At 41.5% G+C, this 144,179-nt stretch overlaps 3 protein-coding genes across 8 annotated transcripts; 1 reads left to right on the top strand and 2 right to left on the bottom strand.

Annotated features, from left to right (window-relative positions):
- Positions 1-15,644: 15,644 nt before the first annotated feature.
- Positions 15,645-42,009, bottom strand: Fas (Fas cell surface death receptor). 3 transcript variants are annotated; one of them, XM_076919197.1, is made up of 10 exons: positions 41,882-41,972; positions 31,346-31,402; positions 27,064-27,217; positions 22,674-22,811; positions 21,486-21,594; positions 19,321-19,382; positions 19,116-19,172; positions 18,312-18,376; positions 17,105-17,129; positions 15,645-16,433 (listed from the first exon to the last, which is right to left on the bottom strand). In XM_076919197.1, the coding sequence occupies exons 1-10, from the start codon at positions 41,909-41,911 to the stop codon at positions 16,102-16,104; spliced, it is 1,029 nt and encodes a 342-aa protein (XP_076775312.1). In that variant the 5' UTR covers positions 41,912-41,972; the 3' UTR covers positions 15,645-16,101. The 3 variants fall into 3 exon arrangements, with proteins under 3 accessions (XP_076775312.1, XP_076775306.1, XP_034348806.1); XM_076919191.1 differs by lacking the exon at positions 41,882-41,972 and adding an exon at positions 33,848-33,895; XM_034492915.2 differs by lacking the exon at positions 31,346-31,402 and having other exon boundaries at positions 41,882-42,009.
- Positions 42,010-77,908: 35,899 nt separating this feature from the next.
- Acta2 (actin alpha 2, smooth muscle) lies at positions 77,909-90,705 on the top strand. The gene is made up of 9 exons (XM_034487894.2): positions 77,909-77,950; positions 80,770-80,921; positions 81,449-81,577; positions 83,655-83,765; positions 85,397-85,481; positions 85,892-86,053; positions 86,965-87,156; positions 88,696-88,877; positions 90,414-90,705. The coding sequence occupies exons 2-9, from the start codon at positions 80,793-80,795 to the stop codon at positions 90,555-90,557; spliced, it is 1,134 nt and encodes a 377-aa protein (XP_034343785.1). The 5' UTR covers positions 77,909-77,950; positions 80,770-80,792; the 3' UTR covers positions 90,558-90,705.
- Positions 90,706-91,861: 1,156 nt separating this feature from the next.
- Stambpl1 (STAM binding protein like 1) lies at positions 91,862-142,963 on the bottom strand. Of its 4 annotated transcripts, none has more exons than XM_034487891.2 (11): positions 142,576-142,963; positions 115,364-115,446; positions 107,169-107,386; positions 102,746-102,821; positions 101,522-101,617; positions 98,827-99,184; positions 97,814-97,938; positions 96,759-96,896; positions 93,313-93,425; positions 92,572-92,671; positions 91,862-92,185 (listed from the first exon to the last, which is right to left on the bottom strand). In XM_034487891.2, the coding sequence occupies exons 2-11, from the start codon at positions 115,391-115,393 to the stop codon at positions 92,129-92,131; spliced, it is 1,311 nt and encodes a 436-aa protein (XP_034343782.1). In that variant the 5' UTR covers positions 115,394-115,446; positions 142,576-142,963; the 3' UTR covers positions 91,862-92,128. The 4 variants fall into 4 exon arrangements, with proteins under 4 accessions (XP_034343782.1, XP_076775298.1, XP_076775300.1 ...); XM_076919183.1 differs by lacking the exon at positions 142,576-142,963 and adding an exon at positions 142,250-142,378; XM_076919185.1 differs by lacking the exon at positions 142,576-142,963 and adding an exon at positions 118,205-118,223.
- Between the last annotated feature and the right edge of the window lie 1,216 nt (positions 142,964-144,179).

The raw sequence follows: 144,179 nt of genomic DNA, 5'->3' as shown, positions 1-144,179 counted from the left end.
TGGAACATGGGATTCAGTTTCAGATCCTGGCCTCGTGTCTTTCTGAATTTCTTTCACATGCGCTGCATGATGTGATTAAGAGACACTTTTTTGATAATCTCTGCTTTGTTTCATTAACTAACTGGTTTAAACACATCCATTTAGTTCTGATAATATGGATAATGTGTATTATCCATATTATGTATTATCTATAATTTTGGTATATATTATCCATATTTCTAAGGGCATTTTAAAAGTATTAAACATTTTTTTCTGTTTAGCTCTACTAACTCATTTTTCTTTATTTTTACATTGTAGGAATATTAAATTTTCTTTCTCACAATGTTGGTTTGTTGGTTTGTATTCTTCATTATGACCAAAGTATTTTTAAGTTGAGTGTGTATTAAAACTTCCCGGTTCCATCTTTCCCATTCCTACTCTAAGTATTGTTTTATAAAGCAGTCATTGCTCATAATGTCCATTGTGAAATTTTGAAGCTGAAGTTGACACATGGGCAAACACACACACACACACACAGAGAGAGAGAGAGAGAGAGAGAGAGAGAGAGAGAGAGAACCTTCTTATGAGTTTAGGACTTTCTCCCAGTAGACTCATAATATGTGACCTAAATCTGAAAGAATTCTACCCCCTCCAGATATCTTCAGATGAGATTGCCACTGAGACTCCAGCTTGTCTGCTCTGCAGATGTCTGGCATGCGTGCTCCAAAGAAATATGAGCCAATTAATTAAAAATATCCCCCATCCTCTTTCCGAACACACGCACATACATCTTATTGGTTCTGTTGCTTAGCAGAGAAGCAGAATGTAGATGTTATCTAGGCATTATTGGTTTTCTTCTGTGTGTGGAGTAAAATGTGATACAGAAATGGGCCTGAAGGTCATATAGAGTAATGGGGCTTCTGTCAATTTTCTGGGAGGGGGATGTTTGGTTGAGTCTCTGGGCCATACTGTGAGAAAGATGAGCAGCACGTGAGCATCTATATGACAGCCCTCTGGGCACGGTTCAGTTGAGATTCCAGGTGACAGCAACTAGACATGGTCAGGCAAGTGAGACATCTTCAGCTGTCGGGGTTCTCAGCTGCATTGGCATGCTGCACAGAGCAGAGGAAAGCTGTCTCCATTTCTCTGGCTCCTGAGCACTGCCTGTACTGTATAGTTTTAGGCAACCTGAAGAACTATTGCTAGTATAAGCCAGTGATTCGGGGTAGATTGTAAACATTAATAGGTGACTGAAAGACTGTGGAAACGAACATACATATCAGCCTAGATCAGGATACAGGGCCACTGTAATGAGTAAGACTATTATCTCATGAGACACATAACGGTAAATGGTAATCTCCCACATATATGCTTATCCAGCATGGGTCAGCTCAGTGACTTGATGATTTGAAAGCAAGAAAAGAAGAATAAAAAGGAGTGGAAGGAGGGAGGAAGGAAATGTGGAGGAGGAGGAGAAGGGAGGGGGACCATATGGGGCATGTGAAGGTCAACCTTGTGAAGGAAAAGTGGGATGAAGAGTGGGCGCCACAGGCTCCTGCGACTCCTCTGAGTCCTGATGTGCCATGTGCAGCACTAGATCTAAGATGGTTCTCAGAATACCAGTGAGACAGCAGAAAGGGAGGAAGGCCAGGGCAGCGGATGCTTTCCTGTCTTCATGGAAGTCCTAACGGGTGATGATGCCACTTGTCACACCCCTCACCCCCTACTTCCCACCCCCCAACTTTCCTACCCCCTATCCCCTATCCCCCATCTTCTACCTTCACCTTCTGACTAACCTCTTCAGGCAGGGCTTTCATTGGGGCAAGGTGGTCGTATGGTGAGATACAATTGGCTAAGGATTTAGGGGCTTGGGATTGCCTCACACATTGTACATAAGCTTCTATGCTGCGCAATAAACTCAGATCTGCATCCTGATGTCTCTGCAGTCTGATTCTGGGATTTTTCACATGACTCTGTTGTCTCTAACCCTCCCACCCTCGGTCCTGTTCCCACAGGAGCACACTACACCATAGATTATGGCTCCTAAGGATCTGTTTAGAACAGACTCTCATATTTCTGTGCACCTTTCAGTAGATAAAATATCCATGTAGCCAGGGTTTGGCATTAATTTAGTGACACTAGCATCACACAATCCATCTGCAAGGGATACAGAAAACCACATAATGACAAGCCACATAAGTTATTATGCAGGCATAATTCTCCCACAGAACAAAGCAAGGAATCCTTGGGATATGTGATTAACCAAAGTGAACAGCCACACATAAGAGAGAGCAGCAAGGGAGTAAGCGGCTTAGATACTTTGTAGTTTCAGAAAATGAAACAAAAACAAATGTTTGCTAAAATATGAGTGCCTGGTTTACATTATTGCCCAGTGTTTCTCCTGGAGTGAGAATAAGTGAGTCTCTGTTCTCAAAGCCTTTGATACGGTTTCCTCTCCACTATTTACCATAATTGCTACGTAATGGCTAGGCATGGGGTGGGAGTTGGTCCCAGAATGAGTGCAGGTTTTCTTTAAAAGGCAGAAGGGATTATTAAGTAGTTATGAGAAGAGAGACAAAATAATCAGCCTTGTATTTTAGAAAGACAGATGTGGTGAAGGTTTAGAAAATGGGTTGAAGCTGGGTGAGGCTGGATGTTGTCAAACAGCAGGTCTGAAATTCTCATCCTAAGGACTCAAGTGTTTGAGCCACGTTGATAATGGGACAAAGAGTAGGGAAATGGTTAGAAAAGTTACATTGGCCATCCTGGCTAATGAGTAAGACCCAGAAGCTAAGAATGACTGTGCTTAAATTGTTTCCCTGGAAGAGAATAAAGAGCTAGTACACCTCTTCTTGTGTATTTCTAGCTCTAGCTTTACAGAAAATCCAACCTTCTGCCAACCAGGCGCTCAGAAGCATTGACAGAATCATGACCTTTTTATTACTCTGTCATCCGTGTTCCATCATGAGCCTCAGATTCTAATTTCTTACCCTCAATCTGCATAAAGAAAGGCATGAGACCGAAATCAAGAAATGACGATTGTATCTGTTCGACCTGAGCTCTGCCCACGTATCTGAGAAATCCTGGCGAAGAGCAGGGTTGATGCTATGACTGACATGTAGCTGCCTGCTGTTCCATGAGAAGCCATTAAACGACAGAGATGGCTTGGCAGGCAATTCTTCCTGGGTCATCTCTGTGTGGGTGGCAAGGAGAGACTGCCCTTTATAGAAAGAGAAGAGAGGACTTACCACTGAAATTCCTCCCCACGGCTATTTCCTGATCACATTTTCCCACACAAGGTAAGGCTGGCATACTTCTAGATGATTCAGTCCAATCCCTTCTGTGGCATCTAAAGATATTTGAATTCAAACCTTGCTGAGTCATACTTTATTGAAACCAAGAGACCAGAATCATCAGCTCTAACTGAACATGGTCAGGCTAAAGACCCAGTACACCCAGGACACATACACACATTGGACACTTGGGAAGAACAATTAGGGCTATGTAGAGCTTTTGGTGCAGTGTAGTCAGGTGAACAGCTATAGAGGTAGGTAGAGTTTACAGGATTTGAGGGGTGCATAAGGTTTGTATCCCATACACAACCCTTCCCTGTCTGTCATTAGGTACCACATCACAGACCCAAATTAAAGTAACACCAAACAACATTTTACCTTTAAAGAGCTCAAACCTCGGAGATTTTACGTATGTTGATCAAGGCTGGATGGCTAGTAAATGTTGACACTAAGATTTACATCGAAATTTGTTTGTTCCCTGTCTTAGTTTATCTTGTGTTGTTATCACAAGATGCTTAACATTTTAACAGGTATTTTATAAGAGAGCATGTAATTGTTTTGCATCTAGTAGCTGGAAAGTCCAAAGAGCGTGGCGCTAGGTTCTGGTGTAGGAGGGTGCTGCTTCACGACATGGCAGATTCTCAGCAAAAGCAAGAGAAACCAGGTGTGTGGAACAATGACACACTCTCAGCCTTCAGAGAACCAACTCTGAGAGAAGCCTCAACTCCTATAGATGACTTTATTGTCTCTGAAAGGCACCAAGTACCAACATCATGACACTGGGGGGCAAAAGCTCACTGTAGAAGACAAACCACACCTACATCTCACCAGCTCTAGGACCTAGGATTTTTCTATTAGGCTATGCTGACCTGCTTGAAAACTCTTTATGAAGCTTAAATATTTGTTTTCATTTTTATAGGCTATTTTAAAAACATGATTCCGACCATAAAACATAAGGTTTCAGAAAACCTAGTTACATCTTCTCATATCTTACAAATGTTTTACATATCTTCGTATTTTCTCATGAACTAAAGTTGGAAACTACACGATGTAAGTGAAAGAGTTCCTGTTCAGACAAAGTGATTCTTGGCTTCTGTAATTTTTAGTCATTTAAAGAAGAAAATTTATTTCAAAGCATATAACCTAGTAGTCAGAAGTATAAAGTATTTTAGTGATGGATATATTTGACTTTAGGTGATTGTGGAAAAAAGACTCTTTCCCCCTATCAATAGGCTAGTTTTCTTAACTATACTTTAGTTTTAGTATATTTAACTCTCTGACAGTGACTTCTGTGCCCTGTCCTAAAGAATGCTTCAGGATATAGTCCTATTATGATACCTAATGATACAATTGAAAATCAGCATGCAATTTCTGTCCTGTAGCAAACAGCATAGACTTTCATTCACTCATCTGATCATTTACTTGGCAATACTGTTTGTTAATATATCACTGAGTTCAGGTCCTATCGAGGCTAATCAGGGATTCCTGACTACTAATATTCATCACCTCATGACTTCCTCGACAAATTATACCATAGTCATTGCATGCTCACTTGAACTTGGCAAAGAGATAATTTACTTCCGTGTAATAAGGTTGTTGTAAAAAGGCTATAAATCATGACTCCATTACTTCCCCTCCTCCATTGGATTACTCAGTCTGAAGAAAGCTATCTGCCATCTGCCATGCTGCACAGCCCAGCGGAAATTCCCATTGAGAAAGGATCTGAAATTTTTCACTAATCTGAGTAACTGAAGCTTTCCAGCAGCTATGTGACTATGCTTAAAAATATTCACACACACACACACACACACACACACACACACACGAGCTTTCATACAAGTTTGTAGCACTGACCCATATCTAGAGTACAACCTAGGGAAGACCACCATCCCTTTAAGTAGCTCTGAGTTTCTGGACCCTCATTGTATAAGAGAACACATTTGTTATTTCAAGTTGTAAGTTTAAGGAGAATCTCATTAGACAACAATGAACAACCAACATACTCAGGCTAGGTACAAAGAGTGGAAAAAGTGATCAACTTTATCCCTGTTGTGTTGCGGTAAATCTCCAACCCAAGTCCTTCCCTAGGAGAGAGGACGACGGAGGACGACGGAGGACGACGGAGGAGGACAACTGGGAAGCAGGAGGTAGGAAGACAAACGCAGGGTCTGGAAAACCCTCAAGTTATAAGGGTCTCATAGCTGGGGAATAGAGTAGTGAAATGGTGAATCTACCCAATTTAGGCTTGCAGAATATATTCATAATTATTGAGTTGTGTTTTCTTTGACCAGTCTTATTTGGGTTGGAGATTTACCGCAACACCGTTGTTAAGGGGTTTGTGCAAAATATACATGGTAGCCAGTATCTATCGAGAGACTGATGGATGGTGTTAAGTGGCTGTTTGCCTTCTGTTAGACACCATTATTCTCTTAGATCAGAGCAGCCGTGGTACACATAGCCTAGGTCCTCACAAGATTGAGCCTCTTAACAGTTCCAGATGGGGGATGGGGTGAGGCTCAGGATTTCTCCTGGGGGACAGGAGCAGTGAACAGTCACTGAGAGGAGAAGGCTTTCTGTGTCAGAGTTGCCAGGAAGCTGCACAGGGGATTTCTTTGCATTGTGGTTAACATTCACTAGTTTACCAAGAAAGACTGGATAAATCTTTTCTGTCATTACCTTATCGTGTGGCATTGAATAGACATAGGCTTCCCAGGAATAGAAAGGAGTCTGTTGATTGGGTAAATGAATGAATGAAAATCTTCAAAGACCTCATTTGAGAAATAAATTTCAGTAATGACTTGATTTCAATTTACATGCTATTTCTACCTGTTTCTTTGAAGCTTTTGTCACTTCTGAAGAGACTTCTCTGGGTCTACTTTGAGTCCTAGTGGATGATTCACAAGGGACTTGGCACATTTGCCAAGCATCCTGTCAGCCCCTGAAGTCTGTCATCACAGAGAGTTGGATTATTTCCTGTAAAGAACAATTTGGGATATAAACAAATACTCTTCTTTGTGAATCCACACATTTAAGACAATACTTAATGATTTATTCATCTTCATGTTTCCTTTCTCCTAAGAACTATTAAGATATACACATACACATATACATGCACACAAAATAAATACATACATACATATATGCATACCTATATACACATATATACATACATATACTATATATATGAAATATGTATACATACAGACACACACAGACACAGACACACACACACATATACATACATACATATCTTTTTCCCTCAGTATGTAATTTCTGCAACTTCTTGGTATTGCCAGCTTCTTCATAGACATAAATCATATCGAGGTCCATGAGAAAGATGTAGAGAGGGAGGGAATTTCAAGAAAAAGTAAAAGGTGTCTATTTTGTGGTTTTAATCTTAACACAATTGAAATCAAAATTATAGCCACAGAGATTATAAAAATCAGTATGATAAAATTACATTTTTTTCTGAAACATTTATTTTGATTAAATATCGGAGCTACTATCAGGAAGCTTAATAAATCCATTACTTTTATAATGAAATGAAGCTGGAAGTAATTGGGAAACTAAATGAAAGATTAGATTTTTACAAATTATGTAAGATCCACTCGCCTGCCAGATCACGGGGAACGGACAGCTTTTCTGTGCTTTGGGATATTCTGGGAGCAATACTCAATCTGCAGGCAGCCTTTGTCTTTGTCCATGGCTGATCCACATGTGTATAAATACAGATGTGCATTTCTCTACACGAGTCCATTGTTGTCACTCATGGCTTAGAGATGAGAAAGGTGTATGGAGGAGTGACACAGACTCAGGTGAGGGGATTTGCAGAGCCGTCAGAAACACGTTAAAACTGAAAAGGACTCTACCCAGTTTTGTTCTTTCTGTATTTCAGTTTCTCTGCACCAAGAGTGGAGAGAAGCCACTCTTGGTGACTCACTCTGCCTAAGTTTAAAGTTGAGACGGAAAGACTAAATAAATAAATAGATAAGGAAAGAGAGGGGAGAGAGAGAGAGAGAGAAAGAGAAAGAGTGCTTAACTCAACCTGAATGGCCATTCCTGGGTAAGAGAAGAAATGAGAACAGGAAGCTGGGAAACTTCTTCATTACACCCGATTAAAATATATAGTTCAACAGATCCTGCAGCCTGCCAGGTCTGTCTAGAACCCAGTCACCATTACTGCCCTTTAAGTCTTCATCTATTCTTTACCAAGGAGACCGACTGTCCTTCCTCATCCCAGCCTCTGCTACCAGCAGGACAGTATTTGCCCAGTAAAGAAAAGAAGTGCCTGACGGGCGTGGTGGCGCACGCCTTTAATCCCAGCACTTGGGAGGCAGAGGCAGGTGGATTTCTGAGTTTGAGGCCAGTCTGGTCTACAGAGTGAGTTCCAGGGCAGCCAGGACTACACAGAGAAACCCTGTCTCGACAAAAAAAAAAAAAAAAAAAAAAAAAAAAAAAAAAAAAAAAAAAAAAAAGAAAAGAAGTGCCTACTTGCTACCATTAGGTGGGGCTTGAAACATGCAGAGTGAAACAATTCATCACAAAAGCCCACAGATGGCCTTCCACTTATGTGATCTGTCCAGATGGCTGTCTCTGAATTCCCAAGACCGAGGGACCCACGGATGTGATATATCAGAATGGCTACTTAGTAATGAAAAGATTTTTTTTAAACATGTTTGCTTGTGTCATACAGTAAACTGAAGAACAAGACCACATCTGCACACTCTCTGTTAGTACTGCCCTGGAACACAGCACGGCGAGTCTAGCCTGTGGTGTTTTTGACAGGGCAGAAAGTAAGTGATGGTGGCTCTGAGGTGATGCATCTGTGCCATCTTCAATGTCATTCATTTTTCTGAATTGTCCAAACATGATTAGAAACCCTGGGAAGCAGAAGGGCTCATGTCACACTCTGCATAAACGCCTGTGACATCCACATATACATGCCCTTTACGTGCACACATACACACAGTGGAGAAGCATGAGGAGCATTTTATTTCCATCATGTCACTTTGTAAAGTTGAGGAAGTCTGAGCTCTTTGACAAGCACACGATATAACTGGATGCCATTGCATGACTGTGGCACAGCTAAACTCTGCCGTCTGCTGTTTCTTGAAAGATTCTCCACATATAAGGCTGTGCAAAACCAGATTGTTGCATGCTCAGAATAGTGACATGCACACATACATGCCCTTGATGTGCACACGTACACACAGTCTATGGTGTGCTCAGAATAGTTAAACCTAAAACACAGAAATCTTCTTACTGATTCCTGGTTGGGGCTAGGGGACAGCCAGGAACTTCTCACTACACAACAGCTTTCCTTCGAAGTAATAAAAGTTTTTTTGGAATCAGATAGAAGTAAAAAGTTGCGCAATGTTGTGAAATACTAAATACCACGGAATTGTATACTTTAGGATGGTTGGTTTTTATGTTATGTGCCTTTTGCCTAGATTAAAAACAAAGGGGAAGAGAAGAGAGGGACTTTCCGATTTCCAAGTTCTTGAGAAAGTCCTTTCTCCTGAAGGGATGAGTAAGGTGTGATGGGTCAGTCAGTCAAGTAGGAGGCCATGGGAGAGGGATGGAGAAGCACCCAGGCAGAGTGTGCCCTGGAGCAGAATTCAGCAGAACAGCATGAAGAAACTGCTGCAGTGGGGATGAGCTGCAGCGGAGACTCTCTCAGCGTCTTCTTCGGAGTCCTGTTGATTCAAGCCGCGCTCTCTGCGCACCCTCCAACCCACCCTTAGGTCCTGAGTCTCTTCAGAAACCATTTCTCACAACCTCTCATTTCCCAAAGGAACATTCATTTCCTGAAGACCTGCAACTTTGTCGTATCTCTCCCCCAGGACTTTAAAAAAAAAAAAAAAAAGCCACACAATAGAAATGTCTGGTCCATGAGATTTATCTTTGCATTAGCTATTGAAAGTAGGAGGATGTATTGGCAAGGCCCTTGTCCCTCAGCAAGACCAGCTTGGCTTGTCCTGGAGTTTGCTCCAGGCCTCCCTCAGATTTGGACCACCCTTGCTGCAAAGCTTTGCTCCATCTCACTGAGGCCTCTCCTGACTGCTCAATTCAGTAACACACCTTGCTTTTTTCTCTCCCTGCCTTTGCCTCAATTCTCCCCATCCTGATCTACTTACCAGAGCATTTGCAATCTCTTCTGCACAATCATTACACAAACTTTTGTCCGTCCTGTTATGAGACTTCCAGCTCCACATTGGAAGGCTTTTTTGTATTTTATTAGCAGTGTTATCCTACAATCGTGCTTAGCTGTAAACAGTAAGAGCTGTTTGATAGACAGTTGTAGAAAGGCCAAGAGTCCTGCAGTTCAACAGAAACTGCTTTCTTTCTTGATCAGTGTTGAATACCTTTCCAAATGAAGCCAGTTTCACAACAATTTCTAAAGACATTAATGTTGTTTGCACTCTTGATACCTTAAGATGGGATTTGAGCATGCACATCTGGGTGCTGAGGATAACACACTGGCCTCTGGCCTAGACCAAGATCTTAAATCTTTCCCACCATGTTTTCTGGGAACCAGACTGAGACCCCCTTGGAGACAGAGAAAGAAGAGAAGAGATTAGGAAAGTTCCATTGGTTCTAGCCAACAAATCCTGGCCATCTGTAGTAGTCATGTGACAAAGAATTCTAAGAGGCTCGAGGAACTTCATTGCCAACGTTCCTTACTCTGTTTCAGCACAGTAGAACTTGCTCCAGCCTTCGATAGAAGACACCAAGTCACTTGTTTGTAGACAAATAGCAGTGTATCAGGGTTCCAAGGCAGAGCCCAGGGGGATTCCACCAACTCTGTCAGGGTCCTATAACACGAGTATACCTGTCTATCAGCTGACCTTCAGATGTTCTGCACCTGGTCCTGCTATCTGATTGTCACCCAGTGAACACTTCCTTCTCAACTCAATTCTATTAACTTAAGAGAGTGGGCGCATGCACTCGATACACTTTTCCTATGATATAATATAGACATAGCTTTAGTTTATCTAAAAATGGTGGAGCCCTTGTTCAACATTTGGTTAAACAGTGAACTAATCTCTAAGTGGGAAATATTTCTTGCCACAGGTGTTGTCATACTAAAGCCTCTCCTGCTGTGACTGGAGGCTTTGCTCATTTTCACAATTGTTGATTAGTTATGCAACACAGGACTATTTTCAGTCTCAAGCCTACTGAAGCATCCTGGATCTGGGAATATGAATTTTATAGTGCTGTTCATCAAATCCAGGGTCTCATAAGCTTGGGGCAAGTGCTCTACCCCTAAGCTACATCATCCGTAGGACACATTTTCAAATGTCCCCAGGTGATGCTTATGAATGCTAAACTTAATAACCAATATCAACTTAACACATCCTCACGTGTGTGCCTCTCCTTTCTGTGCCTCACAGTTATAGGAAGGACTGGTAGACTATGACTTTAATTTACAGATATGGAAAACAAACATCCAAGATGTTAATTCTAAAATTATACAGCTAGGTCATGAAAAGGGGTTGACTTTGAACCAGATGTTGCCTCATTCTAGATGAAACTCTTGTAATATCTATTTTGTTCTGTTCTTTCGTTGGCAGGTTGAGTATGAGAATTAAACTATGATACGACTTGGAGAAACTTTCAGCCAGAGTCTGAGCCAGTGCTGGGGAAACAGTGCCATCTTGTGGCCGTGTGCAAGCACAGCGCCACTTTCCTCCCGATTTGTTTGGAGCCCGCTTTTAGCCTCCACTGTTATATTTTATTGAAAGATCCTTGGGCCTTTTATTTTATAGCTGAGACGTTTTTATCCTACATTACATAAATTTACTCACCAAGAACAAGGACCGCAAGGTCATTAGAGTCATGTGATAGTAACCAATTGTCAAGTAATTCTTATTTTTCTCACTTTATTTACTGGGGAGTAGGACCATTTTGTCCACTTGTGTGATTCCAGGCTTGTGGCTCAGGTAGATCCTTCTACCCCGTAACTGGAGGCATCTTCTAATGAAGCTCGCAGTATCAGGGAAGTGCCTCCTCTCACTAAAAAGTCATAATCTCCCCCCTAAAGCATTACTATATTAGAAAAAATGTTAGAGATTGACCGTAATTTTACTGATGATGATTGTGTCAGGAATGGAGATCTTGTCTTTCTGATTAGAAACTAAACATGTTATATAAAAAGCTGAATCTATCTATCTATCTATCTATTTGTCTTTCAGTCAGTTAGGATTTCATAATATCTTCCCTTCTAACATATTTAATTATTGTGTCTGTTGTGCGTGCACGCGCACTCTCATTTGCAGGTGCACATGTACATGTATGTAGGCGTTACCTACTTAGGATGTCCACCTCTATCACTCTGCACCATTTTGGTTTGAGACAGTCTCTTACTCTCACCATTTTGATAGACTAAACTGGTCAGGAGCTTCTGGCGACACCTGTCTCTGCTTCCTAACACAGCACTGGGGTTGCAAGGACGCCATTACCGTGACTGGTTTCCTTTAGTGCTGGGAATGCAAATGCAGGCTGGAGTGCAAGAGCGCATGCGCACCAAATGCTTTCCACTGTAAGCTACCTGTCCATGCCCTATCCCAGTTTCCACGTTAAAATACAAAGTTGGCTATATCTGAAGGAAAACTCCAAATCCCTTCTGTCTCAAAAGCCTATAAATAATGTCTACCTCACGGATCTCCATGTTTCAGGTGACAGCACAGCCTCCCTCAGTGTGTTTCTATCTTTGGAGCCTTCCACTGGAGGGTATCTGGAAGGGGTTTGTCACACCCCGACAGAACTACTTCATCGGATCAGTGCTTTATATAATGTAGCAAATCCTGTCTTTACAGTTTATTATCTTCTTTCTGCCTAGAACCAAGGTATTCATCCAGGCACTGAACTGCTAAGAGGTCTAAGTCAGCATTTCAGCCAATGAAAATATGTGCTAACCAGTGTGACACATGGTCTCCCACAGCTTTCTGTCTATGTGATCTGTTCTCAGCCCGATCCCTGGAGACAGGAGGACAAGCCAGAGGTATGACAGAGTTAAACCCTTAGCAAAATCCCCTTGCTAACAAATCATCAGATTTGGTGCCAAAATACAGCTTAACCTAAGTTCCAGCTAAACACAGCATGACATAAGAAAGTCGGACCAATAGGGAGTCAAGCTTCCTTCCTCTGGTGCATAAATCTATTTGGACCCTGAAATTATTGAAAGATATAAGTCCCAAGATACTAAGAAATCCTGGCTCAGAACAGGCATCTCTAGAGGAGCTGGTAAATGGGCCCATAAAACTTCTATGCATGGAGTTGGTACATGTGAATAGAAGGGTTGTCATTCAAGAGACTTGCAATTCAAGTTCAAAAATACATCAAGAAGGTCACCTGAGTATGGATAGAGGTGTAGCTCAATGGGGAACCTTAGTACAAGTCCCCAGACCTCGTGTAACAGCCGATCTCGGCACATAGGTGTCTGTAAGCTTGGTAATGGGAAATGGGCAAAGATGGTCAGCTGGCCACCAGTTTAGGTGGAGGTTCAGTAAGAGTCTGTCTCAACAGAATAAGGTGGAGGGTACTAGGACAGGACACCTCTTGTCCTATGGCATCCCAGTTCATGCACATAGGCATACATACCTGCACACAAACGTGTATACAGTGCACACGCACAAGTTCTTGGGAGTCACGTGAGGAAAACTGAGCTTATGATTGACAGCATGAGATCACAAGTAAACTTTAATTTAAAAGATACTTTTAGGAAGGACTTATGGAAAGCTGTAGACTCCTTAAAGTAGCAATGATGGAATAAGATTGTGATTGCAGCCTCGGTTGGATTTAAAATCACCTAAGAGACAAAAATCACCTAAAAGACACACCCCTGGGTAGGCCTGTGGGTGTGTTCCAGGTAGGCTTAATAGGAGAGGGAAGGGCCACCCTGAGAACCTAAGCACCATCCCATGAACCAGCATCCTAGCGTGAATAAAATGAAAATGGAGAAGGCTAGTGGAGCTCCAGCTTTCTGTGGTCTCTCCTTCCTGACCGCGGACACAGCTTGACCGGCTGCCATGGTTCCCCCAGCCATGCGCCTCCTTGCCATGATGGGCTGACTGTACACTCAAAGTACAAGCCAAGGGTGCTTCCTTTGGTTGCTTCTTGCCAGGAATTTGTCTACAACAAGAAAAGTAACGGGTAGACAAAATCTCCTACATAACTTTAAAATAGCCACAAAAAGGAAGTGGAAACAAAGTATGTACACATGAGCATTTTCAAATAATTAGAAATGTGAAGAACAATAGACAAAGCGATAAGGAAATGCTTACTTTTATCCTTCGTATAAAACTATAGTTTCAAAAAAAAAAATTAAGAGAGTAGAGAGAAGTTCAAGAAGCTTCAGGAGGTGATGTCCTGCTGTGGACGGAAAGAATGGAGGGGATCATACAGGAGCGTGGTCAAAGAGAAAACAGCCAAGTTTCCAGAGCAGCAAGGACAGGCTGTGTGTGTGTGTGTGTGTGTGTGTGTGTGTGTGTGTGTGTGTTTGTACATATGTATATGCATATATGTGTATTTACATATATATACACATGTAGCATAATTAATAAAAAAGAGGATATGAGTTTGAAAGAGAAGGAAATGAGGGTGTTGGAGAGAGGAAAGATTAAAGGAGAGGATATGATTATAATCTCAAAGGATAAAAGAAAACATATAAATTCATTTTAATTTAATTTAATTCATTTGCTTAACAAATGAATTAAAAATAAGTCCATTGTAATCCCAACAATAAGGAGGCTGAGGCAGGAGGATTACTACAAATTTCAGGTCAGCCTAGACCACAGAGGAAGACCTCAAGAAAACAGGGAGGATGGAAAATGGGGAAAGAAGCAGAAAGGGGAGGAGAAGGGGCAGTAGGGGAAACAGGAGGAGAAAGATTAATAAATCCACATTGGAACTCTTTTAAGTTAGGTTGCTGAACACCAAGGAAGTGTGGTGTAGGAAGCTTCAGAATCTATTAGAGGAAAATAAAAGGATTGCCTAGAAAGAAAAATTTAGACTCGCAGTGGATATATCATTAGAATGAACACAAGAACACAGTGGAGTGATGATTTTAAAAGCTAGGGAGAAACTACAAATACCTTGCATTGTGTAGATTTTTCCTTTCTATTCCTCATTTATCTATCTATCTATCTATCTATCTATCTATCTTTCCATCTATCTATCTATCATCTATCTATCTTTCCATCCATCTATCTATCTATCTATCTACTATCTATCTATCTATCTACCTAATTTTTTTTTGGTTTTTTGAGACAGGGTTTCTCTGTGTAGCCCTGGCTGTCCTGGAATCACTCTGTAGACCAGGCTGGTCTCGAACTCAGAAATCCGCCTGTCTCTGCCTCCCAAGTGCTGGAATTAAAGGCGTGCACCACCACTGCCTGGCCTACTTATTTATCTTAATAGTAAGGATTAATCCAAAGGCTTTAAGGGTGCTAAGAAGGTGCCTCCCAGCTCCTGGTATAAAATTCTAATGCAGATAAATTTCCATTCAAAAAAGAGCATGGGAAATAATTGCAAATAATGCTGTGCTGTATGCCGTATCTAGATCGCTATACAAAAATTAACAGTGTAGTACTGCATAGGGCCTGGTCAAATACCAGAGGACTCTGTGCCTGCTAATGAAGAATGCTAGATGTTAATGTATGCAAGGCACACAGGGCTCTGACATCATTTTTTAGATAGTCTTTTTTTCTGCAGCCCATAAGTGACATTTGAGTGTATTCCTGCTCATAATGTCTACTACAAACAAGATGCAATCACTGGAACAAGGTAACTTTGGAACAAGAAATCACTTTAAGTCCAGAACACATCAGTGGTTATTGATGTGGGAGTGGTCATTCCTGGAGCCTCTGGGTGAGGCCAAGGGGAAAAGACTCACATCCTCGAGTACAAAGCTTTTTCAAAGGGACTCAAAGTTCTTGGTTCAAGTTCAAACTTCTCAAAGTAGGCACAGGATGTTCTCACACTTAATTTCACCTTAAAACGTGGGAATTTTATTGCTGAACTTTACTGGGTTTGTCCTTCTGCTCTGTCAGACTAGAAAGCTGGACAGGACAGCCAAGAGTGTCATCCCTCAAAGAAAATTGTAGGCAAATCCCCAAGCTACGCAATCTTTCTGCTTAAATGCATTTTTGAGACCACTGTAGTCAGATTCCTCAAGAATATCAGACATCTGGCAAGCTAAAGTATTCTTGACAGTAACAGCCATGGAATGAACCGTTTTACTATTAAAAGGCTTTGCAAAGGAATTTCCTCCTAAGAGATCAAATCAAGTTTTAAGGATTCGTTGAACAGGTAACATTTAATCAGTCGTTTAGAGTAAAGAAAAATGAAATAAGGGAGACAACAGAGAACTAGAAATGCAAAAACGACACTTTAATTTAAAAATTATTTCTTCTATTATACATTTCCATATATAGAGGAAAAGAACCAAGAACCGTCTGTCAGTGGAAGAGCTTCAGGTAACTTCGAGTATTTGTTTCTGTTTATAAATCTCCTCAGTTCACAGTAGATGAATATAAATACAAACACTGCAGATTACAATTCGCATTTAATACAACTTTCATGGAGGTTTGAATGTAAAAAAAAATAACAAAATAGCAAGCAGTAGATGGAGAAAATGGTTCATCTCAGCACCTGCAGAGCATAACAGAAGCAATCCCTGGAACCTGTTGGTCATGTGACCCTCTCTGAGCATCATCTGCTATTTGCTGGCAAAGAGTTGCCAGGGTCGATACAGTTGGCTTTCATTTTGTGCCCATCATGGGTGGCAGGCTCTCTCCTTTCTTCATGGCTGAAATTGAGGTAGTCTTCACTCCAGACTTTGTCCTTCATTTTCATTTCTGATGTCTGAGGTTGAGTTTTCAAGGTCCTCCCATACCATGGCCTGAATTTTCTCTGCAACGGCGAGACAGTTGGCTTTTTTGAGTCCCTTGATTAAAGCTCTATATGCACCATTCCTCCCGTGGGACTGGTACCAGCACTGGAGCAGCTGGATTTTCTGCTCAGCTGTGTCTTGGATGCTGTCATGCTTGATCTCATCTATCTTGCTTTCTGGGATCTTATTCTCCCGAGCAAATTTTCTAACTTGACGGATTGTCATTTGTTCAGCAATTCTCGGGATGTATTTATTCAAGCTAACATCTGAAAAACAGAAAATCAGTCTCTGAAAATACCTGTCTTAAGAGACATTCCCATTACAGAAGCCCGATTCACTTCTCCCCATAAAGTTCAGAGTACATGTGAGTCTCCCAGGGTAAGCTTGAATTATCCTCCCAGACTTGCTGTGGCCCCTAGAGTTTACTCTCTGAGCCAGACATGATACATGGCATCTTTATATCTTCTTATCTCATTTATGAAATCAGAAGCTTTAAAAAAATTACCTCTAATGCCCTGTAGAGACTTGAAGACCAAACCCATAAACCTAAAAGGTCAGTTTATCTTATGTCTGAGTCACAAGTCAAGGGACAAGATGGAACAGAATTGGACATGTTGGAGAGATGAGAGCATGTATAGAGTTTACGGTTCCATTTGATCAGGTTCCAAGGGGTCCTGAGATACAGCTATCTGATTATGAAAATAATTTTCTTAAACCTCTCATAATATACTGTTTTATCACTTCCTAGTATATTTTAAATTGAGACTGTTATTAATTTAAGCTTTTGATAGAACTGACAGTTCAAATAACAGGAAAGCCAAAAGTGTCACTGAAATTCAAACATTATTTCACTCTAAAATCTTACAGCCTGCTCCAATTTAGGCTTATTCTGATAAGGAAAGCCACTTCTATGAAATAAAATAATAAAAAGACTTACCTGAGACATTCATTGGCATGCTTTCCTGGGAAGAAAAAAGAAAAGGCGGAGAGAAAAAATACATGCATGTCATTTAATTTTTTTTTTTAATTCAGAAGGAGATATCATACAATTGCCTGTTAGATATATATAATTAAGAAACTAGCCTTTGTGGTTAAGATAAGCTCTTTTAGTCATTTAGTTTTGATTCTGAAAGGTCCCATCCTCCCAAGTTAGATACAATGTAGCATCAGCTCCAGCTGCAAAGAGTCGAACCGTTAAGTGGATTTCAAGAGCAAAAGCTTTGCTGGGGGTTGGAAATCTGAGGCCCATGCTTTAGCTAATGGCATTTCCATGAAACAGGGAAATGTACATCCCTTCCCAGCCCACACTGTTAGGCTTCCGTGTTCCTCCATTGTTCCTTATAGTATTTATGCAAAACCTTATAAGGATTTATTTGATACTAGAATTACCCCTTGTAAGCTTGCCTTCAGAAATCCAACTTTTTCAACCAAGTTAACAATATGCTTTGAGGCTATTTATGACTATCTATTCAATCTGTTTCCTTACATCTAAAGCCCCACCTTTTGAGAAAACAATGCAAATAACCCAACTATGCCTGGGACTCCACACACAATTCTGTTTTACAAGCTAACTTTAATGCACAGCTTTAATCTTAAAGTGTGCTCCTTAATCATGTCCCCCGCTCACAATGATGCATGTGTGCCTGGGTGCTGTGATTATTTAGTCTAACATCATTCCCTGGAAGCAGCCAGTAGGCTGACAGCAACCTTGATAAATATCCGTTGTAAATGCTGAAGGCAACATATAAATACAGGTTGATTAAATCTGCAGGTGATTGTGAGCGTTCATCTGGGTCAGAAAACAACTACTTCCCTTCTTAAACTCTGGTAAAAGAGTCTTTAACAAGAAGTTCCATTATCTGTTCCTATACCATGCTTTATTGTGCAGGTCACTAGAGAGTGGGGATGGTCTTCTATTTGGACAGGTCCGATCCAGTTCCATCTAGATCCAAAATAACTATAGGAGGAGGACCCTTTTGTGTAGCACCCCATAAAAACTTAAGAATAAATTAGCTGTGGTGTGTTAATTCATTATTAATGTTTTTCTAACATGGGCATGGAAGAACACGTATTTGTGTTAAAGAAAGTGCTAATTAATTGGTTGTTGTTGTTTCAAGAAAGTTGATCTGCACTTGCGTACTCACAGGACTTGGGATTCCAGATTCAGGATCGTCATGATGCCTTTTCCAGTACTTTCGATATAAAAACCCTGAAAGATGCAAGAGATTTCTGTCAGACTCAAATGCCATTCTTAGGAAATCCTCACACTAAGAGAACTGAATTGACAAGACAGTCATGCTGCTTCATATTATACTATTAGGAAACTTTAAGAGCAAAATTGTAACTCTTCTGTGCCTCCAGCTCCAGGACACCCAGAAGCATCTTCTGGCCTCCTCAGAACCACAGTCACATGTATATCCCTGTGCCCTCATATTTAAAAATAAAAACAAAAATCTTAATGATATTAAGAGTTTTAAAAGGTAACAAAATGCTAATCTACGAAAGAAAGGTATGGATAAAAATAAACTTTAAGTTGATAACACATTGAATCCTTAAGATACAAGAGCTAAAAATAAGCTATTTAAAGGAAAGATTAGAAGATTCAGAGTCACTGAAAATTGATGTATCTTATCATCACTAGGCTTGGAGATGCTTCTTCAGAATAACTCCGATGGTACTCAGCCTTCCGTTAACTACTGATGTTATTAAGTAATCTTTGAACAAAACTCATTGTCATACATTTTAAAGACACAAAATAAGAAGGAGTGATTTTGAAAAAGAATAAGTGTTAGAATAAACAGGTTGCTGAAGGAGGGCAGCCACAGAGAAGGCCGGGTTTACTGGGTGCCATTACATCATGTTGCCTGGCTTTCTGGGCTTTCTCATTGGGCACAGTGGCTACTTCTCAGGTCACTTTAATCTACATTTTGAACAAACTTAGAACTTACCAAGTATTGCCAAAACAGGGATGATCAACAACCACCATAGGTTCTGATAGCTGGAACCTGGGAATATTGGATATTTTATATAAAATCAAGTGGTTTTTAAGGCAGATCTCTGTTCTCTCAATCAATAATAAACCAATGATCTTTTTATTCTGACATGTGAGGATGGGGTCAGAAAAGGAATGTAGTCATAAAAACAAGTGATTACTTTGTTCCCTGCATTTGGTGTTGCTGGTTTCTGTGCACGGCTCAAGGATTCCATGTTCACACCTGGGGGAAAGACAGAAGAAGCTCAGAAGGCCTGGGTAGATTCCTTCCTCGTTTTTCCAATGCACATCACAGATTGGAGATCCTTGTTTTCTGTCTTCTCATTTCTGGCATCTGTTTCCGCTCAGATATTTCTAGATCGCCATCTAAAATTCACACAAGCTAAGGACTGTGACTCGGTGTTTGGTTGAAAGTGTTAAATCTGCTCTAAGATATAGGGGCTGGAAAAAAACGGCTCAGTGGTTAGGAGCGCTGACTGCTCACGGAGAAGATGGTGCAGTTCCCAGAACCCACACCAAGTAGCTCGCTACCTTCTGTGACTCCAGCTCCAGGGCATCTAGCAGCATCTTCTGGTCCCCCCAGCAACAGAGTTACATGCATATCCCTGTGCCCCCGTATTTAAAAATAAAAACAAAAGTCTTAATGATATTAAGAGCCTTAAAGTAACAAAATACTGATATACCAAATAAGAGAATAAATAAAAATAAACTTTAAATTGGTAACACATTGAATTCTTAAGATAGGAGACCTGAAAATAAGCTATTTTAAAAAATAACTTATCAAGAACAGTTACAAAAAAATGTTTTTTAAAAACCCTTAAAACTGTCTGCAGGTAGGGGCTGAAGAAATAGCTCAGAGGTTAGGATGCTTTTGTCCACTGCCTAAGATACTGCCCAGGGCCCCAGCAGGGAGCGATCAGGATAGTCAAGAGGCAGTGGGATTTTCTTCAGCTAGCTAAATTCTGCAGGTTCACAGCCCATCTCTTCTGAAGCCTAAGGAGGCAAGGGTGGGAAAGCAGTTGGGCTACAGAAGCCTGAAATCTCACCTAATCTCACAGACATCACAGAGATAATCATGCAGTCTACCCCAAAGAGCGCCAGTGAGAAGAAAATTAAACCGTGATTATTAAGTGTATGGAGCTATTACTGTGTTATTGCTGAACTCAGTTAGCGACTTTCCCACAAGCCATACCTTGCCTCTCATCACTCTGAGACATTCAGGGCTGGAGAGGGAGTAAGGTGGTAACACAAATGCTTCTCCTAGTAGTAAGATAAAGAGCAGCATGTCTCTGATACGGTCTAATATCAATATGTTTAGTATTAGATGAACGGCCAGAAGTCTCTGACGGTGAGTTACAGGCTTAAGGAATGCCAAGGAAAATGCAGTCCCAAACATTCTATACAAAGCCAGCCTCTTATAAGACAAAAGCTACCTCTCCTTCAACGAACCTGAGACTCCTGGCGCATGCCAGACAAGTACTCTACCTCTACTGTGTACCCGCCCATTTGCAAAAGCTATGTTTGTAAAATATATTATCTAGTGTGGGTCTCCAGAGAAATGTGGCAGGTGCACGGAGTTCATTAAATATTCTTTGCGTTTCGTGAGTGAGAAAACTGAAATCCAGACAGGTTAAGCGATCTGCTCAAACTAGCCCAATGAGTCAACAGACAAGTGAGCTGTACAACCATGTTTTCTGGATTCCAGGTTTTGACTAGATTGCTAGTCAAAAGCAAGCCCCTTAGCATCAAGGCAAAGTCCTTACCCAATTCCCTCCCAGGCTTTCCTATCCTCCAGCAGATATGGAAGCTTTGTACGCCTCTTTCAAGCTGTTGTTCTCTGCCTGAACACACTTCCCACTCACTTGTAGCCACTCAGACATTTTCTTGCCTCCTCCAGACTCCCACCTTTCAGACAGAGTCAAAAGGTCTTCCTGCATAACCTGAACTAATCCGAGCACAAATGTCTCATGCTAGCCACACAACATAAGGAGCTGACATGCAATAAGCATTGCTTGCTTTTTATTTTATTTTTTTCCTTTTGACTGTCTTTGCTCTAGAAGCAAAACCTTGATGACAGCCATGTGTCTCCCATCACTACCGTCAGCGGCTAAAGATGGGACCGGAACAAGATGGGACAGGATGGAACGGGATGGCTTTGATGAAAGTGCTCAGTGGTGTTCGGTGCTGATTGGTTCCGACTGAGAAAATGGCGGAGAGACGAGAATGGAGCTCTGTACCGAGTTCTCATTCAGTGCGGCTCCACTCCTGGAAGAAAGGATGCCCCATGCCATAGCGAGCGTCTTAAGCACCAAATACTAAAACTTACGAGACGCATGGATCACAGTGTTCACAGACAGGAGAATCGCAGTAGAAGTTTGGTTTGCACTTGCACTTGGTATTCTGGGTCCGGGTGCAGTTTGTTTCCACTTCTAAACCTGGGAAGCCAGTTTATAAAGCTTTAGTTGTAGTAGCTAGTTAAAAATAAGTGATGAAAAAAAAATGGCCAGGGGCTGCATAGATTTTTTTTTTTAAGGTATAGCTATTACACCACCATAACTTAAATAACAATGTTTACTAACAGAAGGGCAGTACCAGCTTGAAAGGGTTAGCCATTTAGTACAGCTATTAGTGGATAGATAATCCAGAGAGCCAGGCACTTTCTATCATTGCTTAGATGGCTCCCCCATGCCTTTAATAGAGAGCTTTGCACCTTAAATTCTTGGCCTGGAGACCATCATCACCATCATCACCATAATCATCATCATCATCATCACCATCATTGTCGACATCATCATCATCATGCTTTACGATAAGCCTAAACTTGGCTTAATCAGACAAATGTTCAGGCCACACTTGGAGATTCTGATTTAATTGTGAGCTGAGACCTAAGCACTAGTATTCCAACAGCTCCTGATGCAGCTTTAACATATAGCCAGGGTTCTGCATCACTTCTTTACAGACTGATGTAAAAGCTCTATGCCTTTTTTAAAAAGAGAGAGAGAGGAGAGAGAGCTTTAAAATTTGATACCCAGAATTTTCTTGACGTTAAACCAAAGTACAATTGCTTCTGTCATTTCTTAAAATCCACTGTGGCCTTGAGAAGAGATTGAAATAGCTACAAAAATGTCAGGTCCCTGAGTAGAATGATGACAAATGGGATACCCAAAGATAAGGGGACATCCTCCCCACATATTGGATTTCTTTGTAAGGCCATGAACAAGAACCGTAGACAAGTTTAAATAGAAGTAGAGGGGGAAAGGTTTCTATGCGTGACTTGAATTGCAGCTAGTGCACCTCTCCTCATTGAGTTATTTAATCCTTTGCTTCCATTTGGAAGAATCGCTGAGAAGACCTTTGCAATCAATTACTACCTTACGATATGGCTCCACATTACCCAGCTAGCTTCATTCTGCTCCTTCCTGTATGCCAGCATGAACCAGGTTAAGTCTCAATCTCAAACTGTATTATGTATGGTTCTACATCGGCCTCTTTACATTGCATCATAGACACATACCATGCCCTCCATCACAGAATATGCATCTTCTGCACTTATCCGAATAGTGTTTCTTGTCCATGTACTCCTCCCCTTCTGTGCAGGGAACGCAGGTTGGTGCATCCCCACTTTTTGTGCAGTCCTTAACTTTTCGTTCACCTATCGTGAAAAAATAAATAAGTAAAGAAAGAAAGGAAGGAAGGAAGGAAGAAGAGAGAGAAAGAAAAAGAGAAAGAGGGAGAGAGAGAGAGAGAAATTTAATTTCTGGAGTTGGACCAGTCTTCACGTTGACAGCAGGCGAAGTACGTAAGGATGACAATAAAGAATCTTAACATCAGGAGACATTGTGTTAGGCTCACTATATGCAAATGAAGTGTAAAAGACAGCTATTTGGGAAAAAAATCACATCAAGAGCCAGCAGGGAGAAGTACCCGCTTGCCCCTCACCACCTTGGCACTCAGCAGAGCACGCACTACATCTCACCTGGACAGCACAGTAGGGCTGACCAACGATGTGGGGGGCTTATAGATGAAGGAGTGTACATGTGGGAGAGCCAGCCTGTCTCTTGTCTGCTGTGTGGTGGCTTCAACAAAGGAAGCCTTTTGCCCGGCCTCTGGTTGCAGGCTGAAGGAGATCACAAGAGAAGGAGATCTGTCCCTGTCCTTCACCTGCTGCAGCACTTTGGAGAGCGGGCCCTGAACCTTGCCTGGGCAGCACAAGAGAGCTGGCCCTGGGTGTGGGAGATGCAGGTGAGCCACCCAGCCCTGAGGGCTTGAGTGGAGGAGAGCCAGTCCTACCTCTTGTCTGTTGAGTGGTGGCATGAATGAGGGAAAGATACCCTCTTCCCTTCCCTTGTCCATTCCAAGACAGCTAGGACTACATAGAGAAATTCTTTCTCGGAAGACAAAAAATTCAGTTGCACAGTTAGCCACAGGAACATATGGGAAAAGGGTCAATTAGAGAGACCAGATGAACTTCTGTGAAAGCTAGGCATGTTCTATAGCTTAGCTCATAAGATGTTTCAGTTCCTTTAGACAACAGTATCATGGCACCTGCAGAACATGCAAGCCTCTTCTTCTCTGCCTTCTGCAAAATACTGCTGTAAGGCTGTCTGGCTCTGATATACTAAAGTAGAGGCAAACAGAACAGGCAAAATAAATCAATTAAATGATTCCCAGTGATATTCTTCTATCTTAGAGGGGTTCTTTGTTCAATTGTCATCAGAGAGGCTTCCCCCGGCTGCTGCAGATGGGAGTAGGTACAGAGACCCACAGCCAGACACTATGCAGAGAAAGAGTCTGAATTGGAGGTCTCCATTGAGTCCTTCCCCCTGGAGCTCCAGGAACCTCATGGAAGTGGGGGTGAGTGTAGCCGCCAGCGGCTACGGGAAACTGGGTTCACCTGAGAGGAAGCCTGGGAATGAACGGGAATGGAGGGCGAGAGAAACTCGGGGCCAAGACAAAGTATTCTGATCAAGGCCCGAAGTTTAATATTTTGCTTTCACATATAAAGGGGAAGCCCCACCCCCCAGACTCTCTTCTCGGTTCAGCCCAGGGACTGAGCAAGGAGTTAGCAGTCCGGAAGGTGTCAAGGTGAGCTCAGCAGGCAGTCCATTCTTCTTAGCTCAGTAACAGACTGTAGGGCCCAAGTCTGGCAAGGCAATGCCTCTCCTAGGTCCTACTGTTGTTTGGTCTATTGTGGTAAAAGATTCACAGGCCTGTTTAGGCCTGGGGGAAGGGCACAGTTCCCCCCCTTAATTTTTTAAGATGGCAGTGCCAATATTTGGACAGGGCACAATATTTCATCCCGTCTAGGGTCTCGAGTGGCCCGCGACCGTGCCTGGCTTTGGTTGGCATTTATATAACTCCTATATTACCTGTCATTGAGGAAAACATTCAGGTGAGGAAAGACTGTAGGAATCAGAGAGGGTGGAGTACACCAGGAGAACATGGCCTACTGAATCAACCAAGCAGGGCTCATATGGGCTCACAGAGACAGAGGAAGCAAGCACAGAACCCTCATGGATCTGCCCCAGGTCTGCATATATGTTATGACTATTAGCTTGGTATTTTTATGGGATTCCTAACAGTGGGAGTGGATGTGTTTCTGACTCTTTTGCCTAGTTTTGGGACTGTTTTACTCCTGCTCAGTTGTCTTCTCCAGTCTCAATTTGAGAGCTTTTGCCTTGCCTTGTTGCATGTTGCTTTGTCATGTTTGGTTGTTGTCTCTTGGAGGCCTGCTCATTTCTGAAGGCAATAGGAGGGGGAGTGTAGCTGGGGGGGAGGGGAGACAGGAAGAGTAAAGGGAGAGGAAACTGTGGTTGGGATGATTGTGTGAGAGAAGAATCTATTTTCAATTTAAAATACTTCTGTAAGCATGCAGTGTATTTTAATTAATCAAAAGCACCAGTTCACATATGGAATCACCAAAAAAGTCTATATTGTGTTTTCATTTTAAAGAGTCTGTAAGTTTGTAAATCATTTGACATAGAGATAAATTATAGATGCTTCACTGAAGTTACATCCACAAAAGCATCCCCTAAGGTTTCCCCTTGGCTTCCTTACACCCGTTTCTCCTACTCCCCTTCTTTTTGATAAAAAGGAAGCTGAATCACTCCAACAAGCTGAATTCATGATGGTCTCCAAAATGCTCAGCCTAGTTTTCTTAAAAAAATAAATAAATAAAACCTGTCATTTCCCAACATTTGATATTCACTGACTTTTATCATCATTAAGATTCTACTTTGATAACAGATCATCAATGCTGTGAACAGACTTGAAACTAACTTAACTCTTGGTAAATGTAAAATTCAAGCAGAAGGAAGACCGGGGGAAGAGAGGGTTGGGTGCATGTTGAATGGCAGCCGGGATGTATTAGTGAAGGGACATAGAAAAACCTTTAACGTAGCCAGAATGCCAGCTTGCAATTGCCAAAGGAAATCATACAGCTAAGGACTATGTTAGAAACATAAAAGAAAGCCTGAGGCACGTAGACTCTGGTTGATACAAACTAAACTATCCCAGGCTTTCATTCCTCCAGAATTTACATGCCAACTGTTGGGTGTCAAAATGAAATGCTATACGCACAATACTTGTAATCTTTAAGGCATTTCCAGATAAATTAATCTGTTACTGTGTCAGCAAGTAAAAACATTGCTGGGTTCTCCACCCATACTCCATCTTCCTTGATATATGTTTGCACCATTTACATCCCACAGTGGTGCGAGCATTCTCAGATCCAAACACCAGACATGAGATTCCCCTTTTTAAGGGCAAACAAGATGAAATTGGAGTAAAAAAGCACACAGACAAAAGTTTTAGAAACCTTAATATGCAAAACGCATTTCAGATTCTTTTTAGTTTGTACTTTAAATTTTAAGCTTGTATAGTTTGTATCAAACGTTCAAAGATTAACACGGATTTTAACTCATAGGCTAAATTGGTTGTCTGTGACAACTTAAAAAAAAAGAAGAAAAAAAAAAGGCCAATAGATGATTCCAAATTCCTGTTTGGAGAAGAGTAAGCGTAGAAACTTAGGTATAAGTGGGCTGTATTATAAGGAAAAAATTCCTGCTAGGCTTAGTAAAATCATCTTTTATGTGCACGACCTGAGCTGGCTTTGCGCTTTGAGTAGTAGCACCACAAGCCTGAGATGCTGATGATAAAACTTACCATAGCTTTTTGGAGGTCTATTGCCTGAGACCTAGCAAACAAACCTATATGCCACTGCGCCAACTTCTTATCCTCCCAAAATATCCAAGGCAGGCATTTGTATGTAACTGGGGTCAACCCAAAAGCAGAAACTAAGTTGACAGAATTACGTTCTCCTTAGCCTTTCATTTCCTGGTGCTTGAGAGAGTTCCAAACTGAAATCGCTTTGCATTTCATAATACTGATGTTTAAAACACTGCTGGCTGCTGTTCATTCAGCTGGTTATTGAGCTGTAAAATGCAAATATAGTTTTTGCAGGCTTCAGTGCCAGGCCAAAGAGCTCTATAGACAGACTGAAGAAAGGAGCTGACACCTACCCCTGAGGGTGGAAGTCCCTCATTGAGGGAGCCTCCAAATTAGTCAGGCACACCATGGTCAGATTTGAGATGTCTTGGGCTTTTTAATCCTTGCAAATGAATTTTCCTTAGGTGGTAAGAAATAGAACTAAAGATGAATCTTCTCATTTCAGATATTCACATCATCTGTAAATGATGTTCCTTCATAAGCAGCCCAGACAAACATGATTTTAAAAAAATGTGCTTGGAAAACAATTTTATGGCCCCTTCCCCCTTTCTTTCCAATGCTCTACCCTATAGCACAGCCAATAGCTGTATAATGGTCTAATACATTCATATATATGGGGCATCTCAATCCCTCACCCTGGTTCTCACACTCATCTCTGGACGCTTCATGTGACCTACCAGGTTGGCATGGTTGACAGCAAAATGGGCCCCCTCGATATAAGCCTTCTGAGCAGTTGGTGTCAGTTTCACGAATGATCCTCCTCAACTCCAAACCCTCGGAGATGCTATCAGTACCTTGAGTATGAACACTTAACTGTGAGCCAGCAAGCACCTGTGAAAGAGAACCATAAGTATGTTAATGATTTCTGAAACAAGCCATGTGGGAAAATATGTGTCACACTCCTGGAAGTGACTAGATCTGTGTACAGGCTAAACCAAGGCTTGCTGGTGGTTGCCAGGAGAGGGGCATCCTGTGGCTTGGCGGGTCCAACCGCAGGTTTTTCTACCCTGCACTAGAAACACAGGGCAGCCTTGACTCCACTTAGCTGCTCCAAACCTAGGTGGTAGAAGGAAGGGCGGAGAATCCCATACTACCTCCCAGTCTCTGGCTCTTCATCTGAACAGTGGAAATACCCCCTGTTTCACAAGCCTGCAGTGATGATTCAATAGAACCACACATTTAAAGCTCTCAGCACAATGCATGGTAGCTAGTAAAAATGTTTCCTGTAAACAGTAGTATTGATACTGTTACTATTGACATAAAGTCCGGGCAACAAAAATAGAGGGGAAAACAAATCAAAGTAACGGAGTTTGAAACCTAGTTTCTACCATCAAGAGCGACTGACTTTTCTGTGCCTTAATTTCTTCACCTGTTAATGGGACTATTTTCTGTCTTTACATGTTAATCATGAAGATAAAAGTAGTCACTTCAATCTGACTTGATTATTATGCAGAGTATGTCTGTGCTTTCTTCTTGCTACCCAGTCACAGAATCAATGTCCCACTGTTTCCAAGGATGCAATAAACTTCCCACTAGATCCTTAGCAATCTCTTCACTTTTGTCCAAATACACACACACACACACACACACACACACACACACACACATTTCTTTATGGAGAACAAATCTTTAAATCTATGTCTAATTCTTTTCTCCTGAAGACATAAACCCACAGCCCCAAGTGAAATTATTTTCAATTTACCTTTGCTAGCTATAGAGTTTGAGTTCCTTAAAAAAAAGAAGCAGAAAGAAGTATTAAAGCACATAGAGGTGACAGCCACATGGTCCCTTTCTTGGGGTTTCTCTAAGTATATTTTAGCCTTCTGCGGTATCCACATTTTCTTCTAGGATAGATGCACTTTAGGATGCATCTCTGACATCCAGATTTCAAATAGGAAAAGTGACACTAAAGTTTCAGGAAACACTTGACTTGCCTGAACTATCTCACTAGAAAAAGGGACAGCTAGAAGGTCTCTGATGTTTTCCAGCTCCCAGTATAGTGTTCTTTCCCTGTACTTATAGATGAATGAGCATAACACAGAATAAGACTGACTCTCTGCACTTGAACAATTATGTGTAAAGGACAATAAGAAGTGCTACAAAGATGAGAACAATTGAGCCTAAGACCACTGGCATCATGCCCAAAGTATTGTCAACTCAACCCAACAGACATTTGTTTAGCCAAGTTCTGGTAACTATGAACACAATCAATTATTGATGGGAGGTAGATAAGTTCCTAAAGGCACACTTGCATATAAACTAGTGCTTTATTACAAGATAATATGCAGTTTCACACTTCATATTTCCATGGCCTTTTATTTTTCCTTTTGTGGTGTTGGGAACTGAACCCAGGAACTCATGGAGGTCTAGAGAGTTATCAGCCATCAAGGAATACCCACAACCTATTGCTTTTAAAACAAACTCAAGTCTGTACTCTTTCCTTTAAGATATCTCTAACAGGGAAGCTTAAATAAACTATATTGGCACCAACTTCTCTTTTCAGAATGGTAGTTTCTGTCACTTGTTTTCTCAGCAGCAATAGATAGGGTACGAGTCCAGTTGACATTGGGTCATCTTTCAGATTGGATAGCCATCGGCTAGGGTGACAGAACTGGGGGCACTAGGGAATAGTAATTAATTGGGAAGTATACCCAACATGAATTGTTCAAATAAGAGAGGTTTTGCACAAACGCCATTTAAATTCTTATGGCTAAATACTCTATGGCTGTGTCAATGTCCTGTTGGCCAATGACGGATGAACTACACCATTTGACATTCCAGAATTTGGCAACACATGGAAATTCTCAACAAGAGCTGGGGGGAGATGGCCCAGTTGGTAAAGTGTTTGTGAGGCGAGCATGAAGACCTGACTTGGATCCTCCAGAACCCTCATAAAAAGTCATGTGCCAGCATGGGGAGGGGGGGGAAGAGGGAGGCAAGGAAATTCCTGGGAGTGTGGTCCTGCAAACCTAAGTGACTCAGCGACTTCCAGCCTCAGTGAAAGAGCTTCTTTCAAGAACATAAGGTGAAGAATGATTGAGGGACCTTCATACCCCCACACACCCACACCCCCCCCACACACACACATATACACAATAGGCATGCATACACATGCACACACAAATACACACATGGTGAGTTGGGGAGAGTTGAGAAAGAGAAAAAGAATTCTCAAATCAGGGAAATGCCTCGAAGGCTAGAAGCATTCAGTCAATCTTCTTTGGTGACAATGATCAAAAGAGTCTTTCCCACCGTGTGGAAGACAAGAAATGGTTTCTAGCATCAGCCAAGTTGGTTGTGGTAAGGAGCAAGTCAGTAAAAATTGCTTTTCTCTCCTGTCAATTCCGGTTCTTTGGTAGAAACAAGAAAATGACACAGATTGAAACTGGGCATTTATAGAGTTGAGACTAGAACAAAATGACAAATCTAAGCTTCATGCCCAGTATATGTGTCCTGTGGAAGTGTAGCCTGTCCTTGGTGTGAAAATCTTAACCAACCACTGAGAGATTCAAACACTCATAAACGTTGGAGTTTACAGAACAGAAAGACACCTTGCATTTATGGATTGTTGCCACTAGTAGCTTCCTCAGAAAAGTATGTGTATATTCTGCCTTTTGGAGCTTTCTAAAAGAAATGTACCCTTTGACCCTACTTCATTCTGTTTTAGTTTTGAAGTCCTGAACTGGAAGTCAAAACTCATCCAGGGAAGTCTAGTAGTACATGGTTATGGCCCTAGTTATTCAGGCTGAGGGTACAAGTTCAAGTCAGCTGTGCTTCTGAGTGAGTTCCACGCCAGCTTGGTGAAAGAGAGAGAGAGAGAGCATCTCAAAATAAAAAGATTGCTTATGTTGTTTATAAAGAAGTTCAGGGGTGTCACACTTGCCAAGAATGCCTGAGGCGCTATTTCCCCAGCACTGAGGACAGGGGAACATTATCCAAAATACATCCAGAATTGAGAAATATGAACTCTATGGTGGAGAGGAGTGAAAAGACACAACCCAGCCGGCTGATTCTATCCCGGCACCAACTCCCCTTTCAGATGTGGTCTCACACATACTTCAGAGATCATTTGTTCTGAAAATATCTCTTATTTAGCACAACATCAATGAATTGTGTCAGGTGCCAAAAAGAGAGATGGTCTAAAGGATCTCTCGACCATTGGCAGAGGCAAGGCAAGCCACACTCCACACAGTTTGCATTTAAAGATTTTTTTTTTTTTTGCATTCAGTCATCTTTGCAGAATTTAATGATTTCCCTGAAACCATTTAGGCAGAAACAGGGGCATTTCAACTATGAGAAGGCAGGAAACCCACACAAAGCTAAATGTTCTCAGTGGGTGGTTGTTTTGTTTTGTTTGAGAACCAGAATAAGCAGAAAATGAATTAATGGCAGGAAAGTAGATAAACTATGACAGGGGACAGGAGGGGAAAGAAGGGAATACAAAAGTTATTTAAATCTCCACCTTTCTTAGGTCAACCATTTTAAAGTCAGAGATGCCTTGACTGTACAGTCTATTGAAAAAAGTATAAAATAAGCGAATGTACTGTCAAGTACCTACTGTGTGTGTCGAGTACCTACTGTGTGTCATGCATGGTCTGGTCAATGCCTGAAAACAACAGTGCAAAGATACATTTTCCCTTGTAGCATTGTTTATATATAAGTGAGTGTATTTGTCACCAGGGGTATGGAAATTAATCACCAGGTGTGTGTGTGTGTGTGTGTGTTAACACATGCGTGCAGATGGAGCATCCTATTTTAAAGAATTGGTTGTGTCAGCCTTCAGATCAGATGGTGTAGACCACCAGTGAGAAAAATCTGCAGCTCAAGTCCTAAGACAGTCTGAGGGTAGAAACCTTCCCTGCTGAGGAAAGGAGCGGGCTGGCGTTTTTTATGAAAGCATTCAGCCTACTGAATAGGGTGCATCTACACGTAATATAGAGGGTTATCAGAGTTACTCACAGAATTATCAATCCAAATATTCATCTCAGGATGCTTGCACAACGTCTGACCAAAACTCTGTGGGCAGGATGACATAAAATATTAACCCTCTCTGGGGAGGACATGCTTAATAAAGAAAGAAATGTAGCCAGGCAATGGTGGCACAGGCCTTTAATCCCAGCACTTAGGAGGCAGAGACTATCGGACCTCTGAGCTGGAGGCCAATCTGGTCTACAGAGCTAGTTCTGGGACAGCCAAGCTACAAAACAAAACCCTGTCTCCAAAAAAAAAAAAAAAAAAAAATGGTAATATAATGGGTTTGTCAGGGAGAAATCATACTTTGCAAATAAGTCAAGGATGCTAGGAGGCATTGGACATTTGAGTGAGGGAATTTTCATTAAGAAAAAGTGGTCTCAGCTAGGGGAAAACCTACTAATATTATTCTGCTAAAGAAAAATAGCCATCAAATGGCTCAATGACAGATTTCTACACCCATGGCTCAGAACATCTCTCAACGTTAACCACGAAGCCTCGTCTTGCAATAGATGGACATTAACAGAGAGATCCATGACTAGACAGTTTCTGGAGTGAGAGACTTTGGAGCACTCTGCTCTCAGTGGGATGTCTTCGTCAAGTCCTGTTCTCCAAGGCTCAGAAATCTATGTGGAGAGATTCTAAGAGCCAGGGGTGGTGGACAACTCCAAGGAAACACTGTCTTCCGGACAGAACAGGACTGCTGAGCATATGAACTCACAGAGACTGTGGTAGTATGGACAAGACTGTGCAGGCCCAAGCCAGATGGGTCCCAAACTGAGAAGACAAAATGACAAGGGGTCCCAACCCTAACTAAGAAGTTATGTGCAATTGGTACCCACTGGCAAAAGGAAAAATCAGTTTTCTAAAATAGAGTATTAGCGGGAATAGCAACTACATTTCAGGGCAGGTCCAATGCCTAAGTGCAGCTGGCCAGCACAAAATAAATCCCATGTTTTTGTTTGTTTCTTTATATTTGGTTTTTTTATGGCCTTATATTTCATTTGGGAATTTTTTGCCTTTTTTTTTTTTTTTTGCTTATTTGTTTTGACTTTCATTTTCATGTTTCTGTGTGAGTTTTTGTTAATGTTTGCTCTTCTATGTGTTGAGAGAGTGAGGGGAGGGAGAGGGAGTTGGAGAGGGGGAGAAAAGGAAGGAAGAAAGGAAAGAAAGAAAAGAAAGAAAAAGAAAGGAAGGAAAAGAAAGAAAGAAAGAAAGAAAGAGAGAAAGAAAGAAAGAAAGAGAAAGGAAGGAAAAAGAAAGAAAGAAAGAAAGAAAGAAGTTGCCTTTTTTCTTTTCTCAGGTTCAAAACAAACAAGAAAAGCCTTTTTTAAAAGTGCAAGGGGAAAAAAAGGTGTTGGGTAATGGAAATGTCAGCCCTGTAAATGTCAAGAATGAGTTGCTAGATGCCTGGCTCAGTCATACTCTTCCGCACTGTTCTGACACCAGCATGGACTGCAGGCAGTCTGTGTTGACACAGTGTCTCTGTAGTGACACAGTGAAGCCTCGGCTCCATCGTAATCAGTGCAATGAAAAGTGAGTCTTACTCCTAGTCAAAGCCACAAGGGTGTCTTCTTCATTAAGACCATATCGCACAGTTGCTACAGAACAACATGGCTATGTCATTGGTCTAGAAGTTGAGGAATTTGGAAAGGAGGAGGAAGAAAAAGAAAGAGAAGTAGGAGAGGGAGAACGAGAATGAGAACGAAAACGAGAAAGAGAACGAGAACAAGAACAAGAACAAGAGTATGTCTGATGCAGCCATCGCAGTGTACGTTTACAATCCCAGATCCTGGGGAGTGTGAAGCAGGAGAATTGCCAGTTTGATGCTAGACTGGTTCCTACATGCAGAGATACTGTCCCAAGAGAGGGGAGGGAGAAATAAACAAAACAAAACAAAGACAAGAAATTCTTTTTAAAAATACATCAAAATGTGAATGACACTGGTTGCTTAGAGTATGAAGTCATTGTACAACAAATGACAAGAGGCAGCTTTGGGGGCAGGAAGACTGTATAAAGTCTGAAGTTCTGCAAAGGTTTCTGGTTTGTGTTCACTGATAAGATTAGGAACTCCAAGATAACAGTAGTAAATCTGAAACAGGAACCACTTAATATCTCAAAGATGAAAAAAGTTTGTGTTTGAGTGAGTAACATTTGATCCTTCATGAACATTTAGGGATTTTTTTTTCTTTTTCTTTTTCTTTTTTTTTTTTTTGGTCATCTGGTTTTGAAGGCAGTCCTATTATCTTACCGAATCAAGAATCATAAATACAATCTTTTTTTTAGTTGTTCCTCTCTGCTTGACTTTGTGTGGTCAGGGCTGTCTATTTCCTTGGGTGCTCTGGGTCCTGTTTTGCCACCTCTGGACCTACCAGCTTTGCTTCATCATGAGGGAGAGTCTGTCATATTTAAGCAGACTGGATAAGAAGGACACGGGCCATTTAAAGTTATATGGGAAAGAACTGTTGGCTGAATAGAAAACTTTGTCACCTTATTCGTTACAAACTTGTGATTGCCGTCCATGGTGAACCGTCTTTCTGATGTGTCTCAGGACACCATTCCTACAGAATACTTGCTATAAAAGTATATTCTGCCTTCTTACCCATGTCCTGACAGGTCCTTCCTGTTACCAAAAAGACAGCAAGAAAAAGTGACTTAGTTGACACTCAGTGCTTCTCTAGAGCTGGGAATAAATAAATATGTTTGCTTTTATACCTGGACAGAAGTATGGATTGACTGTCTTCTGTAAATCAGGTTTTTGTTTGTTTGTTTGTGTTTTGTTTTTTATAAATAGGGGGAAAAAGAAAAATCTAATGATGCGATCAATGTCCCTAGTTACCCAGAGACTACTCCCGGGAAAGTGTTAGAAAAGATTCACTTATTTAAGCACACATTTGAGGAACTTTGCTTTTAAATCTACAATTTAAAAGTGGATGTTTTTAACTGCAAAGTTCAAATAGATGGGTGAAAACATGGGTTCTAGGGTAAATAGCGTCCCTTTGAAGTTGAGTTGTCTGTCTTCCAGATCATTCCATCAGCATGCATTTTAAATAAGTTAGAAGCATTCTTTTATCTTATTACAGTCACAAATTATGGCTACAAGAATACCTACATAATAAGGTAAAATTTTTAAAGTATGCTGCAAGTGTAAAACAGTATTACAGGCACTTGAAAAGCAAACTTTCTAAAATTGTTCTCAGAAACCCCAATAGACATCAAAATTACTGAATAATACACAAAAGCTCTAACAAATACCAAAATCATACATGATACATTTTAGTAAAAATTCTTGGGCTCTAGCAGCGATCCAGAGAGTCGGGATATTTGAGCGGAAGTGTACTTTATTGAGCTGGACTGCAGCGCCTGGACCAGCTTGGACTGGTCCAAGGCTTAGCATTACATGTTAAGCATAACAGTTTTAAACAATGTACAGCCTATTTCTTTTACAAAAATTTTACACAGACACAGGCACACACACAGAGACATGCACACACACACACACAGACACATACAGAGACATGCACACACACACACAAACACACAAACACACACACACACACACACACACACACACACACACACACACACACACACCTGCATTTTCTTACACGCTTTATGCCATGTGGCTGAGACCACAGTGGATTTCTCCCCCAGACCATTATTGTAAGCTCATCCATCAATCTACAGACCCTATCTTTATGATATGTGTCACATGTAGATAATCTATAAAAACCCATCTTTATGGAAGATGTCACATATACTTTACAAAGAACTTTCAGTGTAGTCATGTCTTAAGCTTTGTCGTGTACATAGGTTAAATTATCACCAGGAAAGTTTTCATCTAATTTTGACATTCTTAAATGTGCTTTAAAAGTTTAAAAGCTTAACCTTCTCAGGGCCAGACTCCCAAAGCATGAGCCAACACTGGCTACTTAGCTGTGTTGAACAAAATGGCCTTCTTGCCTCCTGGGGATCATTACTACGTGAGCCCTGATGGTCACAGAGACTCCCCTTCCAAGCATCTGCACTGAGTGGGGCTTGGACAATTGTTTGAACAAACTGTGACTGCTGCTTCTAAATTCTCATGACTATGGGGTGACAGGGCTGTATACACAAAGGAGTAGTAGTTAGAGAAGATAGCCAGTCATTCCCTCCCTAAAAAGGAAAGGTTGCTTGATAATACAATTATTAACTTCACACTTGCATAGTGGCAGTTTTCCTGATGGAGTCTGCTCTTAAGCCCCCTCTCCTATTTGACAGCAATGATTTTGGGGGACTGGGGAGGATACTGGTAGGTAACAAGATGGGTTTTCTTTCTGCTTTTATGAGTTATACAAACACACTTATGTGCCTCCCACAGGAAAAATATAAAACAAGACTAAGCCTGTGGTACGTACATGAATGTGCATGTGAACTGTGTGTATGCATGCATGTGTGTCTGTGAGTGTACCTGCAAAAGTGGAGGTCGGAAAGCAAAGCAAGCTGCAAGACACCTGTCTTTCACACCATGTGGGGCCCAGGGGCCCAGCTCTGGTTGGAAGGCTTGCCAGCAAGCACTTCTACTCTCTGCTTTCTTCTTTGTAGAACTAATTGATTTGCTTGTTCGTTAGTTTGTTTTGTAGAATTTATTCATTTGTGCTTGTTAGTTTGTGCTGGGATCAAACTCAGGCCCAGCACATGGTAGGCAAACACTACCTCTGAACCTCTCCTTACACCCAAAACATTTCTTCATAAAATATAAAATTAATAAACAAAATTATGGTAATTCGAGGTCACTTCATAAATATCCTCTCCATAAATTATCAAATAAAAATTATGAGGTGATAATTACCATAAGAAACATAAGCAGGTTACTGTATATATTGAGTGTCAGAGAACAGACCATACATTGCACTGATTAAACATACAATTATGTACCTGTTTGGATAAGGCTTAAGAAGCTGTCAGTAGAATTTTTAAATGTTCCCATAGGGCTTTTTTTTTTTTTAAATGACTTTATTTTCTGGAATTTATGTTTAATTTCACTCTGTTTGGGCAATTTTAAAATATTTATCTACTCAAAAAAAGGAAGAGACAAATTCACTATCCTAAACTTAGCTCCAAGTTACTTTTTATTGCATTATTTCATTGCTTCTTTAAGTCCCATGCTCTTTGTTTCTCTTTAGTAAGTGGTCTCTGGTACCCAATATAAAACATGTGCTTTATAAGGGACTTTTGGAACTAAGAGAATTCACCCAAAGCACATAAGTTAGAAGGGGCTTTTGCAGGGGGATTTCCTTCTTCAAGTTTCTAATTATCTCTGAAAAACAGTGATCCTTTCCAACTGGCAAGCAGATTGTGGTGATGGGCCTCTCCACAGAGCATGCTTGAGTCCTCAGTCTCTGATACACTGGCAACTCCCACCCGAGACTATTTGCTCTCAAAGAGCTTATTAAGAAATAGTGTCAAGCCCTGGTTGTCAGCTCTTTGTCACCTTTGACCTTCCTGTAATCTCAGTGTCATAATAATAAAAAAAAAATCTTGCATTAAAGTCTCCGTCTGCTCTAAAGGCAATAATTCTATTGTAGCCAATCTCGGAAGAAGACTTTCTGTTTGTTAACTGTAGTTGGCGAGGGATGCTGACGGCCTCCAAACATCAACTTAATTCTTGCTTCTCAGTCTTGCTAGGATTTAAAAACTTGTGTTTTGGGCTGAGAAGGTGGCTTAGTTAGAAAACAATTTGGTGAGTCAGTACCCAAAAAACTTGAATTTTCCACCCTTGTTTTTAATGCTTTAATTTATATTCAATCTCATTATTGCATTCATAAAGCGTTCAAGTCCCTTCTGGGATAAAGCCCTTTCAAAAATCAAGAAACATTTCATGTTTCTAGAGTTGTTTTAAAGAAAATGATTAAAATGTAAATTCGACAGCTGTCTTTGTCCACCCTTTAAATCAAACCAAAATAGTTGTAGGATTCTTCTATAGGATTACTGTTTGCTTCCTAAATCACCTCTTGCCATCATTTTAACATCTGATCTAAGAAATAAGAAAATGGCTGTTTAGTGGATGATCAGTGCCATACCTAAATAATGTAGGATAAACCTTCTAATGACCTTGCACCACTTCATAACACACACACACGCGCGCACACACACACATGCACACACACACACACACACACACACACATGCACACACACACACAGAGGCATATACACACAGACATACCACACACACACAGATACATACATACATACATACACAGACATGCTACAACCACATATACATACTACACACACACAAACACACACATACACACCACACTACACACACACACACATATACATACACATTACACACACACTACACACACACATATACACACTACACACAGAGACACAACTACATACTACCAACCAGACACAGAACTCACCTAACACATATACATGGGGTTAAGTAAACTAAACTGTTTTCCTATCGCCTCTAAACATTTGTGAATTTAGAACTTCAGACTTACTCAGCAGACAAAAAAATTCCCAGAAACTAGGAAAGGAAAAAAATTCTCTAAGAAGCAAAGAGAAGGAAGAGGGGCAAAGGGACCAGTTGCTGTTCCTATAAATGGTACTGGAGACAGGAGGACACAGGGAAGAGAGTACAAGAAAGTGGGACCCCAAATCTACTCTCTAGAAATCACCAGTATATTACAAAACTTGTGCTTGTGCTCCATTTCACATCCAACCTCTATTTTACTTTCGCTACAACTGAGGAAGCGGTGCTACATGGGGAGTCATATTCTAGGAGACACGGGAGGTAACACAATGCTAGAAAAATGGAGGCACGATGTTGGGCAAGGCCAGGTTCTGAGTAAGACCACTTCAGCGTCTCATGGAAAGGATGGAAGGTACTGTAACAAGCACTCAGGATTATGTAGGATATAGGATCATTATTTCAATTTTACTCCTCTGACTTTGTAACATTATTTAGTAAAACTTTAATTTCCTAGGCCATAAATTATAAATATAACAAATTATACTTAATTTTAGTGTTTCTGTGCTGATATGTGTGTAAAAATTCACGTGTGCACACGTGTATGTGTGTGTCTCTTTTTAGAAGGGCTGTTTCCTGGGTGCCTGAGGCACACATCCTGTGGTGAAGACACAGCTACACCTAAGCTGGGCATAGCTCCAGGCCTTTCACATTCTGTTACTTCACCAATGCTACTCTTAGAGCTGACAGTGTTTCCAAGCCACCCATGCTGCAGTGACGGAGTGGGGACAAGGCACTTTACACTGGGGAGAATCTTAAAATCCCCCTAAAGACATTTCTAAAGGCCAAATATTATGCATTTCTTTTCTTTTCAAAGAACCAAAAGGATCGCTTATCACTTCTTCATAAGCTGCTAAGTCTAAGGGCCTTTGTCATTCCACGCATGGTATATTCTGAATATCAGATGCAACTATCAAACTGCTGTGTCTAAAAGAAACTCCAATTCCCCCAAACTCCAAAAGGCCAGTCAGCCATCCAGAAATGAGCTCAGCCTGGCCTATAGGATTTCTGGCAGTTAGATAAAACCCAGCCAAAAGGAGTCCATTTCCCTTATCTCTGGCAGAAGGGCCAGCATGTCAAACGGTATGCTGGCATCACAAGTAGTTGTTAGACATCTCAAAGTCCATGCTAGCAAGCATCCTAGCCCTTCTCACCGCCTCCCCTACCCTAAACTACCCCCAGCTCATGGGATTCACTCTCCACCAGCCACTCATTCTGCTCATAACCCAGCTTCTCACTCTGCCCCTCCCCTACCCCACCTCTGCTTCTCTCAATGTTCTTTCTATTCCCATCCCCCGCTACGGTCCTTTTAAGCAAATATCTATAACCAGGTCCAGACTACTGGCCATGTTCGGTCTACCTCTTTCTCTCTGGTCTTGACTCTTCCAGATGCCTCTGGCTGTTCTCTCTCTTTCATGTTCACAATAAAAACCTTCTCCATACTGTAGAACCATGTCATGTCATCAGTTTATATATCCGGTGCCCAACAAGGGGCTCAGCCTCTCCTAAGCAAGGCAAGCTACTGACTTGACTCTCCTAAGGTATGGAGTACTTGTTTCTTCGGGTTTCTGATACCTACCATATTCGACTCCAAATTTTAGAGCCCAACTTCGTCAGCGGCTTCTTCCTTCCACCTGCTTCCTCCTTGAAGCTGCCTGCTCTGTCTGTTGGCTCCTGGAGTCTATGATTTCTACAGAAGTCATGCTGGTGTACCAGGCAGCTTCTCTCTCCCTACTGGGAACCCATCACATGGAAAGGGATGTCTATCCCTTGTAATTTTGGACATTTGTCTCTGACAAGTCTTCCGGTCCACTTGGGAACACCCTGGTTACTTGTGGATACCCGGAATTGAAGTTTTTGTTACCAAGAGACTTACTGGCTCCCTCTCTCTCTCTCACCTTGTTCTCCCTCCCCACATGTTTGAGCTTCTTCTTGGAGCTTACTCTGTCTCTCTTATCCATCTCCTCTCTCTACTCCCAGCTGCCTCCTTGTCTCTGCCTCTTGGCTCCCTCCTGAAGCTTACTGTGTCTCTCTTCACCTCCCCCTCAGAGATGCTTGCTTGTATCTATCCCTCCTGGTGACTCACTGGAGCCTGCTATCTGAGACCCACAGGTACATCAGGCATTTCTATATGTATCCCTGGGCCTTTAAGAATCCTCCCTCTGGTGGTGTTTCCCTAAGCTTCTTCTACTCCCCGCCACTGTGTTTCTAAAGGATGTTTCCTTGCTCTCTCTCTCTCTCTCTCTCTCTCTCTCTCTCTCTCTCTCTCTCTCTCCCCCCCCCCCCCGTTCGTTCTCTCTTGAACCTTCTTTCTATCTCTAACCATTAGCTTTCCCCCCTTCCGTTAAGAATACTCCTCACCTGCAGACTGTCCCTTCTAGGGGAAAAACAATATGGATCTAGGGAAAGGATGGAGGTCAGTAAATCAGGTTGTGGAAAAGACTGGTTAGAAAAAAGCCTTCAGGATTACAAATTGATGCGTGCCCTACCAAGGAAACAGTATCTGCACCATGTTGTCAAGTTATCTGGTTTGTTTGTACTAAGGGTTTGACTAGATATGCTTCCTCCCATCCACTGGAAAGTCATTTGCCTTACCTCTGGCACATGGGACATGGGAGACTCCCTGTAGTGCCTGTTAATCAGCACATCAAAGCACATGCTTGGACCACAAATGCCTGTTGCACATTTCTAAGTGCATGCTAGCATCCTAGCCCTGCTCACTGGCTCCCCTGCCCAAACTCCCTCCTGCTCATGGGCTTCCTATCCCCTAACAACTCATTCAACCTAAAATCCTGCTCTTCTCACTGTGTTCTCTTTCTGCTCCTGCTTCTCTCACTGTGTTTCCTCTAGTCTCTATCCTCTGCTCCTTCCCTCTGTGTTCTGGGCTCTTCCAAAGATGCCTCTGGCCGCTTTCTCTTTCATATCTACAATAAAAACCTTCCCCTTAACCATACCATGGAGCAGTCTTGTGTGTGTGTGCGCCCGTGTGTGTGTGTGTGTGTGTGTGTGTGTGTGTGTGTGTGTGTAGCCCAGCGCTGTCATTTGCTAGCTGTGCGACCTCTGTTCAATGCTTAAGCTCTCTGAACCTCATTTAACCTTGTAAAATCGAGGAGAGGCTGTTTTCCTCCCTTCTCCACTGCTGTGCTAACCCACTTGAGATCTTAGTGCCCAAGTTTTTAGGGACTCAGTAAAGCAATTCTGTCTAAACTCAGAACTAGATTGAACCTCCGAAGGTCGAATCCCTTTGGCCATTATTAACCGGCATTTCTGCAGAGGCTAAGGCTGGAGGGTTCTTACTTCAGTGCCCGCAGCAGACACGGGGGGGGGGTGGGGGGGGGGGAGCTGGACTCAGAGCCTTAGGGTTACTGGGACAAACCTGCTGTGAGTGTGCCAAGACAGAGGGTGACAGAAGAAACAGGACAAAACAATACGAAAATATCCACTAGCCCAGCCATCCACGATTTCACAGCTGAATTCCCGGAAGGGAAGGAAACTATTGTTTTTTCCGTGTTGTTACAGGAGCATAAGCAAATCTTCAGAGGCAAAGTTACTTTAAGAAATCCTATGATCTGATCTGAAGCTTGGGTTGTAAACACAGCCCAGAGTCACTTACTTCCCTAGTTGAGCGAACTGTCAGAAGTGTCAAACACCACACGACCTCCCAAGCAAACTCCTCTCCTGCCCTAAAGTGGATCTTTGCCTGGGCAAGTGTCTAGGACAGTGTCCCTCTTCAGCCATGCCAAAGAGATCCAACAGCTGGCCAGCACCAAGCTCTGGCCATTCCCCACCCACACTCTTTTCAGAAAAAAAACGCTGGCGCTGGGGGATCTGAGCCTGGGGGTCAGCCCTGAGCACTTAGCCAAGAGAGAAAGCAGCTCCCCTGCATTTCAAAGCATCTGGATCGGTGGGCGACTGTCACCCAATGCCAGCCACATCTGTATTCTCATGTGGTGGTCCCCAGTGTGTAGCGTCCCCTATCCCAGGAGTCCCAAAGCTTACCAGAGGCAGGACAGCCGAGATCCACAGCATGTCTGCAGCAGCAAGGGAAAGCAGCCCGCGGCCGGTATGGGCAGTCTGCCGGCCCCACCCACCAACTCTAGACAGCCTCTGGGTGTGTACTTTGCCTGGGCCCGCCCCGGGCACTCACAAACCGCTTCACCCCCACTCTGATCTCCCCAGAAATCTCTTTGAACACCTATATGTCACTTTTTTTTTTTTTTTGAGGGACCAGACACAACTTTTGTAAAGCCCCAAGGGTTACGAGGAAGTTCTGCTGGACTCCTGGGGAAAACCACTGATTCTTCACCTCCCTGCTGTGGCCCGCGCACAGAGGGAGGCCCCAAATAGGGCTTGATTGCATAAGTGGGCATTCCCCAACCTGGGCGCTTCCACACACAGTCACACCCTCAGGTCAAGTGAGATCCTTCTCTGCTGGCTGTTAACCCTGAAAAGAATTCTGAACTCCGGATTGAATTGGACTTTGACTAATTCCTGGAGACAAGGACCATTTGCCTTCACTTTCAGTATTTTGTCAGTGGCAGGCCTGCTGGGGCTTCTAGGGCCCCTGAATGGTAATTGCCATAGAGGAGGTACACGCCCTGGAATCCTGATGAAGGAGGGTCTCTCCACAGAGCTCATAAATAATATATGGAGTGACAATCACCATAGCAGAGGTAGAGATAGTAGGCTGTGGGGTCCTGATGAGGGAAATGTCTTCTTGGCTGCGTTTCCCAGATGGAGAACAAAGCTAAATGACCTATGACAGACAAATAGCACAGCGGTTAACTCAGTGACCAAGACAGAATCTGTAGAACCACAGGGGTTAGATATAGAGTAAGGGACTGGGGGAGGGTTAGATAGATCGTATTAGGGAAGAGGGGTAAAATAGGTAGTTATGATGGGAAGATCAAGTGGGGGAGGGGAAGGGAAGAGGATGAATGGACATATAGGGAGAGACAGCTGAAATTAAAAGGCATTTGAGGGGTAGTATGGAAACGTAGCAGAAGCTTCCTAAAGTACATACGTATATGAAGATGCTCTATAAGAAATCGCCACATAATAGGGGAAACTGAGCCACAAGTGGACATCTCTTGTCACCATATGAAGTGTCCCATTCCTGGATGGGGTTGCATCTAATTGAGTTTTTGGCCAAAAGAGTTGCATGGGAGTCTCCAAACAATGCAGCCTGTTGCCAAGACTACAGGTTGCTCTCCACAAACTGACACCCACACAACTCATTGAACATAGAGAAGCTGAGAGCAAGAAGAAAGTGCCTACACAGAGCCTTCATCCCTATGTGCTAACATCTTTGGTACTGGAAGATACTCTGCATGCTACCAAAGGAGAAGGGTAAACATCACCTCCACCCCAAAGCCTTTGGTCTGTGATGGTGTCCTGCCTGAAAGATACGCTAGTGCCTAGAATGGCACAAAGTTTATGGGAGCATCCAACCAGCCAATATCTGATTTGACTTTAGGCTCACTCCACAAGATGGAACATAAGCCTGACACTAACCAAGAACCTGAGACTAGATAGCCAAAGGGCCTAGGGATAAAACCAAATACCTATGTTATAAAAACAAACAAATAACACTCACATTATAATAAAATAATTCCTAATACAGAGACCCACAGCCAGTTATTATTCAGAAAGTGAAAGATACTGGGACACTCAGCCCTAAATGGGATGTCTCCATCAAATCTGTCCCTTCCCTGCTCAAACCCCGGGAAGGGGAGGAGGCAGGAAGAGTGTAAGACACAGAGGGGATGGACAACACCAAGAAAACAAGGCCTTCCTTCCAAGTCAACAAGATCAAAGCTCATGTGACCTCACAGAGACCGAGGCAGCATGCACAGGGCCTGCATGGGTCTGCAGCAGCATGCACAGGGCCTGCATGGGTCTGCACGAGGGCCTGCATGGGTCTGCACCGGGTCCTTTGCATATCTGTTTATGCCTTCAAGTTTAGTGTTTTTAGGGGGTCCTGAATGTGCAAATGAGTTCATCTGGGCTCTTTTCCTTCTGTTTGTTTTGTCCAATATCAGTGTGTTCGTTTCTGTTTTATTTTAGTATATTTTCATAGTATTCCTTAAAAGCCAGTTAGTTTTCTAACGGAGACAGAAAGAGGATGTCTGGCTAAGAGGGAAGGTAGGAAAGAGCTGGGATGAGAAGAGGGAGGAGACTATAGTCAGGATATATAAATCTATCAGAAAAAAAAGTCTGTTTTCAATAAAAGGGAAAACCCTCCCCCGCTGTATTAGACATTATTACTTCCTCCTTTTGTCACAGATTATTTCCTGAAAAATTTTCTTTAAAAAAAAAAAATTCTTATACTTCTTCACTGCCGGTTAATGAACGCAGCTAAAGTCACTTTTATTTTGGAAAAGCAGATAGCACTTTAGTGTCGTGTGAAAGTTCTAGAGCAGTGGTACTCACCCTTCCTAATGCTGGGCCCTTTAATACAGCTCACACCACAGCAACGCTCAACTATAACATTAACCCATTGCTACATCACAACTGTCACTTTGCTGCTGCTGTGAAGTGTTACGTGAATATCTGCTATGCAGGGAATCTGCTATGTGAGCTCTATGGTGGTCAAGCCCCATAGGTTCAGAAGGGCTCGTCAAGAAGGTAAGTTTGTTCAAGCCTGCACCAAGAGTTTCCTGTTCAGGAAGCGGTTTCTGGACTCCACCTCTATAGGTCAGAATGTCTGCAAGATCCACTGAGTGCTTGACTCCTATTTCTACTTCTTTTCTTCCCTGGAGGATTCATCTAATTAAGAATACACAAATACACACACACACACACACACACACACACACACACACACACACACACATACAGAGAGAGAGAGAGAGAGAGAGAGAGACAGAGAGAGAGAGACAGAGAGAGAGAGACATCCTGCAGTATTTATTTCTTCTGCAGGTGTTAATGCTCTGAATGTCTGAATGTAGGTTGTCACCCTCCTTCCTCTCCTTCCTGTGTTCTGTTCTTTCATTCTGTTTGGCAGGTGTCACTAAACTTATACCCACCCCCCAACTCTCACCCCACCCCTCCCCCATCCCACTTTGCATCATCTTCCTGTAGGTTGTCACAGCCATGAAGAAGACTCAGGCTCTGTCCTCCTACAACCATTCTAAAATTGAAAGGAAGGGAAGGTCAATTTGAAATGAAAAATTTCATGCAAAAATGAAAGGAAGAAGAAGAGGGGGGAGAAGGAGAAGGAGGGGGAGGGTGTGCAGAGCACAAGCTCTAGGTCAAACCAACAGTTCTTGAGTATAAACTTGAGTCAGCAACTCATTGCTTCATAAGATTCATTCTTTCCGAATACTTTTCAACTTGGTAGGGTGAGTGATTATAAAATTACCTTAAAGGCACTTACCAGAAAAGGCAGACAGCCTGGATTCTATCATCAGAACCTACACCAGAAGGTAAAAGCCAACTCGTAAAGGGTGTCTTCTGACCTCCGCAGATGATAACTATGCCACATACTATACATACACACACAATAATAATAAAGCAAAAAAAAAAATGCTGAGAGTATTCTAGTCTGTGATTTCTTATAGTCTTTAATATGCTAATATGTACTGTATCATCTAAGAGGGGGTGGGTATGCATGCTGTACCTGGAAGTTCTATCTTATGGAACCTTTTTGAGGAAAATCTATTGAGTGAGTAAACCTTGTTGATATTCTGAGGAGACTACTTTGGGTATTTGCACAGGTTAGTTTTTGTCAGCTTGACACAAACATAGTAATCTGGCAAGAGGGACTCTCACTGAGGAGCTGCTACCATCAGATAGCCTGTCGGTGTGTCTGTGGGAGCACTTTATGGATTGCTGATTGGCATGGGAGGGTGAACAGTGCCACCCCTAGTCAAGTGGCTCTGAGTTGTATAACAAAGTAAGCTAAGCAAGCCAAGGAGAGCAAGGGGGTGAGCAGTGTGTTATCCTGGCTTCTGTTCCAGGTTCTTGCACTGACTTTCCTCGGTGATGGACAGTGATCTGGAAGTTGTCATAAGATGAAATAAACTCTTTCCTCCCTAAATTGCTTTGGATAAATGTTTTATCACAGCGACAGAAGGCAAACTAAGGCAGTATTTATTCTAACATACATTTTGAAAAGCCATCATCCCTTCAAGTCCAAAAAACAAACAAACAAACAAACAAACACCCAAACCAAACCCAAACAGTTGGGGTGTGTGTACATATGTGTGTGTGTAAATGTGCATCCGTGCGTGTCACAGAGTGTCCTCTATTACTGTCTGCCTTATTCCTTTGAGACAGGTTGTGCCATTGAACCTGGAGCTTGGTGTTCTGTCACCTAACCTGCCTTGGTGGCCCAGAAAGCCTGAGAAATCTTCTTACCTCTGTTACAAGAAGAGGCCATGCCTGGCTTTTTCAGTGGGTGCTGGGGACCTAAACTCAAGCAGTCATGCTTGCACACCACGCAATCTTACCCACTGAGCTGGCTCCCCGGCTCCAAGAAATGCCTTCTTTTCTATAGCATCAAGCACATCACTGGAGGTGCGGAGTGCTTTGGATAGTCACACTGGCTTAGTCAAACTGAACCATGCAAGTTAAAGGATACTTCTACTGTAAACAGATAGTGTACGGCCTTCTGGGCATACTGCATACTATTCACATACATAACTGACTGTAAGAACGTAATAGGTAAAAAAAACATTTTAACTTTTCACTACAGACAATAGTTTTTTTCTTTCCTTAATGGAGCTAATATTTTAAAACATTGCTGTTGGCCAAATTGCTTTAGTTAAATAGCAATGATTTCATTTAATAGTCTCCAACTGTAGTAGACTTTCATGACTTTATTTAACCCTACTTCTTTTCTCCTCCTTCCTAGTAACGAGACTTCCAGGATGGTTCTAGATAAACTGGTCAACTCCTCTGTCCTTGACTATCTGATTTGAGGAGTTCTTTTAGTCAGTGTTTTCTAGGGGATGAGAAACACTAGAATAGAGCATCCTGACTTGATGGATGGATGGATGGATGGATGGATGGATGGATGGATGGATGGATGGAGAGGTGATAGAGAAATTATAGATCTTCTGGAATTGGTTCACATGATTGCTGAGTGTGATATGCCTAGAACCTACAGTGCATGTCTGCCAGATGGAGACCCATGAAAGAGTTGTTGTTCAAATCCAAAGGCTGGTGGGATGCCTCCCTTTCTCAATCATGGTCAGTCTTTTTCATAAAGCCTCGAGCTTCTTGGAGGACACCTAGTCACATTGTTAAGGGCCATAATTTTACAAAAGCCTATGGATTTAGTTTGAATTTCATACAAAGCAGAGTATCACAGAAACATGAACAGTTTTTGACTAAATATTCGGGCACCACAGTCTGGTCAACATGACAGATAATATTAACCATCACAGCAAAGATGACACCAAACCTAGAACCAGAGACTCTGCTTGGCCAAGACAAACAGCATATCACATTCCGTTGGAATTAACCTTGGCATCATTTGCTGGAAGCAACTGAGACACAAACTCTTTCTCATTGGATTTGAAATTGGATGGATATATACATGAGATATGCTATTGGCAAAGTTGGTCGTGGGAAAAGTCCCGTGGTTTGACAGAGTGAAAAGCATAGTGCTCACACTGAGAGGAAGTCACATGGAGAGGTGGAGCCTGGGATTCCACCTGACTCCTGGATGACTTATATTCTAAGTTTCTTCAGGTGCTATTAAAGCTTATGATTAGTGTAAGAAATACCTTTTACCAAAAGTAATTGCTTAATAGTTGCTATTTTGTTTTCAAACTTAAGGAAAATTGTCCCTTTGAGACAGAAAGACTCTGTCTCTACAAAATACATCTGTCACTAGAGGGCGTCAGAGCTTACACCGACGAAAGGACGGAACGGATTTTCTATTGACCAATAAAAAATGGATTTAGGGAGTCACAGGAGTTCGTGTGGTGGTGGCTAGGCAGTGCAGCTCCGTGACAGATCCACGATGCCCAAGAGGAAGGTTAGCGCGCGGATGGAGCGGTGTAGGCGGAGTCCAAGCATGGGTCTGTGAGGCTGTGGGCTAAGCCTGCACCTGCCAAGGTGGACCCTAAGCCTAAAAAGGCCACCAGAAAGGATAAATTATCAGACAAAAAAGTGCCAACAAAAGGGAAGAAGGGAGTGAAAGGCAAAGTGGTGGGCAAACTACAGATCTGCCTGCAGAAAAGGAAAAATGGAAACCATAGTCCAGCCTCTGAAGAAGAGAAAGGGTCCCAAGCGTCCATCACGTCTGTCACTGGTCCCTGCCTCCCTTCTTGTACAATCCAGAGGAATATTTTTATCAACTATTTCATAAATGTAGTTTTTTAGTTGCTCTAGAAATATATTTTAAAAGTGGGGGAATTCACCTCATCCCATTTTTTTTAAAAAAGTTCAAATGTTGGTTTTGTTTTGTTTTGTTTTTTTAAAGAGGTTAAATCATTTGCTGGTTATTTTGGGGGGTACAACCGGAAAATAGCAGGATATGAATCAGGAGAGGCGGTGACTGTTTCCGGGGTCACCATAACATTCCGTAAAAGGGGCTAGTTTTATATCCTACAATACAAAGCATACTAAGTGGCAATTTGGAGTCTCAGGCATGCATTCATGTCGGGAATATCTTTGGTCATATCTGGTCTCGTGTTTCTAGTAGAACCATTTCCTAAGGAAACCACTCCTTGTTCCTTCCCGGTCAGAACTGTAACATCTCTGGTCATGGCCACTCGTTTTCCTAACACTTGTGATAATGCGCTGTGAAAGATGGAAATTTTGAGTATGTTCTGTGTGTGGCATAAAATTGTGAGTCGGTGGAACGGAAGATTATGAGCACTTGATTGTTATGGGAGGTCTTAGGGAAACTTGCCAAGTTTGAGGCAGGAACATCACTGGAATAAGTTCAGCAAGAAACAATAGGTAGCTCTTCATTTGTGTACATGAACACAATGTGACTCTTCAGAGCTAGGGTATGTGAACATAAATATATGGCTTTTCAAAGTTTGCCTATGTGGGTTAAGAATTGGAACGTCTGTGTACTCTGCTCTTCAATAAAATCTCAGTTGTGAAAGAAAAAAATGTATTTAGGTTCATAGACAGGGAAAAGGAAGAACTTTAACTTTGCAAGTAATTTACAGTGCATGTTTACCTCTGGAAGATTATATTTCTTACAGGATGAAGAGACTATGTTTGCAAAGTGTTTAGCATGCCTTAAAGCAAGCTCCAAAGTGCACACTGCTAGTCCCAACTTGGCTTTACAAGTCAAACTATATAAAGTTTAATTAGCTGGATTCTTGTGTCCTTTGCTGAGCTTCCTTGTGTACAAACGTGTTCGAGTGCCTGAAGGGACAGCACTACCCAAGGAAAAGTGCCCCACAGCCTGACAGATGAGGGCTGAATGCCTGGCCCCTGAGAAGTAGAAAAAGCTATTCAATCTTCCAAATTCTCCCACCATGAAAACTGACACACCAAGATCCCTGTGAACCAATAACATGGAAATGACAATCAAAAACATTCAAGAAACTGAGATGCAGCTAGCCAGGGAGAGAGGTGGTGGGAAGCGGCTGCAGCAGGCAAGTGGGGAAAATAGCTTATCTGTAGAACCAGACTTCAACACCCAAGTGAGCATTCTGCCCCTGCCATTTCTGTATATGAGGCTGTACTAAACACAGAGACACTCCAGGAGTGCATACATGTACTGGCACACAGAGGGATGGGGAACATGTCTTCAGGGGTGTTCACCTGGCATTGATGGGGTTTAGTCTAGAGGAGGCTCTACATTAGGAAAGATTGGTTGATAAAGTATAAATTACTCAGCGTAAGCCATCCTACTTCTGGGTAAGTGTCCAAAGCATATGCCCAACTGATAAGAGCATCATCTTTCTGTAATTATCAGGACACCTGGCTGAAAAGGACAACTGGCCAACTGATGGCAAATGTAAAACTCAACGTCACTTATTTCTTGTCCTTTCCTTTTAGATTTTTTTTTATTCAATGTGCACAAGTGTTTTGTCCATGCATGTGTGTGCACCACACAGTTGACTACTGTATATATTAAAGACATGTTTCAGTAAAGTGTATTTTTAAAAATCAACTTATTTGTTTCTCCAATCGTTTCATTCTTAAAATAAGACATCACGTGATTATTGAAAATGGAAACATCAACATTCCTTGCCAAAAATAGAACGTATCTACAAAAATAAATACAAAGTAAAACATTTGCCTGCATACCACTAAAATTGTTTTCCAAATCACTACTGGTAAGACGCTGTCTCTCTGGAAGGGTTGGTATAAGGCGTCGTCTATACTCTCAGCATTATCCTGTGCACTATGCCCAAATGACAAACTAAGACTACCAAAGCTGGCCCTGGAAGAGAGGTAAGGAACTGCAGGGGCCATGAGGTGTGAGTGGGTGAGGATGAGAGAGGGAGTTTGTCTCTGACGGCCTATGCAGTTCCAGTGGAGTGGAATAGGTACCCTCTGCTTACACCAGCCTTTCCCTGTCAGCAGATGCTGAAGGGAAGCTAGAGGGAGACAATGGAGGGCAAGAAGGGAAGACTGCAGTGAGTCCTGTGGGGTTGAAAAGATGTCATGGAGTTGAAGCTGGGAGAGAGGACAAGAGAGCCCAGGCCCAGGTTAGAGTTGTAGGGCACTTGAGTCAAAGCAGAGATATGTATATGAATGGTTTTCTGCAGAAAGGAGTGTTAGTCACTAATAGAGAGAGTGGGATAGCGGAGTGGTACACTGGGAGCAGGGAGGCAGAAGCTGGAAGGTTTGGTTTGTTATACTGTGAGTGGCCTGCTCATGGGAATGTTTCCTTCCTCTGAGGATAGACCCAAGGGACTTGTGTTCTAACTCAATTACTCCCCTAGCTGAGCACAGTATTTAACCTTCTCAGAGCCAGTTTTCAGCCTCAGTAAATGGAAGCCTATTAAATACTAATGATTTGATGACAGGTTTCCTTGTATTTTGACGTTTCATTATTTCACAAATGGCTTTGTCAAGACCATGTGCTTCACCAACATCTCTTCTCGGTTACATATAGTTACCAGCATTGGTGCACTGTGATTATCTGGATTACCCGCCCCCTTTCTAGATTAGGGAACATATAATGATTGCCTTTGCTGTTCTACTATTATTTTATTTATTTTTATATTCTTGTTTTGTTTTTTGTTTTGTTTTTTCGAGACAGGGTTGCCCTGGCTGTCCTGGAACTCACTCTGTAGACCAGGCTGGCCTTGAACTCAGAAATCTTCCTGCCTCTGCCTCCCAAGTGCTGGAATTAAAGGCGTGCGCCACCACTGCCCGGCTTCTATTCTTTTTTTAAGCTTCAGAAAATAGCTGTCGTAATCTGTACTGTATTGCCATTACAGTACACAACGAACTAACTCATTCGTAGACAGAGGAAATGCATTTCATACAGTACTAAAAGCTGGTCATTAAAGATGAAGGACCTTGTCTGGAGAGCAGCTCCTGGCTGCTTCATAACATCAGAGACACCCAGAGGTGAGAAAGCAGCTGTAGGCAGGCTTCAGTCTCTCTTCTTATAAAAAGCATTAGCACAGTCCCCAAGGCTTTAGTCTGTGATCACATCTGACTCTAAACACTTCCCTAAGACCCCAACTCCAAATAATCATCAACATTTAAATTTGCGGTTTAATTTTTTTTCAAATACATCTTTGGGGATTCATTCAAAACCATAGCAAGAACCAAAAAGAATCATTGGGTCATGGCTTTTATTCCCATTACAACCTGTTATTTCTTCTCATTAGATCTGAGAATGAAATCATCAATTTTAATGTCAATTTCTGTGTCTCTCTGTCTTTGTCTCTGTCTCTCTGTCTCTCTGTCTCTCTGTCTCTCTGTCTCTCTCTGTCTCTCTCTGTCTCTCTCTCTCTCTCTCTCTGTGTGTGTGTGTGTGTGTGTGTGTTACACATAGAACTGTTTCATTTATGCAAGCAAGAACAACTGAACTCAAGAACAAGATTCCCATAGTGGAGAGAGCTGGATCAGAAAGAGCTTAAGCCACACAAGTCTTTTTAAATTCTTGGTGTATTAAAGCAAAAAAAGTCAATAAAAATATTGAAACAGGAAATCTCTAGTCCTTCCCTGTGGCCCATTGATGGTTTTAACACTTAAAGCTTAAATTCTGAATTACGTCTGTATCAATTTTATTGGACATTTTACATGCCAGTATCCTGTATCATTTGAGGCTCTTGATGGTTGTGGCCTGGGCCATTCCTACTTGTTTTTGACAACATCTGACCTGTGTAGTCAGAAATCCGGGAAGAGTGGCAGCTAAAGGAACTTGTAATTATGAAATTAACATCCACCATTTCAAACCTGGTTCTCCTCCCTATGCTCCTGGGAGCTGAACACCACTCTTGGCCTAAATCCTTCCAAAACTTGTTCCCTTCTCCATTTCCCAAGACGGTTTACTCCCTTATGGAGGATCTTTCAGTATTTAGAAGCGCTCCTCTATGCAGTAACTTACTGTGGTCTGACAAAAGTTTTCCTAACATTCAGAGTGCAGAGTTGTACCTGTAATTAACAAAACTAAACTTACTCAATAAAATATTTGGGTGACAGAGGATCTTAGCAGGTAAAGGCAGGCACAGGCTGAACAACCTGAACTGAAACCAGTGGACTTTCTCACAGGACCCAGTGGTAGGTGAGAACTGTAAGCTGATGCCACCTCTACCCCCTACACACAGGAGATCTTCCTCTAACCCTACTCCTTTGAGAATGTTTTGTACAGGCAGCAAGACCAATGAAGGTGCCTGACATTCTCATTGCAGCAAACTGAGGGAGCCTTGGATAGTTTTACAGCAGCTTCCACACTGAGTAAAGACACTAGGACAGTAGTCTGCTACCTGGTGAGTTAACCAGTGGATTTGTGTAGGTTTTGTTTGTGTGTCGAGAAAGGATAGTTTAAGGAGTTACATTCATTCATTGCATATAACGCTCACCCTGGCTTGGCTGTGAGCAGATGCTTTGCATAACACCAACCCATCTAGTTCTCACATCCCCTAGGATGTAGCTCCCTGGCCATGCTCATTCAGTGACTATGTGGGTTTCCAAGGTAAACTTGGAAAGTCCATACTAAGCCCAAGTCTTTTCCGCCTTTTTGTGTTGGTGGTCTTATAATCAACACCTGCTTCTCTTCTCTGCTGCTTGTACCCATTCTCCTTTTCAAGACTGAATGCGGGTGACAGCCGCACACACTGGATCCAAATGCAGAGAAATTAGATGCTGTGGCTATCACTTCACACTCTAACTTTGTGACTTTCAAACCTCAGAATGGAATAAATCGCCTACTCACATTATTAAATGCAACAATAACTGTTGGTGCAAGCCTGGAATCCTAGCTACATTGGAGGCTGAGACAGAAGAATTACAAGTTCATGCCTATTGTAAGAAATCTATTGAGACGCCATCTCAAACTCAAAAGGATAAAGAGGGCAGGGGATGTTACTCAGTGGTAGTGTGTGTATTTCAAACCTGTGGTGAAACTCTGGTTTCCATCCCCAGTACTACAAAAGCTACTGTAAGTTTAGAGTCTAATCCATTAAAAAAGTCTGAGAAGGCTAAGTCGCTGTGGTTGCCTGGGCAACAGTGATATTATGACCTAAAGGGATCCAAGAGGTGGCAAGAGTGTAGCGAGCTCATGGAAATGAGCCACCAGCACATGAAAACGATCCTGCCTGCTCTCTGCCTTTCACAATTTTGTCAGCTGGATTATTGTTTGAGCATCGTTGCCATTGAGTTAGGGGAGAGATGCAGGAAAACCAGTGAACTCAATCCTCTCCTAACAGGCTTGTTACCTCGTTCCTATTCAGGGTATCTTCATATTAGAATGCAGAAGCCAGACGTTCAGTGACCAGAGAGGAAGAGGGAGAGGGAGGACAGAGAGAGAGAGAGAGAGAGAGAGAGAGAGAGAGAGAGAGAGAGAGAGAGAGAGAGAGAGATCCTTACTTCCTTTTCAAGTACACTGAGCTTTTCTGTGAACTGAAGGAAAATTGGCTGGAAGTTGGTTGTGTCCCTCAGCCAATCAGGAGAATGTGACCATAAATGTCCATGAATTGCCCCCTCTGAATCTCTGCCTTTTTTTATTTCTGTCTTGGGGACTTGCATCTTACTATTCTGTGCTACATCCATGACCTTTTACTTATAACTTTCTTCACTTTTGAAAAGACATTTAATCCAACATATCTCACATGAAAGCCCTTAAACTAACTCATACGCTGGTTTGTGTATAATCTTAGCTAACACATTTAGAGAGCTCAGTATGAGCCAGGCACCATTCTAAGGGCTTTATAAATATGATTGTATTTTGTGCTCATGAAAGTTCCCATGATGCCCTGCTACAGAGGAAAAATAGCAAAAGGAACCCACTAGGAAGGATCACACGTTCATCACTCAGTGGGTAAGTTACAGAACAGCAATTTGAAGCAAAATAATTGTTCTCTGAGTTCTGCCATGTGCTAATTTTACATATCTTAGTTCATTGAGAACTCAAAATATGCCAGACCCCTTTGGATATATTAACTCATTGAATTCTCAGACTTGTCTGATTCATACAGATAGATCAAATCCATGTTGCAGCAGGGCATCATGGGAACATCTATGAGCATAAAATACAGTCATTTATAAGGGCCTTATAATGGTGCATGGCTCATACTGAGTTCTCTAAACGAGCTACCAATGATTATCATCAAGAGAACCAAAAACAGTATATGAGTGAGTCAAGTTTTCATGTAAAAGATGGTGAATTTTTAAATAACCAATCACACTGAACCTAAATGTCTTTTCAGAAATGGAAATTCAGGTGCATCTGAATAAACTCTGTGGTTAGTACCATAGCATGAGATCTCCTGCTTTTTGTGAATGGGATTGTTTGCCTCGTTTTGTTTTGCTTTAATAACGGCTAATCTTAGACCTTTCAATAGCCCAAGCTCAGGCTAACATACATAGGATTGGGCCTGAGACGCTTTTTCTGGATGATCATTGCTTAACATCTTCTCCGCCCCTTTTCTCGTCTCTACTTTCCCACTCCTCTCAACCTTCTCTCTGTATAGCACGTCATCCGCCCATACAGCTCTTTGGGACATCATTACAATATCCAAAGTGGATGCTGGAGGGCTTCAGAAGGGCCTTAACCTAGGCTCTTGCTTATGTATTAAGATCAGATTTCTTCATTTTGCATTCTTTCCCTTAGTAGTAGAACAGACAACTCAAAATATTTACTACCTGATTTTCATATTGAGAAAATAGCTAAAACAGTGAACACCACAGTCCACACATGTTGAAGTATAAGTCAACTGGCAGTTTGCTTACAAATAGACAGTCTCTCTCTTGCTCAGTGATTAACATGGGAGTAATATTTATCAAGAACTTAATTGTATCAAACTTAATTGCACATATATGCAATTATATAACATGTTGTATATAATATAGAGATAATTATACATAATATATACAATATTAAAATATAAAATTAAGCTCAGATGAAATGTATAACTCATCTGAATATATATGTGTGTGTGCATGTGTGTGTATGTGTGTATGTGTGTATGTGTGTGTATGTGTGTATGTGTGTGTGTATGTGTGTGTGTATGTGTGTGTGTATGTGTGAATGTGTGTGTATGTGTGTATGTGTGTGTATGTGTGTATGTGTGTGTGTGTATGTGTGTGTGTGTGTGTGTGTGTGTGTGTGTGTATCATCTGAGTCTAACTTTATATTAGTATCTCCTCTTGTTCTTGTTTTTTATATTGAGTAACTGAAGTTCAGCAAATGAAAATGACTTATACATAGCAGGTATATGCTTGGACTGAGGCTGGTACACAGGTCTGAAGCCTCCTCAGTTCACACTGTCTACTGAGCCACTTCTTTGCTCTTACCATTCCTTAGCTCTGAATTCCTTACAGCTGGCCTCTCCGTGCTCTGTCCCCACCCTGTCACCCAAATGTCTCCTCTAAAGAGACCCTCATTGAGTCTCACTTCCCATATAAGGCAAAATTAAAGACTCGTAGCCTCTTCTGACTCACATTACCCAACTCTGATCTTTCCAAACTCGGAGCTTCCTTGGCATAACCGACGAGCAAGTGAGAATGTTGCATCAGAGCCTGTGACATGTAGCTGCCTGTCTTTTTAAATTTAAAGTCAATCTAGATTCAGCTGAAATTGTATTATCATCCTTTTATTAATCAGTATCTACTTGACCTTACATGGTATGTGACATGTTCCTTGTCAGAGTTCCTCATCAGAATAGCAGATACCTGAGAGAATAATACTTTTCCTGTTTCTTTTTAAAATTATTTTTCTTGTTTTGAGATTACAATATAATTATATTTTTATAATCTTATCATAATTATTTCATTCCCTCTTCTCTTTCCTCCTTCCAATATTCTCGTTTCTTTACATGGAGATTTTGAGCTTAAATTTTGACCCCAAAGATCTTCTCTGATTCTACAACTCCTTAAAAGGACAAACAGTACAGAGGATGTCCCACAGAGCTGCAGTGGGCAGGTTAAGGATGGTCCCAGTTTCACTGCCATGCTATGTAAGAACAGATGACACATTCAGGGAACTGTCATAGTCATCCCTGGTCTCTTGGCCTCTGATCGCCTGTTTAGGGAATCAGACACCAGGCTTCAGTTCTCATCCTGCTCTTGCTGCTTTCCTGTCACTGATGCTGATGAGATGTGGCATCCTCCTGCTGCCTCTCTTCCCTTCAGTTAAGGTGATGTAAAACATCAAAGTCCCCTCTTTAGGATGTGCAGCTCTACCTGGCTTCTGCTTTTTAATTTGCATTTCAAGTGCATTCTGTGTAATCTCTACTTATTTTTCTATTCATTCTCTCCAACTTTTATTTAAATTCTAAAACCCTTTCATTTACACCTGGGCAAGAAAAATAGAGAACTGTAAACAGTAAAGTAAATAATAAGCAATAAAATTTCAAAAGAGATTCATTATTAGGCCTTCTAAAGCATAGTTTTTGCCCATAGGCTTTGGCATTCTGAGTCAGTTAGAATCCAAAATTAGCTTGGTGGAGCCTTGACAGCAGAAACAAACTACATGCTACGTAGCCTAGGCTGGCATCAGATTCACTATGTAGCTCAGGCTGGCCTCCTACTTGCCAGGATAACTAGCATGGTGTATCAAACCTGGACTAGCAAAGCTTATTTTACAATACTGTTAATGCTGCTTCAGATTTATTGACTACTTTCCACAGAGAAGAAAAACAGAATGTGTGGGTACACTTCGACACCATCGAGTCAGAGACTGTAGTGGAGTCACTGTTAAGTCAGGGAGCATCAGTACTTTGCTTTTCTGAGATTGTAGTCTTTTTGAAGTGAATGACAACAGAGCAAACTTTTCTTTACTATGAAGGTCAAAGGAGGCACTTTTTGTAAAGTATGTTTCATAATAAGTCCTTGATGGATATTAGCTGTCATAAATAAAATAATGATACAGAAGAGAGAAAAATTCTAAACATTAAAAAGAAGGACGTGTCCCATAATCTCGGGTACTATAGGAAGTATTTAAGGGAATGTTGCTAGAGATGAAGTCTCTATGGGCTGATAGCAGAGAAGACTGAAGTTAATAACCCTCCCCCTCCTTGGCATGTTTGCACAGAAAACCTCTTCTCCATTCCTTGGCAGTACAGTGTACTGGTAATCTGGTGTTCTCTTACTGTACCCAGATCTTAGCATCGGCCTTCCCGGTTGGCCTTTCTTCCTTCTCTTTAAATTGGTTCCAATTGAACAGAACATTTTCCCTCTCTTAAGTCCCCCCACTTTTGTGATAGGGAACAGTAGGTGTGACAGAAAAGCAGATACAGCAGTGTGCAGGTGGTACCTCATTGTAAAAGCCAGCAAACACATGCAGAGTTGTTTTTCTAGGTTTTATATGCTTGTGTGAAAGACGTAATCAAGAGCTTGCCTTGGCTTTTAAAACATATGAACAATTCATCATAAAAGTAATAATTCATTGGTTATCAGAGGAGCAATCAATCAAAGCAACCTATCAGCTTCTCCTGTGGGATCCCCCAAGAGTTTTCTTTGCTGATGGATCAGAAATTCTTCACGAAAGTATAATTGGTTGTCAGAAAAGCAATTGGTCAATTAAATCAATCAATCAATCAATCAATCAATCAATCAGCTTCTTCTATGGGTTTCCCCAAGAGTTTTTGTTTGTTTGTTTGTTTGTTTGTTTGTTTTTTGCTAATTGCTCAAAGGCAAAAAGAAAATCTCGTCATCCGGAGTTAAGTGAAACTCCAGTATAGTCCCACTATAAATATTGTATTAAGTTAAGCTTCTAAGGCAGTTCAGTATATTTAGTGAAAGAATTACTGATTTCCACTTGCAAACCTCACCTCTAGCAAAATCCATATATTTATGTTTTGTTTTGCTTAGTAAAAAAGTTTTTTTTTAAACTTCCAACACATTTTGTTTGATATGTTCTTTCTTTTGCAGCTTCAGATTAGTTGCAAGTGTCACTGCTCTGAATGCTTAGTGCATTTTTCGAATTTGTAGTATCATTAGGGGTCTATACATATTCAAGAGGTATAACTGATAATATTAGTCATTGTCAGGTTACTGCTGGGGAAGGAGGTTAAAATTACAGAAAAAAAGTATATGAGCTTGATCAATAGAATATAAAGGGTATTTAAATATGACTAATGTCTCCCTTCATTTTACATGATCTTTATGATGAATGACTGTACTGTCTTTCACTCTCCCAAGCTGTGTGCTTGTGACTATGTGTTATCTCTTGCCTTCACTGTCATGTGTGACAGTGTAATTTGTTAATGCATTACCTTATACACTGCATAATTTCTAATTAAACTAATTAAAGATGACAGTCTATGGTAGACTGCTTATGTAAAGGAAACATAAGGTTCAGTGCTAGGGCAATTTGGTCTTGGCCTCAAGTCTGAGGAAGAATTTGGATTCGGGTGGCAATTAATTGGGGAATCTAATGAAATAACTCCTGGCGAGGCCTACATCATAGCAACATTCAAGGTTAAGCCTCTAACTCCGATTGTGTGGCTCTGTGACTCAGCACCACAGTGCTAATCTAATCTGCTAATTCTACTCTGAACACGCCTCAAGGCTAAGGGAAGAGATAACTCCAAAGCAGTTGAGCCTCCAGAGTTGTGAATCGCCAAGGGTTTACCTTGTTTCTTCCTACCTGAGCAGTCCAAACGCTGCACCAGGTTTGGACCATTCTTTGAAAATATTTATCAGGAGCCCATTCCATAGTTGCTCATTTTCCATGGTAGGGCTAGAGCAATGAAGAAAACAGAGAAAAGTGTCTGCCAGATGGTTCAGCAGATAAAGCTTCCTTGCCGGCAGGCAACTTGAGGTCAATTCCAGGGTCTCACAAGGTTATTTCTGCATGTTGCCTTCTGTTCTTCACATATACTGGTGAATTCACATTCCTAGAGACACACAGACACATAGACAGACATGCTAAATAATAAATGTGATAGCCGTTTTTAAATTTCTTACTTTCATGACATTTTCAGTTTGGGAGAGAAGCAGTCAGGGCCTGAATTCTACGAATTTCAGAGTCCAGAGAAGTGTTTCCAGGGAGCTCCACTCGGTCTCCAGGACCTTGCTGTTGTGGACTCTTTTCTCTGCATCTGAGATTTCTGGCCTATCTGAACACTGAGAATGGAGAAGGGACAAAGATATTATTTTTTTCTGTCTCCCCTGCAGCAATCAAAACACAAATTCTTCTGGCAGCTGCATGTGTCTGTATTGTTGTGTGTGGGGGTAGGGGTGGGGGGGCGTGTTATAGCACTCATGGATAGGAGATGGGTTAATTGAAAGTTATTGGCAGATAATGGTTTCTGGGAACAGAGGCTCAGTTTTCTTTAAGGATGCTGCTCATGCTATATTGGGCATGCGCCTGCCTTGGCATCCTGGCCGTGCTAACTGGACTCGGTGGATTACAATGAAAAAACAGAAGATGTGGGTTGGGAAACAAATGAAGTCTGGGAGAAGTGGGAGGGGGAGGGGGATGTGAGAAATATACATTGCACAGACAAATGCAATTTTCAGAGGAAATAAATAAAATAACTTGAAAACCAGCAGCGTATTTTCCTACTGTTTAGAGCCATAAAAATCAATAATAATAGTCTCTGGGTTTTTGTTGTTGGCTTGTTGTTTGTTTGTTTATTTTTCCAGAAGAATGCCTTTCACTTGCTTTTCTCAGTAACTGAGAGCATTGCTTAAATAGCGGCCACATGCCACATATGAACATTAGAACACTTGTCAGGTTCCAAAAGCTGCTTCCTAATTAGGAGAAAAGAGATTTATTTTTACCAAACAAAGCCTAAAGCAACTTCACCAAGGTCAGATGGAATTCACAGGAACATTTTTATTGCTCACTGACCTTTAGCTGACCCACCTAGGTCCTTAACTCACTGTGTTCTATGACAGGGCTGCTCTTTCCAGAGTTTTCAAAGAGATGGGTAGGGCTTTAGGTTTAGTCTTACTTTTAATGTCTAAAGCACTAATTTAAAGTCCAGACCCTCCAGACACTCCTGTATGGGAGAACAGAGTCCTGGAGGTACCGCTTGAGAGCCTAATTGAATTACCAGGTGACTAATCAAGAACGTTACTCCTTTATCAAGTAGCTAAGCTACATTATTATTATTATTATTATTATTATTATTATTATTATTATTATTTTATTTTATTTTATTTTTATGGAGTCATCTCAATGTTTCAACCCTAATTTAAAGTGTGATAGGTTAAGGCTCTGGGGCTGGGAATACGGCTCAGTGGGTAAAAACTCTTGCTTAGCAAGCCTGAGGTCCTTGGTTCTATCAATCCCTGGGATTCAGCTAACAAAGCTAGATACAATGGCATGCATCTAATCCCAGCATTCTCATGGTGAGACGGGGGGCAGAGACAGGATGATGTCTCAGAAGTTCATGACCAGCAGCCTAGATACAAACCTAGCCTTGTATCAAGGAAGAAACAAGATTCTTTCCTAACAAGCTACAAGGGAAGAACTGACTCCTGTACATTGCCCTCTCACCTCCACAGGCATGCTACAGCATGCAGGCACACACACACACACATACACACACACACACACACACACCAAAGACAACACACACATGCAAGAATAATTTTGAAATGTAAAGCTCTGATGTCATATATGCAACTATGAAAAGCTTACAAGTAAACATGTTTGTCTATATTCAGCTTGGCAGAAGCTAGTTCATCATGTGCTTTTGGAAAAGGTTTTGGTTTAGTAGCAAAATGAATATGGATCATACTCAAATGTTTACCATTTAATTAGGTAATTGAAATTTATTTAGTTAATTACTTTGATCCCAAAGGGGGAAAAAAGTCAGTCACTGAAGGCGTTGGACGGTGGCTGATAAATGCAGCAAGCACCTAATGGCATCCACTATGGTTTGAATCTGGAATTCGTCAACAGAGCCACATTTCCAGTGCTTGCTGCTTGTTGTCTTGCATTGTTTTGATGACCTTGGAGCCTTTAAGAGGTGATAGATTAAAAAGAGGGCTTTGAAACGTATGCCTACCTCTGGTCTGGTCTTGACAGATTTTTCTTCAGATCTACTGAATGTGAAGTGTCTCAACTACATGCCCCTGAAGCCATACACTCCACCACTCCTTCCTGCCCATGCTAGACTGTATCCCCATAAACCATGAGCCAAAAGTTTGAAGAGATGGCTCAGCAGTTAAGAATGCACACAACTCTTGCAAAGGATAGAGACTGAGTCCCAGCACCCACATGTGGTGGTTGACAGCCCCCTGTAACTCCAACTCAATGGGGTCTATATGGTTTATATGGGCACATGCAAGCATATACTGTCAAACACACACACACACACACACACACACACACACATGCATGCACACAGACACATTTACTTAACCCAATGTTTCTAATTTTTAAAAATGTGAGGCAAAATACTTGCCTTCTCTTAGGTTGTATCTGCTAGGTATTCTGCTATGAGATGCAAAAGTGATAAAGACAGTATCTTAATCATGATCTAGGTATCTGACTCTGATAAACTGGTTGGCTGTTGGGGATGAAGCAACGTGCTTTTCTTTAGAAAAAGGATGGAAAAAACTATATCGAATGAACTGTTTTCTTCATTGTGAACTGCATACATGGGTTTCACAACTGATCCCCTGAAAACTTCTGGGATTGCCCAATCACTTTCTACTAGAACATTGCACTTCCTGCTTCTCTGAAAACAGACATGGAGATGTGGCTCAGCACTTCAGAGTTCTGGCTGCTCTTGTGGAGACTCTAACTTCAGTCCCTAGCACCCACATGGCAGCTCAGAACTGTCTGTGACTCTAGTTATGGTCTCTAAGGATGAGAGACACACTGATGTGCCATAAATGCATGGCAAAATGAAAGTTGAGAAACAAAACATAGAAATTAAAAGCACTTTTAGAAAGATGACGGATTAAAAGTTTGGTTTTTAAGATTCCCTGTCAGTTCAACTTTGATTCTGTATCAACAATTCCTCCCTGCAGCTTGTCTGTATATGTAAACATGCGCACATATAGACTGTTATCCAAAATACCAAAGAATGCTACAGAATTGCCTCTAGGATCTCGGTTAGACAGACCTTAGGAACTGAATCAGAAATGTGCTAACTGGTAAATGTGCTTGCTTTCATAGCATATATGCATCATCAGAAAGAACAGTGAAAATACCAAAGGGAAGTTCTGCCATTATATGGACTTGCTCTCAGTTTCTACATGAAGGATCAGGTGGACTGGCTTTCAGAGAGTTTTAATTATTTCTATCAGAGAGGCAGTATTAATTCCAAGTGGGTAGTGACTATTTAAACATGTATATTGTAATCCTTAGAGCAACTCCTTCAAAGTCACAGAAGAAAAGTGTGAAATGGTAAAGTACGAATTAGTAAACATAGAAAAATATTCAAACACTATAAAAGAAGACAGAGAAGACAACAGAATGAAAGACAGATGTGGGAGCCAGTCAGAAAATGCCTGAGCTCACTGAACCATTTCAGATATTATTTGTAGGTAGATGTCATGGATTGAATACGATTGGCACAGCGAGTGGCACTATTTGGAGATGTGGTCTTGTTGGAGTAGGTGTGTCACTCTAGGAGGGGGCTTTAAGACCCTCCCTCATCCTAGCTGCCTGGAAGTCAGTTTTCCACTAACTGCCTTCAGATGAAGATGTAGAACTCTCAGCTCTTCCTGTACCATGCCTGCCTGGATGCTTCCATGCTCCTGCCTTGATTGATTATGGACTGAACCTCTGAACCTGTAAGCCAGCCCCAATTAGATGTTGCCCTCATAAGACTTGCCTTGGTCATGGTGACTGTTCACAACAGTAAAACCCTAACTAAGACTATAATCATAAGAAGATATCAACCATGTTCCTAAACTTCCCTTGTGCCATACCACTACTGTATAAACACTAACTAAACTCTCATATTCTGGCTGCCCAAAGCCCAGATAACAGCTAAATTTAAGCTGATCTGTTTTTGTGAGGCTTTGGAGATTTTGTTTCATTTCATTCAAAATGGCCAATTAACAAGCCATCACCCTAGCTAGAAGTGTTAAGATCACCATCCCTACCATGGATAAGCTGCCAAGAAACTAGGTGTGGATGTCAGCTCTTTATCAGAAACCATGCAGTGCCCAGTGCGTGACTGGTTTCTCCAGGAGATTACGCAGCAGAAGCACGAAGCAGACACTGCACACATTGCTGGGGCTACTCTATGGGCATTTGTATTATACATCTACATTTGCAAATGTCATTTCCAACTAGCTTGTAAATTAAAAAGCAACTGTTCTAGTGGTTATTGTTACTTATTTCTGGCAAACCAATTAGGGGTGAGATGGGAAACAAATTCAAATATTTATAAAGGAGTTAGATGAGTACTATTTGAATCTAACCTTAACCAGGTGGTATCTGAAGAAAGAAAACTACCTTCAAACCTTAATACATTTTATTTAACCCATTGCTCAGATCCCAACGTGAACTTAAGTGAGTCAGGTAGATAAGGATTGTGAGTGTATCAATTTTCTCTCTCCCGGGGTTAGCTCTTACCAAACATCTTGCATGGAATTTGGTCATTTAAATTTACTTTAATTAAGTAATTCTATATCCATTGTTTACTATTATTGTTGTTGTTATTGTTATTTTATTTATGTGTGTGATATGTATATCATTGCAGGCATGTACATAGTGTACATCAATAAGACTCAAATCTCCTCTTTCATGATGGTCTCCAGAGATCAAAGTCCAGTTGTTAGGTGGACAGAAGGACTTTTACCTGCTATGTCATGTCCCTGGCCTGTGATTTTCCTGTTCTGTGATTGCCTTTGTCCAAATTTATTTGGTCAAGTTTTATCTTTGAAGATGGAAAATAGATACATTATTTCTTATCATACCTGCTTGGCGATGATACACCCATTCAAGAACTGAAATGTGAAACATCCATGAAATGTTATGAATGAATGTGAAACATGCCCTGCTTTGTCCAGTTCAGGAAAATGTATGTCAGCCTAAATCCACAACTGACTGAACAAAGCTTGAAGATTAGACTCCATCACTCAGGAAGATGTCTCTTCTGTATGTTTCTTATGGATTAGGCAAAAGGAGGCAAACTCTTGCTGAGAAATGAAACCCTCACGTCAGGCATGTTGTTAACTAAGATGCATCCCTTTGCCAGATTTTAGAAGCATAAATATCAAGTTGGGAATTTCACAGTTATGCTGACTAATTTCTGGACTTTCCCAATGCAACGTTGATATTCTGGTCTTTCCCTTTCCTGAGAACTACTATGAATTGTGCTAAACTAGACAAAGAATCATTGGATGGTCCCAGCACTTCTCAGCAGGCACTCTCAACTGCTGTGCACTAACATCAGTAGGCTTAGATGCAAATGGACCTGGAAGTCAGGAGAAGGCTGAGCATTTGCTGTACTTGAAGATAGTCAATAAAAGGAAAAGTTAGGAAAAGTTAGCCCCATCAGATTTTCTAGGCATTTCCTGGAAGCAGAGAGGAAGCTGAAATTGGGGGGAGATTTCTTTGGAGAGACAAAGTCATACAAATGTAGTGAGAACTTTGCCCTTCAGTAAAGAATGAATAAGTAGGTATCTTCATGTAGGAACATAAAATTGAGCTATTTCTAAGCATCATAGCCTGAATTTCAGCATTAAGCATGAGGTGTATAGAGTACCAATATATTAAAAAGTATTCTATTCTAGAAACTTGTAAATTCATATTTCCTTCTAATACCTGTACAGCTGTATATGAAGCTAACATCAGGATACTTTTCCTAAAGCAACCTGTTTGCCGAATAATTATAGACATTCACTTACTCACTTGCTTGTCCTAAAAGCCCAAGTAGAACATGCATGTATAAATAAGTAATATTAACTTATTTATATAAATATTTAATATTTATATATTTATAATATATATTATATATTATATATTATATATAAGTATATATAATATTTATACTCATATACTTATATATATATAAGCACTTATATATAAGTATATAAATATTTATAATATATAATATATAAGTATATATAATATTTACTTATTTATATAAATAAATAAGTAATATTTACTGAGAATTTCCTATGCCAACACTATAATTGGTAGTGGGATCCAATGGAGAAGTATCTGTCAGAGCCCTTGATAAAGGCCAGGTAGGAAGCTGCATATTAAAGGAATTGCCATACATAGACCTTCTGTTACAGCCTATAGTGATTATATGAGGAAAAGACAGTATGCTATTCAAGTCTATAAAACAACCTAAACTGGGCATGGTGGTATATACTGGGAATTGAGGAAGGAGAATAACCTTGAGACCAGACATTTGAGGCCTGCCTCAACAGCATAATGAGACTTTGTCTCACCAAGTAAAAGTGAAAAGATCTGATCAAGGGGGGAAGGTGAACAAGACAGCACTTTACCCTTGAAAACTGATCATCCAGAGATTTGAAAAAATGATGGTATTGTAAACATCAAAATGCTCTGAAGATAAAATTCTAGGAGCTGGAGAGACAGTTTGAAGGCAAGAGTGCTCTTTAGAGAACCTAAAGTCAGTTCCCAACACTCACATTAGATGGCTCACTACCACCTATAACTCCAACTCCAGGGGATCTGAGTCTCCTTTTCTGGCCTCAGAGGGTAGACATGCACAAACACACACACTCACATGCACATGGGCATGTGCACTCACATATACACACATACATGCACACACTCACATACATGTAAACCACACCCTCATATACATACATACACATACCTACACACATACACACATATATACACATGCATACACACATATACACACATATACATACATACACACCTACACACACATATATGCATGTACAAATACACCCCCACATATATACATACATACTCGTACACACTTATGTATACACACATATACATATATACAAACCCACATATCTACATACATATATACATATATACACACATACATACACACATATGCAAACATACATACATACATATGTACGTATGTATATCCATACACACAAACAAAAAATGAAATATTCTGAAACCTAGTAAAAACAGATCACCAGAGACCAAAGCTCCAAAACTCTTCTTTGTGTAATGCATGACACTTTTTCTCAGATTTGTAGGCTTTTAATAAGAGAGACATCAAAGGCTAAGTAACTGTTGGGTCTTACAAGCAAATGTTTGTGTATACCTGATAACTCAAGACATAGGAGTTAGTGGAAATAAACACTCATTTCTTTCAAAGAAGGTTATATGTGGACTATTAATACCCTTTTTTTTTTTTTTTTTGAGAAATTAACACATGCTAGGCAGTAGAAGAACCAAGATCAACCATAGGGAAAGAAGTTCCTACTCCCATCATTTGAGGTTATACATTTTGGCTCATCCATAAATACCTTATTTATAAAGGCTTTTGTCCTGAATGCTATTTAGAATGGAAGGGGGTAATGGAAGAAGCTAGATTACCTGATACCCAAAACACTAACCTCACAGAGTTCTGACAAGAGCATCCAACTCTGGGAAACCCTCCACCTACATCTACTTTCCAAGAAGGCACTCAGAAGGGTGAGTGAGGTCAAAAGAACACGTAGAATTCTTTCAGCACGCACATATAAGTTACTAGAAAAGAAGACAGAAATGTCTAGGTCAATAGCTGCCTGGAACATTTTTAGCAGAGGCTCATTCCAGGCCAGCCAGTGAGAAAGGAGCGGCAAAGGCCTGTGGCTCAAAAGCTGCCTTCCCTTATAAGGTCAAGGTTCTCGGTGGTATTCGGACTGCCTTGGGAGGAGACATTCAATTCTCGGAGGAAGCCAGGGTTTTCTGTTCCTCTCTACCAAAAAAGTATGCCACTGACAAGTATGTGTTTAACATGCAAACCGGGCCCACATTCTTTCAGGTCGCTGCAGTGCCCACGTTACCAACATTCATGGCTGAGTTTTGGACTAGGTTTCTGTTGTCATGGATTCAGGGAAACAAACAGTTTTTTCAGTTGTTCATGATGAGTTTTAAACCCAAGGTGAACAAAAGGCTGCACGGTGATTTGTCAGGATCTTGTCCCTGAAGGGAATATTCTTAACATATATCTTTGCTCTGAAGAAAGAACGCGAGTTGCATGCACAGCCAGGGCCACTTAAAAACATCATACATATTCTGATTGGTCAAATGTTCTGGTTCAATGAAAACAGCTATGCCTAATTTCAAGAACTTAAATACACATCAGTTACAAAAAAATGCAAGTTAATACAGATAATTATTATGGTTATTTCTGAGTTAAATAGTTTACTTCTGAAAAAAAATTACAATCAAGATATACCTCAAGCTCACAAGAAAACTCCCAACTGATATATGCAGTAACAAAAAACATTTTTTATCTGAATAATATTGTTTGGATTACAGATAAAATATATAACCTTGCAGGATGGCTATTATACTGACACTCTTCTGAGATTTTATTCACATAAAGATTTAGATTTGTGATTGACAAGAGGCTTTTATGTCTAGCAGGTTAATCATGCTTGGAAGTTTACAATTTCATTGCACTTTTTTTTTTAACAGACCAAAATGCAGATGTCCATGAAGACCCTGACCAGAAAGAGCATCATCCTGGAGGTGGAGGCTAGGAATACCATCCAGAATACGAAAACCGAGAGCTAGGTTGCAGATGAAGGGTAATCCCCATAGCAGCAGAGGATCATCCTTGCAGGCAAGCAGTTGGATCATGGCCACATGCTTTCTGATTACAACATCCAGAAAGAGTCAACTTGGCACCTGAACTCCTATCTGAGGGGTGTCTATTAATTAATAATTAATTCTTCAGCTTACATTCTCGCTCGGCAAGGATGGTGTTTCTTCGCACTACATATAGTCATTTGCCCAGATTTAAGCTTACAAATTATGTTTCTGTAATGGCTGGATCTATGTTAAGAATGTTAATAGAGGTTTCATTAATTGGAAAAAAATAATAATAGATTGTGCTAAATCCAACTAGCATCCCCAGAGAGAACAAAATAGTATGATCATGAACCCTTCTGCTTTGTATATAATGGTGTCTGAAATGGATTCAATGTGAGGTGTGAGTCAGTATTGCTTCTGGCCTGGTGGAACGTACAAGTTTAAACCTGCTTTTGTATTTTAATTGACCCTTGGAAAGATTCAGATCCCAGAAAGAACATCATAAGGAAAAATGTCGTGGTTTATCTGCTCATTCTCCATCTCTGGCAGGTTAGGAAATAGCAGCCGCTGTGCTGGGGGCTTGCTCCTGTTAGAAGGTTGTTGCCAGGTATTCCACAGTTCTCAGTTTTGGGGTTAGCGACGTAGACTGTCATAAAACACGTGCAAGAGTGGAACAATACCAAGGAACATAATATTGTCACCAGAATCCAGCACTCCACCATAATCTCGTCAGTCTACATGGCATCTGTAATAGAAGGAGCTGTGTCACTACATTATAGATAACAGAACCAAGGAGGTAATAAGGCAGGAGGTTTGAAAGAACTTGGTGAAACAGTGATGCTTGGTTCTAACCTAATTCCTCGTTCCACACTCCAGGCTCTGTTTTATAATATCTTTTTGCATAGATAATAAAAATCTTGTCTGGCTCTAGTTATCTCAAATTCCAATCAGATTTTTTTCCAAGTAGTGGGGACTTTGCAGTATGAAATTACCCTATAGGGTCTCAGAGCTGTAGGCAAAGGAAGAGAATGTCTCACATTCCAAATGGCAGCTTCTAATATTCTTGAAGCATCCAAAGATATCTCCCAGGGCCTTTTCTGTTCATTTTCATTTCTCGAAGTATAAAGCATGTCTGATGCTTGAAGTAGCATAAACTCCCAGAATGGGAGTGGACTTGATGTCACGCTCTCCTCCTGTCCTGTGTCTCTGGGATATTGGATGGCTCTTGTTTTAATGCAGACCTGCACAGTCCACACCTGAGAGTGGCTCAGGGGAGGCCTTTGTACTATATGTCTTTGTTGACTAAGATTCTGGAAGTTTAGGCCACATTTTAAGGAAACTTTGCTTACACCATTTCCAAGGACTGGGGTGGGAAAAAATAGTCATAGAATCGTATTTAATAAGCAATTTACTTTTTGTAAGGCCTATTCCCCAAATGAGCCATTATAGTCGATTGATGACCAATCAGAAGCAATTATCAATGTAGTGCCAAGTTGAGACTCTTCCATTCTTTCTGATTCTGAAGGAAGGGGGTTTCTCGGAAGCTGAGCAATCCTGGGAAGTCTATGCTATGTAAAAGTGCAGAAGAGGCCTGACAGCCAGCCTTGTCTGCTTTGCCTAATGACCTGGTATTCTAGAACATAATCCAATCTCTGTTCTGTGCATGTGCTTTTGGTTGTTGGACAATACTCATGTATCCAATGTGCTTCAATTCCTAAGCAAGGATCCTGGGCAGACGTCTGTCACACCTCACTTATGGGAAACAGGGCCATGTTTTCAGGCTATAATAAACATGGAATTGCTAAAGAAAGACCAGAACCAGAGAACTCCTCTTATCTTAAGAATCTTATCTGCTCTTTTCTTAAAATGAATTAGAAAAGTTTCTGAAAATAAATGACTGAGATGCTCACTGTAGCTCTTTGAAAGCCTTGGAAAACAGGATGTTGCGTAAGTGCATTCCTGAGCATGCTGGCCCAAGGGATCAATCAACACACTGGCTCCCTCCAAATGTTTGCAACCCAATAGTTAAGAGTAGAAAAATGTGTAGAAAAGATAAACATTGATGGAAGCTAATGTGTTGAATGTGTCTCTACACTGATGGGAACGTTATTTGAAGCTGTGAATGTGGGCAAGGGATTCAGTTAAAAGAAGCAGGACTTTGGAGGCATGACCTCAGGGCTATATCTTGCCCCAACTCCTTGAACTTCTCTTTCTCCATTTTCTTTAAACCTCTCTTTCTCCATTTCCTGACTTCTATAACGTAACACAAGGACACTTCCTGTGTCTTCATATCTCCAGACACTGTTATATAAATAGGATCTAAATCACTTCTTGATTTAGAGTACTCATTCCTTGGGTGTCTTTTATCTGGATATGAAGTGTATCTTAATAAATGTCCACTTACATTTCTGTTATTTGACTCTTTTGTTGCAAAGGTCTGAGATCATCTCTCAGAAAAATGGAAAGATGATTCTTTTTTCTGTTGTACAATGCAGCAGAAATATGTATATCATATATGTATCTCATATATGATTCATAAGATGGGGCCTATTCAGTATAATGAGAATCAGAAATAAGGAGCTAAGTTAAAAGATTAAAAATGGGCCATTTAGGGTGAGCTAGAAGGCAATTATAAATTATAGCATTTTAATAAAACATGGACAGGCAGAGAAGGAAGAACTGGAGGGAGGGAATCTGTAAAAAGTTGAGAGTGAGGGCTGACATGTATAATCCTGCAATTGAAGGCTAAAGCCAGAGAATCTCTATGAATTTAAGGCCAACTCATACCTTGAAAAGTACCAGGCAGGTCTCAGAAAGAAAAAGAGAGAAGTATGGGTAGAGGGAGATGGTGGGAGAGAGAGGAAAGTGAAGAAAGAAAAAGATGACTAAAAAGGGAAACAAACCTGCACTCATGCTAAGGCTGTGATGCACACACATCCTAGTTCTTTACAAACTGTATGGGAATGCCAGGCTGATTACTCTAGAACTAGCTTCCTTTTTGACCCAATACGTCAATATCCAAGTGTACCCCGTCACTTTCTTTCCTGGCCTTTGATGAAAATGGTGTTTTGCTAACGATGGCAATTTGCCAACATTGAAGAAATAATTTTCTTAAAAAAATGTTTTTGTCTTAATCCGTGGATCCAGAAGACAACATGTCAAAGATGGTTGAATAGTTTTACAACCCAGGACTTCTAGAGAGGTGCAAAAGTAACTTGGCCATCTAAAGCCAGTTGCTGTAAAACATTAAAACTCTCAGGTACTAATCAGAACCCTGCAGGTAAGTCCGAGTGACTGTTTAAATCCTTACTACTCCCAAAGGGAAAAAAAAATCTCGCTCATCACATAAGCCACACAGTAAACACTGTCCTTGGGAACATGCCAGGAACCAAACAAATATAAGTTTTCCTCTTTTGTGACTTATTACAGATATAGCACTTAGGACATGACCAACCCTTCTCTCCAAATTCCATTTTCCTTAACCTCTGATCTGGCATTTTAATGACAGTGAAAGCTGGTTAAAGGACTAGAGACAAGGCTGAGTGTTGATGAAGGCTAGTCTTCTGAGGACCTGAGTTTGGGTTCCAGCACCCCACCTGTAATTCTAGCCCCAAGGAATCCTATGCCTTCTTGTGGTTTTTGAAGCATGCACATGTATACCACACACAAACACACTAAAATATTTTAAAAAAAAAACAAAAACATTTTCCTTTCGGGAAGATAGCTCCTTTGGATATCACTGGTGATGAACCATTCTTCTGTGAATTCAACTAGCCCTTCTCTTTTCGTTAATCATCACTCCCCTAAATCATACAGACAAAAGTCTAGCTCTTGTGCCCATCACTCATTGTGACCAAGTGTGATTTGGAAGAAGTGTTCTTCAATCCTGTCAGCCCTAAATATCTAACTTTTAAAGCTGGGTCTACAGAAATTGTGCTCAATGCTGAGTAGAGAGAACCTGTTACATGCTAACTGCTTAGTTTGTCACTGTTGTGAATTATAACAGTGGCTCATGGACATGGGGCTCCTCTGCATATAGTCTTTTATTTGCAGATGTTCTTGGATCCTTCCTCTACCACACACCCTTTTATTCAGCTGATACTAGCTCTTCTTTAGCATTTCCTCCAAGTTCCAAAGTGTTCTCTCTCTCTCTCTCTCTCTCTCTCTCTCCCTCCCTCCCTCCCTCCCTCCCTCCCTCCCCTTCCTCCTCCCTCCCTCCCTCCTTGACTTGCTTTCTTTCTCCTTGGATACGCTAGGGTTCCAATTTCAAAGCACACAACGGTGAAAGTATCAACAACTCTGCTTTTATTCACTGTTTGGTGTCTAGAGGATCTATAATTTGATTTCTAGGCTAAATAACTGACTATTGTCTAGTCTCATCAGAAGTCAGGAAACACACCCATCCACTGTTTCAGCCACACTAAGAGAATTATGATCAACTGGAAAAAGCCCCAGTGTTTCTGTGGCTCTTGACCCTTTAGCGATTTGTGTGAACACCTAATTCTCAAGGTTAAAGATGCTCTTAAAAGCGAATTCCTGGCTGGATAACAGATACTCTATCCTAAGGATTGTAGTAGAGCTCTCCACTCTTTAATATAGTTGTTTATAATGGAGTCCATGCAAGAAGTACTGTTATGAATGGCTTGATGAGCTGGGCACTGGTAGCACATGCCTTTAATCACAGCCCTCGGGAGGCAGAGGCAGGGGGGATCCCTGAGTTCCAGGCCAGTCTGGTCTACAGAGCGAGTTCCAAGACAGCCAGGGCTACACAGAGAAACCCTGTCTCAAAAAACAAAACAAAACAAAACCAACAAATAAAAGAAGGCCTGATGAAAAGCTTCCTTAGTAGAGAAACATAACAAATGCCTTTCAGGTGAAAAGATTAACATCAATTGTTGGAGAAAATATTTTATCTCAGTGACTTCTACCGAGCTGTTGATCTTTCACTTCCCAGATAGAAAAACACACAACTTTTATATTTATAATAAGCTTTAATCAGCACTAGAGCTGGGCAGACATCTACCCTCTATGATATTGCAATCTATTTTCCCTTCAATAACCCCATTGTATACCTTGCCATGTTCTATCTGGACAGCTCTTAACTGCAGATATTTGTTATCGGCATATTTATTTAAGTAATAGTTTTAAATTAAGGAACAAGGTTACATTGTATGTGCAGGATCTCTCATCCTGGGGGCGGGGGAGGGGAACCAGGCCGTTGGGGCCAGTACTTAGCATTACAGTACATAGCAACCATCAGTAGTGTTAAGTCGTCCTGATATCAAGTAAGAAGGTCATGTTACCTAGCTTTCCTTCTCAAACAGAACTTCAATTTAATCCGGGGAAATAAAAAACATCAGGCATTACTCAGATATTAAAAACAATGAATTCAAGAAATTCTTAGGTAAATGGATGGAACTAGAAAATATCATCCTGAGTGAGGTAACCCAATCACAAAAGAACACACATGGTATTCACTCATTGATAATTGAATATTAGCTCAAAAGCTCACAATACCCAAGATTCAACTCACAGACCACATGAAGCTCATGAAGAAGGAAGACCAAGTGTGGGTGCTTCGGTCCTTCTTAGAAGGAGTAACAAAATACTCAAGGGAGCAAATATGGAGACAAAGTGTGGGAGAGAAACTGAAGGAGGGGCCGTCTGAAGACCATTCCACCTGGGTAGCCATCCCGTGTGTAGTCACCAAAGACAGACGCTAATGTGGATGTCAGGAAGTGCATGCTGACAGGAGCCTGATATAGCTGTCTTCTTAGAGGTCTGCAAGAGTCTGACATATTCAGAGGCGGATGCTCACAGCTAACCATTGAACTGATCAAGGTGTTCCCAAGAGAGGAGTTAGAGAGAAGGAGCTGAAGGAACTGAAAGGGTTTGCAGCCCCATGGGGAGAGCAACAATACCAACCAATCAGAACCCCCAAAGTCTAAACTACCACCAGCCTGGGAGCACATAGGGAGGGACCCATGGCTCCAGCTGCATATGTAGGGGGGGATGACCTTGTTGGGCATAGGTGGAAGAGGAGATCCTTGGTCCCATAAAGGCTGGACACCTAGTGTGGGGGAATTCGAGGGCGGAGAGATGGGAGTGGGGGCTGGGTGGGGACACATCTTCATAGAAGCAGGGGGCGCCTGGGCAGGGTGGGAATGGGGTAAGGGAATAACATCTAAAATGTAAATAAAATATCCAATAAAAAAAACAAAAAAGAAAAAAATCAGGCAAATCTCAGTTAAGGGTTATGTTACTAGTCCCTAGAGCTATTGAGGTCTTTTAAAACAGTGTCTTAGACTGGAACATCCAAAAAAAAAAAAAAAAAAAATTTTCAGATGACAGGACCAAGTTCAAAGTGATACAGGGTATGGGCTTCTGCAGCAAAGGGGACAATAAGCAGTGAAGAAAAAGGTTCATTTCAGCTCACAAACAGATAGTCTATTATGATGGGAAGTCACAGCATAAACTCAAAGCAGGAATCCGGAAGTAGAAACTGGAGGCCACAGAGGAATGCTGTTTACCAGCTTGCTCCCCATGGTTTGCTCAGCCTGCTTTTTTATACAACCCAGAACTACATGTCCAGGAATGGTACTGCCTGCTCACAGTAGGCTGGTTCTTCCCACATTAGTCATTAACTAAGAAGGTGACCCACAGCCTTCAGGTCAGTCTGTTGAAGGTATTTTCTCAGATGACCCTTACTTCTGGCAAGTTGACAAAAAAAAAAAAAAAGAAAACACCAAAAACAAACCAAAACCAACCAACCAACAAACAAAACATCACAGGCATGAATCAAGGAAATGCTTATAAGGGGTGGTCTTCAGTTAATAATAATGTGTCAATATTAGTTCATCAATTGTGATAAACGTACAACAGTGCTGAAAGATATCAATCATAGCAGAGACTGGGTATAGGACAGGGACAAATGCTTTCTTCTTCATTTTTCCTGTAAATCAAAAAAGTATTCTCAACTAAAAAGTTTAAGTCATGATTCAGGGGGTGATGGGGTAAAGATTTCTAGCTTTGTAAATCAGTAGCACAGCGTCCTATGGATTCTGATACAGACAGGCCATAGGCTTTGCTCAGAGGTATTTTGGCGACTGTAAAAATTCTCATCCTGGGCGATGAATTATAATATGGGCTCTGGGGTCAATAGTTTCTTTTAGCTGATTTAGTAGTAGCCTGAACACTGGAATTTGTTAAAGCCTTTGGGGGTAATTTAGTTGTAATTGTGTTTAAAACTCACTATACCTGTGAATTCTAATATGGTAGTCTATCCAAACTGAAATTTAATACAGATTAAATGGGAATGAAGTTCGAGGGATATGTCCTAGTGCATGTTGTACAAGCATCAGGACTGGAATTCTGATCCCCAATATCCACATAAAAACCTGGGAAATATGCAATACCTGGAGCTGACTGGCTAGCTAGGGGAGCTGACTCAGCAAGCACTGGGTTCAAGAGAGAGATCCTTTCTAATAGGTCATATGGAGACAATCAAGGAATATAAACACTATCACCCTCCGGCTTTCACAGACCTACATATGCACAAGCATGTGCCCCTGCACTTGTAAATATGCATACACAAAAGCATGCACACCCCACGTACATAAACAAGCAAAGATGAAATGAAACGGAAACGTCAACTCCACACATTTGAGGGGTCAATAGTTGCATGTGTCTAGTGACTACTACATCAGGCGTGGCTGATTATGGGCACTCTCACCACTACCAGTGCTAACTCAGCAATACCATGCTAAGTCAGCTCTGGACTGGGTCCCAGTGAGGACTTAAATGGTCTCCAGTTCTCAAGGGCTGTAGTATAAATCATCACTAAATCACATTACCAAGGCATTTGGTGATGTCTGTGGAGCAATTCAACTGGAGATGACTCTTGAATGAGTGCTTATAGCTTGGATTTATTTTATATTTTCCCTGAACTGCAACCAAGTAACCAGATGTACTCTCTCTCTCTCTCATCAGTCCATAACACCTCTCATTCATGGCTGCCAACCCCGGGAGTTATCTAAGCACTCGATGGAACGCTGCTTGCATACACATAAATACTCAGCCAGTGGGGCTTTCTCTCAAGGAAAGGCTTGAGTTGGATATAAAATCACAAACTCACACAGAGAGACCATTAATTACTTGCTCAGAGATTGAGCAAATCCTCCTTGGTTACTTCAGATTGCTTTTTGTTTTTAATTCCTAAACAAACAAACAAACAAACACCTGAACCTTGAGGCCTATTTTTTAATCCATCTTTTAATATTCTGATTACTGAAAAAACACAACCACTATAAACAAAAAAGTTGTAAGATTATCAAAGCTCCTTTCTTGTTTTTTAAAGATATTGGCAGTTTATTGAAGTGACCAAGACAGCACTCCAACCCTAGTGAAACAAGACTTCAACACAGATATCCATGCCAGGGACTGAAGTAAAAAAAAAAAAAAAAAAAAAAAACCAGACTAAAAACCAAAGCAAGACATGGAATTTTGCTTTACATGATGCCCGTGATAAAAACCCATTGGATTAATCTTAAATGTTCTGCTCTGTCTCACACTATGCAGTTTCTTTATTTGAGCAATCAGACAATGTATTTCTTAATCGATAGAAATCAGATACAGAGTAGAAAACTCTTGAGCAACGCAAAGAAACCACATCATTGTTTAGCAACTATTAGACTCTTCTAAGAGCCAACAGTGTAATTTCTCGAAGACAACTATGCATGCCTGTGGACGGACACCATAAATCAAGTGCGTGAGACGTGGCGGCGTGTGTGGACAGCTGCTGCCATTCACCCTGGGGTTTCTCTAACATGTAAACAGTTCAGAAGCACCCACGGAGTCCATCCAAATCATCTCTTTCATGAATCGAATCAGAACCTTGGCTTGCAAGAGGGACGTACAGAAATGTAGTCACTGACTGTTCATCGAAGCCAAAGAGCTGGTGTCTTTGAAGAATGACAGGGTCACCTGATCCCTGTCTCTGTCCAGTGGGCTCATTGGCATGGAGGAGGATGAGCAGGCTTCATTTCAACATTTCTAATTTTTTTCACATTTTTTTTTTTATGACAGGGTGACAGGTCATCTCTGTGGCCAAGGGGCAGTGATAAACCAGCAACACGTGGAATGTACCTAAGGGTTAAAGCAGTTCCAGTGATTCTGACTTCTAAGCACCTCTTTGGTCAACACAAGCTGGTTAAGCACTACTGCCTACTTCAGTTCCTGGTTTCATTAATACTACACACAGATTCAATGTATAAGTACAATGTAGCTTCCATAAAATGATCTCTCCTCTGCATATTCAGGGGTGACTGAAGCATCTTTTGTTATAGGTTACCTTTGCAACAGTGTTGCTTTAAAATCCCAGCTAGTCAGAAGCAGGCCCTTCCTTGTCTCAATTCCTTAATAAATGGCCCCAAAGGCTAGCCTGACAGCGGGGTTGGCATCTTCTGAGGAATGTGCAAACCATGTCTGCCGTCTGTCCCATGACACTAGCCCAGTGTCTGGGCATCTGAGCAGTTGTTCTGAGGGTTTAGGATGTTTATCCCCATAAGCAGCTGAGCTGCCTCCTGTTTCGGGAGCAGAGCAGAGGAATGCAGTGGAAAAGACCCAGGCCTCTAGCCACCCAGATTAGAGAGTTTTGTGCTGAGGTCCCTATATGGTTGTGTTAGAGTGAACGGCCGGCTTCAGCCTGTCTTTGCTCCTTGTTTGGGAAGTTAGTGGGAGGGGATCAGACCAGGGGGGCTATATAACCCTTCAGCGGTCAGCCTCCCCAGACACCACCCACCCAGAGTGGAGAAGCCCAGCCAGTCGCCGTCAGGGTAAGTGGCCCCAGCCCAGGGATGTGACTTATTCCCAGGCTCTTTTTATCATCCAATGTAACCAGACTTTGTGTGTGGGAATATGAATGACTCACGTGTTTTGAATTTTTGAATAAAGATTTATACTGTTAAAATGATGGTAGCTTTTTAGCTTGCATGATTTTACATCCAAGTGGGGCTAAAAATGAAGCTTGGCTTACTGGAAAAGGAGATGGAGAGGAAATTAAAGTTATGTTCATGCATGTCATCTGTAAAATCTGTTTACACTAAACCAACTGCTCTGAGCCTGCAGCCTACTGTATATAGGGGTGGAGTCTGGCTGTATGTGGCAAAGTATACGTTTGTTTCTACTTAGGCGTTGGAAACTTTTGGGTTTGTCTGTGCTTTAGATTTAGTCTGAGGACTTTGCGTCTGACTGTGTTTACTGCAGCTGAGGTACCTGGAAGTGGATGTCAGGAGTGAACTGGGGCAGTTGCCTGCTCTCTGATGTTGGCTGAATGGCTGCACTGCTTTTGGGTTTCCGGGCTCTAACAGCTGGTGTCCTATGTTGGAATGGGTATCTTGTGAGTGTGCCGGTCCCCTCACGATTCAGACCTATGACATTGGTCGTTTGCAGCATAGCATAGCCTCTCTACTTTCTGCAAAGAAAGGAGGAAGTGTCTCTCATCCAGGGGAGATCTGATTTACATTTCTCTGCCTCAAGTGTTCCTCAACCCCTAAAGCCGAGTCTCCGAGTCTCCGTGGAGTCAGCCAGCCTTGCCACCCCAGGTTGTAACTCAGGGTTGGGTAGCTTCAGCAAGAAATGGAGTTTTCTCGATAAGATTTTTCCTACCGTTTTGTGATTCATGACTAAATATGGTTTGCGTTTTGAGACTCACAAGCTGGGAAGGGTAGTGTCCTTTCCTCCCCCTCCCTCCCCCCGCCCCCAATAATTCATTTTTTGGCACAAGATGAGCTCCACTGTGCTGCACCAAACTCCCCGGCTCGGGTGCAGTTCCAAAAGCGGACGCTGGAGCCCAGTGTGTTTTACCTAATTAGGAAATGCTCCCCACTACAAACTAAGCTGCTTATTCAGGTTAGATAAGAGATGCAAACCACAGCGGCAGCTTCCTCTGGAAACACGCAGACATCTTTTCTAGTGGCAACGTTCCTTTCAAAGCTTATAAAGACACATTTTCTGGATATTTTTGATGAAATAGAAATACGTCTTTACCGAATTTGACAGTATTTTTTCCTGCATTTTTTAAAAACCAGGTAGCTTATTTTTCTGAATATACTAAGGCCCCACCTTGAGTCATCCTGCCCAACAAAAAGTTTATGTGGGTGATCCTTCCCCATTTTCAGAGGGCATCCTAATTCCAAGTGGCTTATCTCATGTGCAGTCCTGATGCCAAGTGTGGAAAACAGGCTCAGTACACACAGTGTACTCTGGTCCTTTGCTGCTCCTGGCATTTGCGCCTCCTTGTGGTTTGAAACTATCTTCGGAGTCCTTATCGTCCATCGGAAAGGAAGCTAAATATAATTCAGTGTCTGAAAGGAAAGGCATAGAGTGGAGAAAGGAAAGAGCAAACCACCGACGAATCCTGCCTTTTCCATTCCTGAGGGAAACCCACACATTGAAGATTTTACTCTGATCGTGGAGATAGGGTTGAAAGGAAACCAAGATCACAAACAAAATCTCTGTGTAAGGAGAATAGTCACATGATGATATTCACAAGCAATGCTTGTGAAACCCTCTGGGTGTCCTGAGAAGCTGTCAAAAATCCAAGCTTACACCTCAATTACTTAAAAGATTGTTTTAAATCAAGGAGTATCTGCTCAGTTAATCAAGTGTAGAAGAAGAATCATCAGAAAAAAAATCTACAAAACCAGATACTTGACACTGCAAAAGAACCCCAGTAAATATCTTGGAGAGAATAAGTAAGCTAAGGGGGAAAAAAACCCTCACATTTTATTATGGTCATATTATGTTTCTTTCTGTAACTTATCAATCTTAAATAAGAACAGCTGTTAACATCCTGCTAGATTTTCAGCTTAACAGTGACTTTAATTAATGAAGAAATGTAACTCCTAAAATATTAAACACCCTATTCGAAAATGTCAATCCAAGTTTCTATATTAGACTAGCTTACTAGACTTAAACTTGTGATCCTCCTGCCTCAGCCTCTCGAGTGCTAGGATCACAGGTGTGCATCACCACACCCAGCCTTGACTCATGTCTAATGCCTCACATCGTACAAGTCTTTAGAGACAAAAGATTTATCTTTTAAACATTTAATAAGAGCAAATGTTTTAACATTTTCAAATTTTCACATGCTGCCCATTCCTTTTTTTTTTTTTTTTTTTTTTTTTTTTTTTTTTTAAATCTACCTTTTGGGGTAGATTTTTTTAAAGGAAAAAAAATGTGAGTTTGATTTGATATAGATAGAAAGCACTGGATAGTTACTTAGCATATGCTCACTAACATGTCCCTGTAGAACTCTGTTCTCACCTCGCGACCTCTCATCTATGCTCTACGATCTGTTCACACACTAATGCTCTGCCCAGCTTGAGAATGCCATAAAAGCCTGTGACAGTCCTGCTCTTTGTGCTGTGGGCCTGTGGTGTTAACCTGGAAGTTGGGGGTTTCAGCTCATCAAAGGCTTTCCAGCCCAGTGAAAGCATTTCAAGATGAAGGGTGTTAATTGAGATCTGGGGAGAGCCTCCAGCTAAAATAACACAACAGGGCCAAGAAAGAACCCTGTCTGTGGGTGGGAGTGACAGTAGACTCTAGCCAGATGCATTGCACAGCAGTAGCCACTCCCTCTCTGTCTCTGCAGAACCCCGAGAAGCTGCTCCAACTATGTGTGAAGAGGAGGACAGCACAGCTCTGGTGTGTGACAATGGCTCTGGGCTCTGTAAGGCCGGCTTCGCTGGTGATGACGCTCCCAGGGCAGTTTTCCCATCCATCGTGGGACGTCCCAGACATCAGGTGAGCCATAATTGAGGTTGAACACAGAGAGGACAGGACTGTAGGCTAGATCCCTCCGTGTCTACACATGTCAGACAGTTGTGTGTTGCTTTCTACCCAGAGTTTACAAAACCTTGTGAAGAACATATCTGTGGTAGTCTGGGATATAACCTAGTGGTACAAGGTACACACACACACACACACACACACACACACACACACACTGGTAATAACTAATCCCGAGGAGTAGATGCCAATTTCATGTATCAGGCAGAAAGATTTATGTGGTCACAGCCACTATAATCGTTATCCTCAGAGTGGCAGCAGCAGCTGTGGTTGTTATAAGCTGTCCCTATGTACACCATTACTGCTTTGGGGAAAGAAACAAAAGAAAGCCCTGGTTGGCCACTCATCCTCATAGTGTTTGGTCTTAGATGAAAGGAATCACTGTTATTAAATGTAACTTTATATCACGTCAGCTGTTATGGAAGTCATCAATTCACATGGTTCAGGAAAGCACTGACTTGTGGTATGTTGAACCATTCTAGGGAGTGATGGTCGGAATGGGCCAAAAAGACAGCTATGTGGGGGATGAAGCACAGAGCAAGAGAGGGATCCTGACCCTGAAGTATCCGATAGAACACGGCATCATCACCAACTGGGACGACATGGAAAAGGTACCATCCTCCCGGGAATCAGAACAACGTGCTGCAGCAGGGGACAGCTGTGGAACACAGCTGGCTATACTTGCTCAAGTACCTTGTTATTTGTTAATATTTAATTTGTATTGTTATGGAAAAAATCTTGACTTATTTCTTTTTGAAAATAAATCTCTCATTGATTGGTATTTATAAACTGATTGTTGGGAGACAGTTCTGCAGGTGAGAGAAGCACTTTGTTACTGTGGGACAGATTTTCTCTCAAACATACTGGACTGACCTCTGAAGATAGGCATCCCCAGAGCACAAGCTGTCCAGGGGTAGAAATCTAGGAAGACCTTAGGCAGCCCATTCTTGAGGATTTGTTATTATTATTTATTTATTATTTATTACTATTATTATATTTTCCACGAGCAGTTTTCTTAATTTTCATAATTGAAAAGAGACCACTGTGTATTAGATACATTCCCAAAGGCCTGTGAACATGCTGAAGTGAATTGTGACTAAGTTTTTAAATGAATACTCTTAAATTCTCTCTTTGTGCCACAGTAAGACCCTTGCTCCCAGACCACCTTGGAAGAGTCAATTCTAAGGATTATGAAGCTTGTTTTTAGGAATTTGAGAGAGAGAGAGAGAGAGAGAGAGAGAGAGAGAGAGAGAGAGAGAGAGAGAGAATGCACGTACATTCTATAGCATTTAAATTCAAAGCATATTCTGGAGAAAAAGCACTGAAGGGGGAGTGGGGTTTGAAAGCCTGTTTTGGGGTAGCTACGGTGTAGAGATGACTGACTAGGCTTTGTGAACACTCTATTTTTTCCTTTTTGTTTGATAAAGTAGAGTGTTTATTCCATTGATTATCTTTTACGGTAGAATAAGATGAAGGGATTAAGGACGAGTTGCTCCCTCATCTTTACTGTAATGAGGAATTATAAAGATGGGTTTCCAAACTGTTCAGCTCTTCCCTTTCTTCATCTTACCCACCCCTGAAAGTGACAGGATTTGCAGGTGTCCCTTTGTTTGCTGGAAACCACAAAAACCAAAACCAAGAAACTAGAAATTTGACAAAGCCTTCATAATTGGTTTCACGTTTGTTAGTTTGTAAACTGGCATTAGCTGTGCCTCTTTACTTCTGGCTAATCTCATATTCCTGATGCAGGTGGACAACAGCCCTTTCGTAAAAGGTGAATTATTTTAGCTCCTTCCATAACAATGGGTTCTTTTTGATATTCAGGGATTAAAGAGACTGTGCAACTATAAAATCAATACACTTTTGTCCAAAATGCATTCATACAGTACACACAGGTAGGCATGGGCTTTGGGAGAAATGTCTGCTTCTGAAAGGAAGGTCTACTTTGTGCCTACAGAAGTTGCTTTCTCCATCCTGGGGGGGGGGGAGGGTGTGAGACCTTCTCCCCACCTGCACACATCCCTCTAACACACACACACACACACACACACACACACACACACCACAAACAGCCAAGAACACTTTCTAGAAGCGTTACAGATGGCAAACAGGTTTTCAGGCAAAGCCTCATTCATTTATATATACGGTCATTGTCCTTTTATGTATTACACCAAATCAACTTCCCATGAATAAACTAAGGTGAAGGCATGCATGAAAAAGATGTAACTAATAAACAAGAGTGTCTATTCTAGCCCAGACACTGGGTTAAGGACTCACTCTAATGTCACTCTCTGTCATTGACACAAAGAACCAGTGACATCTATACTGGTTATTCTCTCCCTCTGTTACCAATGGGGAGACTAGAGATGAAGAGAACTATGAACTTGCTAGCTTACAACAACAGGAAGTTGTGACAGAAACTTGGAAGTTTCTGCTGAGGAACAGGAAGTCCACTATAGAGCCTATGTCCTTGACCACTACACTGTCCTGCCTCACAGTTGCCGAGTCACTCAAAAGATGTAGTCTTGGGTATGGTGTTCACATTTTCTGGGCTTCTGCATCTGTACAGACAAGGTCTCGTGCATTTCATCTGGTTCTAGTTTTGTCCTGTACATCCCAGTCCCTTTCCAGGACCTTGTGTGTCCCACAATAGCATACCACCATGTTTCTCTTTATCCTACTCTCTAGATCTGGCACCACTCCTTCTATAACGAGCTTCGTGTGGCCCCCGAAGAGCATCCGACCCTGCTAACAGAGGCGCCGCTGAACCCCAAGGCCAACCGGGAGAAAATGACTCAGGTAAATATTTGCTAAATATGTCTGACCCTGCTGAATTTGGGGCAAGGGCAACCAGGATAAATTGCAGCATGACAGACAAAAGGCCCGAACTGGCAGCTCACCAATATACTGACCTGGAAACCCCAAAGCCCAGGGATCTTGACAGTGCTCACACCCTTACTGGATGAAGCAACATCATTTTGCCTCAAAGGGCAGGAAAAAAGTTTAAAGGTTTAATTAGGATTAGGGTTAAAAACTTCTCATAAGTCATTCAAAAGTGCAAGATAATACAGTAGAAATTGAATCTATCACTTATCAGTTACTGAAAGCCACTTCTTTTCTTAGGACCCCAGCTTCTTTGTTTGTTGGGAGTATCAGTTCTATTATTTTTCAAGGGACAGATGTGTAGGCTGATGATACCAAAATTATATGCAAGTATCATGGGGCATGGTATAATAAATATCCAATAAGGAGTAGAAACGACTGTCACTATTATCTGTGTGAATCCCAAGACCATACAGCAAAGGGAATGTCCAGGGAACTAGTAACAGGGTTCTGATGTGGATGGGTTGGTAAGTGATAGCATCTAATGTCAGTTCCACACCGACCCTGGTTAAGCACAGGGTGTTGCTAGTGCACTCTAACTCCCAATGATTTAAAGCAGGAACTATCATCCCAGCGACCTCGATGATGACATTAAGGCTCAGGTGCACAAAGTGATTTTCCTAAAGCCACAGAGTTAGAGCGGCAGTTCTTGGAGTTGACTCATGGATTTTCTTTCCTCTTGAAGATCACATGTACACGGCCCAGGGCCCTCTCCTTGAAACAGCACTTGGTGTGCTCACCGGCACATCAGCTGTTCTGGGCAGTGATTAGCACTTGAAAATTGTGTGAAGGTAGAGAGAGGACCCAGAAGTGTGGAGTTTTAGAAAATATCAAACATACCTTCTAGTTTTCGAACTAGAGAGTATTATTACATGGCAGGCTGGGGACATCTTTCTGATGTAGGAGGGATCTAGGGAGCTCTGGTTTTAGTCTTGTCCCTGAATTGCATGGGCTAATGGATTGGCATTTATAGGTACCCTCTACTCCATAATATAGCTCATTTTTGCCAGGGTCACAGCAGGGTGGAGTCTGGTTTCAGGGCTAGCACTGACCCCAAATTTCATAAAACCATGGAAAAGATCAAACTGAACCACAGACAAATCACTCAACTAGGGTGGTTCCCAGAAAAATGTCAGCATTGGTTGTTTCTTTATGTCCCTTGATTTTACCTGGTCTTCTCTTTCATCTTTGATATAGTTCATATCTCTTAGACTCTCCCTGAGAGCTTAGGCCAGAACCCTTCTCCTGTCTACATTTGAGAAATAAAAAAGGAACACCATAGTGAATACTGTTGTATCCGATTCAAGACCAAGACTTGGACCTGCAGCCAGCTGCTCCTTACCTTATGAGGTCCTGTGCAGATACAGCTGGCTCCATTCCCCTTGACTACTGCCACCACCTTCATCTTTCTTTGTCATGTGACCAGAGCTGCCTTGGCTTTAATTTTTTTTTCATGGCGGGTCTGAGTCAGTCAGGTGTGTGTGCTCTTATGTGTTCTATGTGAGACTGACAGCACCCTTTACCTAACCCTTTGGATTCCTTTGCAGATTATGTTTGAGACCTTCAATGTCCCTGCCATGTATGTGGCTATCCAGGCTGTGCTGTCCCTCTATGCTTCTGGACGTACAACTGGTAGGTAGCCAGGGGAATGGGAATCTCGATCCAATGAATCCATCAGAAAGTGTGAGATTTGATGGGTACAACCTGTGGGTTTTGACAGTTGACAAGTGAATTGGAGCACGAAAAGATGGTCTTCCCCCCACCCACCCCCCCAAAAAAGGAAAGAAAGAACCCTCCTTTTTTCAAAACTATCCCTGGACCTCACTACACTTCTCTACTTCTCCAGCAATACATTTTAAATGGTTTCTCCCTCTTCTTTCTGTCTCACCCCAGCTCTTACCCATCCCGTCGAATACATTCTTTCTTCCTTTGATGTAAGGCTCTTAGGAATCACTGCTCCCCTCAGTCTCAGTGTGAGAGAACAGAAAGTAACTGCACACCAGCTGCCATGGTGACTTACAGCATGCTTAATTGTCCCCCAGGCATTGTGCTGGACTCTGGAGATGGTGTGACTCACAACGTGCCTATCTATGAGGGCTATGCCCTGCCTCATGCCATCATGCGTCTGGACTTAGCTGGCCGAGATCTCACCGACTACCTCATGAAGATCCTGACTGAGCGTGGCTATTCCTTCGTGACTACTGGTGAGGCACAGGGGAGGTGAAGGGAAGAGGATGGGAGACACTGTGCTGCTCACTGTAATGTAGTGGAAGGAGGGTTGTCCCCATAAAAAATGGGACATAGAGCCAGAGAGGAGGCTTAGGTGATAAAACCATTGGATACGCAAACCTTATAACCTGAGGTCAATTCCTGAGTCCACAGTGAAAGGAAAGAACTGGCTGCTGAGATTTGCTTTCTGATGTCCACACATGTGCACCTGAAATGCAGACGCGCGCACGCACACACACACACACAAATGCACACACACACATAAATACACAAACATGCAAATGCATACAAATAATAATAATAATCTAAAATTTAAAACATAAAAATAAACTAATAAAAGAGTTGGTGTGTTAGAGACTTAGCCAACAGTAAAGTCTGACTCCAATGCACAGAGAAAGCTTAGCTTTTCTTGCTTTGTGATTGTAAAGTTATTACAGTTTCTTTGAGAGTATCGGTGTAGGCGGCAAGACAGGGTGGAAAACTGTCTATGCTGTTAGAGAACAAATCCAGGGTCTTGTATTTGCTGGTCAAGCCCTTACCACCCAGATACATCCACAGAGCTACTTGGATAAATTCTAATTCATTTACAAACAGGAGAGAAAGTGTGAAATAGAGAGAGATGTAGTTGGCACCTTTTCCATCTCTCCATCTGTACCACTGGCACTGGAGCTCCCCCGAGATAGCATCTGCTTCATTTTGAAAAATAAAAAACACGTCAAAGATCAAGCTACTACCTATCTGGGCAGGGCAGCAAAGATCTTTTAGGCATTTTGATAACTCTTGAGTCTTCTGAGGAGTTGGTTTGGCAGAAGAGTGACATGGGACAGGTAGATTTTAGCACCTGTATGAACCCTAATGTGCACCATGTTCGTTACGTGTTTGACAGCCGAGCGTGAGATTGTCCGTGACATCAAGGAGAAGCTGTGCTATGTCGCTCTGGACTTTGAAAATGAGATGGCCACTGCTGCCTCCTCTTCTTCCCTGGAGAAGAGCTACGAACTGCCTGACGGGCAGGTGATCACCATCGGGAACGAACGCTTCCGCTGCCCAGAGACCCTCTTCCAGCCATCTTTCATTGGTAGGCAAAGGGGAGTTGGGGGGGGGGGTCTCCATGTTCTGTACCCAGCCAAGCCTCTGCTACCAGGGCCCATGTGCAGGTAGAAATGAACCAGGACTTCAAAAACAGAAGCAGCTGTAAAGTAGGGATGGTGTCACATTTTCAAAATGAGAAGACATAGGGAGCCAAGAAAGGAGTTGTGTCCCACGGAAAACTCTCTTATGTCAGAGTCAAGATGGACGAATTCTCTGCACATAGTGCAAAGATTAAAAGTTATCTATGGGGCGTTGGTGAGATGGCTCAGTGGTTAAGAGCACTGACTGCTCTTCTGGAGGTCCTGAGTGGAGCGCTGGGGTGGTTGGGGAAGATGATCTGAGTGCTGGGAGTTGGGGTTGCTGATAGAGAAGGAAAACAGAACCAGTAGAGAGCATCTCGTCCATGTTGGCATGGCAGGATCACATATCGCCTTGCAGCCTTGCACAGTCATCCTCTTTGGAGGCTGGGGGCCTGGCCTTGAGTCTTTGTTCTATTTTCACGATCTTCAGAATGTCACTAAACCTTTCCAAGACTCAGTTTCTTCACATTAGGATAGTTGGAAGGTTTTTTTTTTTTTTTTTTTTTTTAGCAGAGTTGTGTAGTGCCCTCAGCCCTGTTCCTGTCCAAAACAAGCATTCAACAATTGGTGTCTGCCAGCAATTAATAATTAGCTGGTGGCATTGCTATTTTAACTAGATCACAATGCTAAGAAGACTGAGGGGGCCATCTAGTGGTTTATTTTTTAAAAATTTATTTTAAAAAGCAGTTGAATGGTCAGAGTCAACAAGAAACTCAGCCCCTTGCCCCACCCCTTAAAAAAAAAAAAAAAGTCTGTACAAAGATTGCATAAAAAGCATCTTTGGCAGATGGGCGTGGTAGTACATGCCTTTAATCCCAGTACTAGGGAAGCAAAGGCAGGCAAATGTCTATGAGTTTGAGGCCAGTTTGTTCTATAGAGCAAGTTACAGGCCAGCCAAGGATACATAGGGGGACCTGTGTTTTAAACAAGCAAGCAAGCAAGCAAGCAAGCAAGCAAACAAACAAACAAACAAACAAAACCACCCCAAAACAAACAAACAAAAAACCAAAAATAAATTTAAAAAACTTTATCAAAGTAGGAGAGACACTTTGCTGATAGTTACATCATTCAACTTTGGGTGTTGGAGATACAAAGTAACAGCTGTGGAGGCAGAGAGAGCTGCTCTGATCCATGGCCCTGGCCCTACCTCTTATAGGGCATTGGAAGGCCTGGCTCTGTACTCAAGCCAATTATAGCAGAACACCACCATGTTGTAATCTCACCCTGGAAGTGCTGCAGCTGAACCTCCTCCTTTAGACAAGAGGCAGGAGGATGGTATGGATTGTGCAAAAAGGCCCTTTCGGTTCTTGAATGGTAGTTTCTAGTTCACGATGCCTGCCAGCCTCATCCAGGAGAAGATCACTTAGTTGGGCCAACTTGATCTTCTATGTTTAGCCTGAGTTTCACCGAGCATCCAAAGATCACAGACTGTGTCTCTTTTCCAGGGATGGAGTCTGCAGGCATCCACGAAACCACCTATAACAGCATCATGAAGTGTGATATTGACATCAGGAAGGATCTCTACGCTAACAATGTCCTCTCCGGGGGCACCACCATGTACCCAGGCATTGCTGACAGGATGCAGAAGGAGATCACAGCCCTTGCACCCAGCACCATGAAGATCAAGGTACCACACTAAGACCCTCTGACTCAGGGAGCAGCAGAAGGGCAGAAGGGGCATGTCTATAACAGCCACGGCATATGAGGCAGTTTAACACGCTCTGTTCTTTCCAAAGGGAATGAGGCCAAGGTGACAGTGGGTTAGACTTAAACACTTAAAACAGGCCCTGAGGAGTCCTGTCCTGAGGTCTATAGGGAGAGAGTGAGCCACTGTTTCCTCAGAAGCCTGTGCTCCTTTAATGCATGTCAGAACAGCTAAAATCCCCCTCCCTGTATCCCTAGCCGAGCATGCTGCCAACCCTCCTTACTTGGGGGTCTGAGAACAGACAGGCTGCATCTAGCAGGTAGGCAAGTAAGTCTCAATTCTCCAAACTTTACTTCTGAGATGGAAATGAATGTGAAACTCAGGGGCCCAGTACGATCAGAGAACACAGACATCCAGTAAAACTGAGGACACCAAGATGATACATTCACTATTCAGGCAATGTTCTAGAGATCTAAAATTACTATCAAACCCCTCATCATGGAAAAACAAAAATGTGTAGCTTCCAAACAAAACTCCTCTGAGGGACAGTTTTGAAATTAAACCTGATATTGACACAGCCACTCGTGACCATCACTGACAGTTCCCTGAGCCAGTGTCTTCGGCTGCAACTTGAGAATCACTGGATATCTACCCTTCAGAATTATTACAGGGATTACGTAAGCTAGAATCTGTAAAAACCCTTGGCACAAGGCCAACCCAGTGAGAGCTTGGTGAATGAGAAAAGATTAAATGTTGAACCAGTTGGAGATAGAAAGTGAAGCCCTGGCTAGCCTTTCTGAGTACTTCATTCACTAGAACATCCACTGCTACTCAAGAAACTGCGACTGGAGTAGAATTTGTCATTGCTCAGTTCTATGTTTGAGTTGCTGCGACAGAAAAAACCCTTGCCTGATACTCTGCACCCTGCCTAAGGCATTCACTCAGCCATAACCAAACCAAACCAACCAACCAAACAAACAAACAAACAAACAAAAGTGAGCATGATCTATTATGTAAGGTCTGCACTCTGAATACAGCCAGCCACAGCAGGGAACATTCCGGAATGGGAAGGCTTAGCCCTCTGGGTTGGGTGGTGCTTATGGTCAGGACTTAAGAAAGCAGTGGGCAGTTTAATCAGGTGGAAGATTACTTGCACAGTAAATTCTGGAACAATCGTCTCTGCACACACTAGGAGTTCTATAGAAAGTGCAGCTCGTACTGAGCTCCTAGGCTCAGCTCTGGAATCAGAGAGTTTGTTTGTTAAGGGTTTTTACGAAGGGGTCCCATAGGATCTAGGGACAGTTTGGGTTTGCCCAATGAAGGAATAAAGAAATTAGGGATCGTTTGACAGAGAGTACATGGGGGGAAAATACAGAAAAATCAATGAGCTCACTGGAGAAACACTCCAGCTTCTTCAAACTTATGTCCCCACAGAGAAGAATGTCCTTGTTTTCCAGAAAGGGCCAGCACAAGACACTTCTGCCAGGCACTAATGCTCTTCTTTTCTTACTCTGACAGATCATTGCCCCTCCTGAACGCAAGTACTCTGTCTGGATCGGTGGCTCCATCCTGGCTTCTCTATCTACCTTCCAGCAGATGTGGATCAGCAAACAGGAATATGACGAAGCTGGTCCCTCCATTGTCCACCGCAAATGCTTTTAAGTCACCCCGGGGCTCTGTCTCTAGCACATAACTGTGAATGTTTTGTGGATCAGTGCCTTCAGTTCCCTTCTTTCCAAATCATTCCTGCCCAAAGCTTTGATTTGTTACCCGTGTTTTTTTTAATAAATCAGACATGTGCTACCCTTAACTTCTAGCCCTGGCCTGTCAACACTGATTCAGTTGTGTTTCTGGTAGGTGAGAATCACTTATTATAGGGTGGCTCCCTCTAGCGGTCAGTAAAGGATGTGACACAACTAGTATAGTAAATTCTCAGGCAACACATACATCACTTCAACAGAGAAAGCCCCACTTAAATAATGTAAACAGGGTGTATTTGAGAGTGCCATGGACATGTATGGATTAACATAATAATGTATATTAGTGCCAGTAGGAAAAATCTACACTGACTTTACAACTTGAGTGACTATTTTGACCTGATAGGTAAAAACAATTTTACATGGCAAGCAATCTGGTTTTATTAAAATTACATCTTTTGTATTAAAGTACACACATATGCACAGACATGCATGTGTGACTTTTAATTTGCATCAAGCCTTGCGTATTATTTAACTTTAACGTACATCAGACTTGGCATATTTAAGAAAGTGTAATTTTTTTAGTTTACTTGTTTTTAAAAATAACATAGGTTTTAGAACCCAAGAAACTACTTTAAAGGTCTCACTGTGTACCTGGATCATTGCTTCTTCTTCCTTTGGCCAATATCTGGAAAAAAACTGCAGTAGATGTATTTACAGTAAAAGGAAGGGGGGGAAATGGCAGTACTCTCCAAAGACTGGTCATACCTTGCATCATACTTAAGTCTCTCATACGTCATCACTACTATGTGAAGACAGTATTATCATCAGTCATCAGATGAGGAAGCCAAGGGCGTCCCAAAAACGCAGTTGCTTCCATGGGGAGCTAAAGACTGACAGTTCCTTTGCCTGTCAGATTGAAACTACAAAGGTTTATTTGTTTTTTTGGTTTTTTTTTTGTTTGTTTTTGGTTTTTTTTTGTTGTTGTTGTTTGATTTTAAATACCAGACATATTGGGGCTGGAGAGTTGGCTCTGCAGTTAATAATACTTGTTGCTCTTGCAGAAGATTCAGCCTCAATTCCCAGTACCCACATGGTGGCTTACAACTGGTTGGCTGTGACTCAGGTCCCAGGGGATCCAACTCTCTCTTCTGAAGTTTGCTGGCCCCAGGAATGCATGTGGTACACATATGGACATACAAGCAAAACAGCCAAGCATATAAAATAATAAGACAAGTGAAACTGGATAAAATTTGACAACCAGCCATCTTGTTATTTGCAGCACAATTTATTTCTGATGGCATCATTTGGGTATTTTCATAGGTATGGACTGAACCCATGTGGCTCTCTTTTGAGACACAGCAACCCAAAAAAAAAGGAAACTTCAAAATGTGCAAGAACAATAAATATCAAAGTTTTGGTCTAAAATATATAAATATAAAATATCAGTCACTTCCGAAAACATCATAAGAAATTCGGCAACCACATGTATCCATGGCAGGCGTCTGGCAGAGATGCTCCTGCATTTGGGGCATGTCACCTCAGATCCAACACAGTTGTTTTTATGTCCTTTACTAACACATGGCTGCATATCTAGAAAAGGAGAAAAAAAAACCAGTGTTACATAATGTTTACTGTGTGGTTTTCTTTACGGAAGGTATATGAATTTCCTCACTTTTTTTATGAATTTTATCATTATTGCTGAATGTGGTTAGGTTCGACATAACATAAACATCTATGAGAATAATTTGTGCTACCTATTCACACTGAACATCATGGAGAATAATTGCTACCCTTGAGCCAGCCGTGGTGGAGCACACCTTTAATCATAGCTCTTAGGAGGCAGAGGCAGGTGGGTCTCTCTGAGTTTGACGGCACTGTGGTCTATAGCGTGAGTTCCAAGGCTACATAGAAAGATCCTGTCTTGATGATGATGATATAATAATAATATACAACAATCACTTATGATGTCTACTCACACTGAACAGCTTGGGGTCCTTGGTGTGAGGATGGAAGCCCTTCTTTTTACAAGCAGAAATCTCAAGCATGCCAGCGTTGGTGAGCCTGAAAATGCCGGTGCTAAACAAGAGGTTGAAAATAAGCACAAAGTCGAGAACCATCCAGAAAGACGTAAACACGCACTTCCCTCAAACAGGAAAGCGGAAGAAGACACACACTAGGAACACCTCCACGACTTTCACAACAAACTTTAGAAACATCCATCTCCAAGTACCTAGAGGACCCCAAAGGGACAGGTAACTCAGTGGTTGAGACCTCATACCAGAGGTCATACATGTGTCCTCCATCTGAGCAAACTGTTTTAAATCCTGTAATAGTGTTAGTAATCTTGATGTCAACCACCAGGTATGTGGCAGTGTCAGATACTACAATCAACACAACATAGAAACTATCATCTAGTGTCAATCCAAGACAGGTAAGGATGAAGGATGGAGAGGCTGGGATCACAGTGATCAGGTCCCCTACAACTTACAGGCAAACTCAGCCTCAGCAAACGTCTGTCTGGTTCTTACGACTATAATTACTTTGTAAACTGAAGTCTTCCAGACAATGAAAAGCCATTCCTGTCTTAAAAGATCTATAGCAACAAGAGTGAATGGCTGGACTTGTTGATGGGGGAGAGTTAGAATGTTACAGACAGGTGCCTCAGAGCCAAGTACCATAGCCCGGTGGACTCAGGAGAGCGTTCTTCTTCCACTTACTCTTGATGCTTTGGAGAGCACACAATGGCAATGGCCTCCGGCAACATAAGCTGATAAGAGCACTGAGTGTGAAGATCCACACTGGACAGGAATGCCGTCTGCGTGGGGTGCGTCTACAAGTGGAAAAGAGCACAGTCTCGTTAGGGAAGGCCGGACTTCGCTCAGAACGTCTCCTGTAGCTTTCACTGAGCAAACACACATAAAAAAACATGTTTCGGTGAGGGGTGACAAGATGGCTCAGTGGCCAAAGGGCTTGCCATAAAACCCAATGGCCTGGCTTAGATCCCTGAAACCTATGGTGGGGGGAGAGAACTGACTTTCTGGAGTGTGTCCTCTGACTTGTACATGTGTGCCGTGGCACCTGGATACCTGCACTTGCACATATCACACCACCACCACCAATAATAATAATAATTATTATTATTATACACAAATAAAAGTTAATTGGGAGGAGCCGACAGAATTCTTTTTCTACCATACTCTTGTTGGTTTGGAATAACTCTGACCTAGAGACAAAGTTCCTAGGAGTGCATGTGCTTTCTTTGTGGAAACGAATGAAATATCTCCACTTACAAGAGGCTTTAAATAGATCCTCCCTTAATTTAATGAGCTAAGAATCTTACTATCTCAGTCCACATACAAGGATCTCCAGACTTGGGAGGATGAAGACTGGCCAAGAGATCAAAAAACTGGGATCGTGGACTCCTGTGTATTCTTTTAGAACTAAACATAGCACACTCCTGAGACGGTCTATGGCTCTTCATCCTTATAAACAGGAGGAGGGGGTCTCCAAGTTGCTAAAGGTGTTTGAGACCCATCGGGCTTAGCCACTGAAAATGCACAAAGAGAAAGAGGAGAATCTAAACAAAATCCTGTGTAGACTAAACACACACCTTGCCATCGAGCCACACGCACAGTAGGCCCATTGTCAAAATGCAAAGATTTCATAGAGGAATGGGCAAGACGACCTGGCAGCCTCTCCTCTGCCAGAGAATGCTTTCTCTGAGTAAAACAGAGCTTTCTGTGTCACGGCAGAATGAAAGACATGTTTCAAGGAGCCAGGGTGCTGTGGGGTCAGCAAGCAGGCTGTCAATAGAAAAGTTACTCTGCCCACCACTTTATTTCAGACAGAATGCACCCATGTAAGCACCTGAACCCTTCATTTCTGCCTCTAAGAACCATTTCTACGCTCATGAAGATATCTCTCCCATGGGAGCATGGCACTCCCATTGCAAAGGAAAATGGTGGTTCTGGTGGTGGTGGTGACACCAGCAGTAAATTCCACCTATTACAACAGAATAAAGTACTGGGCAGGAAACTAATGACCTCCCATGAATTATGACAGAGTTCTCACTAAGGTCTGTGCTGTCGTTATCTCCACCCCCATTCTACAGACAAGGAGATGACCGAGACAAACAGCACTGTGACTTCAAGAAGTCTCAAGAGTCAGTCAAGCCAAGACATTCACAATTCAAATCCAGTCGTCTGGCAGATCTAGACTCTGGCTTTCTTCCTGAGAGTTTATACCAAGGATCCAGCCCTAAGGTTGGTTGCTGTTATTGTGTGCTGTAAAAACCAACACAACTTCCCTGAGCTTTATAAATGTGTGTATTTTCATTCAATTTCAACAGCTTGATACAATAAAATCAATTCAAATCTGAAGTCCTAGACATCCAGAATGTTGACAAGTCCGTTACTTAAACAACTTAAACTGACGAAGCATGTGTAACAGACACAGCCCATCTTAGGGAAACTTTGGATTCTAATTTGGGAATTATTTATCAAGAAGAACACTGACTGGCCCGCATATGTAATTTTTAAAACTACCACTTTTAGTTGGTTATAATTCCTTGATACAGCTTGTGTATGTGCACATGTATGTGTGTATGTGTGTGTGTGTGTGTGTGTGTGTGTGTGTGTGTGTGTATGTGTGACTGTGTGCAGATGCATGTGTGCGTGCATATATGCATGTGTGATACAGTGGTACTACACATATTTATGTGTGTGTGTACATGTATGCATTACTCCTTTTTACAAATAAATTCTCACGTTTCAGTGGCCATTCATACTTTTCAGAGGGCTTTCCAGTCCTATCGCCTTTACTGACAATATCAAATCAATGCTCTCATTAGCTTCACTTAATCAATGAAAAAAACTTGAAAATAAGGAGTTAACACTCAGGACTTAGGGGATAGAGGGACTCAAAGATAGAGTAAGAGTGGTATCTCCTAACCTCTTAAATCATACCACAATAACCCTTAGCACACTACCCAACCCTTTTCTACAAACTAAATGCAAACCAAACCTTATTTAGTCTTCTGAGTCTATTGCAGACACCCAGACAGTGCATTGGGACTTTTGGTCTGCATCCCACGCTAGTGAGATGACTTGTTACTGCTATCATCAGACTGATGACGTCCCTTGACTTTCTATAGGGGAAAGAGAAATCATCTAATTGAAGAGATGGCAGTAGAAACCACATTCTTTAGGAGGTGACCAACAGCAGCCCAGCATAAGGGATTCTGGGTGAGGGAACTGCTCTCTTGATCCTCTATCTTCCACCATACAAGGATAGAGCAGTAAGCTATTGTCTTGGAAGCAGAAAGTAGCTCTCACTGGGCACCAGTGCCAAAGCCCTGATGTTTCTTCCAGTCCCTAGTCTAGTCTAGTCTAGTCTAGTCTAGTCTAGTCTAGTCTAGTCTTAGATACTATAAATCCATAAATGAACAAAGTCCCCAGACTGAGCTGTGTATAACTAAATAAAAAGAAAAATACCAGGCTGGGCAGTGATGGCGCATGCCTTTAATCCCAGCACTTGGGAGGCAGAAGCAGGTGGATTTCTGAGTTCAAGGCCAGCCTGGTCTACAGAGTGAGTTCCAGGACAGCCAGGGCTACACAGAGAAACCCTGTCTCAAACAAACAAACAAACAAACAAACAAACATGATGTCAGAACCCAATATTTTAACCCTAGTCATCTGTGCAAGTTCCCCATTTATGAATTTTATGAATATACTTCTGCTCTGCAGGGCAATGTCATGTGTGGCCCCTCTTTAGTACACACAAACATTGTTTAAAAGAAGTGCCTTCAGAAAAAGGCTAATAATCTAATTTAGACCCACAGCAAAGGAAAGGAGATTATTACACAGTTAAGAATTTGGCTAAGGCTAAATCTAATCCATTGGATTATCTGAACCCATCAGAGCAAGACCTACTGCTACGTGTTACCTTTCTTAATTCTGAAACACACAAGTCTAGAATACCCCTTTCAAATCCAAATGTGACAGATTCATACACAACTCGCATTGAATATTGCTTTGATATCATGATAATTAATACCTCTTGGAAAATATGAAAAGAAGAAATTATTTAAATTCATCCAAATACCTGTATGAAGAAAACAACACACCATACAGAAATAATCAAAAACCCAGAAGGTCAAACATACATGAATCCATCCCAGTGTGAGGAGGCCATGTTGATCCTGAACACTGAATAATTCCTCTACGTTCTCCACATCGCAATAGTCTGGGCCAGCAGACTGCTTTGGCACGACCACATGGGTAATGGTGAATTCATTGTGTGTCTAGAAGACAAACAAAGTAACACGCCTCTGTCAGAAAAGACATCTGAGTAGGATGTCACTGCCTAGCACACCTCAGCCTGTGTACCACCCCCTCACTACACACTCTTACAATTCAAAAACAAGCAGAAAAGTTGACTCTACTTCAAGTTTTGGACATCTGTTATTTGGGGCTTGAAACCCATTGCTGCTGTAGAAAGTACAAGGGAATTAGTATCCAGGCGAGCCATGGTAATGGATGTGTAGTTAACAAATGATGCCTTGGCATACTTGACCTACAGTGGAAAATGACTTCACACCACAAGACCAGGTTCCTTTAGAGAGACAGACTAATTTCTCAAATGCGTGATGTTACTTAAAGGTATTCCCATGAGTTGTAGGAGCAGATGTCTTGTTTTTATTAATTGTGTGTAATTATGAAAGAATTTGTATTTTCCTCTAAAAGTCGCCAGTGTCTTCCAAACTTAAAATAATACGGCTTTTACAATGAAGTAAGAAGAAACATGTCACTCTCCTTGGGGAAAAGGTAAGTGTGGAAAAGAAAGAGTCTTGAAGTAAAGAGGAGGGTTTTAGGTCACTGAGCTGTGAGATGCTGTCGTCCTCCGGGCCTGGGGACTTCCCACCCTTCTAAAGCACCATCCGCTCTCTAGCCTTAGGACCTTCCAAGGTGCTAAGTTCTATTCCCTGAATCTTGCCTTGTTATCTGCCATTTTACTAAATTGTTTATAGCATTTTATGGTGTTACTGAAATTTTAGAGCTCATTTTCTTTAGAATGCCGAATCCATGAATAATGTCAGTAGTTTAAGGATGTTAATATTAACTTCATATTGTTACGTCTCCCCATCTACCCTGCTCTTCCTATCACAGGGAAGCCAGTACTACTCAAAGCATCCTATTGAGAGATGAAATAAGACTGTACCAGTTTTCCACAGAGGATCCCACAGGTTTCTATTCCTCTCACTGTGTTAGAGTCAGCCAGCAGCAGAAATTTATGGCAAAGGTCTCTTGATAAAACTACACACCTCAGTCCTTCAACCACCAGATCTAAGACAGAAAGGAGAAACACAATAAAACAAGTTTTGGATCACGTCCTTTCAAATTTCAGTGAGTGACTAAAGTATAAATTTCAACACTGAAACTACAGGGCATTTCACTTTCCATAGTTAGCTTTAAAAAAAAAAAAAAATCAAATCTCCTGAAAGTTAACATGGATTAGAAGGAGGACAAACTGACATGTACATTTCATATACAAAGTATTTTATAAGAAAGTTTATAAAGAGTCAGCACTGTTACACAATTGGCCTCTGGAGCAACTCTTTCATATGGTGTTTTCTCTCTGCACACTGCAAATATGCCAGAGAACCCACAGGCCACAGTTGACACATCATCGTAAGACACAGGATGAAAACTCGTTATGTCTGCTACGTGTTACCTTCTACCATGCTGTGATCGATCAGTAGACAAAAGCACATTTTGTTTTAAACAATTGCTAGTAAAGCAGCAAGAGCAATGGCTGCCTACCAAATTCCTTTAATAGGTGCCTCTGTGAAAAAGAAATGCCTATTCGATTTGGGAAATTTCGTAGAGCCGACATGGCAGCGCTTGAGATCACTAAGTGCTGGTGGAAAGCCCCACTGTTCACAGCTTGGCTGTCAATGGGACAGAGACCCTACCAGCTCAGGCTGATGTTAAACACCGAAGTATATCAACAACCAATTTTTCAGTATCTTCTTTCCTTTCCAGTGTTTCCCTTTAACATGTATGCGTGTCTTGAGTAAAACACAACAAAGGAAAATAAATGCTAGGACTCCTCATTCAAAATCTCTACCCAGTATCAAAATATGATTGCTCTATAAGCAGGCAGTTCCGTGGGTTGGATTTTAAAGGTAGATGTAATGGAGGTCAGATGCACCTGCATCCCACATCACTTACTCTGAACGGCACTCAGGGTGGCCGCCGGCTTTAGGGCCCTGTTCACTGGAGGAGAGTAGTTAGCGAAATTGCTTCCATCACTTTTATGAGGGTGGTCTGCAAATACATTCCTCAGAGAGTTGTTCTGGTGAGTGGAAAAGCAGGACAGCCCACTTCCATCAGTCTGCTCAGACAGCACTGGGGAGTCCTGACTTCGTGTCTGGCCCCGAGCCAACTCCTGCTTCTTGAGTTGATCTTCGAAAAACAGGAACTGTTCGGACTCTAGTTGCTGCTGGCGCATCTGGGCTATCCGCTGCCGCTCTGCCTCTATCAGTCTCTGGTGTTCCAACTTTTTGAGAATTTCTGCTTTATATTTGTTCTAAGATGGTTGACAGGAGGGAAAAAAATGTTAAGTTTTCTGAGACAAAAACATCAAACAGAAAGTAGATAGTTTCAGTCCTCTGACAGAGAGAGAAAGAGAGAAAGAGAGACAGTCAGAGACAGTCAGACAGAGATATTCTTAGTAAAACAAAAAAATAAACATTACAGCAAAAACGTTTAATTTGATGAACATGGCCTCTCAAGTCATCACATTCCACCAAAACCTGCTCAGCAGGTGTGCTGTCTATATTCCCCAGTGCTTCTATGGACTGGAATACCAGTGTCCTGTCTTCCTGACTCCTCAGACCACTTGAGCAAAGAATCTCAGCCCTTAATTGACCCTGTCCAGTCAGGTAGCAGCTTGCCAGATACTCTTTTTTAAACTCAAACTAGCTGAGCTTAGATGAATTCAGCAATGTGGTTCTCAGACACACTAGTCACATTCTGAGTACCCGACAATCTCCTGGGCTGGGCTGCTGTGCAGGAAATGCCAAATGGAGTATGTCCATTATACAAAGATGTTCTTTAGCTTGGGGCTCCCGAGAGCCTTTCTGTATTTGTCTATAGAATACTTTTCCTAGGGGTGCATCATGGTGAAAGGGAATCACAGAGAAATGGTTCCCCAAAGTGTTCCACATTTCTTCTATCAGAACTAACCAAAAATTAGGCTAAAAATAAAGAATCACAACACGAGTGCGAAACGAATACCTGGGCATTATCAGATTAGAGGGGTATCAAGGCTAGTAAGTTTCTCAATGGATGCTGAAAGAAACATAGTAGCAAGGTACCCTAAGGTGAGGAGAGTTCAGGAGACTCAGTTTACAGCAATGCTTTACACACGCATCACTCTGGGCCTTCTTAACATTAGAAATTCTGATTTGACATGTGTTCTACGTTTCTAACAAGCATCATGGGATGTTGGTGCTGCCCACGGTCAGGGCTTACAGGTAGGTTTGTTACCCTCCTGTCTGTCGCCACTCTTTCACTCCAGAAATTTCCACACAGGATACATGAGGCCACTGGTATTAGCACAAGTAGAACACAGCACAGCTGTCTGATCTGCTCCTCCCAGAGTAAAGGCGTGCCACCGATATTCCCTCTACAGATTAGTCAAAACACCTCATGCTATCCAGTCCTCCCGCTCTGGGACTATTTGCTGAGGTAGAGAAATTGAAGTGAAGTAAGAGGTGGTAGAGCTGGCAAACTCCAGAGAAAGAGACAAAGAAATGTATCTGTTGGAGCTTGGTTTGGAGCTGCTGTGTATTCAAATGCTAAATTCTGTAGCCCAAGACCTGGTTGCCCCCGTGAGAGAATTCTCATGTACTCTGCCCTTTATTGTGTAATCCCTGCTCCTCAATTGAAAGCTATTGGTTAAATAAAAGCGGCTATAGCTAATTACTGGGGAGACTAAAGGTAGGAGGGGCTTCGGTTACTAGGCTGTGGATCAGCGGTAGAGAGAAGAGAACAGGAAGTCTCCATCAGACTTGGTGAACTAGGAGCACTTGACTAAGTGAAATGCCCCCTGAGGGCAGATTGATGGAGCAGAAATAACCTGAGTGAGAGAGACTCAAACAGCAAGTACATGGGGAATGCACCTGGGGAATTACCAGCCTAGCATATAGAAAAATAGATTCAGCCATAGGATTTTGCCTCAATTAGTAGGGGACTGGCTGGGTCATCTTAAGGACTAATGGAGTTACTAAATATCATTTAAAGCAACTCATGTCTAGTAATCTGATACAACATAAGGATTTGCATCCCGAATTTGAGATTACCAGAGATTTACTAGTTAAACTCTCCTTTCCATGCCCTCTAGTCTTCTTTCACTATGTAATAAGAATTCAGAAAGGAAAATCCATTGGAACTCTGATGATGCCTCGGGCACATGGTTAGCTGTTCTATCTGGACGGAATGTTGACCGTACTATTTAAGACCTGGATTCACATTTCCAAGTCCTACGTGATTATAAACATCAAAAATCATGCTCTGTTCTGTCTACTTTCTGCAGCTTCTGTTCATCTGGAAAAACAAATGTATCAGCCATCTGTCTCAAGGTTACACTGGCAAGGGCTGGTTGGAAGCTCTATTTAAATCACCGTAGGAAATCTATTTCCTAATGCACTGCTTTATGAGATGTTTTAGGGAATGAAAACAGCACATCCTTAGAGCATCTGCTTAAACAGAACCCCCACATGAATTCTTTATGAGTTTTACATCATTGCATCTTTAATTTTTAATTTAAGTGTATACATTTAAAAAACTCATACACAAATGATATTTTTAAAACCATTTTCACAGAAAACTGTGAAGAAATAAATGTACCGACTGAACTTACTTTACTTTGCAAATACTCTTGGTATTCTATGTTGTATTTTCTTAGCAGGCTTGTTTTCAATTCGTCCGTCCTTGGGAATGCAATCTCCTTCAGTTTCTTTCAAAAACATATAAACGTACCAATCAGAGAGATTTTTAGTACACCCTTTCAGAGCATCAGCTGAGAAAGATACACAGCTGGAATGCTCAGAAAAATAGATCTATTCTAGGATTCCAAAATACAGCTTTTAGGAATGACGGAAAATTAAAAAAAAAAAAAAATGTGTTCCTTTATATAATCTCTATTTATTCTGCTAGTTAGATAAGCATTTTAGGTAGGGGCCAATAGGATTTCACATTGCATATGGAAATCACATAACGTTGGTGTTACAAGGGGTATTAAAGTATATATGGTGAGTAGGGGTGTTGAATAAGCATCTGAGAAACCTTTTATGACAACTCATATTCCAAGTCCTAATCCCAGGTCTACTGAGAGAGCCGAGATAGACAACTTCTTCATTGGTTCTTAATGGCAGGAAAACCTAGGAAACTGGATAGAGTCCAATCATACCCTCCCTTCTGGAAGAAGGGAAGCAAAAGCCTAGGGAGATTGGCTCATACACATTGGTAATAAATGGTCCAGTTGGATGAGGATCCAAGCATCTCATTCCTAGCTAAACTCTCCCATCAAAATTTCATTCTAGGAAGTAAATGCCACAGGGATGGGTCCTAACAAACATATATTGCAGTGACTTTGTTACTATGTGAAAGGTCACAGTATAAACTTACACAAATGAAGAGACGGTTACAATGTCTCTAAATAATAAAATTCAATGGGACCACTGTCCTCTATAGGGTTCAGAAGTTGAGCACACTCTGTGACTGTAGCTAAAACTTGGGGGCTACCTTAAAAATCCCCACTGATTTTAAGATAGTTACTCCATCCAGTGGAGAGTAACCAACAGCAGCTAACGTGGCTGGGTCAAGTAAGCCCAGGAAAATAACCAGTCTGTCAATCTCTGGGAGGAATTCTCTCATCTTATTTTTTGTAATGTCAATTAGACACCTTGAATGCACATAGTCATAATCATTAGACATCTTAGGGAGAAATCAAACTGTCATGTTTGATGGAATGGGGTCCTTGTGTTAATACTCTCCAGAGGTCAGGGCAAGGATGAAAGGAGGCTGTGAATCAATAATGGATACTTGGCATTTAATCCCACAGTGGAGAATCAGTCCAGTGTACCTTCATGATATCCTGCTTCTCTGGCACTGCACACTGCTGGTAATCTCTATGACTGGGAAGTTTTTCTACAAATAATCTAGAGAAAGAGAAAATACAGCATTAGCATCCTGTGAGAACAAAAACTCAGTGACTTTCTAACAAGCATTCTTTTTTTTTTTAAAAAATCCACACAAAAACTTTTTATTTAACTATGTTCTTTACACCCACCATCTCTCTAAAGGTTGGTATACCTATTATCCTAGGTAAACAAGTACTTTCACCAAACAAAGTGTTCTTCATTTAGTTTACTGGCTAGTGTTTTATCCATTTGACACAAGCTCAATTGAGAAAATGCTTCCTTTGAATTGGCCTGTAAGCAACTCTGTGAGACTTTTACTTGATTAATGATGCCTGTGGGAAGGTCCAGTCCCCTAAGGGTGGTGCTATTCCTAGGCAGGCAGTCCTAGATTGTATAAGAAAGCAAGCTGAGCACGCCATGAGGAATAAACTAGTAAGCATGGCTCCTCTATGGCTTCTGCTTCAGTTTGCATCTAGGTTTCTACTCTGAGTTCTTGTCTTGACTTCCCTTCATGATGGACTGTGATTGGACTGCTGAAATATTAACCCTTTGTTTCTCAAGTTATTTTTGGTTATGCCTTTATCACAGCAACAGAAAGCAAAGTAAGACAAGGGTTAAGGTCAAGATTTCTATATACTTGCTACATACTCCCTTCTAGAAAATTCTAGTTTTTCTTCCGTTCTGGGTACTTGAAATCACCCCACCCCCAGCCCAGGGCACTGTCTTTGTTATATGCAAGATTTTGGAATGATGAGTATAAATCCCTTTAATCCCTAAAAAGACTCAAACAACCACCCATGAGTCAGCATCACTCTCATGTGTTTATAAAAACTCATAACTGAAGATTCACAGCTAAGAGAGACAGCAACAGAATCACTAGTGGACATGTTAAATGGATGTCATTTCCCACCATACTCTGGAGGAAAAAGATTCAGCAGAGAGAGGTGAAGAAAAGAAAAAAAAAAAATGAGAAACAGGTGCACTGCTCCCAGGGAAAGTGAAGATAGCAATTCTGCAGGGGTACACGTTTCTCTTCCCTATTCTATGATGTGCCCCTGGAAGAAGAATGGTATCAGCCCAGAATAAGTGATCAATGTAGATTTGCAAAATGAATGACTAGCATTTTCTTAATAGATCACGATGGGGTGTAGATCATCTAATATGGGTAGCTTACGACTACTGATTTTGATGCCTTCAACCACACAGACATATTCATTTTATTTCACCTGATGACAGGTTATAGGTCACACTTAAATACAAGTATGACTTTCATTTCTGACATGTGGCAGTGAAGGCTTGCAGAAGCTAAAGGAAAGCAGTCAGCTGCCAAAGACTTCAGAAACAGGAAAGTCACAGACCCTCAAACTAAAAGTGTCCTCAGAGATTTTCTCCCATAAGGCCTCATTTGTTGATACATCACTCAGGCCCAGGGAAAGTAAGTGATGTAGAAATTCTTACTCAGCTAATATGACAAAAGAATTCAAACACTCGGAAGACTCACTAACCCAGCGGGGGATTCATGTGGCAGATGTGCAGAAGTTTACATAAAATAGGATCTGAAGGTGGAAAATATGTGACCCATCGGAAATATAGTTCAGAAACTGAAGCTTTTAAAGCATTTTGGTCATAAACTGTGATGGACAATCCTCAGCGTCATATTTATTGTTCAGCTTCCTGCTAACAATTGATTTTTCCCCTGTGGGATGAAGACAGTCACCCATTCTCTAGATTTCCAAGTTAATCTTTCAAGCTTATTACCTTAGAAATTAAATAGTATGTAAATTCTTTTTACTTTGTCCTTGGTGGAATCACTAAAACTGGTTTTTAAAAATAGTTTATTCTTTTCATTTGAATGTTTTCAGAATAACCACCCCCAACTAAACTACTGAAATTATAAATAAAATGAACAAAATACAGAATACACTTGTTTCATGTATTTGGAATGTTTAAAAGTCAAAGGCTTTGCCACATGTATTAGCATGCACTTGTGATCCACAAGACTCGGAAGAGGCAGGAGGAAAGGACCAGGAATTTTAACTTCATCCTTCCCCAGGTACATTGTGTTTTCCAGTCTGGGCTACATGAAACCCTTTGTCTAAACAAAGAAAGCAAAAGGAGGTGGGAGGGCACTAGAAAGATGGCTCCGACAGTAAAGCATTGCAGAGCTGTGTTTGAATCTCCTGAACTCTTGTAAAATCTGGAAACAACCACACTTCAGTAATCAGTAATGCTGTGTGACAATTACATCTGAGTAAAACCCTTCTGTTTTGGAGGGAAGCTTGCTAAGACACAGGGTTTTCTAAGGGGGGGGGGAGGGTAAAACCTACCATCTTTTGGGGAAGCTCTTTAAACTGAGGAAGTAAACAACTTGAAGAGTTCAGGAAGTCCCTAAAACTGACCAGATTCATTAGGTCCCTCCTTTCTCAAGCATATTTAAGCAGTCAGGACTGTTAAGATACACTCTCAGACAGGTTGAGCTACCTAGAAGAGGCCTCGACCACATGGATGGCTTGAAAGAGACAGATTCCAATCTATTGAGTTTCCAGCAAGTTGTGCTGTGTGCTCCAGGTTTCATGAGCTGGAATGCTGGGGTGGGTTTTTGGTATTGCTGCTACATTTGGGTCATTTTTGCTCCTGTATGTAACCCTTCACCTATTCTCCTGTAAATGACCCCAATAATATTCAGTGGTTTGCCAAGGTGGATTTTAGTGGTATTCTTACTTTAGTTTGTTGTCAGTTCCTTATCTGGGGTGATTAGACATTCCTGTCTCCCCAGGAACAGTGTCACAGGATAAACAACAACACCAAAAAACTGGGACCTTATTTCAAACAAGGTAGAAGGCAAGAACTGACACCTGAGGTTGTTTCCTGAACTCAACATGTATGCTATGGTATGCATGCACCTACATTCATGCATACAAATGTATGCATAATATAGCCATCCTACATAATACATTTTTTTTATAACATTAAAAGGAAACAACCCTTCAGCTTGGAGGAATATGTTTAGAGATCTGGTGTACACTGTGGTGTTCATAATTAATGAACTTTACGCTAGAAAACTGCCAAGACAATGAGGTTTTAAACATTCTCACTATGAAACTTGGCAAGTAGGTGATGTAATAAACTAGCTTGGTTTAGCCATTGGAAAATGTGTATGCAAACAAAATCAGAAACATACATAACTATTTTTAATTACAAATTAATGAAATTAATTAACACATGATTTTAAATTAAAACAATAGGAGACTTAGTTTAGATTTCATCATTATTGATAAAAAGAGATCTTCTAGGTAGTAAAGTTACCAAAGTTATAAGGAAAGTCCAAAAGCACTTACGTTAACTCTCGAAGTTAGGATACATTACTAACAAATGTTGGGGGCGGGAGGAATGTGGTAATTTTGGGTGAATATTGTGGTGCAGTCACTTTTGCTCAATATTTTGATAGCTCTTCCATACATTAAATTCTTGTACAAATACCTTCTCAAAACAAATTGATCGATTCTATATGAAATGGACTATTATATGCTCTCCGGTAATCACGTCTTTTCTACACTCTCCTACTCTTAACTCTTCAAACTGAATTTTTTAAATAATGATGGCAGATTCCGCATGCTGTAGATCAGTGGTCCTCAACCTTCCTGATGCTGCTGTGGACCCTTAATATAGTTCATCATGTCCTGGTAACCCCCGACCATAAAATTATTTTTGTTGCTACTTTATAATGTAACAGTTTGTTACTGTTACAAACCATAATGTAAATATTTGTGTTTTCTAATGGTCTTAGGCAACCCCTGTGAAATGGTCATTTGACTCCCTGAAGGGTTATGAACCCCAGGTTGAGAAGCACTGTTCTAATAGAGTAACCTGGCTCCTGTCGGAAACCTTATGTGCCTATGGGAAGAAAATGGCATGAAATATGAAATTATAGTTGTGAAGAACAAGACAGGTTCCTCTGCCTGTTGAGAGTCTCAACCCCTCCCAGACCTTCCTTTCATTCCTGAGAGTCAAAACAGCCAAACTGGTTTGAATATAAAAGCTCTCATGCTATGCAAACTGTCATATCAAAACATCACATAACCACCATTCCAATGTTCTCATTCAAAAGACCATGAAAACAGTGGTTCTCACCCTTCCTAATGATGCAACCTTTGAATACAGTTTCTACATTGTGGCGACCCCCCAACCATAAACTTCCTTCCGTTGCAACTTTATAACTGCAATTTTGCTACTGTTGTGAATCACAGTGCAAATATGTAATATGCAGTGTGTCTGATATGCCACCTCTATGAAAGGGTCATTCGACCCCCAAAGAGGTTGCAATAGAGTAGAGGTTGGAAACCACTACTCTAAAGCATGACTTACGTTATAAATTTGTTATAAAGAACAAAGGCATTTTCCAGGTTTCCTTCTTCCAAATACACAGATGCCATTCTTTCCATTTCCACTCCGGACCTGAAGTAACGGCGTGGGGTGATGTCTTCATTAATGGAGATATTACAACCAAGCTTGCTTAGGGCACGGACGCGCTCTTCTGGGCTTAGAGAAACATCTGTGTGGTCAGGCATAGCAGCTAACTTTTTCTGCAATACAGCATTTAAATTTTCAATTATACTCTTTTAAATATACATAACTATTTAATTCATATACTTTCTTTTCCAAAAACCCAATACTAGCACTTTAGGAAATCCTTCCAATAAGAGTCAATGATATGACCAACACAAGTACACCCAAAAAGACACACATCCAGGAAAAATATACACCCTTGTTGATATAAGACCTCTTCATAAGTTTCAAAATAGAATTATGTGGCATTTCTGAGATACGTATGCAAGTGTTTCAAGTAAAGCTTCATTGACTCTCAGGTAAACTGTGGGCCTTACCCATCCTAGGTCATTTGTGTCCCAGTGGGGCTCATGTTATTGACTTTGAAGTTCTCCAGAAAGTTTCTTGCATTAAAGTTACTGTAAGGATTTGATTCTATCCCACAATATATCTAGTTTAATTGGCAGTTTCTAGAGTCTCCCTCCATTGTCACAGAATAAAAAGAAATGCCAACCCCCGAAAAACAACAAAAACCAAACCAAATCAAACAAACAAGCAAACAACCCCCTCTCCTTCAAAAAAAAAAAAAAAAAAAAGAGAAAACTGGTAAGTTCCAGAGAAGCTCTTTCAAGAAAAAGAGTACCTTCCAGGTTCATTTTTTGAAACATAAATACGTCTCTTAAACTTTCATCTACTAGTAAGTGCTTTGTTAATTAGTTCTCGACTGAGAAAATCCTAATAAATTATGGAGAAAAGTCACTTCTACTGCTGTCTTTGAGTTTTACTAATGAAGCCATTATGTATGGCCTTCGAAGTTCATGGGGCATACATATTCAGGCTAACTCTTCAGAAGAAGGCAGTGTGCTTCAGAAATGCAAGACTCAGAAAAAAAGCTTTCCCATTGATTACGGACCCAGCAGTAAATATTTCATGTTCTTTGTTACAACTTGAATTCAGCTCTCCATATGTAAAAGCATCTTTTAAATAATTCGGAAACAAGTCTGGCTCCTTGCCAAGGTAATGAATACCACACTCAGATCACAGCTTGTTTTTCCCCTGGTTCAGACTTGCCTGTCTCAAGAGTGTGGTTCAGGCACCTGCAGCATCAGCAGCAACCAGGCCTTTCTTAAAATGGCAAATTCCTAACTGGCTCCACTATAGATTACTATAGGGTCTCTTTAGGCGGCTGGGAAATGGTGGTTCCCTTAGTGTTCTGCATTCTCCAGTGTTAGATCACTTGACCATTGTCTCACACACCAAGAATGGGCTACACCAGAGAAAACTAGCGCAACTACAGCCAAGGTGAGACATTTGAACAAAGTCTGTAGAAAGCTCTGAAAAAAAAATTAAATCAGATATAGCCGAATTCTGGCCGTGAATAACTGAGCCAACAACTCTCACAGGTAGAGTGCAAAAGATTAGATTCAGAGTTTTTCTTGTGTCATCTGATTACTTCCAATTTTATGACAACTAGAACGCTACAAATCTGAAAGGACTCTTGCTTCTAAAGGTTTAATATATAGCACAAGCCAGAAAAACTTTTTTTAAGGTTCCATTAAGCTGAAGACAGTGATGCTTCCTAGGCTGTTACTTTTGGTCGGACTTGTAGCAATGAACATGAAAGCTCCTTCCCATTATTTCCTCCACAAGGAAGTGCCAGGAATGGAGTTCCTCTCTGCAAGGCCTCTAGGTACCTTTCCTGTGACTTGCTGGACACAGCAGGTCCAATTACAGTTCGAGAAATAGCAAGATTTAGTCTCCTGAATTTCTAGAGGAAAGAAGTTTCTGGTCCAAGTGACCACAATACAAGGCTACACAACATTTTTATCCTCACCTTATACTTCTGATCTGTTTTTCTCTTGGTCAAGGATTTCAAACCTAGAGAGGGATGATGAGCGGCCATGAAAACATGCCCTTCCTACCTGAGTTCACGACAAAGTAAAACACATTTCCTTCATCAGGTAATTGGCACCAAAATAAAGTTAGTTCTAAAAGCACAATAGTCCAAAAATTTATAAAAGAATGTGAAAGTTTCTAATGAAGAGAAATGGAAATAACTGCCCTATTTCAATCATTGAGGGTGCGTACATATATTGAATTAACATCCTATGCCCTATAAATACACTTTTAAAAGATTCTGTTGGAATTTGTCAAAGTCACTTTAAAAAATGTCCAACATTTTTTTATCATGACAAAACGTCTTTTTGAGAGCAGAGCTGGAGGGAACTGATCTCAGCTTGATAAAAGTATATATGAGAAACCAATAGCCATCATTATAAACAGAAAAACTTGAAGCAATCTCACAAAGATCAGAGGTTAACAAGGTGCTTGAAGTTCTAGCTAGAACAATAAGACAAGAGAATGAAATAAGGATACAAATAGGGAGGGAAGCAGTCAAAGTCTCCGTATTTGCTAATGATTTTGTACATGAGATACTGCTTCAAGGACTCCACAAGAAACTTGTAGAGAAGACAAAGGGTTTCAGAAATGTGGCATACTACAAAATTAACCTTAAAATTAATACCCTTCCTATACACCAACAATAAACAGTCTGGGATGGAAACCAGGAAAAAAATTCCATTCACAGCCGTAGCTTTAAAAGTATCAACATACTGGAATTAACATACTGAATGAAAACTCGAAAACACTGAAAAATGAAATCGAGGAAGACACTGAAGATAGGGAGAAAACTCACGCATGTGGATCGGTAGGATTCATATTGTGAAAACGGTCATCCAACCAAGAGCCATCAACAGAGTCAATGAAATCCTCATCAAAAATTGATGCTCTTCTTCACAGAAATTGAAAGAAGAAATTTTAAAAATTCATATGAATGCACAAAGGACTCTGGGTAGCCCAAACAATCCTGAACACTGACGGGGGAGTCACCATTCCAGATTTCAAGCTATACTATAAGGCTATACTAGCAAAAATGGCATAAAAACAGACAACTCGATTGACTGTGGAAAAATATACACTTGAGGAAAGAGGATCCTTAGCAGGAAAGTGGCATCTGTCTACCTGAGGAAGAATGAAACCTGATCCTTCTTTCTTGCCCTGCAAACAAATCAATTACAAATGGATTAAAGATCCTACTACTAGACCTGAAACTTCTAGAAGAAAGAGGGGGAGGCTTAAGTAAGAACTTTCAGAATAGGATCCTGGTTGCCCAGGAAACATGATCACCAGTCAACAAATGGGACTTCATACAATTAAAAACTTTCCCTACTGCAAAGGAATCTGTTAATTGACTGAAGAGGCAGCCTACAAAACTGCTTTAGAAAAGAAACGTATTTGCCAGCTATTTATCTGGTAGAGGATTAGTGTCCTAATACAGAAAACAAACTCAATAAACTAACAATCAATAAAACAGCCCAGTTAGTCACTATGCTAGGGAACTGAGCAGAGACTTCTCGGGAGAAGAAAGTGTACACCATCCTTAGCCACCAGGGAATTACTGATAAAACTACTTTGGGATTTCACTGTACTCCAGTCAGAATAGCTGAGATTTAGTACATACAAGAAACCAAATGCTGGCAAAAATGTAGAGAAAAGGGAAGCCTCACGCACTGTAGGTCACAGTACAAATGGGTGCAGATCAACTGTTTGACCCGGATACACCACTTTCAGCACACACCCAAGCTACTCTCTTCCCTTCTCCAGGGACGCTGCTCATCCTTGCTCATTGCTCTACTCACAATAGCTAGGGCATAGAAACAGCCGAGGTGCCATCAGTTAACGAGTGGATGATGAATAGAATGCTATTCATCTGGAAAAAAATCAACTATGAAAATTTCAGGTAAATAGACAAGATTGGGAAACATTATACTGAGTGAGGTAACCAAGACCCAGAAAGACAAGTGTGGAGCCTAGCATCAAATCTTCAGACTTTTGTATTTAACTTGAGGTGTATGTAGAAGCCAGTAAATAGGAATGGAGCCATAAATGGGAAGGGTAAAAAGAAATCTTAAGGCAGCAGGGGATAGTATGGCTCAGGGGGTGTAAAGGGAGGAGAATAACGGGGAAAATGGTTTAAGGAGGAAGGGTGAGGGAGCAGGGGCAGAGAAAGGGGTGAGGAGAGAACAGTAACAAGAGATTTGAAAAGGCCAAATGGAAACCTACTATTTTATAAACTTCCTAAACATCTAAATATGAGGAGAGAGACAGAGAGAGAGAGAGAGAGAGAGAGAGAGAGACAGAGACAGATACAGAGACAGAGAGACAGAGACAGAGAGAGACAGAGAGAGAAATAATATAATTAGAGTTATCTCATCCAAAAAAATAATGCTTCTCCCAGAAGGCAGCGATTGTCAGATAAAAAGCCCATTGCCAGGTGTATGATACTTTCCCTCAATTTGTTTATTAGTGGTGTCCTGCAGACCTCCTATACAATACCAGCTACTGCCAGGGTACCTTCTACACAATGTAGGCTACTGCCATTGTTAGGGATGTCCTGGAGACCTCCTACACAATGTAGGCTACTGCCATTGCTCTTAATTTCCCACTGGAATTTGATAGTAAGACTCTGTTGCTGAAGACACTATAAACTTTGTTCATAATACATGGAGAAAGAAAGTTTCTCCTTGGTGGGTAAGGTGCTATTCAGGCTGCTGATGGAGAAAAGTCATCAGCAGCCTTACCAGCAATGAGCCCTGTGAGCTACAATAATGACCAATATGGCAAGATACTCCTATGGGTACAAAGTGGCATGAATGTTATGGAAGTAACCAACTACTTTTCTCATTGAATTTAAGGTCTGGTCCATAAGGAAATGCAAACCAGGTGCTGGCCAAGAACAGATGGTTGGGAGCTCATAGGACTTATGACTATTATTTTGCTAAACAGAGTATCAATCTGCCCTTTAAATATCCATAGATTTGGGCAGCTCTTAGACCATGTCAAAAAAGTTTATTTGTGCAGTGGATGGCAGTTGATACAGAAACTCCCAACTGGCCAAAGTACAGAGAGTAAACGTCTATGGAGTGTCCTCCATGGTTCAGGGTCCATCATGGAAGAGGGGACAGGAAGAGATAAGAGGCAGAGGTCAAAGAAATGCAAAGGAGTGTCTTCTTGTCATGACAGATGCACTCATGAACTCACAGCAAATCTGGTTGACTGCATAAGAGCTGTGTAACATGAAGGCAGTCAATGTTCCAATGTGAGTGGGGAGGGGCTTGTGAGCCCGAACTCCTCCTATGGAGCTCTATAGACGGTTGATGGTTTCTTGGAGAGGAAGACTTGGTTTTCCTTAAGGCTGTGCCCCTTTGGTAGGGTAACCATGCTCTAGAGCCCCATGCCCATGAGTGTACAGGCAGCACACACTGGATTCTATAGGTCATTTTTAAAGAAAAATTAAAAGGACATAAAAAGTTGGTGTGTGGGGGTGATAGTTCTGAGAGGTGTTAGGGGGAGGAGTAGGGGCTAATAAGATCAAAATACATTGTATGAATGTATAGAATTCTTAAAAATTAATAAAACATTTAAATATATGCTCTATCAATTAAGAAACAGTCTTGTTCTGGCCCACACCTTATGGTACTGTTCTTCTAGTTTTCTGATAGTTACATAATGTCAGACAGAAATGGGAGCTTGGAAACTGTGAGCCCTGTGCTTCAATACCTAGTCTCTTCTAAATGAGATTTCTCCAGCACTACAGCAACTCATCCATTTTCCCCCAGTTAACACTCCTCTGTAAAACAGTAGCACTAAATGAATCGCTCAGCCATGGATAACTGTCACAGTGACAAGTTAAATAAATAAATACCAGAGCATTTTCTAAAAAGAGCTTCTATTCCTACAATGTATATGAATTATTTGCCCTTATCTTATATGTACACAGTCCACGTTGAATCGAGGACGTTTATACAACTGACAACTGCTTCCAACCCCTTACTAATTCTTTGGGCAACCATTTTCTATTATTCTCTAGGATGTAGCATATTCTCTGAAACACAGTTAATATCCCACAGATGTATCAAATGAGGAGGAGGGAAAGGAGGAGGCAGGGAGGAGAAAGAGAAAGAAGAAAAAGAAAGAATGAAAGAAAGAAAGGGAGGGAGGGAGGGAGAGAGGGAGGGAGGAAGGAAGGAAGGAAGGAAGGAAGGAAGGAAGGAAGGAAGGAAGAAAGAAAGAAAGAAAGAAAGAAAGAAAAAAAGGAGGATGGAGGTAACAATTAGTGAAAGGGTGTGGACTTAGCAGACAAAAGGGCCTGGATTCAGTCAAGTGTCCAGAGAGAAAGACAGATAGAGAGGATTAGATTACTAAAGATTACCAAAGATAATGGTGTTGGCTAGAAAACTACCCAACACCATTCCTTTGGTCTTTACTACTTCATTTGCATATGAATTTCTTGGATGATGACACAAATTTCCCATTTGACAAAAAGTGTTCCTTATTACATTAACAAAGTACAACAGAATGTTAGTTCTTCCAATGATACCTGTAAAAGTGACTGTTTCCTCTGCAGAGGTAGACAGAAAGAGACTATGCTATTTTATACCGCAGTGAGATGTCACTGTTGGGTCAGAAAGTACAAAGGTTTCTGCAGGACCTTTTTCTCAAGCAGTCTAAGAACAACTGAGTTCCTAAGAAAGTCATTCTTGCCTGAGATGAAAGCATTCTTGCTACAACCTACTTCAGTACAAGAACTTCTATGTCTTTATGTTCTTTGTACATCCAGGGTCTGTGATTTTTGTGCATTCGGAACACTGTTGCTCTCAGCCCACCATCACTGTGAGTGAGTTTCATCTGGGAGAAAAAAAAATGAACAGCTTCCACTTATCAAGTCTCCATGATAGGCTGAGGACGTACATAAACGGGGGCCAAAGAGATTATGTAATATGCCTAGATTCACATTTAGAGAGTTATCTGAGCTACCAAGCAAGCAGACATGATCCCAAAGTCTTGTTACAGGAATGTAGCATAACTTTCTCCTGAGAGCTTTCATTCAGCAGCAGACTGAAACAGATGCAGAGATCCATATAGCCAAACATCAGGTGGAGCTTGGAGACTTGTGTGGAAGAGGGGGTGGGAACAGGATTGAGTGAGCCAGGAGGAGTTAAAGACACCACAGATAGACCTACAGAGTCAACTAACTTGGGCCCATGGGGTGGGGGTTGGGGTCACAGACACTGAACCACCAGCCAAAGAGCATGCAGGAACCTGGGCTCCCTACACATTTGTAGCAGATATGCAGCTTGGTCTTTATGTGGGTCCCTTAACAACTGAAGCAGGGACTATTTCTGATTCTGTTGACTGCCATTGGATTCCCTTCCCCTGGCTGAACTGCCTGATTGAGCTTTGTTATCCCTGGGTGGGGTGGTACCCAAGGGGGGTTTCCCCTTCTCTGAGAAGAGGGGTTAATGGAGGGAGGGATGTGTGAGGGTGTGACTGGGAGAAGAGGAAGGAGGGGAAGGCTGTGACCAAGAAGTAAAGTAAGTAAATAAATAGATATACTAATGGAAAAAAAGTCCCATTTCTTCCTCTCCAACACACTGTTCTTCTGGGATACAGGTAGGAAAGTTGTCAATTTTATCAGGCCATAGAGGGAAAGTGAGAAACACAGTTTAAGAACACAGGCACGTAAGGAAGATGTCCAAGCAACACCTCAGTCCTGAACATGTAAGACATTTTTTTCTCAGTTGTTATAACACATGGCAAGCCTCCAACTTTCATCTGTAAAGGTATTGAGGCATAAAGAGACCAGAGTACTCAACCACGATGACCCCTCTGAAATCCCCTCTGGTATTTTTCGAGACGATCTACACTCCTAGAATCTAGCCTCACAGATTAACATTTCCCAGATTTGTGAGCAAAACGCTATTTTTAAATCTTGCAAAGATGGCTCTATTAGTCACTTCCACGAAGGACAGGGCCACACAGAAGGCTACAAACCTGCAAGTGCTATGTGTCTTAAAGTAGTAGTGAGGTTTTTTTTTTTTTTTTTTTCTACAGCCTGCCCGCTTATCTTTAGGAGTTTTTCAACCACATACAAAGTGTGGGTTGGCATGACTTACCAGAGAATTCACAGTAAATGGCTGCTCCATGCTGTCCTGTTTGCAAAGGCAAGGTGCTCACTCCTTCTTCTCAGTCACTTCATCTGTTTCAAAGACACAGAGCAAAGCTGAGGTCACTCCAGGAAAAGTCTCAATTTCCAAGGTCCAAGTTCAAATGAAGGTGAACCCTTTGAAAAAAGTCTACAACTGGAATGCCCCAAGGGACTGTGGAGGTCTTCTCCAGAAATATCAAATGCTGAGTTGTTATGGGTGCTTGAAATTGATCGTGAAAGCTGGAGAGATGCAGGAAATTATCGCTTGATGAGCGGAGCTGCCGTGTGCTGGTTTAGTTAGAATCCTATGCAAGGCTATATATAAAGCAGGATTACTTCCTTCAAAAACAGAAAAAGAAGAACATAGTTGTTATTAGCAAGAATGCTGTGGCAACTGACTCTTCACCTGGAGCCAGGCTGGGTTTAAACAGCCTTAAAGCTGCGTCTGGCAGATGTACTGGGCGACTCCCTGTGTCTAGTCATTGTGAACCATGGTTTGTGGATTCCCCTCCCCTTGAGAACAGACAAGACTGTCCTGTTTCTAGTGGATCTTCTACCTATGGAAACATGGTAAATGAATATTGCTCCCAGGATTATATTCCATTATATATCAGAGATGAAGATGTGTGGCAGATATATTAAAGCAGTTGGTATTAGTTAATTAAAAGCTGCCTGCCAGAAGGTCTTCACCAGAGGAAGTGAGACTTTGAACAACTTGTTTTGAGATCCAGATGCCAAGAGTTCTGCAGCTGCAAGGAAGCTAATTCTAGCCCAAACCACAAGAACTTCAAAGAAGAGCCTCAGCCAGAGCCACAGCTGAGCCCCCACCCACCAACACCAAGTTACAGATCCCTAGTCTGTCCTTACAAGCTGTAATCAGCAGCTTGATTTCTGCCTGAAGATGCCATGCAGAGAATCTAAGTAGGGTGTGCTCACATACATGTCCCGAAAAAATCTGAGATGAAGATAGGCTGTCTTTAGTCAATAAGTTCAAGGAAATTGATATGTTAGCAATAGAAAACCAGCCACCTGTGTGACTACAGCTAAGTGTATACTGGTCACTCATCCAATTATGGAGGAGTAATAGTACCGACAGCATTGAACTGTAACAAGGATTAAATGGGTCAGTGGGTGAACTATAAAGAATTCCTACCCCATAGCCAACACTCTATAAGCTTTAAAATTATTAGAGTCTTTGTTTTGCGGCTGAGGAAACTCAGTTTCAACAGTGTTAAGCAAACATGCCCAAGTGCAAATCTTAACAATTGCTAGCCCTTCCTTTGTACAACAGTGGATGCCAACCTTTCCCTCCTTATGTAACAGAAAATCTAATAGAATTATTATATGTAGGGTAAACATTAGAATGAGATAGTTGTCTTCCAGGAGTCCTCTTATCTTGAAGAAACCACTGTAGAAAACAGAGATTTCTGTGATCTATAGAGTTGTTTTATGAAGGAACTTGACAGCTTCTGCATGACTTGGGTCACAAGACAGTCCTGACACCCCTGGAATGTCTTTCACTATTGAGTACTGAGAACAGTTCACAGTAAGGACTAAGGTTGCAGGGGCCTAATGTTTCCTTCATGACACATAGAGATTAGATGAGGAGCATTGGTATAAGAAACTTGTTTTTATGCCTCCCCCCCCCCAAACACACAAAATAAAAGAAAGAAAGAAAAAGAGAAAACTTTATGAACAATCAATAAATAGGTTTTTACACAGCGCTCTGATGTTCATTCACAGAGGTCGGATCTCCCTTGGCTCATTCATGAGTGATCTTTCTAATTTGATCATCCAACATGACCAAGATTACCAACATCCTTACTCTCTGCCTTTAACCAGGTCATGTTCTTTATATCCTACCAGTTGCTTTGCTAACTTTGGACGATCATCTCCTTACTTTAGAAACGGTGGAAGGCGACAGCCTCTTAAGTTGTAACACTGTGATTGATCCAATCCCATCAATCCATGCTATTTTTATCCCCACCCCCAGAAACCCGTGAAAGAAAAATGACTCCGCCTCTTAACTTCTGGCTTTTCCCTCTTGACCCCATCAAACCTTGGAGTAACTTGCTGAGCTGTACACCTGAGTTACAAAGATGCTCAGGAAAAACAAACAAACAAACAAACAAACAAAAAAAACCGCTTTGGAGAGCTATAGTCACACTGTGAGCTGATTGCTCTGGTACCATGGATGATGCAGAACGCAGGCAATACTCAGGAGAACAGCCCCTTTTCAGTTCTCAGACCAAAAAGGAAAACAAACAACAACAACAACAAAACAGAGTTGAAGAGACTCCCTGCCTGATGTAGCTGTAACCTCAGCATTAATAGGGTAGAGTCTGCAGCATTCAGGAGTTCAAAGCTAGTGTTCAAAGACAGTTGAGTTTAGCTATGTAGAAAGTTGAAGGGCAGCCTAGCCTGACCTTGTCTCAAGCATGAGAAAGAAGAGGGGAAAGGGACAGGTAAAGAAAGAGCCAGAACAGTGTTGACGGGTGAGGGAAGGTGCATGAGCACGAAGAAGTATTGGTCAGTCATCTGGTTTTGTAAAGGAATCATATGTGGAGAGGGGGAATCAGGAGGGTCAGAATTCCTGTACAGGGCCATTCTGAGCTACATGTCAAGTTCAGATCAGCTTGGGACTCATGGGACTCTTTTTATTAATTAGTAAAACTGCAGAGTTCTACAACTCATCCATGGAGATTCTCAGCCCAGGAACTGGCATCTTAGAATACAGTCCAGGGATTTTCTGTACAAGAGATTCCAGAGATACATTTTGAAAACAAACAAACAACAGCACTTACTGTACCTGGCAATGTATCATGCAGGATTCTTAGTTGCAGGCAAAAGACCCCAACTCTTGAGTTCAGAGAACAATGGAGAGATCACTTATTTCCAGAAAGGTCAGCAAATTTGGGCTCAGAGGCTGCATTTCCAGGAATACGACCTCAAATCTCATAGAAGTCTCAGTAGATCAAACGCTACCCAGCTGTCTGTTTCAGTGCAAACAAGGGAGTCTACAGCTTCCTCTACTCCTGCCACAAATTGTTGCCGTGGAAACTATGTGCAGTGGCCTGGGGTTTTTCTACATGTCTGTAGTTTCCAGATCACGAAATAAAAACGTCCATCAGTTATGCCTAGGTCACATGCCTGCAGCCTGGCTGTAAAGAGGGCTGAGCATGTACCTTTAGCACGTCACATTTCTATAGAAGGCAGTGGACATGCTAATTTAGAAACGGGTTTAGGGTGGATGGCGGAACACAGCAGTAAGTGTACAGAACCAAATGAACAAAATCTTCTTTGTAATGAGTTTCTATTTGTATACATTGTTTAGTCCATATACCTTAAATACCAGAATTAAATAGCTTGACACAGCTAAAACAATCACTTTGAGCTTTCACACGTAAGGTTATAATTCAGTGGTAGAAACCAACTCCTCCCAAATATAAGACAGAAGTTCACCGATCGGTTGACCTGCTTTTTAAAAACCGTTTCGTGCTTGATGGGCCTGTTCCTATATGAATGTTTTATATTTTTTAAGTCCCCAGTTTTAGGTCGGTGGCTCTCAAAGGATAGGCCAGGTATCCCGAGATGCTTTCATGGGATGTTAAAGGTTAGTATTATTTTCACGATATTACTATAGTGTTTGCTTTCTCGTACATATGTGGGTAATACTGAAGGGACCAGTGTTGGATCAGGATCCACAGGACCAAGTTCTCAGCACAAAAGAGATTCATTTGCTCAGAAGGATTGAGGGTAGGGAAGAGTCAAGATGGGAGATAGAGGGCAAGAGAGAAGGGGAAAGGGAACAAGGGAGAGAGGAAGCGGGTATTTTTCCTTGGGGAACAAAGGAGAGCTGCTGGATAGACATGACACATAGAAAAACAGCAGTTTATAAAGGTGAAAGGGGAACGAACCCCTGTGTTAGGAAGAGTTGATTAGTTTTAACTGGGCATATCAATTAAGGTGGCTAAAATCAGGCTTTTTATTATTGGACTTCAATACACTGGTAGATGGACTGGTAGTTAGCCCCAGTGGGGAGAAAGAGCCCACATAGGGGGATAAACCTTTGTGACTAGCATTAGAAATGTGATCTAATGGTTTGTAGCAAGGCAAAAGGAACAAAGGAGAAGAACAAGGCCTGCCAGAGCCATGTTTGCCATGCTCAGGCTTGCTGGAGTTCCTTTTCAAGCATGTATGGGGGTGTCTGAACAAATGTGCACAGGTGCCAACGAGTGTGGACATCACAGGTCAAGGTCAACTGTCTTCCTCAATTACTTCTCCACCATATGGTTTTGAGACAGGATCTTTCACTGGATGTGAAGCTCACTAGTTGGCTATGCCAGCTGACCAACAAGTTTCAGGGATGCCCCCAACATCGCCTTCCCAGGGCTGGGGTTATAGATGAGCCCTTTTTGGGCCAGCTTTTATGTGGATGCTGAAGATCTAACCCTGGTCCTCAAGCATTCATGGAAAGCACTTTATCGATCAAGCTATCTCCAAGCTCTATTTCTACTACTAATACTAGTAGTAGTAATATCAATATCTCACAATTGTGTTTTAGAGAGTTCCAAGAGACAAAGTAATTCATAGAACCTCCACTTCAATACTCCTAATATCTGTTTTAACATCTAATACTGTAAACAACACACTTAAAATTGCATAACTATCTTCAGTAATGTTTTAGAGGGCAAAAAGTTTAAACACTGGTTTTATAAGCTAACCAGGCAAACAAGTAACATAAAGACTCATCATATGATACCAGTGCAACTCAAAATAAAGAAAGTCATGTGAATCTAACAGAGGGAATGTCAATGCCAAGGTCAGCTTTCATTCGTGGTACTGGAATCTCACTGAAATAGAAGAGAACTTAAACAGCACGCGATGCCGGGCTTTACAGAACCAAGACCCACAAGTACAAATACAGAAAGCAGGCTGGTAAGTATCCCACAATGCTGTTCTCTTCCTGATATGAATATATCATCTTCAGTAGACACAGAGCATGCTACTCAGACCCACATTTTCCACCTCTGTGGTGATGTCACCAAGTCGTAACATTACGTTATAGACTACAGAGTGTGGACAGATGGAGGCAGTCAAGGTCTGGATCCTGAAGAGGAATGATCGCAGTGACTGAGCATAGTGGGAAATTTTCTTGGGCTCAGGTTTGCATGACCCAGGAACTTGGGACACCAGGAAGTCATTGCTCACCAAAAGTCAACCTGAGACAGTGGAGTTCAAGTTGGTGGTCTCCCTCTGGTGAAGAGTAGCGATGTGGAACTCGTAGGAGAAGGCAGAGCAGAATCAATTCTCTTAATTAAGAGAAATTAATAAAAAGTGGAGGACTGAGACAAAGAGAGAGTCCTAAGAGAGGAAATAGGTAAACTGTTTTGTCTAGGGTATTCTGTAGTATTCATTGTAGAATCTGGACAAAGACTGAGGTAATTTCTATGGAGGTCAGTTAGCACTTGGGGGCTATCACAGGTTTAGCTTGTTGGGAGCCGACTTTTAGCAGAAAGCAGCTATCAGCTTTGCAGCCATCTTGAGCCATATACCCTGACATGAGACTTGGATTACAATAACTACAACAACTGAGCACACTCTGATAACATCTTGCTTTAGATACCCAGGACTTTCCTTGGGTGTGTGAGATTAAAGGTGTGTGAGATTAAAGGTGTGACTTAGAGATAAGATTTAGAGACAAGATCTAAGGGCATGACTTAAAGGCGTGACCAAAAAAGGCATGGCTTAGAAGTGAGACATATCAACAAAAGGATGGACTGGGTATTAGGACTATCCTGTACCTCAGGGGTACAAATTGGCATAATTATGCTCTAATTGTATTTTGAGAGAAAAGTTTCATTTTAACAGGAAGGGTGATGTGTAGGAGGAGCTAAGGTAGGAGGAGTACTGAGAGGAAGAAAAGGAGTAAGAAGAGGAGAAGAAGAAGGAGAGGAGAAGCTAGGTGATGAAAGAGAGAAAGAGGGGGGAGACAGGGAGGCAGATATTCATGAATCTCCACCAGTCAAAGATAGTTGTTATATCTAGGTCGGTCAGTGAGTTACACCTCTGATTGAACAATTCCTAACTTATAAAGCCTATGATTAACATTTTTTTTTAAAAAAATGTATAAATGCAAAAAGGAAAAGGGGGCATGGGATAGGGGTTTCCTAAGGGGGGTGGGGGGAAATGGGGATAGGGGATGCCATCTGAAGTGTAAATAAAATATCTAAAAAAAAAAAAAAAAAAGAAGTGAGACATATAAAAGGCGAGAGCCAGACAGGAAAGGGGAGAACAATTTGGAGTAACAGAGATTCAGACACTAGGAGTAGGAGTAGACATTAGACACTCGGAAGAGAACAACGGGAGTACAACTAGGAACTAGGAACTAGAAACTCAAGATTTCGGACTTGGATTAGGAAGAGAGACTGAAGAATAAATGGGATCGAATCACACTCTGTCTGGTCTCCATTCTTCGAATCTGTCCTCACTCTCTCTCTTGCTAGACCCCGACCCACAGACCGGAGCGGCAGCTCGGGCCTCAACATTTTTGGCCGCCCAAAGTGGGGCAGCTCCGGCCTCAACATTAGCTGATTAAGAGGTAGCATCTGTCCAAGTTCTGGTCCAATCGGGAGATGGTCACACTCTGCTGGTGTGCCTATCACACACACACACACACACACACACACACACACACACACACACACACACACCATGAATACATCTGTCTCTGACTTCTGTTGTCAGCTGTTGACTTTGACCTTCTGGAGCTGTTGGATCTGGCTGGTATTAGTACCATTGACCTTGTAGGTGTTCCAGGCTGTTGATAGTCTGTGCCCTTTGTTCTCACACGTATGTGGCCAGCATTAGTGTCATCAGGGAGCTAATTCCTATCACAGCTACCAAGATGTGGCCCAAATTATTCTTGGTTACCTCGGATTTAACTCCGTGTGTGTGTGTGTGTGTGTGTGTGTGTGTGTGTGTGTGTGTGGTTTGGGTAGTCTCTTCCCTAAAATGAGTGGGGCACTCTAGAAACTGTTCTTACTTACTCTTCAGGCTTTTGCAATTGGCTGAATCAGCAGCAAGAATATATGAAAAGGGTAGCAGTGTCCTGCACAAGTTCCTCAAGGAAAGGTTCTCTAAAGGAGGGAGCTGGCCTGCTAATGCTGGCTCAGAGGCTTCCCTTCCTCTTTTCTGGTTACCTGATGCCCAGCTACAAGCTCTTCAGTTTGTCCTCTCTAATGTCCCCACCTTGACTGGTTTACCCTCAGCACATCTGTTCTCATCCTCACCTCTGTGATAGCATGTAGTTTTACCACAAGTCCTTTCCCCTTACTACACACAGTGAGTGAGCGAACTTCCGTCTCAGAGGGATGCATATGACTCACTACACCCACCCCTCCCACTCTTGCTAGCTGAAGTCACATGAAGGTAAGATGTCATAAGGATGAGCCATGGCAAAACAGGAAAAAAAAAAAAAAAAAAAAAAAAAAAAGAACATCTTAGTTTGCTTACAGTCAGACAGCTTAGACAGATGCAGACTTCTCTCTTGCTGAGTGCTTTGAGTAACTGTGGGAGTTGGACTAGCATCCCACCAAAGGGAAGCCTGGGGACTATGGCCATACTAATATGAAAACACAAGCCTGTCATTACTCTTCTTTCCCCAGTCTCAGCACCTGCTGGCTCTGTGTCTATCCTTCCACTACCCTTAGCACTGCACCCCCCTAAAACTGGCTTCTCCAGAATCAACCTCACACAGTCTCTCAGATCTACAGTGAACTGCAGTCTGAAAGTTGCATTAATTAACTTGGGTTGCATTAATAGTTAATTAGGTTGTTTACGGTAAACTTTTAACTTTTAAGTCAATGATCACCATTTAAAACTCAAAAGATTTCATATGAAAATTGTATTTTCAGTTTCTTGTGTGTGTGTTTGTGTGTGTGTGTGTAGTATATGCTTCCATACCCGTTCATGTGCATGTACAGGTATGTGTAGAAAGCAGAGGTTAGTGTAGGGTTGACTTCTCCTATTGTCCGCCAGTTGATTTTTGATAAGGTTCTTCACTGAACCTGAAGTTCACGGACTCAGTAACACCGGCTGGCCGGCCAGCCTCAGGAATGTGTCTGTCTCTGCTCTCTACTGCTAGAATTGCAAGCAAGCATGCACCACCATACCTGGCCTTCTCCTGTGTGTTGGGGACACTCATGCATGTCTTCACATGGAGTGGCAAACTCTTTACTAACCAAGCTGTCTCCCCAGTCTCAGACTGCCAGCTCTCAAAGACTCTGGCACCAGGGAGCCAAAGGCCCTGTACTTAGGCACTTAACAATATTTAGTTATTTTATCTGTGGGTTGGAATCAAAGAAATAGAAGCAAGGTTGTGATGAGGAAATCAAAGCCATTTTAATTTATTTATTGCTCAACAGAGGAGAAGGCAACCAACTTCAGTGCTAAGAGGATAAGATAAGCAAGAGGAACTTGAAGGCAGGAAGTAACTCCTGTAACGTTGTTAACTCAGAGAGCTAGCTGGCTTGAAGCTGTCTGTTCTAGCTCTTCACACTATCTTAGGGAAGATAGGTTGACGATGACTTCAAGTGCTAAAGATAAAACGGTACAATTTGGAGAATGAGAAATATACTGAAGCAGAATGTCAGAGGCAACGCAGGAGTGTTGCCCGTCATGCAAGAAGAAACCATAATCGTTCGAAGTGAAGGTCCAATGTGCTATCAAGCACACAGTGCAAACAGCCCCCTATTCACACACGATGAAGGTAAACTTGGTTCTAACATCTTGTTACGGGTCCTTACTGTACCCCTCCAGGTTCACAACCTCATTCACAAATGACCTGGCTGCTCTGTTCTCACACATACAGCTGCTGGAGAACATTCATCAGAAATGTTTTAGTGTCAGCCTGCTCCTTAACCTCATTCCCAGTACAACCTGCATTCTTCAGATTTGATAAGATCTAAATTACAGCCACAAGTCACTTAACCTATAAGAGACTTTCGGGAGGTTCTGTCTTTTTGTATTTATCCCTAACCACTTCCCTAACATGGCCTCTAGAAAGGGTAATTATTTTCCTCTTAAACTGACCTTTTACAGAGGTGTAGGGAGCCTCGGCTTCCTGTTGATCCTGACACACAGGGCTTGGGAACAAGGGTGCCAGAAGTGCTCAAAGAAGCTAACCCTGTCCCAAAGGGTCAGTTAACAGCAGCCCAACTACTCAGAGGGGCTACAACACAAAGGGCCTCATCCTTGAATCTTCTCCAATTGACAGCTCAGCTGGGAGCAATTGACTGTCCTTCCAACCAGCAGCAGTAGCCTCTTGCCATCTGATTCCCAGCTCCTTGTTGCCAAGTCTCAATTACCCACCAAAGACTGGAGGACAGTGTGATTCTCTTTTAAAATGTGGAGCAAATAATGACAAGAATGAAAATTGACGATAATGACAAGAAGAAAATATCTGGTTAGTATTTTGTGACTTCTTTGTGTCTTAAGGTTTTTTCCCCTCCCCCTCTTTTTCCACCCTTCCCCCTCTCCCCTGGTCCCCGACTGCCTTCTGAAGGGGCAGGGGATGTTCAGAATCTAGGGCCTCACCTTCTGAACAAATACTCCACCACTGAGATACATACTCAACTTGTAGGCTATTTTTTTCCCCTTCAGTATCAATTTACTTTTTTTTTTTTTTTCTTGAAAATACCCATTTTTTAAGCTGGGCAGTTTGGGCTTATGCCTTTAATCCCAGCACTTGGGAGGCAAAGGCAGGTGGATCTCTGTGAGTTCAAAGTCAGCCTAGTCTATAAAGTGAGTTCCAGGACAGCCAAGACTGTCCTGTCTTGAGAAACCTTGTCTTGAAAATATAAAATAGAAAGAAAGAAAGAAAGAAAGAAAGAAAGAAAGAAAGAAAGAAAGAAAGAAAGAGAAAGAAAGAGAACCTACCAACCAAAAAACAAATAACAACAACAACAACAACAAAAAACCACTTTTTTTTTATTTTCAGGAAGAGGTACTTCAGCTCAGAATCCTGACCTACTTTCATCCACAGCAGCAGTGTTTTCAGAATACAGAAAAGAATCTACCAGACAGTAAACATTCTCCTTACAGCTCCACACTTTAAAGAGCTGGGGACATCTTTACCCAGTCATGTCCTTTTCTCCCGAGTGCCACAGTGACCTGGATAAACAGGGGAAGTGCTATCAGGTGAGAGAACAGACCAGCTCATACCATCTGCACAAGCTCAGTTCTAACTGGCAAAACCAACGGCCTTTCTTGTCCCCACTGGGTTAGAGTTCATTTTCCAGGGAGAGAGAACGGGTGCAGCTTACTTTAATTGGAGGTACAGAAAGGAAATTATTGTGTCCTAGACCTTGAGCTGCAATGATCTTATCTGCTTTAGATAAAGGGAAAGAGCCACTCCCAGGCCTTCAATCACAAACTCACAAAGGAGGACCTCTGAGCCATACTCTTAAAGCTGCAGACCTGTTTTAGGGAGGGATATCAGGTAGGTGCAGCCCCTCTCTTCATTTTGAAAGATTCTAAGAACAGAATATTCTGATTACTTAAAATACATATCTATATTTCTTACAAGAAAAGTACCATAGCCCAGATGACATCTTATCTATGCCAAGCTATGGGTAAATAAAGACATGTACAGTTCAAATTTGCCAGTTAATAATTGAATGTTAAAATTCTTTAAAGTTGCTAAGACTCAGAAATTCCAAAAGTACTATGGAAGAACACATTTCCCAAAGATAAAAGGACTCTCAGGGGAAACAAAAGGATGTGAATGGAAATGAAGAGGCGGGAACAAGAAGCAGCCTCTGTTGAGGGTTTTGTTTTTTGTTCTTTTTTCCCCTCTAACTGCTAATGACTACCGATGTGTGTGTGTGTGTGTGTGTGTGTGTGTGTGTGTGTGTGTGTGTATACACACTGAGTGTCAGGTTTCTGCCTCCTCCCTGCAAGTGGGTCCTGAGTGAACAGTCTAGAGCAGAGGAGTCTGAAGGTGACCAGCCATCAAGACTGGAGGAACCACAGAGGCGGTATTAAACACACCACTCTTGGGGAGAGTTTTACAGATCTATGTATTTTGATAGGTCTATGTATTTTGTTTGTCTGCATGTGTGTATGTGTGCCATGGGGGTCTGTAGAGCATGTCAGATCACCTGGAACTGGAGTTACAGATAGTTGGAAACAAAAAACAAACCCAGGTCCTCTGCAAGAGCAGCAAGTGTCCTTAACTACTGAGTTAACACGATGATGACAATGAGGGTGATGACGATGATGACCGCAAAGACAATAAATTTCTATGATTTAGTTTTTCTGAAGGAAAGTTTCGATATCTATCACTTCTTCCTAATATAAAACACAAATATTAACCATTTTTTCGATATTCCATTTTCACTTCTAAGTATGCTAGTAGCAAGGCTTCCTTCTTTTCTACTTGATGCTTTTAAACTGTCGTGGGTTTAAAAAACCTTCCAATGTCTCTCTGAAAGCACTAACTTCAGTCCTTCCTCTTTTTTAACCTGTTTCATACTACTCAATGAATTACAAAATATAGCCTGGGTACAGATTTGTAGCAAGTATTTATCTTTGAATGAGCTACCAGACTCTTCTGAATGTGCCCACAAATTCCATTTTTTTTTTTTAGACACATGGTGCGCTCTCTTCTTTCTTTCCCTCTGTTCTGGTGTTTCTCAACCTTCCTAAAGCTGCAACCCTTTAATATAGTTTCTCATGTTGTGGTGAATCCAACTGCACAATTATTTTTGCTGATACTTCATAACTGTAATTTTACTACTGTTATGAATTGTAATATAAGTATATAACATGCAGGATATCTGATATGCAATCCCTATGGGGGTTGTGACCCACAAGTTGAGAACCACTGCTCTATTGTCTCCTGGGTAAGAGCCAGCTGAGTTTACAGGGGAGATGCTAATACAGGACTATTTCCTTTATCACATCAAACAACAGCAAGACAACTGCCATGAGGCCAATAGGTACTATTAATACAGACCTTCCTTCTCTAATGGAATCGTACATCAACACTCTTGACTTCAGACTGCGGTGAACATAGCCTGCTCAGATAACAGACACATGAGTCTACACCCTAGACTTGTAACCCACAGTCAGAACATTTGAGTTCAAATTGCAAGTTGTCTTAGAGTGAGGTAATGCTTGACAAACATGCAGCACAGGACTCCCTCCCATCCACTCCATTTTATGCTTGAGAAACAAAAGCTTTTACAAGAGGCAATAAAATGGAGGAATGGTGGAGAAGGGAAGCAAAGGGAGGAGCCTAAAGTTCTCTCAGCATCCCTGCAGTGATACCAGTAATTCATTAACCTTTGAAAGTTACCCATGAAATCCAGGGGAGAATCAACTCCACAGGCCTCAGACAGGAAGGACAAAATGGACTGTAGAAATGGGACTTCAGTCTAGCATCACAAACATACGATTCATAATCTCTGTGCTCGAGACATAAAATGGACATTCATTCACATTTTTTTTCCTTATGCAGAATGATTCAGTGTCTATGCCTGGCCACCTAAAGGAACAATTATTCTAGCAGGGCATGGCTCAGTTCAAAGTATCCATTACTTTTTAAGATTAAATTCTAAATGTTGTGGTATTCAACGGACATTCTATAAACTTATAAACAGATTTACTAGCAGGAAAGCAACATTGTTATCTTGAATACGTGGGATTCTGTGCTTTTAAAATATGGTGAGTGGTTGTCAATTAGTAAGCAATATAAAATATGTTTGGTAAATAAATTTAAGGTGTTAAGAAGATACTTAAATTTCAAATGCACTTTTCTAATCATAATTTCAGGATGATAATTTTGCTTTCCTGCTGGTGAATCTTTTTTTAAAAATTCAGAAATTTTTTGCTTCAAATATAATTCACTGGTTTTTGCCATATATTGTAATATGCTTCCCTTTATCCAAAATTGCTTTTTAAAAAACAATATTCAACGGTACTTAGTTCAACAGACCCACTTTTAAATGACACCATTTTTCTGCTTGCCAAGTTGACTATTTCTTGGCCATTATTAATTATATTTAATTTTCATAAATTTCCTAAGGAGAGTTCTCCAACAAACTATGTTAGTCTGACATTACTATTTGAAAGCAAGCAAACAAACAAAAGCCAGACATCCTGAAGCATCTGTCCACTGATTGCTCCTGTGAGCAATTGCATTTACTTTTGGTGTTACAATAGATGAGTTCGTCGATGCAGTGGACAAAAGCCATGAAAAGCTATGGAATGAATCTAACTGTAGGGTGGCAGGAGTTGGGGATGAACACAAGGTTACACACACACCCTTTCATGGAGCTCTCTAGTAATACACTACTCTTCAAGAGGTCCTTATGCCAATGGAGTGCTTAAAACGTGACCATTTCCTAGTCCTGCCATCTCTCCCTCCCTGTGGGGAGCATCTCTCTAATGATGATGCAATGTTTCTTCTAAGTGTAGTTCCTGGACTACCTGGACCAGCATCATGAATGGAGAGGGAGACTGGCAACAATAATGTAAATTCTCAGGTCCCAAGTGAGTCAGAATTTCTGGGAAAGATGCCCTTGACATCTCTCTCGATGTCTCTCTTTTTTAATCCAGCAGCCCAAAATATGTTTGTTTACATCAAACCTTGAAACACTGCATCAAGTACACTTTCTCTAGGACAGTAATAGATAACCCTCTAAAAGAATGCCTAGCCTTCGCTCGGCTGACACTTCTTTAGGTTTCCATGAAATAAGCGGTATTTCTCCTCTTCCTCACCCCTCAATCTGCATCCCCCAAAATGGATTTTCTATCTTTGCACCTGATGTGTCTTTATCCTGCAGAATACAGTGGTTTCTTACCGCTACCATTTGACTGGAGCTGCAGCTGTATCCCTTCATTTCCATGAAGGCACCCAACTGTGACTTCTCACCCAGTATCAGCCAAGAATAAATCTTTCTTTCCTACAAAAGCTGTCTGCTGTTCCAAATGAAATTATTTCTTCTTTCATTTATTCGCCATGACTCCTTAAGCCCTGACTTTGAACGAGGATGGGATGAAAGAATGAGGAACAAAAAGCCACATACCTGTGGGAGCTTTCTGGCCTTATGGTATGGTAGGGGCCAGGATTATGGCAGAAAGGTTAAACAACTGTGGCACCTACTACAACATTGACACAAAGAAGCAATTAGAGTTTACCAAGTTTTAAGCAAAAATATTGCAGAAGTGATGGTTTATCCTCGCTGCATCCAGAAACATGGCATTGGTTTATTTGATTATTGGAGAAGTGAACTTTGATGACTTAAGTTGTGGTATAAGATTTTTCCCTTATGAGGAGACCAACTTTTTTCTTTCCTTCCTTCTTTCTTTCTTCCTTTCTTTTTTCTTTCTTATTTCTTTTTCAATGAAATTAGAAAGTATTTTTCAAGCAGTTGTTTTAAGAGTATGTACACTGCTACCAGCTACTTTTAGCAACTAACTATGATTTTTGTCTGAAACAATTATCACAGTGTTTGAAAAGGGTGATTTTTCTATTGACATCACTCCTTTCATACTTATTAGTTTGGCAGAATGTCTTGAATTAAAGTTGTTTTGTTTTTATATAAAGTTTAAGAAAGTTAAACTGTCTAATGAATCTATCCATGGTGGGAGAGAAACTTAGGATGAGCACAGGATCTCCCATCTGCTAGGCAAGCATTCTAGCACCAAGTCTTTCCCTCAGATGCCAGCATTAGACAGCCGGTACATCCATTAGATATACCAGGTATCCAATGGTAGCCAAAGCCTCCCTTGTTAAGGCTTGCTTCCCAGATAGATGATAGCACTTCTGAGATCTTGTGGAATCTCTAAGAGGTGCAGCCTAGTGAAAAGAAATTAAGTCTGTATGTCCATTCGTTGATGGCAATAATGGATTCCACACAGGAGTCAGTGTCTCTGTCTCTATCACTCTCTTTCTCTGACCCTCCTCTTTCCCATGTACCCTCTTTCTTTTTCCTGAAGAAGTGAGTAGCTATTCTCCACCATTAGCTTCCTATCTTGAGGCTCTGTCTTGTCACAGACTCCAGGGTAATAAAGCTGATTTCTTATGTCTGTCTTGGGTATTTCAGTCAGGGAAGCAAAAGCTGACAAAGGTAGAGCTTCAAATTTGCCAATTATAAGACAACCTAAAACTATGTCTACCCCTTGTTTTAAGATTCTCACACCTCTATAGTTAGACATTTTTGGATAAATAGCTCTTGGCCATGTCTAGATTAGTGTAATAATAAGGCATAAAATACAGGTTGTATTTTGTTTTTCTAAGCAAAACTATCCTTCTCCTTGCCTCAAATTATAACTGGGAAATGACTAATGAGTCTCCTGAGATATATTTAACTTTCTGTTTAATTCTCAATCCTGGTAATAAGTTGATCTGTCCAAATAAGGCATTTACAAGCTTGAAATTATCTGGCCATAATAGATAAACTCAGAAGATAAGATGTGGTGGCCCAGACAGGAGACAAGTGAATCACTGTGGAAGGAAGTAGCCAAGGTCTGGACTAGAGACAATAAATAAAATATAGTTTTGGGGGACATTCTGAAGGATATTTATAGAACTCGGAATCAACCCAGGTACAATGAGATGCCAAAACATAAGGATGCTTCAAGTGGCAATGAAGATGGAAATTGGAAATGTGGTCCTTACCAATATTCAACCAATCATGCACACAACCCCAACTCTCAACCCCATCTACCAAGACATCTGCAGATTTGATTTGCTCTCCAAAATGTCTCTCAAGCCTGGATCTTCTATCTTGTCAAGAGGCCCCTTAATACCTGCCCCTTTATCTGTTCATATTGCTGGAAGAGCTTTCATATCAGATCTATGTGCTCCAACCTTATTTCACTCTGATTAACTCTGTTATGTGACATATATTGTGACCTCTTAATATCTGACTTGGACTTTGCCATTTCTTTGCTTAAAGATCTTTAGTGAATTGTCATTATTAATATTATAGTTATAAATGTAATATCTTACCTATAAAGTATGTTTTCAGACCCCACCACAGATAGCACAACATTTTGCAAATATGCTTTTCCCCTTAGTATGTGTATAAGACAGTGTCACTTATAAGTTAGACACATAAAAGATTTATAATAACTAATGACAAAAATAGGACAATTATAACAATATATAAAAGATTTAATAAGGACACAAAGTTGGGAAGGGTAGAGTAGGGTAGGGTGCCTTTGGGAGGAATTGGAGGGGGGTGACTATAATCAACATACATTGTATAAAATTCCCAAAAAAATGAACTGTAAAAAATTTGGAGATTCATGAATGTAAAATCGTTCTCTCAAAATATTGTATTATACTCATGTTCTCTCTTCTTGGTCACAGGTACCTGAAACCAAAGGACTCAATATCATGGAGGAAAAGGAACAATGCAGGTGGTGCTGCAAAGGTCATTCTTATCCAGTGGCTCTTCACTAGCCACCGTTCACACCCTCACTCCACATACCAGCATCTTCAGATACTGGCATGCATCATGCAAAGTCAATGACATGTACCCCCCCTCCCCCCCACACACCAGTCTACACTTCTCCTTCCTACCCACCCTCCCAGTGATGGCTTCAGCATCTCTTCTTCAGGCACCATGCTTTGTTTACCACCAGACTGGTTTACACACTTGATTACATAGAACCAAATAAACACCAAATAGGCCAGAATCAATGGATTATCTACAAAACTGTCCAGCCAACCAATCAACCAACCAACCAACCAAACAAACAAACAAACCAAACCAAAGAGCACAACCCAAATCAAACCAAAGCAAACACCAAAACAAAAAGCAAAGCAAAAAACAAGCAAACAAACAAAAAACCCACAAAAACAACAACAACAACAAAAAAAAAACCCTCAAAAGTGCTCTTAAAAACCATAAAAATCATGAAAGCTGGAAAGACTGAGGAATGATTCAAGATTTGAAGACCCCAAGGAGATAAGACAACTAAGTGTAGTGCGCGATCTTGGACTGATTCTTCTATCAGAAGAAGGACTTGGATAAAATTTGAAATAAGTCAAAAATTACACAGCAGCACCATAACATCTGTGACTGCTAATATTTAGAGAATCAATGTAAATAAAGTGAAGAAATCTTGTATGCTACTTCAAAAATCATTTGGCAACCTGCAATTATTTTTAAAAGAAATGTTTTATTTATATATAAATTCGCATATATATAATATTTGTATTAATCCTTTGAGAATTTCATCTAATATTGTTTTGAACTGATTCACCACTTAAAATCTTACCATAGCCACCTTGTCACTTTCCCCATGCAACTTTGAGTCACAAGCTCCACCCCCATTGAGCCCAGTTTGTGTTACCCTACTTACTACTCTCAGGGGCAGGGCCTGCCCTGAGTGTGGTTGACCTACCAGGTGGAGTCCCTTCATTTAAGAAAGCTGGCTCTCCTTCTCCCAGCAGCTGTCAAATGCCAATGGATCTTCAGTTAGTGCTGGGACATCATGCCCACCAATGCCCCACCATGCTGGCATTTCTTGGCTGGATTCAGATTGTACTAAAATGAAGTATTTTTAAAGTGTGTAAATAGAGTCTTTGAATGTCATCAAGTGATATATTAATGAAGTAAAATACTATTTGTATCCGTAGCAGCCCCTATAATACCCAATACCACTACATCAAGATGAAACATTTGCAGATCAGTAGTAAAGAGACAAACTTAGATACAGACGAGCAAGTGACAAGAACATGTTTTAGATAAATATTTACAGCTGTGTGTGATGGGGAAAAAAGTGTTTAAGCTCGCTAGTAATTAAAAAAGCCTACAATTGAATTTCAACACAGGGCTATCTATAGGTTGGTAGTTAAGTGTTTAGCCAGAAAGATATTTGACATAATCTCTACAAATTCCTGCTAATACTGAGGGTTTGTTTCTGATCACAACACAACAATAATAAAACTCCCCTAAATCAGTTTTTAACAAGAACATGGAAGGTACCACACCACTCCATTCTAAGAACTCTAAAGCAGCCCTGATGGTTATATTTCAGTTTGTAATTACATGAAAATGTAGACACGGGTCAGAAACAATGCATGTTCTGGCACCACAAAAACAAACCAAAGCAAACTCTTGAATTTAAACTAAGTAATTTCATTTACTTGACTGATAAAATTCACATAACTGGTTAGATCAGTAGTGATGATATTGAAGAACATGTGTTCCTGTTGATCAAGCAGTTCTAATTTGATTTTTTTTTAGATTCCTTGCCTAAATAAACACACATATATACCATATTCCCCCCACACAATACAGCACCATGTTTTAAACACACTAAAAATTTGAAATAAAAATTGTCATCAGAAGAGAATCATTTAAGAGAATTTGACAGATGGAGCCCTTAAAAAAGACTTAAATGCTTGTATCCTGGATCATGGAACTGTCCAAGTTAAGAGCATCCTGGGAGAATAGCAAGTATTGGAAAGCATACAGGCAAGACATCATGCTCGTAGTGTGGATGCATAAGTATTTACCTTGTATTGGCATTGAGAATGAAAATATCTGGTACACAGCTGAATTTTTCCTAAATGTGTTCTCAGGGATTGGTTCACAGGAGACTTCTCAGTTCATTTTCTGTATCATTTGCTATAAGCACGTATCAGTTTATGACTGAAAAATTGTGTATTTTCTAAGCCTACAGCAGTGGGTTGCTTAAGACTTGACTTCTTGGCTAGTCAATTTCTCTATGTGCAAGATGAGCGTGCAGGGAGACGGTAGTGTTATACATCATGCATCATGACTTCCAATTGCCTGAAAGAGCAATTTCCTGGCTGTGGACATTTGTGAACACAGATTTGGAGAGAGAACCCTACTGCAAGCTCTTTAAAGATGGTGCTACTAAATTCAGATCCCCCTCCTTACCCATGTTCCTGTTTGCCTTTATGGTGACAAGCCTATATTTGCTCAACGTTTTCTCTGTTTCTAGATGAAGCACTACGTGGCTCAAGCTGAGGAATATACTTATTTGCATCACATTATGCCCATCCCTTGTTCAAAATTGTGCAGTTGTGTTGATCAGAGAAGATTCAAGCACCTTGACCAGCTCTTGAAGGCCCTCTTGGTCTGGCCCTCTCCTCTCTCATGCATTATTTAAACCATTTGTGTCCTTATTACATTTTCTGCCGCCTTTCTTTGATCAAACCTACCTCTGAATGCTGGGCATTCAGAAGGACATTTGACCTATCTCTACAAACTCCCATTAACACTGAGGGGTTCTGAGCACAACACAACAGAACAACAATAACCCGCTTTCCCCCTAAATTCAGGTATTACACCAAGAACATGAACGGTGCTCTAATGGTAGTAATACAGTTTGTGATTACGTGAAAATGTATTTGTCGGTCAGAAGGAATACATGCTCAAAAATAAAAACAGAATTAACTATCTGGATATAAAATTAGACTTCGTTGTTAGTTGTGTTTCTATGTCTGACTAACTACCTGCATCCAAACCTTTTGCAAAGACTTTTAGACAGAGGCAGCCAGACACCACCCCAACCTTCTCACAGAGAAACTATCTAGGTAGGATGGAAGCCATTGTTTGAACTAATTTGCAGTTTACCATTCAATACTAAGTCATTCAATACTTGATGAAAGAAACTTGACTATATGTGTCATTAGAACATGACAGTCAGTTATATTCTGTTGAACAATTACATCTTGATTTTTTGCTAACTGGAAAAGCAAAGTTCTACAGCAACCCAATTCCAAGTTAACTTTAATTTTATTTACATACTTAAGCTTTGCATAAACTCGGTGAGCCATATTCCTACGCAGAACACCCACACAAGCAGTGCCCTTTCCAGGCCTCTCCTATTCCATTCCATCTCCTGGCTTCAATCTTTTACAGCTAGAGAAAAAAAAAATGTATGGAACAATTTAAAAACAACCCTATGAGGACAAAACAGACAGGAAAAAAGAACTAGAATCAATCCACCATTATACTGAAGCAAGAACCCTGGACAACATGTAGTTCTTTAGGTTTCACAGAATGCACAGCGATGATATTAGGGAAGACAACTTCAGTGGTAGGACACAGAACAATATCCTGTCTCAGAAAAATGAAATCATGGGTTCCGTAGATAAGAGCAATTCAACCACAATCCTATTACTAAATGTAGTTTTCCTTCTGGTTTTAATTAGAGGTGCCTGGCCATTAGAGTTTGAGATATAGTGTTCTAAAAGGGACAGGTACCAGGGCTTCTTTGTCAACACAGGCAAATGCAAAACAGGAAGTCAGCACACATGGAGCCAGAAAGGGTCAAAACAAGTCATCCTGGCATTCTGTTTCCAAATGAACCCAATGAATCACCAAGTCAAATCACCAAAGTGACAATCGGTGGTGGCTCACTTAAAGTTACCTCTCGTAGGAACCTTTGCCAGTTCTCCGGCTCAACTGAGATGCTGTCGAAGCGTTAGTTATGGCAAATGTTTAAAAACCAAAACACCAAACATTCACCAAATCTCAAGTTCTGTCATCTGCAGTCTAGCTAAAACTCGAGCTATTTATTGAAGAGTTTCTTTAAGAAGAAATGAAAGTTTGGTTAAATGAAGGAATATCTAAATCAAAAGATAGAGGTGATATTTAAAATGCCTTCAAGAATATAATCCGTCATTTATTGAGAAGCTTTATCCAAAATCAGGAAAAACTCACAGCCGCTTTAGTGAGACAGAACATCAAGACTGGAAGTGCAGAACTCAGGCAATCAAGTCTGTGCTTCATCCACGAGTCCCAGAGTTCAATCCCAGCACTAAAACAAAAACAAACTGAAGACTGGGTATTAGCTAACACTTCTCAAAGTAACTTACAAGAACAAAACTTACGAGGTTCAAGGCAATGTTGAAAAAGTGCTTAAGTCAGTGATGGCAGACAAGACCCACCTAGAGAAGATCTGAAGGAGCTGACAACTCTCACTTCTCACTGCCTCAGGGATCTCCCCACCAACAATTAAAATCTGGACTCCGAGAGCTAGATGCAGCTACTCAAGGAAGCCAGAGAACAGCTATTTACTTCGCCCGTGTTCTCTCCAGAACATTCTGCACTCCACAAGCTAGATTTTAAAAATGGAAATATATTCATCACTGCATTGTGCTTGGAGAATGGAAGCTTCTGAGACTCTGGACCACGGAGAGAGGTAGATGTCACAGAGGTCCTCGGAATACTGACAGCCAATTACACTGGACTCAGGACCCGCTGCACGTTTGAAGAAGCGTGTCTTTCTTCCCTATCTCAGGCACAGTCACTGAGTACGAAGGCAAATGTAAATATTGTGTATGCCAACTTCATGGAGCAGAAAAGAAAAAAGGAACTCATTTTAAAGCAAAGGTAAAAACACAAATTAGAACCAGGGAGAGGGCTCAGTTGGTAAAAGTACTTGCTACTACATGTACTGACTTCTGTTTGATCCGTAAAATCTAGAAAGTGGAAAAGAAAAACAGTTATGTTCTGATCTTCATAAATGGACTCAAGGCTAGCATGTACACATACGTGTGTGTTAGAATTCTCTTTAAAAAAAAAATGTTTGTATTCTTCTCTCATATATATCCCAACTGTAGTTTCCTCTCCCCTCACCTCAGTCTCCCCCCAGCACCTCCTCTCTCTCCCAGATCCACCTTCTCCCCCACACCCCACACAGAAGAGCAAGGCTTCCCAGGGACATCAACCAAACACAGCATAACTAGCTACAGTAAGACCAGGCATATACCATTACATTAAGGCTAGGAAAGACAACCCAGTAGGAGGAAAGGAATCCCATGAGTAAGCAAAAGAGTCACAGAAAGACTCTTCTCCCACTTCAATTTCCACAAGAACACCAAGCTACTCAGCCATATCATATGTGCAGAGGACCTAGGTCAGTCCCCTACAGGCTTCTTTATCTCTGCAAGGTCCCATGAGTCCAGATCAGTTGATTCTGTGTCCCTGACCCCTCTAGTTTCTCCAATCCTTCCTTCCTTCTGCCTTCTCCACAGGACTCCCTCAGCTCCACCTAATGTTGGGCTGTGAGACTCTACCTATGCTTCCACCAGTTGCTGGATTATGTTTTTCTGGCCTCTGATGATGATCTGGGCTCTGGTTGCAGCACACTTTGCAGGCAGATCTGTAGGTCAAAGATTTTGTGGCTGGATTAGTGTTCCAGCCCCTTCACTTGAGGCCTTGCTTAGTTACAGAAGATGGCTAGCTAGTTCAGGCCCCGTGTCCCCCATTACTGGGGTTACTCTTGTAAATTCCATGGAGTTTCCATTAATGGTTCTATGAAAACAACATTTATCAAATACTAAAACATCAAGGAAAAATTGCCCTCCAAAATTATAGGCACAACCTGGATACCAATTCTAAGTGGGAAATGCCGAGTCTATGTTTGAATTACGAGCTATGAAGCTCCATGAGGATAGAACTGCACATACTGTACTTGTCAGTGTCTCTATAGTCAATATGCAATATGAGGGGACAGGGAAACACACATGGAAAGAAAGCAGGCGTTGGAATCAGATAGTCTCGGTTTGACTCCAGCTCTGTCCCCAACTAGCTTATGGCACTTAACACTATACCTGGCTCCTTCGTACTTCAATTTGTAAATATGCAAAAAGGTGTCTGCAATGAGTAGGTGCTTTATGAACATTAAAAGTAACAAGCACACATGGCTGCTCATTTGTACCAGACCCTGTTTACTTACACACCTCCTTATTCATGTCTTCCAATTCAACTCTTAGGAGATAGAAATTAAACACCCAATTGAAAGATGAGGAAGCTAAGCCTCAAAGAAATGAGCATTTTCCCGAATGACACAACTAGGAAATAACAAAATAAATTTGTGTTTCTAATCAACCCATCATCCTTGAGATATCAGTGACTGATATCTATTGTTAAATACTTCCCAAACTTTGCAAGGTTCTGAAGCTATACCAGGGCTCAGCAGAAAAGGATGCTGAGATCAACTAGTGGTGCCTGAACAAGAGTGTACCATGTTACTGACTGGAATTCTGACATCTGACATCTTTATCGTGGTGTCCCAAGGATCTTGGGCCAGGTTGTCGCTGCCAAGCACCAGATCACCACGTCCTCTTTGCTTTTTTTAACCCACTCTCTGAAATTGCCAGAATGCACTTATGGAAAGATTCCTCTACCACTTACTTCTGTCAAGGAACCTGCCATGTCTAACCCATAGAATTAAAATCCAGAAAAAAAACAAAAAAAAAACAAAAAAAAAAACGTATTTTATTATGCAGAGAAAAGTGGTGCTGTTACTTGAAAACTGTGAGAAGCAATTTTATTTTTACGATTCATTTTGAGGTGTGGCTCATTTTTATCCTGAATGAGAGAAGCCTCTTCAGAGAAGCATATAAAGGGAAGAACATAGAAAATAATTGTTGCATTATCGTTAAACGATACAGTATTATTATCTAGGTCAATTCTGGTAGCTTTCTAACTTCCATCCTGAAATTAGATCTGGAATCACAGAGAGAATTGCTAATGACCACTAATGGAAAGTCAGAACTGCAGCAACAAGTAGATAAACTTCTAACATTCCAAAAGAGTACCTTGGACGAATCATGGGACTCACTGGTGTTTGGATGAAAGGATGGTTGTTCCATAAATAAGGGTTATGAAAGAACCATCCATCTGAATTAATGTCTCTAAGCCAAGAACTCCAATAGTCAAAACATAACATGGACTTAATTTAAAAATTAGAAAGAGAATAGAAAGATGTGTGCTTTAGAAACTGAGCAGCTTGCCAAGCGTTAAACTGGCCTCTCTACTTGGTCTACAGAGAGGAAGGACAGTTCTAGCCATTCAGTGGATTTGCTTAGAAATGCAAATAATCTCTGACAAAAGCCACATCCCAATGTAGTTCCATCCAGATTATTCAAGAACGGAACCCTGTGATGTCAGCTCAGGATTTCTAAATAAGCCCCCAATAGGGCATAGTTCAACAGGACACAGTCCAATAGGAGAGTTTACATATCCAGGGAGCTGGGAGATGTCAGCAGGTACCAATATGGTGTTTTATGTGGTTTTAAATCTGCGGGTCTTGACTCCTTTGGGATTGAACAATCCTAAAAGGGGGGGTCACATCTCAAATATTCTGCATATCAGATATTTATATTACAATTCATAACAGTAGCAAAATTACAGTTATAAAGTAGCAATGAAATAATTTTATGGTTGGGGGAGGGGGGGTCACTACAACATGAGGAACTGTATTAAAGGGTTGTGGCATTAGGAAGGTTGAGAACCACCATTTTAGAACAATAAGTATTGGTTCTTCCATTGAGCTGATCTTTTTCATTGAATATATTGACTTTGATTTGATGCAGTGTTTAGTGGTTCATATAAAGTTACGTCCAAAAGAAAATCAATACCAGAAGAATCTATGTAAGTTAGGTTGGTAAGACAAAGACATTCTAGAATCTGTTACTCATTTGACAACTATTTATTGGACAGCTGAAACCTATCAGTCCTAAGGGATGGAAACCTGGTTCTGGTATTTTCAGCAGTAATCATGAGTCATTTCTCATAGTTTCAACAGAAATAACTTATAAGTCCTTAAGGAGGTCAAGAAAAAATTACTGGATTAAATAGAACACACATATACCCAGTGGGTCGATTAAAAAGTCAACTAGTATGGTTTACCAGTGTGTAAAAGGTACTTGGACCAAGCTTGGTCCAGTATGTAGAAAGTACTTGCACCAAGCCTGAGGTCCTGAGTCAAATACACAGGATCCAGATGGTGGAAGAAGGAAACCAATCCCCAAAGTTGTCCTCTTAATGGGCACACACACGAAATAAATATGTGAAAAAGTCCCTCACTGAAAAACGATGGCTAAGAGAGCACTTGACATAGACTCAAGGCCATCTACATGACTTCCTCTCATAATTTTGAGCAAAAATTATCAGCCTAGATGTCCATCCATGCATAACTATATGAAGACAATGTAGTGAAACTGTAGTGTTATTTTTATTCAGCTGTAAACATGAAATTACAACAATAAAAAAATGGGTCGCTATGTTAAATGAAATGAACCAGACTCAGACAAACAGTACATTTTCTCTTGTGTGCAGATTCTAGATTTCAGTTTATACACGTGTGTGTGTGTGTGTGTGTGTGTGTGTGTGTGTGTGTGTGTGTGGAGAGAGAGAGAGAGAGAGGTGGGGGGATGGGGAATACGAAAGTGAAAAGGGGACCTGAGAGGGAGAAAGAAGTCTATTTGTGTATTTAACAGGAAGGGGGAGGAGGGACAGGACAGGACAGTAATCCACATGGCCTAAGGCAGAAAGGGAACTATGGGGATGAAGGGGAACAGGAGACCATGAGGAAAGGGCGGTGTAAGGAGCTAATAAGAACAGTATAATGATTCATATGTAACAATGAAGCCAATCTCTTTGCAAGTTAAAAAGTTAATTTGAGGACGATCAGTCTTTTCTTATTATTCCCTAGATTGTTGTGTTCTTAAAAGCAGACCAGAAAGAATTCTGAAAGTAAGGGTCTTACCCAGCTGAAAGGAGAAAGCATTTGCTATTATTAACAACTCTTTAACTTCGTATCAAGCCTGTTAGCAACCAACCCCAAAGACACCCTTCAGCACACCCACAGAACACCAGGCTCCTCGCTATGCTCTCCAAGCCACCCTAAGAAATGCATAAAGGATTTAGAATCTGCCTTTATAGATGTGTATTTTACTTAAGAAAATAAGAAAATTCTTCCTAAAATTCCCAAGAAAAAGCTGATGCACCCATTACAGCTGAGGTGTACTCAACAGTGGGTTTCCATGAGCTACACGTTCTGCTATTGATGAATGGAACAGACAATTTACATCCAATTAATTTTCCTGGATGACTCCAATACCGTCCCCTGCCTTGGAATGAAGCGGCTCTGACGCAAAGGTTTTCAACCTTTTGTAGGTCTAATGACTTTTTGACCTTTTGACAGGAGTTACCTAAAACTGTCAGAAAACACTAATACTTGCATTACAATTCACAACTGTACCAAAATTAGTTATGAAGTCGAAACAATTTTATGGTTGGGGAAGAGTCACAACAACATGAGGAATTGTATTAAAGGGTCGCAGCAGGATCCGCCTACAGCTCAGACATTAGCGTGTTTTAAATGAATACATATTTACAGTGGATTTTTTTTAAATGCCCAGCAGAGTCTAGTTACAGAGTACATTCATAAAATTCAAATTAGCATCCGCCAGAAATACAAAAAACTGCCCATTGAAACAGGTCTGGAAACAAATACAACTTACAAATTGAAACCGGAAGTCAAACATTCAAGTGCTAATGTTTGTCTGCTCTCACGAGTCTGCATTGACCTTGACAGAGCTCGGATTAACCTTATTTCTGGAAACACTTTTGAAACTCAAGACTTCGTTTGATTTTCGTAGGTAGCAGGATGCTTGGAAAGCGGCTTGCTCACCAGGGCTTACTAGCGACCAAACACTCATTTCGGGAAGGCGGACCGGCCCCTCCCCCTCACACCAAACCTAGAGATTTTTTTCCCCCAATCCTCTAAATCAGATTCTGTTTCTTGAATTACTGCTTCATTGTGTTTTTTTTTTTTTCCTCACATCTCAATTTTGGACTCTAGACTATCAGCAGTTGTTTCTAAGAGTTTTGGAAAATTATGTTTTAATAACATTGCATCCGTTTGCGCATTTCCCTGAGGCTTCCAGCAAGCACTCAAGTTATTCCAGTAAGAGAATATGTCTCACGAGGCTAAACGGCATCAATGCAAGATCTAGAAAGTCTTCTCCTCCCCTTTACCCTCTAGTATGAAAGTGCTTTACCCGTTCTCGCCCCTCCCTCCTTGACATCCGGCGCAGCCGACGTGGAGCCCCACGCCAAACCAGTGAGGTGGGCTCTCAGAATCCTGACATCATCTGCAAGGATGCATCCCAAGTCTGAACCAGAACAGCTCACGCAGCAGGGTCCAGGTCACCGCCCGGAGGGGCCCGGAGACCATGGAACCACAGTCTCCGCTTTCCCCAGCGAGAAGAAGCTAACCCTTGAGCGGGAGAGGGGCGCGTGGGGGCGGGGACCTTGGGGCGACAGGAAGCCACCGGTCACCTCCTTGTTCCTCGGGGCCAGCGGGCACACGTGCGCGGCCACTCACCAGCAGTCGTGCGCGTCCGGAGCTTGTGTGGGATGGCGACTGCGGCGGCTGCCCCCGCGCGGGCCGCGTGGCTCGGGCATCCGTGTGGCCTCTGCAGCCCGGGCGGCGGTGGCTGCTCCGCAAGGCACGGGCGCCTGGTGACGGAGGCACCAGGCTGGGAGGCGCTCGCAGGCTGGTCTGGTCCGGGTTTCTGGGTTCTCTTTGCTCTTGGTCGGACGAGTTCTAATGCCTTCTTTGGCTTGGGTGCGCTCTTCTTGCGGGACAGCCCCAGCGCCCTTGCAAATCAACTCTCGGGCCAATGGCCTCTGGATCTGTGGCGGGGCGCTCTGCCGCAGCAACGGAGGGAATGGAATTGTCACAGAGATAGTTCGCCCCCTCCCCCTTCCCCGGCCCCTGGGTGCGGCCTCAGCCTTTGCCTCCGCCCCCTCTGTAGCCACAGCCTCCCACGTGCTGCAGAAAAATCTCCAGGGTGGCGGGACCCAGCGGATGGCCTAGGGCCAGATGGAAATGGTTGTCATTTAACCCCCGGGCAACCGGCATGCTCGCTCTCTGCCCTAGGTTGGACCTAGGACAGCCCAGTAAATCATCAGCTTCGCCTAGAAGCTGGGGAAATGACTGAGCGACTCAACTGCAAAGCATAGGAGCGGTGATGAAGCTAGGTTTGCCAATGTCGTGGCTTAGATATAGGGTTACAGCTTATGTAGGAATCCCATTTTGAGATTTAACTGTGACTAAGCACTCCTGCTGTGAAACACTCTGCCTCTCCTCACCTTGAACTAGGAACAAACAGAAAGCCCCTCGCCATTACTATATCTTCAGCATAATGCAGTGTCTTTATTATGGCCCTCGACCTGAGCCAGACACACAGTAAGCACAATGATCCATATTTACTACAGCCCCGAGTATAAAAGCTGCATCTTATACGTTTTCCATGAATAAGATAGAGACAAATAAAAATGTGACTTTTACTCGGCTGCAAAGTAGTAGAAGGTATGTTGTAAATCGGAGAGTGTGGAGGACAAGGAGAAAGAATGCAGGTAGCGGAGAGAATCCATTCTGATTTAACATCTGTGCTGGCAAGTTTTATGGAAACTTGACACAAGATAGAGCCATCAGAGAAGAGAGAACCTGATTTGAGAAAACGCCTTCACAAGATGGGAGAGGGGGAGCTTAGGCAAGCCTGGAGGGCCTTTTCTTAATTACAAATTAATGTGGGAAGGCCCAGCCCATTGTGGGTGGTGCCACCATTGGACAGGTAATCCTAGGTGCTATAAGAAAGTAAACTGAGCAAGCCAAGGGGAGCAAGTCAGTATGCAGCACCCCCTGCCTTCCCTCCCTCATCAGGTCCAGCCTCAACAACAGGTCCTGCCTCCTGATTCCTACCCAGTTTAAGTTCCTGCCTTGACATCCTTCAGGAACTGGACTGTGCTGGGGAAGTGAAGTAAATCCTTTCCTCCCTATTTTTTGGGGAAGTGAAGTAAATCCTTTCCTCCCTAATTTTTGTCCTGTTGCTTTGTCACAGTGAGTGTGATAAAGTAAGACAATCTCAGAAGCTGCTTCTTTGAGGGAGCAGACAGTACCAACTCACCATTTTAAGAACACCG

This window comes from Arvicanthis niloticus, chromosome 1, assembly GCF_011762505.2.
Source record: "Arvicanthis niloticus isolate mArvNil1 chromosome 1, mArvNil1.pat.X, whole genome shotgun sequence".
In the NCBI taxonomy this organism is placed as follows: domain Eukaryota; kingdom Metazoa; phylum Chordata; class Mammalia; order Rodentia; family Muridae; genus Arvicanthis; species Arvicanthis niloticus.
This window is presented reverse-complemented; position numbering and strand designations above follow the sequence as displayed.

Bases quoted from the DNA above. Each gene is read 5' to 3' on its own strand.
- Stambpl1 (XM_034487891.2), bottom strand. From the start codon at position 115,393: ATGGAGCAGCCATTTACTGTGAATTCTCTG. The intron at 102,822-107,168 runs GTAAGTCATGCT...CTCTTTCTCTAG, and splicing joins CTTTATAACAAATTTATAAC to ATTATTTGTAGAAAAACTTC. The intron at 99,185-101,521 runs GTAAGTTCAGTC...CAACCATCTTAG, and splicing joins AAGAGTATTTGCAAAGTAAA to AACAAATATAAAGCAGAAAT.
- Acta2 (XM_034487894.2), top strand. From the start codon at position 80,793: ATGTGTGAAGAGGAGGACAGCACAGCTCTGGTGTGTGACAATGGCTCT. The intron at 85,482-85,891 runs GTAGGTAGCCAG...ATTGTCCCCCAG, and splicing joins TGCTTCTGGACGTACAACTG to GCATTGTGCTGGACTCTGGA. The intron at 86,054-86,964 runs GTGAGGCACAGG...CGTGTTTGACAG, and splicing joins CTATTCCTTCGTGACTACTG to CCGAGCGTGAGATTGTCCGT.
- Fas (XM_076919191.1), bottom strand. From the start codon at position 33,880: ATGGACGGCAATCACAAGTTTGTAACGAATAAG. The intron at 31,403-33,847 runs GTGACAAAGTTT...TCCTGCCCACAG, and splicing joins ACAAGTTTGTAACGAATAAG to AGTTTTGGTCAGACGTTGTG. The intron at 16,434-17,104 runs GTAAGTCTTTTT...TCTGTTTTTCAG, and splicing joins CATGCCAATGAATGTCTCAG to ATGTTAGCTTGAATAAATAC.